This window comes from Nomascus leucogenys, chromosome 2, assembly GCF_006542625.1.
Source record: "Nomascus leucogenys isolate Asia chromosome 2, Asia_NLE_v1, whole genome shotgun sequence".
NCBI classification, from domain to species: Eukaryota; Metazoa; Chordata; class Mammalia; order Primates; family Hylobatidae; genus Nomascus; species Nomascus leucogenys.
In genome coordinates, this window is record NC_044382.1 from 136840761 (window position 1) to 136984939 (window position 144179).

Consider the following 144179-nt stretch of genomic DNA (forward strand, 5'->3'; position numbering starts at 1 on the left):
CTCTATTTACTACGACTATTTACCTTGTAAAGACAAACGACTAACTTTATTCATTAACTTACCAAAAAATACTCATAGTGATATACATCCAATGAAATAAATATAGTTATTTTAATAAGAATATTTTCTAAAGTCCTTGAACTTAACCATTGCCTTCTTAGTGTCAATGTATTGATTAAACAAATTGATAATTACTTGTATAATTATAGATTTATGATATAATTAAAATAATTTTTTTTGGTATGATAAAAACACGATGTAGGATACAGCAATACTGATTAGGAAAATTGTCAGACAACATTTAAAATCAGATTCTCAGAATATTCTCATTTTCTTTGAAAAATATGATGATAACAATTATAACTGGACCTGGTCAGAAGTGATTTTTTTCTAGGTCTCCTTTGTTAGAGGAAAGTTGGATTTCTCAGATTCATCCAAATTAATAGAATGATCCAGAGGTGATATCTGGATTAAGTCCTTTTTGTTGTTACAACTCACTTCAAACACTGTAGACAAACATGTCTACAGTTCCCTTTTCAACTACTTGCTGGTCTAAAATTACTTTTTTTTTTTTTTAACATGAGGTACTATATTTTGGTAAAAAGCAAACCCTAACTGCTGTATAATATACCCTAGGGTGCCTCCACTGCACTCCAGGTAACAACTTTGGGCCCACGTAATGCTGTGCATGTCTCTATATAAACCTCTTAGAGAAATGTTTGGAGCAGTTGCCCTTGTATGCCCCACTGACCTCAACAGTTTGCCAATTGCTGTGAATTTCTTCAATGATGGGGTAAGTAATAATTTTCCCTAGGCATTGAAGTAAAAAGACAGACCACAACTTAACTAACTTTTCTCCAAACTGTCCTTTCTCTTTGGGCCCCAGCCACTGCTGCTGCCATGACACCACTGCCTAGCTGGCCCCTCAAACCAATTTGTGACAATCTTTCCTGGTATGCCCAGGCAAACTCTTGATTCTGTAGTTTCTCCAGGCACCATTGAGAGGAACGGAGTCAGGACCCACTTATTAAAAGTGAAGCACAGTTCTTTGGAAGTGGGATCTCTCTCCTTACCATGATTCAACTTAGGAGGAAGCTCATATGGTGCTTGTAAAGTCTTATTCCACCCACCTCTTCAGATGGTAAGATCAATGTTACTGTTTCTACTTGCCCTTTGGCACCTGAGATAAACAGAGGATAATTATAATTGTTGTTTGACATTTAATATGGCTTAATACTCATTTTAAAATTATCAACTGAATGAAATAGTTTTTAAAGTTTTGTGCATAGGAATTTCATTATTTATCACTTCTAGGACCAGGTAAACTAAAAAATTTAATTAAGACATATAGTTTTAAGTACATCTGTATTCATGGTGTTGTGTTACATCTCTTATAGAATTAGCCAAGTAAGAACATTGTCATTGAGCCAATACACTAAAGTTTTAAGAACATGCTCATGTCTTTGCAAAATTATGATCAGACTAGTAGATACAGAAACCTGACATTGGATTATCTTCTATGAATTACAAACATTGAGAAGAAACAAGTTCAAATTTTTCATCTAGAGGAATTCTAACTCCTCTCTAGACTGCTACTTTTTCCTTTTGTAAGTTTTTAAGTTTGCATCCCTCTGGTAAATTTATGTGATTAAAAAAATTCACCAAATTCCTGAACTGAAGTTGCGTCCTGTCTTTAAGACTCACTTCATATACATTGGCCTCTATGAAAAATCTAGTGTGCCAAAGGCCTCAGAAACTTCCATGGTTGAAATATATTCTGCTTTTCATCTAATTAAATGTATAGTGCACAGAAAGTAAGTTTCTTTTTGTCTAAAAGTTGCCAGCTTTTCTTTTAAACAAATTAATCTTGTTTGTACATACCTATGTGCCACATATTAAAATGTAAAAATTTATTAATTTCCAGGAAGTAAAAACAAACATAATCTCAACCAAATTTTGTTTTAGCCCAGTGTTACTCAAATGAAGGGGTGAAATAAGACTGCTTTTAAGTTATTTTGAAACACACACACACATATGTCCCAATAAAGCTGTAATGCAGATATCTAAGATTACCAATATCAGCAAAAGTCAGGAAAAGAGCCAGGGACTTCTACATAGTGAAAAACAAAGATTTAGAGACAAGTCTTATCAGGTAATGAAGAAAATTGCCTAAAGACAAAAAGGGACAAAATAAATAGAAGAGATTCCACTAAAAAGAACCCTGTGAGTCCTTAAAATATCAGAATTACAGTTTGAAAACTACGTCTTAAAACACATGGGGCCAGGCACGGTGGCTCATGCCTATAATCTCAGCACTTTGGGAGGCCAAGGCAGGTGGATCACCTGAGGTCAGGAGTTTGAGACTAGCCTAACCAACATGGTGAAACCTTGTCTCTACTAAACATACAAAAATTAGCCGGGCATGGTTGCAGGTGCCTGTAATCCCAGCTACTCGGGAGGTTGAGGCAGGAGAATCACTTGAACCCGGGAGGCGGAGGTTGCAGTGAGCCAAGATCGTGCCATTGCACTCCAGGCTGGGGGACAAGAGGGAGACTTCGTATCTAAAAACAAAACAAAACAAACAAACAACAACAACAAAAACATACACACATGGACAAGTTGGCTATTCTCAGTGCTTCTTTCTTAAGTACGTCTTACTCAAACTATTAAAACAGTTTGTACCAGTTCACTATAAGAATGACACTTATTATGGGACAGTTACGAATGCTAAGAATGCTTGATTGCGGCTGATCACAAAGAGAAAGATAACTGAAATGCAAAATAATTTAATTACACAATTTGATTGTATCAAAAAACAACCATTTGGCTAGAATCTCAGATCTCTGGTATATGGAAAGATAATGGTTTAATCTTAGGCTTAAACACAACATGTTAATGAAATTTTCAAAGACAGAATGACACTATTATTTCTGTAAGTTATTTCTGAACATTTCTCCAGTGATTGAGACTCATCTATGTACTTCTGCAAAAAATACATTAGCTGAATATATCCCCCACTTGGTTTCGGAAGTGTAGAAACTTATGTTGGGCCATCAAGATCAGGGCTCCAGAATTCTAACACTGATCTCCTTTCACAAAAACATTGTTTAGGAGTTTGCTTTTAGCAGCCTTTTCATTTCTACGAATAGGTTGCTTGTAATAGTCTAGAAATAGGTTGCTTGTAATCACTTGGGATGTAAAAAGGCAAAAAATTTTACCCTGAGGGATACAAAGGGAAGAAACATGATAATTGTCCTCTTATTATTTATTCCATGACCTAGACACTTACATACATACTGACACTTTGGAAATTTATTGTTTTCATTATTCTTAAAGGAATCATCATCAGTGTTTACTGACAGACAATATTCCTCATTTAAATTGTGCCAAAATATAGGATTACAATCAATCCCAGGTTATTTAATAAGGTGGTTATAGACAGAAAACCAGTTGGTTCACATATTGCAAACCTTCAATGCAACTTCACATAATCCATTAGGGATAGGCTTATCATAGTGGAAGCATCTTCTTTAGAAAGGGAGCCATCTCTAAGCATGCAGCTTTAACAGGGCATCTGGCATGGAGGTAGAAAGCATTCTGTAAACAAAAAAAAGGATTATAGAAATTCTCCATGTTCTTTTACACTACGATTCTCTTATTCATGAGACTATCCTCTGGGGGAAAATGATGACTGGAACTTGGAGCACTCAGGAATATTTGCCAAACATTGCAGAACATTTCAAGGGGTCAAGATTTATTTAGCTGAAGCTCTCAATGAATATATTGATTATGAATAAGTGTGTGCGTGTGTGTGTGTGTGTGTGTGTATGGTTTGGAAAGTGCATTAGGGCTACTGTAACATTTTCACAAACTTGGTGGTTTAAAACCATAGAAATTTATCATCTTACATTTCTGATGGCCTGAGTCCAAAATCAAGATGCTAGAAGGACCTTACTCCCCACTGAGACTCTAGGGAAGAGTCCTTTTCATGACTTGACTAGTGGGCACATCACTCTGATTTATTGCATCTTACCTTGCTTGCTCTTCTGTGCATCTGTCTTCTCCTCTCTGTGTCTCTAATAAAGACACTTGTCAATGGTTTTAGATTCCTCCTAGATAATCCAGGATGATCTCCTCATCTCAAAATCCTTAATTTAATTATGTCGCAAAGACTTGCTTTTCCAAATGTAACAGGACTGGGGAACGGACATATTGTTTTGGTGGTCACCATGCAGCCTACCACAGAAAAGAAGATATTTCACTTTTATTTTTGCTTTGTTTTCACCTATCTGGCATTATTAGTGTTTTAACTGTAGTTTTTAGCTTTATGTTTATGTCATTATTGCCACAATAATACTATAGTAATGTTTGTTTTACCAGACAAACAACAATGGTGTACTGGAAAGAAAGGCATTTTAGACATAATTTGGCCTTGATATGCCATTCATAATCATCTAGAAATGGTACATTCTTCTTGACATTGAATATCAAGAAGTTGAATGGACTATCCAACTAATTGAAGACAAAAATATGATTTGGTAAAATTATGATTATTTGGAAAATACTGAAGGAAGTCTGAATTAAGCTTACGGATCTCCTCAGGCAGGGCTCCGGCAGCCTGTCTATACAAAAACACATTAGCATTCACTTCAGAGGACACGGTGATGTCTCCCAGCTCCAGTGGCATTTGTGTAGATAAAGACAAATGCATTTCCCTCTGTGGATCTACAAACCTCAAATAATTTAATTTAACAAAACTAGTTGAGACATTTCTTCCAAGTCTTAAGTTTTCCCAGTGCTCGGCTGACTTGGTGATCACTCTTTCCTTCTGAAAATGTTACATATGACATGACACTAGTGAGTCTAAAACACTAGAGGCTCAGTTTTTGTTGAGGACTTGATAAAAACAGTAAAATATACTTGTATTTTAAGTATATTCAACTTATATTTAAAATAGACTCCATTAGGTTGTTTATAAAATGAGCCTCAAATATTGTACTGCCTTTTTAAACATGATTTTGGGGGCTTAAAATTAGATTTACAATGATTCTATTGAATAAAAAATATGAGTCTTTCTCAGGATGCATTTTTACTTAGCCCGTGTGTAGCCGGCTATGGTAAACATAATACTTTGTTTCTTATACTTACTTTCCTGTGGAGAATTCTGTCCCTTGGTGATAATGGAGGACAATTTAAGGATTGTCTCAGAACATCATGATTTTTGTATGTTTCAAAGTTGCTCTTAAACTTTGAAATGAGGATCTTAGAGATGAGGTCAAATGGCCTTAAGACAGGATGTGTCATTCTTCAACACCCTCTCTGTAGGCAATGCTGGAAAACTGACCAAAATCTACTCTTTCACATTTAGCAAGGAGGCATGTTTGCAGCTGTTATAATAGAATAAGATATTGCATGTGTTTTGTAAAAAGCCTTTGCTTACAGCAGTTGTTCAAACATCTATTTGACTGGCCAAAATGGAAATACAGCATAATTCTATTTTTATGGCCCTCTATTTTAACAAAATGCAAGTTGCATAGCAATGGAACTGTAGTATCCCCCATTTTCAAATATGCTTAGCATCAGCTGGAAAGAGCTTTTCTCTTTCCACGTCCACTTCACTTGTATTTTCTTCTCAAGGTTGGTTTTTCTAATTTGAGCTCCCTTTTAACAAACAACTAGAAATGTTCTCATATCTGGCTCATCCTTCTGCTTTTACCTTTTTCCCTGCTTGTGAGGGGTATTTATTTTCCTATAACTAGTCAGATTTGGGTTCATGGTATGAATAAAAATGAGTTTTTCTGAACAAAAATGTCAGCTTTTATATTTTCATACACAAGAAGTATTGTGGCAGATGATGCAATAGATGACACCACATTAAATAATTTTGGTATATGTGCTAGCATGTATAATTTAGAAATTATTTTGGATATGTAGGAATAGTCAGACTCATGGGAAAAAATTTTTTTTTGAGATCAATTCTCTGTAGAGCATCATTCTGCCCAATCTGTGTAGAGCATCATCTTGCCTAAATCTATAATTTGGTAGTCAGAGACGAAATAAAGATATCCTAGGTATGGAATCATCATATAGAGCTGTGTCTCAGTATAAGCAGGGGATTGGTTCTAGGACCCCCACATATACCAAAATTCACACATACTCAAGTCCTGCAGCCGGCCCCGTGAAATCCATCTACAGAAAAAAATCACACCCTGTATATAAGGCAGGTTTTGCATCCTGCAAAGAATGTATTTTCATCTGAGCGCATGGTTGAAAAAAATCCAGGTATAAGTGGACCAGCACAGTTCAAACCCATGTTGTTCAAGTGTGAACTGTCTTACAAATGATTTATTTAAATGCCTGAAAGTTCTAAAAGCATATGTCAATTTAGCACAGTTTTATGACTCTTAGAAACAAATTCATGAGTCATTCAAATCCATTTAGCACAGAAAATTGAAGTAGTAAGTATTAATTCTTCATATTTTTATGAATTCTCTTAGATTTCTAACTTAAAATAACAAACTTTCAAGGGCAATTGTTTGAGAGTAACAGCCATTTCCCATGACTAATTCGATTACCATTAAATGCATGTTTATTTCCAATGTTCTTAGCTGTGCTATCCACAAACATGTGAATCCATTAGTCATACAATATGGTCATAAACCAGCAAAGAGACAGTGGAATACAATGAAACAAGCACAGACTTAGGGGTCAGTCTGGATGTGGGTCCATATCCAGGCTTGGTAACTTTCTAGTTGTATAAACTTGGGCAAATTATTGTAATTATTCTGAAAAACACCTAACTAGAATAAATAACAAAGGTGAGCTGAGATTATGTAAATAAAATTAAAAGAGAAAATGACTCAGTGTCAAAGTCCTGGCATGCTGCCTGGAATTCAATAGATAATGATTTTCATTAGAAGCAGAAAACAGAGAATTTGGATAGAGCAATTTGTTTTCTGTCTGCATCAGAATCTCAGCTTGGGCACTATTGATATTTGGGGCTGGATAATTCTTTGTTGTGAGGCACTGTCCTGTGTATTGTAGCACGCTTAGCAACCTGCCTGGTCTCTACCCACTAGATGCTAGTAGAATACCTCCCTCTCAATTACTCCTCCCAAGCCCTGCCACTCTACCACGTGGCACCTTAATTATGACAATCAAGAATGTGTGCAGGGATTGCCAAATATGCATCAGGGCAAAATCTTCCTAATTGAGAACCACTGGTCTGGCTGAAGAGTGAGGTCCATTGTCCAGTAGCCCAGGCCCAGCCTTGTGTCTCTGTCCTTCAATTTCACCTTTGGCTAGTTACATAGTTAATGGCAGGACTCCCCCAGTGTATAGGGATATGGTCATTGTGTATTTTGGGTACTCATTCTAGATTTTAGCAGAGGAAAATTTCTTTATCACCTAAGTTCTTCCTAAATTAGAATAAAATATCATGAACACTGGACATGAAATGAGATTTATTACTTTATTAATTTGTGCTCAGTAAATTCCATGTGAATTTGCAAAGAAGTAAGTAACCATTTTAGGCAAATAATTCGTACATAACAATTACTCTTGTTTAATTCAGAATGCCTCAAGACATTCAATTTTTAAAATTCAAGGAAAAGCAAAAAAAGTCAAATGTGTATTTCGGGGTAGCAAAACTCTTCTGTGTACATTAATAATCCATTTCTTAAGTGATCCTAATACACATTGTTTGGAAGTATTGAAAAAATTGTTGTTAATATACTCGCTTTCACTTACAAATGATTATTTTTATTTTACTATGTTTGTTTTTGAGGAAAAACCTTAAAAATTACTATAAACAAACTGTTAACAGTTTTAAGGAATAAACACTATCAAGCCTGTTTCTGTAAATTATAAAATGAAAACAAGTTTTTAAATGTGCTACTTAGTAACTTAGTGTCAGATATAGATATATATATACTGGAGCAGATTATATTTATAATTATTTTGTCTTTATAAAAATGGAAAAATGACTTAAAAGTGGGAGGTGGAGGAAAATTTGTGATGTGATCATGAAGAAGGTCAAAATATTCTCAGTTCTATGTATATTTGTAAACTAGTTCAATACAGTACCTGGATTAATTATTTTATTATGTATACTGAGCTTTGACTCCAAATAATTTAAATAAGTATATATAAAATATAGTAAAATTATTCAAATGTTCAAAGAAAAAGTAGAAAGAAAAAACACAACCCCAGAAACATAAAATTAAGTCAGTAAAAGCCTAGTTAAAAATGCATTTATAAAATGTTATTTGTTTTCTATAGCTGGATAAGATATTTTGCAAGAAATGAGCAGAACAAAAATAAAATTAGGAAAACAATTCCATTTATAATAGCACCAAAAAGAATAAAATTCTTACAAATAAATTTTTAAAAGAAGTATATAATTTGTAATCTAAAAACTACAGAATATTGTGGAAAGAAATTACAATATACCTAAATAAATGATAAGACCTTTTATGTTAACGGATTGGAAGATAACATTGTTAAGATGATAATATTCTCCAAATTGAGATAGAGATTTAATTCAGTTCCTACCAATGTCCTGGATGACTTCTTTGCCAAAATTGACAATGTTATCCTAAATTTAATTTGGAAATGCAAATGATCTAGAATGGCCAAGGCAATTTTGAAAAAGAACAGAGCTGGAATACTCACACTTCCTGATTTTAAAATTTATTTCAAATCTATAGTAATCAAAACAGTATGGTATTGGTCTAAAAATAGACATACAGATTAATGAAATAGAATTAGAGTCCAGAAATAAACCCTCAAATTTACAATAAATTAATTTGAAAAGGGTGTCATGACCATCCAATGGGTAGAGAATAGTGTTTTCAACAAATGGTGCTAGGTCAACTGGATATTCACATTAAAAAAATTGAGTTGGATACTTAGCTTACAACACACACACAAAAATTAACTCAAAATTGATCAGAGACCTAAATGTAAGATCTTAAATTATAAAACTCTTAGAAAACATGTATATCAAACTCTTAAAAACTTAGGTATAAATCTTTGTTATACCTATGGATGTGGGAATGCCTTCTTAGAGATGACACCAAACATACAAGAAACGAAGAAAAAATAGGTATCATGAAAATCAAACTATTTCATACTCAAATTACACTATCAGGAAAGTGGAAGGAACACCCATAGAATGAAAGAAAAAATTTTCAAAGCATGTATCTGAAAAGGGACTTGTATCTAGACTATATAAAGAACAATTACAACTCCAAAATTTAAAAGACAAATAATCCAATTTAAACGTGGGCAAATGGTCCAAACAGACATTTCTTCAAAGAAGATACACAAACATCCCTCTGTTTAATGCTGGTATTTATCAGGGAAATGCAAATTGAAATCCACGAGATACCACTTCACACCTCCTAGAATGACTATAGTCAAAGAAACGAAAAATAAAAATTTTTAGTGAGGAAAGTGGAGCCCTCATACACTGATGGTGGGAATATAAAATTTGAAAAACAGTTAGGAAAAGCCTAGAGCTTCCTCAAAATGTTAAACATAGAGTTACCACATGATCTGGCAATTCTACTCCTAGGTATATACCCAAGAAAAATAAACATGTGTGCACACAAACATTTCTAAGTGATTGTTCATAGCAGCAGCATCTATAATAACCCAAAAGTGGAAACAACTCAGATCCATCAACTAATAAAATGTGATAATATCGATATAATGGCATATTACTCCACAATAAAAAGAAATGGAGTACTTCTACATGTTGCAACATTATGAACCTTCAAAACATGCTTAGTGAGAGAAAATAGACATAAAGAACCATATATTATAATAATTTCTTTTGTAAGAAAAGTTATACTATTATGTCCTGTTTTGTTTGGTAGTGGTGAAAAGATTGTGGTCAGAGCTAGAATGTCCCATCTTAGGAGAAACTTCCATAACCACCCATAGAAAGTGGCTACCCAGTCCCTCTTTAGCATGACTTAATTTTAATATTCTACATAAAACCCATCCAAATTTTATTTTTTAAAAAGGTATTTATGTACTTTATTGTCTTCACACTAAAAAGTAATGTATACAAGCAAAGAATTGCCCTTGTTATTCACAGCTGTATCTTTAGGACCAAGAGTGGTGCCAGGCATAGAGTTGGCCACCTAATAAGTATTCGTCACTAATAAGACATTTATCATAAGACTATGGGAGATTCAAAGATATAAATATTTAACACAGTGACCATTTCTTGGTACTGGTACTTTTTATTAATGTATTTATTTATTAAAACTGATAAGTAAAAATTGAACTTATTTATGGCATATAAGATGATGTTTTGAAATATGTAAACATTATGGAATGACTAAGTCAAGCAAACATATGCATTACCACACATACTTATTTCTTTGTGATGAGAACACATAAAATCTGTTCTCTTAGTGATTTTCAAATATACAATACATTGTATTAACTGTAGTCATCATATTGTATTATAGGTACTGGTACTTTGAGTGCCCTGTCTTGTGTAATCCTTAGCTCAGCCCTGGGAGGTCAGTAGTATTCTTTCCATTTTTAGAGAAATTAATAGTTCACTTCAGATCACACAGTCTGTACCAGGGCAAGATTCCAGTTGGCATTTTTCTTCCCACAAATGCCATGCTTTAATGATTACACTGTACTATAGCCAGTGCTGAAGCAAGTACTATTGGGATTTAGGAGTGTCAGGGGATGCTTCGAGACAGAGGGATATTTTTAACTAGGTTTTGAATACGAGGGAGACTTTTGTTCAGGTGGTGGGATAGTATACCATCCAAAGTGTGGGAGGAGGATAGCACGGAGCTTATAGAAAGCAATGAGTGGTTCCATTTGGCAGGAGTCTAGGATGAGCTATACTTTGAGAAGAAGTTTTGAGAATGAGGTGAATATTATGATTAATTTGCTCCTTTTTGCAGAAATGATTGGACCAATGTTGATGTTTCTTCTTATAAAGGCACTAGTCCCATTCGTGAGGGCTCCACCCCCATTACTTAATTATTTGCCAAAGACCTCACCTCCAAATATCATCACCCTGGAGACTAAGCTTCAACACAGGAATTTGGGGACACATCCTTTATCTCAGTTTCATCTCCCCCATCGCCTGTCCACTTTAGATCCCTTCTAGATCACAGCAAATGCCTGATATTCACCAACCATGCCCATACTTTCCTGTTTCTGTGCCAGGTCTCTTAATACCACTTTTGCCTGGAGCTCGTAGCTTCAGCCATATTGCCTTCTATCAACATTCTGTCTTTCCTGGCTCATTTGAAACACCATTGGTTAAAGATCTTTCTGAATGCATCTCCCAGTAATCAGATGTGCTACTAAATAAGATATGGTGTCTTCTTCATAATTATCAAGGAATCCAATATTTCTAGGTTTTTCTAAAACCAGTTACTGAGAAAAGCTTCTCCATTATTCTTGTGGTATGCTCTCTTGTTTACATTTTGGTTTTTCTATTTCAGATAATACTGGGGATTTGCTCATGTAGTTCTTCTGTATCTATATACTGGTTAACCTCTGTTTAGAATCTTTCTGAAGGAAATAATAATGATAATGATTATAGCTAATCATTTGCATTTTCTGTGTTATTCAAACATGCCTGTATGATATACTAAAATTATCTCTATTACTTAGTACTATACTTATGACAAAGTAGCGGCTCAAATAATTCTAATTTGCTGAAAAGTCTACAGTCTAACTGATATATTGGAAATAATCTATATGTTATGTCTTTATAGAAACTTCATTTATGATCATTCCTTTGTTTCCCTAAATGGTACCTAAAAAAAGATTCCATTTCACTTTTATTGAGCATCTACTCAGTATAAGACTATTCTTTGTAATGCGTGGAATGCAAGAACTGTGATAGTAACTGGCTTCATAGATCTTAGCATCAACTGTAAGGATAAGGCAAGAGTATTTACAGGTAATTGTAGGTAATAAAAACTGCAATTAGAAGCAAACAAAATATTCTGTAGAATTCAAAGAAAGGAGAGATCATATCACGTTAGAAGTTAAAAGAAAGATTTCATGGAATAGTTGACATATCATTTAGGCAGTGTGGCAGAAACTGCTAGTTGCCTACCTGAATATCCATTTACCCTTTCCTTTTTAGGAACAGAATTCTGATTTTTAGCTGAGCTCATTGATGCGTGAATAGAAAGACTGCATTTCACAGCCTCCCTTAAAGCTGAGTGCAATCATGTGACTAAGCACTGGCCAAAGAAATGTCAACGGAAATGTTACGTGTGATTTCTGTCAATGTCATGTGGAAGTAGCTGACTTGCAGAGAGAAAAGAGATAAATCTTTTTGTTTTTCATCACTATTCTGCCTTTTGTCTATCTTTTGGCCCACAACCTCAGATATAATGGCTGGAGTTTCACAGACTATCCTGGGTCATGAGGTGACTCAAAGACAGAAAACTTGCCGTAGTCTGACAGAGCAGAAAGACAGGAATTGTGTTCTTATGAAAACATGGAATGAACTTTCTACTTCCAGACTTATTTTACACAATAATGAAATAAAATCCTAACTTATGTAAGCCCCTATTATTCAGAGATATTCTGGTCCATCCCCCTAAAACATATTCTAATCTACAGCCCTGGAGGCTTTCACTAAAGGCAGGCGGAGCAAAGTAAATGGCACGCTGTTAGGAAATTTTATAATTTTGCCTTTATTCTCATTTTGGTCATTCCTTTAAAACCTCTGGCAATATTCCTTGTGGTCCTCTTTCCTTCCACTAACACTTAACCATCACAACAGGCAGTCTTACTCAGTGATCAAAGATGTGGACTCTCGAGTCAAGACTCTGTAGGTTAAGATCCCAGCTTGGCCTCTCATGAGCTGTGTTACTTTGAGCAACGATTTAACCTTTCTCATTTCCTCAGTTGCAAAATTTATACAGCAGTAAGATCCAGCTCATAGGGTTTTTGTGAAGATTAAATTAGTAAAGGATGTACAGTAAGACCATAGAACAGTAACAGCCTCAGAGTAAGGGCTCAGTAAATGTTAGAGAGAAATGTGACTATCAATTCAAGAATGGCTTGTTGAATGTCAGTTATGTGTTAAGCTTTATATTCAGCTTGGGTACAAGGGAGTAAATAAATCACATTCCTTAGCAGTTCACAGTATAGTTCTCTGTGAGAAAAATATATATCTATATTTTGGGGGATGATTTTCTTCTAGCTCCATGTCCTGTTAACCACACCAAGCCAGTCTGAATTATTAAACAATGTTTTGTTTTGTTTTGTTTTTGAGACAGAGTTTTGCTCTGTCACCCAAGCTGGAGTGCAGTGGTGCAATCTTGGCTCACTGCAGTCTCAGCCTCCTGGGTTCAAGCAATTCTCATGCCTCTGCCTCCCAAGAAGCTGGGATTATAGGCACCCGCCACCACACCCGGCTAATTTTTGTATTTTTAGTAGAGACAGGGTTTTACCATGTTGCCCAGACTGGTCTCGAACTCCTGAGGTCAAGCAATCCACCCACCTTGGCCTCCCAAAGTGCTGAGATTACAGGCATGAGCCACCACACCCAGCCAACAATGTTTAATCATTGGATAAATTATACAATTCAATGCACTCTACCCTGGCAAGAAGAAATGCCCTGGCATGGTACACAGGAAGATCAAAATGATAATATCATGAGATCTACCCCCCAAAAAATATTTGAGAGACTTCCTTTCAAAAACTTCAAATTAATTATAACTCAGTTTAGGGAGATCTGAAAATGAATAACAACAAAGTATGGCAACATCAAAAATATCTAATATTACTATAATTTGTGTAAATGCCAAATTAAATGTTATAAGCTATCTAAAAAGAATTTTTGCACTATGAGAAAGATGACAAAGCAATTTCCACATGGCTTCTACTGCCTGTTCATATGTTTATACTAAAAGATACTTCCTCTATTGTCCACATGGCTTTTACCAATCCCCACTTCCGCTTAGAACTATTAGAGGAAGTTGCCAAATTATTATGAGTCAGTTGTTTAGAAATTGAACATTATTATACAGGTAGCCTACCTAACTCACAGTGTGCCTAAATATAGCAATGATAACACTGACTCCAACATTGTACTCTAAGTTCTCTCAGAGGAAAATTCATAGCAGATTCTTACTTGAGATGACAAATTACGTCTCATGGCTGTAATCTCTTCCAACACACTCTCTTCAGTCACTGGGAATAATTACTGGGATATGGACAAAGAGTTCCGTCCATCTGGGGTTTGAGTAAAGGACAATAGGAAGAGAAAAAAGGAGTCCCCAGGGGCTCTTGGTTCTGCATCAGCTTCTAATTGCATTTCTTACAGGGCCGGGAGATTGGTCCACATATTTCCAGTTCTACTATCCTGGCCTGTCCTTCTGGCTGTGGGTTGTCTCCTCTCCCAGGCCACTGCCCTGTGAAACTACAGTTCTTCTCTAGTCTCCAGTTCCTGAATCAAGTATACAGTCCTTCAGAGCAGTGGTTTTCAACTATTTTTTTTTACATGATCTGCAGCAATAAAAGCATTTGACACCATAATTAAATAAATATGTACCTCTACATAGACACAAATGAAAGAAAAGGTTTACAGGGTAAAACTCATCCTACTATGTGGTATGCACATTCTATTACATTCTATTAAAAAATGTTTGTTATCACGGCTCACTAAGTCAATTTTATGACTGTTTTATAGATTATACCTCACAGTTTGAAGAACTGTGCTTTAAACATTAAAAAAAAACTTTTTTAAAAAAGTCTAAAAACTAACACAAACAATTTCAAATCATCTTGAAAATGTCACACTATACTGGACAGTTTGTTTATTTTGACTGTTTAGGGCTTTGAAACTCTTCACTATGGAAACTTCTCTACCTCATGAAAACTGGAGAGATAACGGCATGTTTTCTACTGTAAAATTGCCACCGTCCAGACACACTATTTCTCTGGCCCCTAGAAATAAGGGATGAGCATGTGACCCTTTCAATTTCTTGGTCTGGAGCAAGAATTCTTTCTGGTAGCATAAATTAACATTGGCTGCATTGGTAGTGGTATGACAGAGTACACTGTTCATTGTGGAATGGGCCTGGGTGCCACATGTTGCACCCAGTAGCCAGCAAGAAGGATAACAATATCTGCATCCACATGGTGATTGGTGGTGTGGTTTTAGCCATAATCATTGTGTCCAGCCTCCTTTTATCCTTACCTTGCCCATGTCTGATTCTCCAGCCTTTCTAGTAGTTCCCTTTCTTTTTAAATCTGCCACTGTGTAAATTGGTTTCTCTGGTTAGCAATGACTTGCAATGTATTTCCCTGAGGCTTAAGTTAACATTAGGGATTTTTCCTCTGCTTTATGCAAAAGAACACTATCTCAGAGATTCTTTGCAAAAATATACATTAGAGGCCTGTGAAGGAAAGGATGGGAACATTGAGAGGTGAAAGTTTGATAGAATTGATAATTCAGCTTGCTGGTGAGAGAGTAAGTAGAGAAAGAATCTATCTTGGGATTTTTTCACTTTCCTTTCTTCAACAGGATCCTCATTATATCCCTTCTACTGTCAAAAACCCTGTTTGGGGTCAGGGTCGGGCAACAAAAGACCAAGATTCAATGTGGGAGAAAAGGGAAGGCAGTCATAAGCAGTGAAAGAGAAGGGAGCCCTAGTTGTGTCATTGGGGAATAAAAGTAATTCATTATGGCCACTCCCTTTCACATGCTGGGGGCCCGTCCTGGGTATGTACGAGTAAAGAAATGTGTGTGAAGCAAAAATGTGTCTAATGCCATCTGCAGTCATCTAAAGACCAGTGTAAAGAAGCATGCATTTTTCTGCATAAGTATCATTATTATTATCAATATTATTTAATATTTGTTAATAGACTATGAGATCTAGTTTAATTCTTTCCAGTAACAAGCTAGATGGCCAGTGTACATTTTCCTAGTTGATTCATCCAGATGGTACCTTAATTTCTGCACAACTTCTCATCAATAGGCCATAGCAAGGGGTCCTCAAATGCAAAGAGGTAGGTTTGTTGGGGAAAGTGCTCATTAAATTCCATTGTTTTCCTCTTTAGGATATTATGTTTTGACATTTCAGCTGTCCTCATTGCACAAGAGTTTTCAGACTAAATGTTTTGTATATAAATCTAATAAAGATATGTTGAAAACTTTAACTCATACTTAAGATGTCACCAGTTTCCCAAATCTGCACTGGATTAACATGCACATGTCAATGTGATAATTCCTTATAACTGCTTTGAAGTTAAGTGAGCACAACTGTATTCTTGTAGCAAATAAGCATTTGTGAAATATTGAATGAAACAAGCATGAAATACTAGTCAGTCAACAAAAATGCAAAAAAAAGTTTTACTACTGACTAGTAAAAATCAGTCTAAATAATTTAATTTAGACTGATTAATTTACCTTACCCAGTGAGCATGTAGATACAATTAGTAAAAATATAATATGAATATAAATAGCGGTTTTGATACTTAGAAAAATTTGAAAACGTGATATTTGCCGGCATTAAGCTCATGAATTTTCATTTAAAAATACAATTTTAGAAATTTTTCTTCTCTTTGCACTGTGATATTGAGAAATAGATGTAAGGCCCAGATATTATTCATATAAATTCTTAAGCAGTAGAGATTTTAAACAATATGAATACATGATTAACAGGTATTGCCTGTGATTTCAGATTTGAACATGATTAAGGCTGGGCTGCCTACATCTGCTGAATTCTGAGATATGAAGGGACAGGATCTTTGGGGCATCATCTAGTTTATCCAATGAAGTATTAAGGTGTTGGAAAAAAATATTTCTTGTTCATGGGCCAAACACAGTCATGTGTCACTTAGCAATGGGGGTTCATTCTGAGAAATGGGTTGTTGGGTGATTTCATCCCTGTGTGAACACATAAGAATATGGCTACTAAAGTTAGCTTTCAGAAGGGACAGACAAACTTATTCTCACAAATATTTACATTATCAAGAAGAAAGGGGAAAATACTGACAATTTTTAAAATAAGAAGAGACCGTTTTAATCTTTTATCTAATTGATTTTAAAATTATTGAATTAGCTGGGCATGGTGGCACACAGCCATAGTCCCAGCTACTCAGGAGGCTAAAGTGGGAGGATCGCTTGAGCCCAGGAGTTCAACATTACAGTAAGCTGTGATCACACCACTGCACTCCAGCCTAGGTGACAGAGACACCCTATCCCTAATAATAATAATAATAATTTAAAGGGTTATAGTCAAAACAATGTGAAGATTTTTAATATGTTACTCATTTTATTATAAATTTCTAAGTGCTACCTTATTTAGGCATGGTAACCTTGAAATATTCGCATGTTTAGAGTAAAAAAATGAAAAGTGAAGTGAATTAATTTTTGGAAGAGTCAGAAGTTAACCTTGGGAATGATTTCAGGTGATTAATTACCTGGGTGGCTGTGGCTGACCAGCCTTACTGGCTCTGCTTTTCTTCATCTGTGAGTCCTGAGCTAGATTATGTCACCCTAATGCCTAGAATGAGTAAATATCTTGTATTAAAACAGCACAGAAAGCGAGAATATATCATATTTACTAGAAGCTTATGATGTGCATGCAGTGTTCTTTATCAATATTATTTTATTTAATGTCCGCCATAATCTTTGGCGGTAGACGGTTAAAGTAAAATGCAAACAGACCAAGTTACGTGGCTGTACCACACCAGGCCCAGGTGAAACCCACGTGAAACTCCTAAGCCTGGCTCACCTTTAATCTTTGATTTAAAAAGTTCATTTCAAAGGTCACTTCCTTTAGAAAAATTTATCTGACTTTTCCAAGAAACTCAAGAATTCTTTTCTTTAGCTGCTCAATATACTTTGTTCATTCCTTCATTATATAAACTATCACACTGATAGCCCCATGTCCACCTCCCTTTCTGAGAGAGGGGACTGTGATATTTCATGCTGTATCCCTAGAATCCATTAGTATCTGGTATAAAATAGGTACTGAATATATTCGTTAAATAAATGAATGAAATATTTAACACATTTCTATGGAAATAAAAGCCAGTAAGCATACCATCAGTATATATTAAATAAGACTTACCAATCATCCAATACCAACATGTTGGCACTGCTTTTGTGAGGACACTGTAAGCAGACATTGGATTGAGCATTGATACGAGGAGTCTAACATGGTTGAACTTGGCCAGTCCAAACCATACATGTATGAAATCTGATATATTGCTCAGCGGCAGAGAAGTTGTGTCCCTCTCCTTAAGAGTTGCCTAATACAGCAAGACATGGCCAACGTGATTGTGCCTGTGTCCACATCTGCCAAGACCAGCTTGGTCATGGAGGCCCTAACCCAGCAGCGCTAGAGGAATTAAAGACACACACAGAGAAATATAGAGCATGGAGTGGAAATCGGGGTCTCACAGCCTTCAGAGCTGAGAGCCTTGAACAGAGATTTACCCACATATTTGTTGACAGCAGGCCAGTCATAAGATTTACTAAAAGTATTCCTTACAGGAAATAAAGAGATGGGCTGAAATAAAGGGATGGGCTCTGGCTAGTTATCTGCAGCATGAACGTGTCCTTAAGTCACAGATCGCTGATGCTGTTGTTTGTGTTTTAAGAATGGCTTAAGTGGTTTTCCGCCCTGGGTGGGCCAGGTGTTCCTTGCCCTCATTCTGGTAAACTGACAATCTTCCAGTGTGGGCATCAAGGCCATCACGAGCATGTCACAGTGCTGCAGAGATTTTGTTTATGGCCAGTTTTGGGGCCAGTTTATGGCCAGATTTGGGGGCCTGTTCCCAACACACATCCTGATAGATGTGGACTTCTTCCTCATAGAGGATAAGGACTGGAGCTGAGCATGGTGGCTCATGCCTGTAATCCCAACACTTTGAGAGGCCAAGGTGGGAGGATCACTTGAGCTTAGAAGTTTGACCAGCTTTGGCAACATAGTGAGACCCCGTCTTGAAAAAATAATAAAAGAAAAAAGAAAAAAAGACTTATTTGGAAATATCTTCACTTGCTAAGCAAAATGGTCTACCAATATCAAATTTTTCTTACTAATGCTCCTAGAATGAAACAGGAATTAAAAGAAATTTAAGAATGTGTAAGCAAAAACTCAGTTGTATGTAAAAAAAAACCCAACTCCCCCTGAGAAAGAAAAAGAGATGGAGTCCTTTAAAAATTAACGGCCTGTTTTTCTGTCTGTGGCTAGTGAGCCTTCTCTCTCCCTTTCCCAGGCATTGTGAAGACCCTGTTTCTCTAGCTGTGCAGCTGCAAGGTCACTAGGCAGATAAGCTCAAGTCGTAAAACATGTTTTTCCTTGAAAATTAAGAAATAATGTAATACATGTCTCAATTGAATAACTGTCTTTGTTTCTCGCTTTTGTAATATGCTTCCCTGCACAGATCACCTCCTGCCCCACAAAGAGCTTAAAAGGTAACCTGACCCTTTGTTCAGGGCTCAGTCCTTTGGATGTTAATCCAACTGGGTTGGTGCACCTAAATAATAATATATATCCTCCTCAAACCCTCGGTCTCTCTGATTCCTAAATTATCCCACTGCATTTCTGCAAGAAGTTATCCTCCCTTCCTCTCTATCCTCTTCAAGAAGAGTCACTGGGTGCAGTGGCTCATGCCTGTTATCCCAGCACTTTGGGAGGCAGAGGTTGGTGGATCACCTGAGGTCAGGAGTTCGAGACTAGCGTGGGCAACATGGTGAAATCCTGTCTCTACTAAAAATACAAAGATTAGCTGGGCATGGTGGCACATGCCTATAATTCCAGCTACTTAGGAGGCTGAGGCATGAGAATCGCTTGCACCCGAGAGGTGGAGGTTGCAGTGAGCCAAAATCGTGCCAGTGAACTCCAGCTTGGACAACAGAGTGAGACTCTGTCTCAAAAAAAAAAAAAAAGTGTAGATCTTTTCCCAATATAGGATGAAATGCATCTCAGTGAAACATACAATATTGCTACTCCAGCTAAGATTGCTCTTGGTCACAGAATTACCATTAGAGTTGATAAAATATGTTCAATTAAATTACTTTATCATGATGACATATTTGCAAATAAGAACATTCATATTTAGATAGGAAGTTAAGCAATATATAGTAAACAAAAACAAATTACTTAATGTCATAGTGTTTCATGTTACTTAATATATTTATAACTATCTAGGAAGGAGAAAGGAAAAAAAGGGTAATATAATGACAAACCTATGGATTCCATATATAATAAATAGACTCATATATAATAAATAGATTTAAACACTATGAAAAAGCTAATGGGATTTTATCTTCATTAATAACATTTCTGATTTTTCACAAAAACTTTACATTTTACAAAGTCTATTATTATACATTAACTCCTTAAATCTTCACAATTTCCTCCTGTGGGAGTTTTATATTTTATTTACCAGAAAAGAGCATAGAGGTTCAGTGAGGTTAGGTTTCTACTTTGTGTGTAACTGTCTCTCCATTAAATGATGGAGGCAGCATAGATGGTACATCATCATCAAGATAAAAATAAATTTACACATATGTAGAAGAATTTTCATGAAATGATATTTCAAAAAATGACAGTAAGAAAAATAAATTTTACCATATATGCTAAATAATTATATTGCAAAATGGAGCAGAACTGTAGGTAGTTGTGAAAATAATCTTGCTATATTACACTCAATAATAAGATTTTTGCTGCACAATTTCCTGGCATAGCTTTTTGTTAGATTTCCTATTCACTCAAAGCTGAATTTCTAATTGCAGTATTCTCTTTATTCTGAAAGAAAAGAGTACTGAAAATCTTTTGTAATTTTACTATAATGTATAATGCAAGTGCTAATCTTCCTGTAGACCAAGAATTAATTCGCTAATCATTTTTGTGTTTAAGGACTTCGCTGGAGAACACAGGATGTTGGATACTTCTTGAAAGCAATAAAAACAATTTTGACAGACAGATAAGAATATGTCTAATTTATAGTGATAAGGAAATCCTGGGCATGAAATCTACTGCTACTGGTAAAGTTGGACTAACAGAGTTTGATTAAATCTCATGCCTGAACCAACTTAGAAACTGGAAAAAATTATAAGAAAAAAGTGGTTTTTAGGCATTGGAGATACAGCAATAAAGAACAGTGATCCCAGAAAGATAGGAAAAAAATGAGGTGACCCTCCAGCAGCCCCAGTTTACTGACTGGAGAGAGTTTCAGGACACAGTACAGGGAGAGAGAACTGGGTAGGATCTGGCAGTTTTGTATGAGATGAGGAGATAGATCTTAGAATCCAGAGAGATCAACAAAACTAGAGGTTGCAAGCATAGTATCAGAGGAGAGAGCCACCCAGAGAAATCTCTACATCTGTAGAGAGTGCTATTTGAATCTTCATCTGAGTCCAGATCAATGCATGCATGTGAGTATAAGTAGCCAAAGGTGGGGGAAGAGACAACCAGAAGGATAAGATGGAACACACAGGGTGAGAAATGTTTTTTATTCTAACCATGCAGAGTGGAAGACTCCAGCATTCACAGGACACTGGGTAGAAGAGTCAGAAAGATTTTACCTCAGTATTAGGGCTAAATTAGCCCTACACTAATCATCACTCTTTTTCTTCCCAGTGAAGCTTAAACATAGATCTCAAAGGGATCAAACCGTATCCATATTTCTTAACTGCATCACAAAAATAGGTCAATATTTATTTAAAGGAGTACAAATATAGCTAACACAAATTTAAATTGACAATATGTAGCATCCAATCAAAAATTACCAGGTATGTAAAGAAAAAGGAAAATAGGACCCATTTTGAGGAGATAAATCAATCCATTGAAATTGACATGGGACAGGGCATGGTGGCTAACACCTGTAATCCCAACACTTTGGGACACCAAGGCGGAAGGGTTGCTTGAGTTCAGGAATTCAAGACCAGCCTGGGCTACATAGTGAGATCTTGTCTCTGGTAAAAAATAAAAATAAAAAAAAAATAGAGTGGTGTGGTGGCATGTGCCTGTAGTCCCAGCTACTTTGGGGGCTGAGGCAGGAGGATTGCTTGAGCCTGGGAGACAGAGGTTGCAATGCTCTATGATCTTGCCACTGCACTCCAGCCTGGGTGACAGGGTGAGATTCTGCCTCAAAAAAAGAGAAAGAAATTGACATAGAAATTATATTTGTGATAGAATTAGTAAAGAATGGCTATACAATGAATGTAATTGATTCCATAGGTTCAAAAAACTACAAGACAGATTGAGCATGTTAAGTAAACACATGGAAGATGAACGTTATTAATGTTTCTGTTAATATCAGACATAATGGATTTAAGAAGAAAGAATATTATCAGGTCATTTAATAATCATAAAAGTATAAATTATTCAAGAGAACGTAATTCTCAATGTTTATGCATCTAATAACAGATTTAGAATACACAAAGCAAAAATTGATAGAATTTTTAGGAGAAATAAGTACACAAATGTAGTAAAATATAAAGGTCAATAACCCTCTTTCAATAAATTATATAGAACATATTATCATATAATAATACATTTTATAGAGCAATTAGTCAGAAAATCAGTAATGCTATAGAAAATTTGTTTGACACTATCAACCAAATTGACCTAATTGACATTTATAGAACATTCCACCTACCAGGAGAAGAAAACACATTATTTTTAAGCACCTTTGGAACATTTACAGACCATATTCTGGATCATAAAACAAGTCTCAATACATTTCAAATGATTCAAATCAAAAGCAGTATGTTCTCTGACTACAATAGAATTAAATTGTACGTCAATAAGCAAAATATATCTGGGAAATCTGCAAATATTTAGAAACTAAATACCACCTATATAAATAACTCATGAATCAAAGAAGACACAAAAAGGAAATCATAAAGTATTTTGAACACAATAAAATTAAAGGCAAAACATTTCAAAATTTGTGAGATGCACCTAAAGCAGTGCTCAGCAGAAAATCAAAGCACTGGGGTTCCACTTTGGGAAAATAGAAAAAAAGACCAAATTAAATTCAAAATAAGCAAAATAAAGGAAATAAACATCAGAGGGAAATTCAGTAAAACAGAAAGACAGAGTCGATGAAACTAAAAGTTTTTGTTTCTTTCTTTTTTTTTTTTTTTTCACTCTGTTGCCCAGACTGTTGCAATGGCAACTACCATGGTTCACTGTAACTTCCAGCTCCTGGGCTCAAGCAATCTCCCTGCTTCAGCCTCCCGAATAGCTGGAACTACAGGTATGCACCACCATGCCTGGCTAATTTTTAAAAACTTTTTGCAGAGACAAGGTCTTGCTATGTTTTTTTTTTTGTTTTTTGTTTTTTGTTTTTTTTTGAGACAGAGTCTCTCTGTGTCGCCCAGGCTGGAATGCAGCGGCGCAATCTCGGCTCACTGCAAGCTCCGCCTCCCGGGTTCACACCATTCTCCTGCCTCAGCCTCTCCGAGTACCTGGGACTACAGGCGCCCGCCACCACGCCCGGCTAATTTTTTTGTATTTTTAATAGAGACGGGGTTTCACCGTGGTCTTGATCTCCTGACCTCGTGATCCGCCCACCTCGGCCTCCCAAAGTGCTGGGATTACAAGCATGAGCCACCGCACTTGGCCTAAGGTCTTGCTATGTTGCCCAGGCTCCAGGTCTCAAAATACTTCTACCTTGGCTTCCCAAAGTGCTGGGATTATAGGTGTGAGCCACTCACCTGGCTTAAAAGTTTTTTTTTTTTTTTTTTTTTTTTGAGGAGATCAATGCGATGGATAATTTTCTAGACAGATTCGTTGGGAAAAGAAATACAAGAAATAAATTACTAATATCAAAGAGAAGTTATATGAATACAGATTCTGCAGCTGTTCAAAAGGCTAATAGGTGTATTATTTTCCTATTACCATTGTAACAAATTACTACATTATCACTCACTTGGTGGTTGAACACAACACAAATTTATTATCTTATAGTTCTGGGGGCCAGAGGTCAGAAATAGGTTTCCCTTGGCTAAATTTTTTTAAATACTTTAAGTTCTAGGGTACATGTGCACAATGCTATACAAAATTTGTTTGACACTATCAACGTGCAGGTTTGCACTAACAACATGCAGGTTTGTTACACAGGTGTACATGTGCCATGTTGGTTTGCTGCACCCATTAACTCATTAACTCGTCATTTACATTAGGTATTTCTCCTAATGCTATCCCTCCCCCTGCCCCCCACCGCAAGACAAGACCTTGTGTGTGATGTTCCCCACCCTATGTCCAAGTGTTCTCATTGTTTAACTCCCACCTATGTATAAGAACATGTGGTGTTTGATTTTCTGTCCTTGTGATAGTTTGCTGAGAATGATGGTTTCCAGCTTCATCCATGTCCCTGCAAAGGACATGAACTCATCGTTTTTTATGGCTGCATAGTATTCCATAATGTATATGTCCCACATTTTCTTAATCCAGTCTATCATTGATGGACATTTGGATTGGTTCCAAGTTTTTGCTATTGTAAATAGTGCCGCAATCAACATACATGTGCATGTGTCTTTTTAGTAGCATGATTTAGAATCCTTTGGGTATATACCCAGTAATGGGATCACTGGGTCAAATGGTATTTCTAGTTCTAGATCCTTGAGGAATCACCACACTGTCTTCCACAATGTTTGAACTAGTTTACAGTCCCACCAACAGTGTAAAAGTGTTCTTATTTCTCCACATCCCCTCCAGCACCTGTTGTTTCCTGACTTTTTTTTTAAATTTTATTATTATGATACGTTAAGATTTAGGGTACATGTGCACAACGTGCAGGTTTGTTACATATGTATACGTGTGCCATGTTGGTGTGCTGCACCCATTAACTCGTCATTTAGCATTAGGTATATCTCCTAATGCTATCCCTCCCCGCTCCCCCCACCCCACAACAGTCCCCAGTGTGTGATGTTCCCCTTCCTATGTCCATGTGTTCTCATTGTTCAATTCCCACCTATGAGTGACAACATGAGGTGTTTGGTTTTTTGTCCTTGCGATAGTTTGCTGAGAATGATGGTTTCCAGCTTCATCCATGTCCTTACAAAGGACATGAACTCATGATTTTTTATGGCTGTATAGTATTCCATTGTGTATATGTGCCTCATTTTCTTAATCCAGTCTATCATTGTTGGACATTTGGGTTGGTTCCAAGTCTTTGCTATTGTGAGTCATGCCGCAATAAACATGTGTGCATTTGTCTTTATAGCAGCATGATATATAATCCTTTTGGTATATACCCAGTAATGGGATGGCTGGGTCAAATGATATTTCTAGTTCTAGATCCTTGAGGAATCGCCACACTGACTTCTACAATGGTTGAACTAGTTTACAGTCCCACCAACAGTGTAAAAGTTTTCCTATTTCTCCACATCCTCTCCAGCACCTGTTGCTTCCTGATGTTTTAATGATCTCCATTCTAACTGGTGTGAGATGGTATCTCATTGTGGTTTTGATTTGCATTTCTCTGATGGCCAGTGATGATGAGCATTTTTTCACATGTTTTTTGGCTGCATAAATGTTTTCTTTTGAGAAGTATCTGTTCATATCCTTCACCCCCTTTTTGATGGGGTTGTTTGTTTTTTTTCTTGTAAATTTGTTTGAGTTCATTGTAGATTCTGGATATTAGCCCTTCGTCAGATGAGTAGGTTGCAAATATTTTCTCCCATTCTGTAGGTTGCCTGTTCACTCTGATGGTAGTTTCTTTTGCTGTGCAGAAGCTCTTTAGTTTAATTAGATCCCATTTGTCAATTTTGGCTTTTGTTGCCATTGCTTTTGGTGTTTTAGATATGAAGTCCTTGCCCATGCCTATGTCCTGAATGATATTATCTAGGTTTTCTTGTAGGGATTTTATGGTTTTAAGTCTAACATGTAAGTCTTTAATCCATCTTGAATTAATTTTTTATAAGGTGTAAGGAAGGGATCCAGTTTCAGCTTTCTCCAGATGGCTAGCCAGTTTTCCCAGCACCATTTATTAAATAGGGAATCCTTTCCCCATTGCTTTTTTTTTGGTCAGGTTTGTCAAAGATCAGATAGTTGTAGATATGTGGCATTATTTCTGAGGGCTCTATTCTGTTCCATTGGTTTATATCTCTGTTTTGGTACCAGTACCATGCTGTTTTGGTTACTGTAGCCTTGTAGTATAGTTTGAAGTCAGGTAGCCTGATGCCTCCAGCTTTGTTCTTTTGGCTTAGGATTGACTTGGTGATGCGGGCTCTTTTTTGGTTCCATATGAACTTTAAAGTAGTTTTTTCCAATTCTGTGAAGAAAGTCATTGGTAGCTTGATGGGGATGGCATTGAATCTATAAATTACCTTGGGCAGTATGGCCATTTTCACGATATTGATTCTTCCTACCTATGAGCTTGGAATGTTCTTCCATTTCTTTGTATCCTCTTTTATTTCATTGAGCAGTGGTTTGTAGTTCTCCTTGAAGAGGTCCTTCACATCCCTTGTAAGTTGGATTCCTAGGTAATTTATTCTCTTTGAAGCAATTGTGAATGGGAGTTCCCTCATGATTTGGCTCTCTGTCTGTTATTGGTGTATGAGAATGCTTGTGATTTTTGCACATTGATGTTGTATTCTGAGACTTTGCTGAAATTGCTTATCAGCTTAAGGAGATTTTGGGCTGAGACGATGGGGTCTTCTAGATATACAATCATGTCCCTGCAAACAGGGACAATTTGACTTCCTCTTTTCCTAATTGAATACCCTTTATTTCCTTCTCCTACCTGATTGCTCTGGCCAGAACTTCCAACACTATGTTGAATAGGAGTGGTGAGAGAGGGCATCCCTGTGTTGTGCCGTTTTCAAATGGAATGCTTCCAGTTTTTGCCCATTCAGTATGATATTGGCTATGGGTTTGTCATAAATAGCTCTTACTATTTTGAGATACGTCCCATTAATACCTAATTTATTGAGAGTTTTTAGCATGAAGCGTTATTGAATTTTGTCAAAGGCCTTTTCTGCATCTATTGAGATAATCATGTGGTTTTTGTCTTTGGTTCTGTTTATATGCTGGATTACATTTATTGATTCTCATATGTTGAACCAGCCATGCATATCAGGGATGAAGCTGAGTTGATTATAGTGGATAAGCTTTTTGATGTGTTGCTGGATTTGGTTTGCCAGTATTTTATTGAGGATTTTTGCATCAATGTTCATCAAGGATATTGGTCTAAAATTCTCTTTTTTGGTTGTGTCTCTTTGAGGCTTTGGTATCAGGATGATGCTGGCCTCATAAAATGAGTTAGGGAGGATTCCCTCTATTTCTATTGATTGGAATAGTTTCAGAAGCAATGGTACCAGCTCCTCCTTGTACCTCTGGTAGAATTCGGCTCTGAATCCATCTGGTCCTGGACTTTTTTTGGTTGGTAAGCTATTAATTATTGCCTCAATTTCAGAGCCTGTTATTGGTCTATTCAGAGATTCAACTTCCTCCTAGTTTAGTCTTAGGAGGGTGTATGTGTTGAGGAATTTATCCATTTCTTCTAGATTTTCTAGTTTATTTGCATAGAGGTGTTTATAGTAGTCTCTGATGGTAGTTTGTATTTCTGTGGGATCGGTGGTGATATCCCTTTGTCATTTTTTATTGCATCCATTTGATTCTTCTCTCTTTTCTTCTTTATTAGTCTTGCTAGTGGTCTATCAATTTTGTTGATCTTTTCAAAAAACCAGCTCCTGGATTCATTGATTTTTTTATTGGTTTTGTGTGTCTCTATCTCCTTCAGGTCTGCTCTGATCTTAGTTGTTTCTTGCCTTCTGCTACCTTTTGAATGTGTTTTCTCTTGCTTCTTTAGTTCTTTTAATTCTGATGTTAGATCTTTCCTGCTTTCTCTTGTGGGCATTTAGTGCTATAAATTCCCCTCTACACACTGCTTTGAATGTGTCCCAGAGATTCTAGTGTGTTGTGTCTTTGTTCTCGTTGGTTTCAAAGAACATGTTGATTTTTGCCTTCATTTCGTTGTGTACTCAGTAGTCATTCAGGAGCAGGTTGTTCAGTTTCCATGTAGTTGAGCGGTTTTGAGTGAGTTTCTTAATCCTGAGTTCTAGTTTGATTGCACTGTGGTCTGAGAGACAGTTTGTTATAATTTCTGTTCTTTTACATTTGCTGAGGAGAGCTTTACTTCCAACTGTGTGGTCAATTTTGGAATAGGTGTGGTGTGGTGCTGCAAAGAATGTATATTCTGTTGAATTGGGGTGGAGAGTTCTGCAGATATCTATTAGGTCTGCTTGGTGTAGAGCTGAGTTCAATTCCAGGATGTCCTTTTTAACTTCTGTCTCATTGATTTGTCTAATGTTGACAGTGGGGTGTTAAAGTCTCCCATTATGATTGTGTGGGAGTCTAAGTCTCTTTGTAGGTCACTAAGGACTTGCTTTATGAATCTGGGTGCTCCTGTATTGGGTGCCTATGTATTTAGGATAGTTGCTTCTTCTTGTTGAATGGATCCCTTTACCATTATGTAATGGCCTTCTTTGTCTCTTTTGATCTTTGTTGGTTTAAAGTCTGTTTTATCAGAGACTAGGATTGCAACCCCTGCCTTTATTTGTTTTCCATTTGCTTGGTAGATCTTCCTCCATCCCTTTATTTTGAGCCTATGTGTGTCTCTGCACATGAGATGAGTTTCCTGAATACAGCACACTGATGGGTCTTGACTGTTTATCCAATTTGCCAGTCTGTGTCTTTTAATTGGAGCATTTAGCCCATTTACATTTAAGATTAGTATCATTATGTGGGAATTTGATCCTGTCATTATGATGTTAGCTGGTTTTTTTGCTCGTTATTTGATGCAGTTTCTTCCTAGCCTTGATGGTCTTGACAATTTGGCATGTTTTTGCAGTGGCTGATACCGGTTGTTCCTTTCCATGTTTAGTGCTTCCTTCAGGAGCTCTTTTAGGGCAGGCCTGGTGGTGACAAAATCTCTCAGCATTTGCTTGTCTGTAAAGGATTTTATTTCTCCTTCACTTATGAAGCTTAGTTTGGCTGGATATGAAATTCTGGGTTGAAAATTCTTTCCTTTAATAAGGTTGTATATTGGCCCCCACTCTCTTCTGACTTGTAGAGTTTTTGCCTAGAGATCAGCTGTTAGTCTGATGGGCTTCCCTTTGTGGGTAACCCGACCTTTCTCTCTGGCTGCGCTTAACATTTTTTCCTTCATTTCAACTTTGGTGAATCTGACAATTATGTGTCTTGGGGTTGCTCTTCTCAAGGAGTATCTTTGTGGCATTCTCTGTATTTCCTGAATTTGAGTGTTGGCCTGCCTTGCTAGATTGGGGAAGTTCTCCTGGATAATATCCTGCAGAGTGTTTTCCAACTTGGTTCCATTCTCCCCGTCACTTTCAGGCACACTAATCAGATGTAGATTTGGTCTTTTCATGTAGTACCATATTTCTTGGAGGCCTTGTTCATTTCTTTTTGTTCTTTTTTCTCTAAACTTCTCTTCTCACTTCATTTCATTCATTTCATCTTCCATCACTGATACCCTTTCTTCCAGTTGATCGCATTGGCTCCTGAGGCTTGTGCATTTGTCATGCAGTTCTCGTGCCGTGGTTTTCAGCTCCATCAGGTCCTCTAAGGATTTCTCTGCATTGGTTATTCTAGTTATCCATTCATCTAATTTTTTTTTTTAGGTTTTTATCTTCTTTGCCATTGGTTCGAACTTCCTCCTTCAGCTCGGAGTAGTTTGATCTTCTGAAGCCTTCTTCTCTCAACTTGTCAAAGTCATTCTCCATCCAGCTTTGTTCCACTGCTGGTGAGGAACTGCGTTCCTTTGGAGGAGGAGAGGTGCTCTGATTTTTAGAGTTTCTGGTTTTTCTGCTGTGTTTTTCCCCCATCTTTGTAGTTTTATCTACCTTTGGTGTTTGATGATGATGCTGATGTACAGATGGGTTTTTGGTGTGGATGTCCTTACTGTTTGTTAGTTTTTCTTCTAATAGTCCGGACCCTCAGCTGCAGGTCTGTTGGAGTTTGCTGGAGGTCCACTCCAGACCCTGTTTGCCTGGGTATCAGCAGCAGTGGCTGCAGAACAGTGGGTACTGGTGAACCGCAAATGCTGCTGCCTGATCGTTCCTCTGGAAGTTTTGTCTCAGAGGAGTTCCTGGCCGTGTGAGGTGTCAGTCCGCCCCTACTGGGGGGTGCCTCCCAGTTAGGCTACTCGTGGGTCAGGAATCCACTTGAGGAGGCAGTCTGCCCATTCTCAGATCTCAAGCTGCATGCTGGGAGAACCACTACTCTCTTCAAAGCTGTCAGACAGGGACATTTAAGTCTGAAGAGGTTATTGTTGTCTTTTTTTGTCTGTGCCCTGCCCCCAGAGGTGGAGCCTACAGAGACAGGCAGGCCCCCTTGAGCTGTGGTGGGCTCCACCCAGTTCGAGTTCCCAGCCGCTTTGTTTACCTACTCAAGCCTCAGCAATGGCAGGCGCCCCTCCCTCAGCCTTGCTGCTGCCTTGCAGTTTGATCTCAGACTGCTGTGCTAGGAATGAGCGAGGCTCCGTGGGTGTAGGACCCTCTGAGCCAGGTGCGGGATGTAATCTCCTGGTGTGCCGTTTGTTAAGCCTGTTGGAAAAGCGCAGTATTAGGGTGGGAGTGACCCAATTTTCCAGGGGCCGTCTGTCACCCCTTTCCTTGACTAGGGAAGGGAATTCTCTGACCCTTTGCATTTTCTGGGTGAGGCAATGCCTCACCCTGCTTCAGCTCATGCACAGTGCACTGCACCCACTCTCCTGCATCCACTGTCCATCACTCCCCAGTGAGATGAACCCAGTACCTCAGTGGGAAAGCAGAAATCACTCGTCTTCTGTGTCACTCATGCTTGGAGCGGTAGACTGGAGCTGTTCCTATTTGGCCGTCTTGGCTCCACCCCCTGTTTCCTGACTTTTTAATGGTCACCATTCTAACTGGCATGAGATGCTATCTCATTGTGGTTCTGATTTGCATTTCTCTGACGACTAGTGATGATGAGCATTTTTTCATGTGTCTGTTGGCTGCATAAATGTCTTCTTTTGAGAATTGTCTTTTCATATCCTTTGCCCACTTTTTGATGGGGTTGTTTGATTTTTTCTTGTAAATTTGTTTAACTTCTTTGTAGATTCTGGGTATTAGCCCTTTGTCAGATGGGTAGATTGTAAAAATTTTCTCCCATTCTGTAGGTTGCCTATTTACTCTGATGGTAGTTTCTTTTGCTGTGCAGAAGCTCTTTAGTTTAATTAGATCCCTTGTGTCTATTTTGGCTTTTGTTGCCATTGCTTTTAGTGTTTTAGTCCTGAAGTGCTTGCCCATGCCTATGTCCTGAATGGTATTGCCTAGGTTTTCTTCTAGGGTTTTTATGGTTTTAGGTCTAGCATTTAAGTCTTTAATCCATCTTGAATTAATTTTTTTATAAGGTATAAGGAAGGGATCCAGTTTCAGTTTTCTACATATGGCTAGCCAGTTTTCCCAGAACCATTTATTAAATAGGGAATCCTTTCCCCAGTTCTTGTTTTTGACTGGTTTGTCAAAGATCAGATGGCTGTCGATGTGTGGTATTATTTCTGAGGGCTCTGTTCTGTTCTATTGGTCTATATCTCTGTTTTGGTGCTAGTACCATGCTGTTTTGGTTACCATAGCCTTGTAGTATAGCTTGAAGTCAGGTAGTGTGATGCCTCCAGCTTTGTTCTTTTGGCTTAGGATTGACTTGGCAATGCGGGCTCTTTTTTGGTTCCATATGAACTTTAAAGTAGTTTTTTCCAACTCTGTGAAGAAAGTCATTGGTAGCTTGATGGGGATGGCATTGAATCTATAAATTACCTTGGGCAGTATGGCCATTTTCATATTGGTTCTTCCTATCCATGGGCATGGAATGTTCTTCCATTTGTGTCCTCTTTTATTTCACTGAGCAGTGATTTGTAGTTCTCCTTGAAGAGGTCCTTCACATCCCTTGTACGTTGGATTCTGAGGTATTTTATTCTCTTTGAAGCAATTGTGAATGGGAGTTCACTCATGATTTTGCTCTCTGTTTGTCTGTTATTGGTGTATAGGAATGCTTGTGATTTTTGCACGTTGATTTTGTATCCTGAGACTTTGCTGAAGTTGCTTATCAGCTTAAGGAGATATTGGGCTGAGACGATGGGGTTTTCTGAATATACAATCATGTCATCTGCAAATAGGGAGAATTTGACTTCCTGTTTTCCTAATTGAATACTCTTTATTTCTTTCTCTCGCCTGATTGTCCTGGCCAGAACTTCTAACACTATGTTGAATAGAAGTGGTGAAAGGCGGCATCCCTGTCTTGAGCCAGTTTTCAAGTGGAATGCTTCCAGTTTTTGCTCATTCAGTATGATATTCGCTATGGGTTTGTCATAAATAGCTCTTATTATTTTGAGACACGTTCTGTCGATACCTAGTTTATTAAGAGTTTTTAGCATGAAGTGGTGAATTTTGTCAAAGGCCTCTTCTGCATCTGTTTGGATAGTTATGTGGTTTCTGTCATTGGTTCTGTTTATGTGATGGATTACATTTGTTGATTTGTGTATGTTGAACCAGCCTTGCATCCCAGAGATGAAGCCGACTTGATCATGGTGGATACCTTTTGGATGTGCTGCTCAATTCAGTTTGCCAGTATTTTGTTGAGTATTTTTGCATCGATGCTTATCAGGGATATTGGTCTAAAATTCTTTTTTTTTGTTGTGTCTCTGCCAGGCTTTGATATCAGAATGATGCTGGCCTCATAAAATGAGTTAGGGAGGATTCCCTCTTTTTCTATCGATTGGAATAGTTTCAGAAGGAATGGGACCAGCTCCTCTTTGTACCTCTGGTAGAATTCGGTTGTGAACCCATCTGGTCCTGCACTTTTTTTGGTTGGTAGGCTATTAATAATTGCCTCAATTTCAGAGCCTGTTACTGGTCTATTCAGAGATTCAACTTCTTCCTGGTTAATCTTGGGGGGTGTATATGTCCAGGAATTTATCCATTTCTTCTAGATTTTGTAGTTTATTTGTATAAAGGTGTTTATAGTATTCTCTGATGGTTGTTTGTATTTCTGTGGGATCAGTGGTGACACCCCCTTTATCATTTTTTATTGCATCTATTTAATTCTTCTCTCTTTTCTTCTTTATCACTCTTGCTGGCAATCTGTCTATCAATTTTGTTCATCTCTTCAAAAAACTAGGGATTCATAGGTTTTTTTGAAGGGTTTTTTGTGTCTCTATTTCCTTCTGTTCTGCTCTGATCTTCATTATTTCTTGCCTTCTGCTAGCTTTTGAATGTGTTTACTCTTGCTTCTCTAGTTCTTTTAATTGTGATCTTAGGGTTGCAATTTTAGATCTTTCCTGCTTTCTCTTTTGGACACTTAGTACATGGCATCAGTACTACGTGACACATGCACAAGCTTCAATAGCTGATTCGATCAAGTGGAAGAAAGGGTATCAGTGATTGAAGATCAAATGAATGAAATAAAGTGAGAGAAGAAGTTTAGAGAAAAAAGAGTAAAAGGAAACCAACAAAGCCTCCAAGAAATATGGGACTATGTGAAAAGACCAAATCTACCTTTGATGGATGTACATGAAAGTGACGGGGAGAATGGAACCAAGCTGGAAAACACTCTGCAGGATATTATCCAGGAGAACTTCCCCTAGCTAGCCAGGCAGGCCAACATTCAAATTCAGGAAATACATAGAACACCACAAAGATACTCCTTGAGAAGAGCAACTCCAAGACACGTAATTGTCAGATTCACCAAGGTTGAAATGAAGGAAAAAATGTTTCGGGCAGCCAGAGAGAAAGGTCGGGTTACCCACAAAGGGAAGGCCATCAGACTAACAGCTGATCTCTTGCCAGAAACTCTACAAGCCAGAGGAGAGTGAGGGCCAATATTCAACATTCTTAAAGAAAAGAATTTTCAGCCCAGAATTTCATATCCAGCCAAACTAAGCCTCATTACTGAAGGAGAAATAAAATTCTTTTCCGACAAGGAAATGCTGAGAGATTTTGTCACCACCAGGCCTGCCTTACAAGAGCTCCTGAAGGAAGCACTAAACATGGAAAGGAACAACCGGTACCAGCCACTGCAGAAACATGCCAAATTGTAAAGACCATCGATGCTAGGAAGAAACTGCATCAGGTAACTGCCGAAATAAATTACAGGCATGTGCCACCAAATCCGGCTAATTTTTTGTATTTTTAGTAGAGATGGGTTTCTCCATGTTGGTCAGGCTGGTCATGAACAGTGTAGCATCTTTAAATCTCTCGCTGGCTCTGGCTTTCTTGTATCCCTCTTTCACATAAAAGAAACAGTGAGATTGATCACATTGGGTCCACCTGGATAATCTAGAATAATCTCCCTATCCCCAGATGCTTAAAACATATCTGCAAGAGATTTTTTTCCGTTTAAATAACATATTCATAGGCTCTGAGTTTCTGAATGCCCAAAAAGTGGGCGAATTATTGGGCCATTATTCTGCCTGTCACAGTAGATAATACTATCAAAAAATTTCTGCAAAAAATTTAGACAATTTAAATAAAATGGATAAATTCATTTAAAAAACTGCTAAAGCACACTGAAGAAGAAATAGATCATCTAAATAACCTTATATATATTAAAGACATTGGACATGTAGTTATAAAACTTCTGACAAATAAAACTCCAGGCCAAGATCATTTCCCTGATTAATTTTACTATTTAAGGAAGAAAATAATACCTAGTCCACAAAAATTCTCCCAGAAAATTGTAGAGGAAGTCATGCTTTCTTCCTCTTTCTATGAAGGAAGTATCACCCTAATACCAAAAACCAGATGAAAACACTTCAAGGAAAGAAAGAAGTGACCAGTATTGCTCATGGACAAAGGTTGAAAAAAAATAAATAAAAGGCCTAACAGAACGTTACCAAATAAAATCAAACAATATATAAAAAGGGTAACATATCCTGACAAAGTGATTTTTATCCTATGAGTGCAAGGTTGGTTTTTACCCTTGAAAATTAATGAATATAATTCACTTTTTTTTGTTTGTTTTTGAGACAGGATCTCACTCTGTCACCCACGCTGGAGTGCAGTGGCACAATCTCGGCTCACTGCAACCTCTGCCTCTCTAGCTCAGGTGATCTTCCCACCTCAGCCTCTATTGCAATTACAGGTGTGCGCCATCACCCAACTTTTTTTTTTTTTTTCAGTATTTTTTGTAGAGATGAGGTTCTCACTATGTTGCGAGGGCTGGTCTTGAACTTGTGGGCTCAAGCAATCTGCCTGCCTCAGCCTCTCAAAAAGTGTTGGCATTAACAGGCATGATCCACCACAGCCGATCCACAGTATTTTTAGATTGAAAAAGAAATGTCATACGATCATCTTAACAGATGCAGAAAAAAAATATCTTGATAAAACCCAACATCCATTCCAAATAAAAACTCTCATCAAACTAGATGAGAACTTCCATTCCAAATAAAAACTCTCTTCAAACATTGATGAGAACTTCCTCAACATGATTCAAAGTACCTATCAAAAAATCTATATTTAACATTACACTTCATGGTGAAAGAATGAATGCTATCTCCCTAATATCAGGAATAAGGGAACGGTGTCCACTCTCACCAGTTTTATTCAACATTGTACTGTAAGTTTTTGCTAACAAATTAAGAAAAAAACAGAAATAATAAAGGCATTCAAATTTGAAATGAAGAAGTAAACTTATTCATTAGTGGCATGATCATGTACATAAAAAGTCCTGTGGAGTGTGCAAAAAAGTTAATATAGTTAATAAGTGAGGTTAGCAACTGTTCTAGGATACAAGAACAACTTCAAGAAATCAATTATTTTTTATAGCAGCAAAGAAAAATCAGATACTGAATTTTTTAAAACATTACTTATATTAGTATCAAGAATATGAAATACTTATATATCACCTTGACAAAACCTGGACAAAACAGAGGTACACTAAAAACTAGAAAAATTATTGATAGAAATTAAAGAGAACTGAATAAAGGAGAGATATATTGTGTTCCTGGATGGAAAGATTAACATTGGTAAGATGTAAATTCTTCCTTAATTGATTCATAGATCAAATGCATTCTGAATAAAAATTTTCCTAGGTTTTTTTTTCTTTTGGTAGAAATTGACAAAATGATTCTAAAAAGAAGATGCAAATGCAAAGGACACACAGACACAAAAACAACTTTAAAAAATAAATTTAACATTGGAGGACTAATGGTACCTAATTTCAATACTTAGAAAGCTTGAGAAATGGGGACACTGAAAAAATGATGTACAGGCAGACAGATCAATGGAACAAAATAGCACAAAGATAGAGCCAACAATGTATGAACAACTGATTTTTTACAAAATTGCAAAAGAAATTCTTTGTAGAATGTAGAGCTTTGCAACAAATGGTGCTGAAATAATTAGATATCCATATGCAAAATAGTTGCATCCATACCTTGTACCATATAAAAATTAACTCAAAATGGAGCCTAGATAAAAATGTAAGACCTAAAACTATTAGTCTTCTAGAAAAAAAGCATAAGAGAAAACCTGTGACTTTCGCTTAGACATAGTCCTCTTAAATAGGATATAAAAAGCATGAGCCGTAAAAGAAAAAATAATAAATAAAACAATTAAAATGAGGAACTTCTGCCCTTTGAAAGACAATCATAAGTGAATATTTTTTTAAAAGCCACAGACTTGGAGAAAATATATGCAAATCACATGTTGACTTTCTAGGGGCCAAGAAGGGTCCTCTGAAGTTTCACTGAAAAATCTACTTGCAAAAGGCAGATTAATGGGAGAACAGGTGTATATGAGCCAGATATGGTCATTCACATCTGCAGTCTCAGCTATTGGGGAAGGTGAGGTGAGAGGATGTCTTGAGCCCAGGAAATTGAGGCTACAGTGAGTTATAATAGTGCCGCTGTACTTCAGCCTGGGCAAAAGAGCAAGGCTCCATCTCTTAAGGAAAAAAAAACAAAAGGCATACAAATTTACTTAATGTGTGTATACAGGAGCCTTCAGAATAAAGGCCCAAAGATACAGGGGAATCATTCATTTTTTTGCTTAGGTTGAACAAAGTATGAACAACCATGTAGAAATATGATTAGACAAAACAGGTGTGATGTAATGCTAATGGACTGAGTGAGGAAAGCCAGCCAAACCTGTCTGTCTAGATTTTTCTTGGCCTCTCTGTGTAGCATTCCTTCCTTCCAGGTATGGGGCAGGACCTTCTCTGGAATGGGGTCTTAGGCTCTACAGTCAAACAAGATAGGTCAGATAATTTCTTTGTGGCCAGTTCTTACACAGAAACATAAAGGGAAAATTAGAGTAATAATTTTAGGTTTTATGGCTGGCTGTAAGGAAAAGGAGTTCTGGTTTCTATAAACTGCCTTCATGAAGAGGGATTCTAGTTTCGATGGCTAGTCTTAGGGGAAAATGGAGCTGAGAGACAAGAGGGAAGGGTAAGATCAAAGAAAACCTTTTCCTTCTGAGGCTGCTTTTGAGGCCTTCATTTTGGGGTATTGTTTTCTGAGCCCCAACAACTATTATCCAATATATTTTCAAAAACTCTCAAAACTCAATAAGATAACAATAAAAACCAAATACAAAAATAGATCAATGATTTAAGCATTCACCAAGGAAGATATATGATAGTAAATATGCACTTTAAAAGTAGCTAAAGATTATTACTTATTAGGAAAACAAAAATTGATAGCTCAATTTGATATTACAACACAGATATTAGAATGTCTCAAGTGAAAAAGAATTAACATTCCAAGTGTTGGTGAAGTGGAGCAACTAGAACTGCTGGTGGGACTGAAAAACTGAACACTTTGGAAAACATTTTGAAAGTTTCTTCAAAATTTAAATATAACCTTACCCTATAACCCACCCATTCTACCCTAGGGTTTTTATCCAAGAGAATCAAAGGCACATGCCTAGGCAAAGATGTGTACTGTAATATTCATAGCAACTTTATTTGTTTTTTGTGGTTGTTGTTGATTTTTGAGATGGAGTCTCACTCTGTCACCCAGGCTGGAGTGCAGTGGCTCAATCTCGGCTCACTGCAACTTCTGCCTCCTGGGTTCAAGCAATCCTCATGCCTCAGCCTCCCAAGTTGCTGGGATTACAGGTGCCCACTACCATGCCCGACTAATTTTTGTATTTTTAGTTGAGACAGTGTTTCACCATGTTGGTCAGGCTGGTCTCAAACTCCTGACCTCAAGTGATCTGCCCGCCCTGGCCTCCCAAAGTGCTGGAATTACAGGCATGAGGCACCGCGTCTGTCCATAGAAACTTTACGTTTAATAGGCAAACTGGGAAATGACTCAAATGCCACTGAAACGTGAATCAACAGATAAATTATGGTGTATCCATTCAATGGAATATAACTTATCAACATAAAGAAATAAACTCTTTCTACAGTTACAACGTAGATGAATCTGAAAATAAATATGCTGAGCCAAAGAAGCCAGACAAAGCAAAAGGAGGAGTGCATATTATATGATTCATTTATATGGAAATCTAGAACATGCAAACTAATCTATAGTGACAGAAAGCACTGTCAGGATTTGCTTAGTAACAGGGTGGAACAGATGTGGCAGAGAGGTATTATAAAGTGAGGAAACTTCAGGAGGTGATGGATACATCCATTATCCTGATTGTGGTGATTGGTTCATATGCATGTACATATATCAAAACTAAACTATACACTTTCAATATGTGTAGTTTTTATATTATGATAATATATATAAAACATGTCAATAAAGTTGTTAAAAAGACAACATTTATAAGAAATGTAGTAATCTAAAGAACACTTAAATGTTATTAGTAATAATATTTCTTATTGGATATTAAATATTAAAATATACATACACGCCTATATATGCTAATTCTGATTTATTTACCTTGTCATACATTTAAAATAAACAAACAAAAGTAATCTATATACTACTGTGAATGCTTCTGTGGTAGATACTCCTGTATGTGTATGTTGATGAATCTCTATTTTTGATCTAGTAAAAAAGTATAAATTTTTCTGCAAAATCTTCTGCGACCCAGGTCTGCGAAGAAGCTCATGCTTGTAATCCTAGCACTTTGCGAGGCCAAGGTGGGTGGATCTCTTGAGTCCAGGAGTTTAAGACCAGCCTGGGCAGCATGGTAAAACCCTGTCCCTCCAAAAATACAAAAGATACAAAAACTAGCCAGGTGTGGTGGCCCATGCCTATAGTCCCAGCTATTCAAGAGGCTGAGGTAGGAGGATCACCTGAGCCCAGGGAAGTAGAGGTGGTAGTGAGCTGAGATCTTGGCACTGCACTCCAGCCTGGGTGACAGAATGATAAGAGCACATCAGAAAATAATCTTCCAGCTTTGCTAAAAGCAGAAAATAAACTACTGAAGCAAGTGAACACTGGATTACTCTCAAGCCTGTTGCTTTACATAAATCAGAAATCATAGTAAAGAAGTAATTTGTCTATTTCAACCCCTTTATTCTATCTTCTAAAACCTATTCAGCTCATCTAATAATCCTCAAATGCATTATTAAATAATTAAATAATTAACAAGTTTTGAGGAAAAAAAGTCCTCGTGAAGACTTGTCAATCCCTTTCTTATCCTACCTCCACAATGAGTCTACATAATCTGTAAGCTTATCCAACCCTTCTCCTAATTCAACATGAGAAAATATGCGAAGCATCATGCCTGTGATGAAAAATGGGATATTTGGAAAGTTTCTATTTTGCTAAATGAGTTCCCTACCTTCTACATCTTCTGCTCCACCATCTACCCTTGTCTCTGTGCTGTGCCTCCTGCTCTATATTCAAATGGTAGACTGCCTCTTAAACTTTCTGTCCTGCATTTGAGTCTACCCCTTCCCTGCCTCTGGTAGCAGCACTGCCCAATTAATTGTCTTACCCTCATTTTAGTGTTTGACTACCTCTGAAAGATACAAGGGTAGCCCTGAGTTATGAGTGGCAATACAGAGAGATGCTAAAGTAAAAATAAACCATTAACAATGTTCTCAATAGTTCAGCAAATTATCTTTTCATGAATTAAATTCTGATGCATTTGTCATTCATCAAATAGATCTTTGGCACCGTGGTGATTTAAAGATCAATCAAGCCTGAAAGTCAGTGGGGGATGACCGCTGCAAAAGTTGAAAGATTGGCATATTCCAATTTACAGATGTTGGCACCTGCAGCACTTCTAGTAAAAAAGCCCAAAAATGGGTCCCAGCAGTGATATTTCTCTCACAGGAGGGCTAAGAGTACTTAAAGTATCAGGTAACATTGCTCCATTGATAAATAGGTGCTTTTTTGCTAAAGAAAGACTCTGTTGACTCAGTGAAGTCAAGAAACTATAATATGCCTAAGGCAGACCCATGTTCCTTCGACTCTCCCCATGATAATGTAACTGGCCATTGTAGTTATGTTAGAACAGGGTTATCATGCCATATCTCCTAGTTCTTTACTCTTCATACTGAGGCTGATGAAGAGGGAGGTGCAAGTAGGGGAGATTCTGTGGGACAGAAATAGGAGGGGATGATAATGCCAGGGTTCAAATTTGGGAAGAAGGGGAAAAAAGTTTCAGATAAATGTTTTCTTGCTGTGTTAGTTTGGACCCTGAGCATCAGCCACAGAACCTCTTTTTGCTTTAGTGGAAGGTCCAAGTAGAATAACACTGCAGAGATGAGAGCTGTAGCTTATGCCTGCCAAGGCTGTCTGATATGTAGGGATCTGAAGAAGTTGTGCCTATGGCCGTAGTTTTGTATCTTTGATTTACCTGCTTTGGGCCTTTTTATTTGTCACGCAGCTTCTCTAAATCCTAGCCTGCTATTGAAATAGCCACAATGATAGTGACAGGAATAAAAGCTGTTGTAATGAAGAAAGTCTACTGAATAAATGCCTGGAGAGAATTACAATGTGGCAAATGTGTTCCAAATAAGTGAATGATAGGCTAGATAATACAGCACCAGAGGTACCCCTCAGCTTGCAGTGTTCTCTCCATTTACTATTGGCTTGGAAGTGGCTACTGCATAGAACTATATAAGTATCTGGAATTTCTGAAAGAGGTTCACTAAGAGAAGAATATGAATTAGGATTCCTTACTCTTGTGTAATCTTGGAAGACAGAGGATGGGAAGATGTGAGTGTACATAGCTGGTGATGGTTCATGGCAGGAGGTTGAATTGGGCAGTCTTGTTTAATCTGAGTGGGAAGATCAATTTGTAGGTACACTGAGATCAGATCTTAGAGTGCTTGGGTGCCAAGAACAAATACAGAAATTCTTTGGTCCGCCTGGTGAGACAGGTATGTTCTGTAGAGTGTGAGTCATTAAGTCAGGTGGACATAATCAGGTGACCATGAAGCTCAGACTTTGTATGCTTAATATCACCAGTAGTTCACCAGTGTCATGCCAAGGCACTGGCAGAGTGCCAGAAATAAGATTTCCTGGTAAGATGTGACTGAATTAATTAGCATTTCCTCTAGAACCTTTTCAAAAATGGTCCTGAGTTTCAAGAGGCACTCAGGTACCTAACCTTTGACCACTGATGTGCCCAGATGACAGCAGCCAGTTCTAACTATGCTTCTACCCTTCCCAGGTAAGTCCTCTAGCCTGAGGTTCTCCTGGCATGTTATTGATAGAAGATGTGTCCCTTATATTCTGATTTTTAGAGATAGGTGCAAGTCACAAGTCTATTTCAGTTTTCAGGTTGTTCGAATGGGGCCACAAGATCTGGCATTGACTGTTTCTTGGAGACCTATAGCTGTGATGGAGTAGCAGGTTTTCTCCATCTTTTTCTGTCTTTCATTAGCCAAAAATAAAATAAAATAAAATAACTCAAAAACAACAACAAAAATATCAAATTTGTAGTTCTATTCATGACATTTTCAGACTGAAAATAGTCCAGATTGTGCTCACTTCGGCAGCACATACACTAAAATTAGAATGATACAGAGAAGATTAGCATGGCCCCTGCGCAAGGATGACATGCAAATTCGTGAAGCATTCCATATTTTTCCTTACATCTTATACAAAAATTAATTCAAGATGGATTAAAGACTTACATGTTAAACCTAAAACCATAAAAACCCTACAACAAAACCTAGGCAATACCATTCAGGACATAGGCATGGGCAAGGACTTCGTGTCTAAAACAACAAAAGCAATGGCAACAAAAGCCAAAATTGACAAATGGGATCTAATTAAACTAGCTTCTGCACAGCAAAAGAAACTACCATCAGAGTGAACAGGCAACCTACAGAATGGGAGAAAATTTTTGCAACCTACTCATCTGACAAAGGGCTAATATCCAGAATCTACAAAGAACTTAAACAAATGTACAAGAAAAAAACAACCCCATCAAAAAGTGGGCAAAGGCTATGAAAAGACGCTTCTCAAAAGAAGACATGTATGCAGCCAACAGGCAGATGAAAAAATGCTCATCATCACTGGCCATCAGAGAAATGCAAATCAAAACCACAATGAGATACCATCTCACACTAGTCAGAATGGCCATCATTAAAAAGTCAGGAAACAACAGGTGCTGGAGAGGATGTGGAGAAATAGGAACACTTTCACATTGTTGGTGGGACTGTAAACTAGTTCAACCATTGTGGAAGTCAGTGTGGTGATTCCTCAGGGATCTAGAACTAGAAATACCATTTGACCCAGCCATCCCATTACTGGGTATATACCCAAAGGATTATAAATCATGCTGCTATAAAGACATGTGCACACGTATGTTTATTGTAGCACTATTCACAATAGCAAAGACTTGGAACCAACCCAAATGTCCAAACATTTTTTCCTTCATTTCAACCTTGGTGAATCTGACAATTGTGTGTCTTGGAGTTGCCCTTCTCCAGGAGCATCTTTGTGGCATTCTCTGTATTTCCTGAATTTGAATGTTGGCCTGCCTTGCTAGGTAGCGGAAGTTCTCCTGGATAACATCCTGAAGAGTGTTTTCCAACTTGGTTCCTTTTTCCCCCGTCACTTTGATGTACACCAATCAAATGTAAATTTGGTCTTTTCACATAGTCCCATATTTCTTGGAGGTTTTGTTCATTTCTTTTTACTCTTTTTCTTCTAAACTTCTCTTGTCACTTCATTTCATTCATTTGATCTTCAATCACTGATACTCTTTCTTCCACTTGATTGAATCAGCTACTCTAGCTTGAGCATATGTCACGTAGTTCTTGTGCCATGGTTTTCAGCTCCATCAGGTCATTTGAGGTCTTCTCTATGCTGTTTATTCTAGTTAGCCATTCGTCTAATCTTTTTTCAGTGTTTTTAGCTTCTTTGCGATGGGTTTGAACATCCTCCTTTAGCTCAGAGAAGTTTTTTATTACCGATCATCAGAAGCCTTCTTCTCTCAATTCGTCAAAGTCATTCTCTGTCCAACTTTGTTGCATTGCTGGTGAGGCACTGCGTTCCTTTGGAGGAGAAGAGGTGCTCTGATTTTTAGAATTTTCAGCTTTTCTGCTCTGGTTCCCCCCATCTTTGTGGTTTTATCTACCTTCGGTCTTTGATGATGGTGATGTACAGATGGGGTTATGGTGTGGATGTGCTTTCCGTTTGTTAGTTTTCCTTCTAACAGTCAGGACCCTCAGCTGCAGGTCTGTTGGAGATTGCTGGAGGTCCACTCCAGACCCTGTTTGCCTGGGTATCACCAGCAGAGGCTGCTGAACAGCAAATATTGCAGAATGGCAATTGTTGCTGCCTGACCCTTCCTCTGGAAACTTCATCTCAGAGGGGCACCCGGTTGTATGAGGTGTCAGTCGGCCCCTACTGGGAGTTGCATCCCAGTTAGGCTACTCGGGGTCAGGGACCCATTTGAGGAGGCTGTCTGTCCATTCTCAGATCTCAAACTCTGTGCTGGGAGAACCACTACTCTCTTCAAAGCTGTCAGATGGGGCCGCTTAAGTCTGCAGAAGTGTCTGCTGCCTTTTGTTCAGCTATGCCCTGCCCTCAAAGGTGGAGTCTACAGAGGCAGGCAGGCCTGGTTGAGCTGAGGTGGGCTCCACCCAGTTTGAGCTTCCTAGCCACTTTGTTTACCTATTCAAGCCTCAGCAATGGCGGATGCCCCTCCCCCAGCCTTGCTGCTGCCTTGCAGTTGGATCTCAGACTGCTGTGATATCAGTGAATGAGGCTGTGTGCACGCCTCTTATTTTTAATATTCGGTTTGCTTCGTGAGTCCTTGTGTTGAATGCTATTGTGGGCAATGATTATTCATTAATACAAATAAACATTAGATTATAGGAAGAGTAAGCTTCCCATGAAAACCGAAGTTATTATCAGATCCTAAAAGCAGTAATTAAAAACCCTGTTCCCAGGAAGAATTGTAAAGTGGATGACTCCTGCATCCAGCATTCTCCCATTCATTTTTAGAGCCATCCAACTCCCTCAGTCACTTCACTGCCATCTCCTTTCCCAAGCCCAGCTGCTGTCTAGATCGTCAGAGCTTCTTGGCCCATTGTAAGCACTCATCATGATGTTTAGCCACCAACCCAGGATTGTTTGGCATGTTTCTAAATTTCTTGGTTTTCACTCAAACCTCCCATAACCCAAATGATGACTGCTATAGAATTGCATCTGAAGACTTATGAAAACAAGTGATTTGACAGCAAAGAGTCAGAATTCTTAGGTTACAGTGGCAAAATCCTGTGGGCTCCATGTCTGTCATATATTGTTATTTGTTCAGTCTTACTTTGATCTACTCACTAAACAATTCGTCCTCCATAGAACTGAGGGTGCAAAGGTGGTTGGTAGTGGGTTAAAGAGGAAAGTCAAATCAGAAATGAAGAAGAGGTTGAGGAGACCATATGTAGATTAAAAATAAACTTTTTTTGGGCATTGATTTTCATTTAGTCACAATATTTTTATTTTCAAATAACATTAAAGAAAAACATACAGTCTTTCTATTTTCTAAAGGAGAAGCAGAGAAATATCACACTGTTCCTAGTTAAAAGTAATGTTAGCAGGAATGTCTAGACTATTTCTATGTGTTTATTTCTCTTTATTTTAGTTAAATGATAGATTTACTCACTTGCAACTAACTCTTGCTATATTTCTCCCATTTCAAAATTCTTAAACTATTGTAGCTAAAAAGTGTATCTATTTTACTTAGCTGCTTTTGGTAGCATTGGAAAGCGAATGCAAAATTTCTGGACAAAATAGAAACAGATACATGGGCTAATATAGGAATATACACAATACTGTTAACTGTCCCAAGATTTTTCATTGATTACCTCTTCCATGGTGAGATTTCAGGCATAAAACTGGTTTGGGTTACTACAAAGTCTGGCCCAACATATACTTACTTGTAGTTCTTCCTAATAAGTCAAACAAGCTCACATTTATGGTGCTGAATATATTCTAGATTCATTGTATCTGTAGTTGCTAAAAATTTAGTTCCATCCCTTAGGATGGTATTAGAATGTCCACGATAAGAAAAATAAGTGTAGCAAAATAAAAGAAATGCCACACCTATCTTTCTGTATTAATTTTTTCCACTGGAGAAGGACAGATTTTACTCATTAAAACTACAGAAGTCTGAGACCAACTGCTCCATATTCTTTTGTGCTCTTTAAATGTTGTTATTTGGAGGTGACTTCATTAGACTAAAGCTAGAAGAGAAAACAATAGAATGTCAAAGATGCTTTTCAAGTTGTAAACTAACGTTTTAAGTTACAAACTACTTGATACTATTTTCTTAATTAAAAAGATACTTCTGAATCGAAAAGATCAGAGCTTCTGAGTAAATTTAGAAAGCATTTTTTTTGTCATTTACAGAAAAGGGCTTCAAGAGCCTATGTTCCTTTGGCTTTAAGAGCTCTTCACTGTGACTTCAAAGTAATCATTTTCAGATTAATAAACTGGTGCTCGTCTTTGGAATTATCAGTTTTTCTTTTATTACAGAATCTGAGGTTAGCCAGAATCCATCTGCAGAACATGAGGCAGAAGAGAGAAACACCTGACAAGGTGAGGCCATCCTTAACTATTTTAACACATGCAATTGACCATTTATACTCACTTAAAAGCAGACAGCTGGGATGATGGTGTCTGCTAGAAAAAAAGTGTAACGAAATGTTTAGTTTTTTGATCTTTAGTAAAATTTCATCTTCGTATAAAATTTTGTTATCCATTCCACTAACTTGTTACTTCTCCATTCCACCTTCCCACGCCCTTTAGAATCCTTAGTTTGAAGACGTAATTCTTTAAATTATCTGTCTCAGGGAGGGGGGAATCTTGTTACTTTTAAGGACTGAAAATAGCATTATAAACTTTGTTTTTATTTTTAAATATGAATATCGACTGAAGCTCTCAAATCAATCAATATTGTTGCCACATTTTGTAAAATGCACTGTCTTGGCCCTCTAACGATAGAGTTCTAATATAAATGTAAAAACCAACCTATCAACATGTTTTCAAAAATACTATTTGTAAAGAACAGTACAATTTTGTGGTGTGTCCAAATATTCCTTTCTTTCTTACAAAATATTATTGGATCTGTCCAGTTCCTAAATATTCCTTCCCTCCCTCCCTCCCTCCCTGCCTCTCTCTCTCTGCAGTTTCTTTGATGTTTGTTCTTTTCTTTCCATTTTCTAGTTATTAATTGGTTCAATGGATGACCTTTGTGCGACACTGTTCTACCTTATCAGCCTCGCCAGGGCCCCCGCGCCGCCCAATTCCAGCAACCCTAGTTCTCCTGTGACCCCAAGCCTTCCAGATCCCTGGGTTTCCCCCCACGGGGCTGTCACATTCTTCCCCGCCAGAGACGCCAGTGGCGGGCCTCCTCCCTGGGGTGTGAGCAGGTCGGTGCGCCACACTTCCCTAGGTGGCCGGACGCGCGCCCAGGGAGAAGCTGGGGGCGGGGCCAAGGCTGTTCCGGCTGCAGCACGCCAGGGGATGTGGTTGGCCCTGAGCCTGGAGACCCAAGGTGGGCAGCAACACTCCCGCCGCGGTTCGGAGGAGAGATACACTAGGCCAGCCTAACGACACTGGGAGTGCGAGCTGCGGCTGGGGTAGGGGCAGCCCCTTCCAGCGGGCGCGTGGGTCACCAAGGAGCAGTTCTCCGAGACCCGTTGCGTCCGAGGGACTGGGCGGGGCTGAGCGGGGCAGGACGGGGGCGGCGCTCAGGAGCCCTGGAACCCTCTGGCCCTGCGGCCACGGGTCGAGGCGTGGTCCTGAGCCCCTGCGCGGTTTCTGGTGCGTAGAGACTGTAAATCGCTGCGCTTCTCAGTCATCATCATCCCAGCTTCTCCCAGCTCGAATTCAGCCTCCAACTCAAGATCCCGGGAAAGACTACCTGAGAGGAGAAAAGCTTCTGTCCCTGGACCTTCTTCTGAGGGTGGTGAGGTTTGTTTAGGGTCGCAGAAGCAGGGAGGACTGACTCAGCCCTCATAGAGAAGAGGGCTGGAAAGTCCTGGGGAACTTGCAGGGCAAGGGCCGCTGTCGCGGTTGGGAGGCGAGGGCGCAGCGCTGTGGTTCTAGATGCCAAGACCCCTGAGGGTCTGTGTTGGTTTCTCGCAGGAGTCGGAGGCTCCCTGCTCTCCAGCCGCCCAGTGACCCAAGCTTAATCTTCAGCACCACTTGGGGCGACCTTTTCGGTGCAAACTTAGGATTCTGTTTCTCAGGATTCCTCCCCACCCCGCTTCGCCCCGGAAAAGCTGACAAGAACTTCAGGTGTAAGCCCTGAGTAGTGAGAGGACCTGCGGTCTCCGCGGAGAGCTGTGCCTGGAAGAGAAGGACTCTGGTGGGGGCTGAGATCAGAGCTGTCTTCTGGCCCGGTGGCCCCCATGCTTCTGTCATGGCTAACAGTTCTAGGGGCTGGAATGGTCCTCCTGCACTTCGTGCAGAAACTCCTGTTCCCTTACTTTTGGGATGACTTCTGGTTCGTGTTGAAGGTGGTGCTCATTAGAATTCGGCTGAAGAAGTACGAAAAGAGAGGGGAGCTGGTGACTGTGCTGGATAAATTCTTGAGTCATGCCAAAAGACAACCTCGGAAACCTTTCATCATCTATGAGGGAGACATCTACACCTATCGGGATGTAGACAAAAGGAGTAGCAGAGTGGCCCATGTCTTCCTGAACCATTCCTCTCTGAAAAAGGGGGACACGGTGGCTCTGCTGATGGGCAATGAGCCGGACTTCGTTCACGTGTGGTTCGGCCTCGCCAAGCTGGGCTGCGTGGTGGCCTTTCTCAACACCAGCATTCGCTCCAACTCCCTCCTGAATTGCATCCGCGCCTGTGGGCCCAGAGCCCTCGTGGTGGGCGCAGGTAGAGTATGGGGTGTGGTCTGCCTATATAAAATGGCAACCCACCTGCTTTCCTACCCTTTTTTTTTTCTTTAGGATAATTCGTAACTAATATTTTGGGTGAGTGAAGTGTGCGTGTTAACAGTACAAAATAGTTTTATGATTCTATGCTGGTTTAGCAACTGTCTCCTCCCTTCAGGCACGTAGTTTCAGAAAACTTTTATGAAATCTCTGCTTCCTACCATTTTGAGACAGGGACAGTTTTACTGTCCTGTAAAGTGAGTGCAAGAACACACAGAGAGAGAACTTGGTCAGTTCTAAATTTTATCAGCTCTGACAAAATGATGAATAGGAAAGTTATCTGACTTCATTGTGACACATCTACCTACCTCTAATTGTACTTTATCAGGGATGACTACATTTGCAGAAGAGATATGTTTAATGGAAAAGTACCTGAATTACTTTCTTCATGTCTGATCTTATTTTATACTGTCTGCAAGCTAAGACTTGCCTAGCAAGGTTGCACTCCCACCCGTGAGCCAGAACGTGGGCTCTTGGCAGACTCTAGGAGCCTTCTATTTCTTCTTCTGATCCTTCCGTGCATCCTTGTCTTTTTTGACTAAGTTCTACCCTTCCTCCTCTCCCTACCTTGGAGTTAGGACATCTTAGGCTACACGTATTTTCGCTGAACTGTAAAGAAAAGCCTGGGGTTTAGTGGCTAATTAGTAAAGAAACTAGGAAGATGGGTTGCTTAATGAAATAGAAGTGAAATACGAAAAATGATACTTATTTGCTGTTATGTAAATGGTTTATGCAGAGTCTTCTTCAATGAGGAAGGAAGGTGCAGAAAGAGGAAGATCTATTGCAAGGACCATAATGAAAATATTTCAGTATTTTAGATTAATAGATACATACCAGTACCTTGTATAAAGTTTTTAAACTCACAGAACAATATGGAAAAATATATTTATACACTGGTGATCTCTAAGTTATAGAACTTTTCAAATAACCTTTATCATATAATATTTGTATATCAAACAAAAATGAGTTAGGCAGTATACGGAAAATGGGCTAGCCCTTCAAGGCTATCACTGTTCCTAGTTCTTTTCAGTTCAACTTGTGGTCTGATAAAGTGGCAAATGTTTACTTTTTCTTATTTATTATTATTTTTATTATTATACTTTAAGTTCTAGAGTACATGTGCGCAGCGTGCAGGTTTGTTACCTATGTATACATGTGCCATGTTGCTGTGCTGCACCCATTAACTTGTCATTTACATTAGGTATTCCTCCTAATGCTGTCCCTCCCCACTCCCCCCACCCCATGACAGACCCTGGTGTGTGATGTTCCCCACCCTGTGTCCAAGTGTTCTCATTGTTCATTTCCCACCTATGAGTGAGAACATGTGGTGTTTGGTTTTCTGTCCTTGTGATAGTTTGCTCAGAATGATGGTTTCCACCTTCATCCATGTCCCTACAAAGGACATGAACTCATCATTTTTTATGGCTGCATAGTGTTTCATGGTGTATATGTGCCTCATTTTCTTAATCCAGTCTATCATTGATGGACATTTGGGTTGGCTCCAAGTCTTTGCTATTGTGGATAGTGTCGCAATAAACATACGTGTGCATGTGTCTTTATAGTAGCATGATTTATAATCCTTTGGGTATACACCCAGTAATGGGATGGATGGGTCAAATGGTATTTCTAGTTCTAGATCCTTGAGGAATCGCCACACTGTCTTCCACAATGGTTGAACTAATTTACAGTCCCACCAACAGTGCAAAAGTGTTCCTATTTGTCCACATCCTCTCCAGCACCTGTTGTTTCCTGACTTTTCAATGATGGCCATTTTAACTAGTGTGAGATGGTATCTCAGTGTGGTTTTGATTTGCATTTCTCTGATGGCCAGTGATGATGAGCATTTTTTCATGTGTCTGTTGGCTGCATAAATGTCTTCTTTTGAGAAGTATCTGTTCATATCCTTTGCCCACTTTTTGATGGGGTTGTTTGATTTTTTTCTTGTAAATTTGTTTAAGTTCTTTGTAGATTCTAGATATTAGCCGTTTGTCAGATGGGTAGATTGTAAAAATTTTCTCCCATTCTGTAGGTTGCCTGTTGACTCTGATGGAAGTTTCTTTTGCTGTGCAAAGCTCTTTAGTTTAATTAGATCCCATTTGTCAATTATGACTTTTATTGCCATTGCTTTTGGTGTTTTAGTCCTGAAGTCCTTGCCCATGCCTATGTCCTGAATGGTATTGCCTAGGTTTTCTTCTAGGGTTTTTATGGTTTTAGGTCTAACATTTAAGTCTTTAATCCATCTTGAATTAATTTTTGTATAAGGTGTAAGGAAGGGATCCAGTTTCAGCTTTCTACTTATGGCTAGCCAGTTTTCCCAGCACCATTTATTAAATAGGGAATCCTTTCCCCATTTCATGTTTTTGTCAGGTTTGTCAAAGATCAGATGGTTGTAGATGTGTGGTATTATTTCTGAGGGCTCTGTTCTCTTCCATTGGTCTGTATGTCTGTTTTGGCACTAGTACCATGCTGTTTTGGTTGCTGTAGCCCTGTAGTATAGTTTGAAGTCACGTAGCGTGATGCCTCCAGCTTTGTTCTTTTTGCTTAGGATTGACTTGGCAATGTGGGCTCTTTTTTGGTTCCATATGAACTTTCAAGTAGTTTTATCCAATTCTGTGAAGAAAGTCATTGGTAGCTTGATGGGGATGGCATTGAATCTATACATTACCTTGGGCAGTATGGCCATTTTCACAATATTGATTCTTCTTATCCATGAGCATGGAATGTTCTTCCATTTGTTTGTGTCCTCTTTTATTTTGTTGAGCAGTGGTTTGTAGTTCTCCTTGAAGAGGTCCTTCACATCCCTTGTAAGTTGGATTCCTAGGTATTTTATTCTCTTTGTAGCAATTGTGAATGGGAGAACACTTATGATTTGGCTGTTTTTCTGTTATTGGTGTATAGGAATGCTTGTGATTTTTGCACATTGATTTTGTATCCTGAGACTTTGCTGAAGTTGCTTATCAGCTTAAGGAGATTTTGGGCTGAGATGCTGGGCTTCTCTTAATATACAATCATGTCATCTGCAAACAGGGACAATTTGACTTCCTGTTTTCCTAATTGAATACCCTTTATTTCTTTCTCTTGCCTGATTGCCTTGGCCAGAATTTCCGACACTATGTTGAATAGGAGTGGTGAGAGAGGGCATCCCTGTCTTGTGCCAGTTTTCAAAGGGAATGCTTCCAGTTTTTGCCCATTCAGTATGATATTGGCTGTGGATTTGTCATAAATAGCTCTTATTATTTTGAGATACATCCCATCAATACCTAATTTATTGAGAGTTTTTAGCATGAACGGCTGTTGAATTTTGTCGAAGGCCTTTTCTGCATCTACTGAGATAATCGTGGTTTTTGTCTTTGGTTCTCTTTATATGATGGATTACGTTTATTGGTTTGCATATGTTGAACTAGCCTTGCATCCCAGGGATGAAGCCCACTTGATCATGGTGGATAAGCTTTTTGATGTGCTGCTGGATTCGGTTTGTCAGTATTTTATTGAGGATTTTTACATCGACGTTCATCAGGGATATTGGTCTAAAATTCTCTTTTTTTGTTGTGTCTCTGCCAGGCTTTGGTATCAGGATGATGCTGGCCTCACGAGTTAGGGAGTATTCCCTCTTTTTCTATTGATTGAAATAGTTTCAGAAGGAATGGTACCAATTCCTGTTTGTACCTCTGGTAGAATTCGATTGTGAACCCATCTTGTCCTACACTTTTTTTGGTTGGTAGGCTATTAATTATTGTCTCAATTTCAGAGCCTGTTATAGGTCTATTCAGAGATTCAACTCCTTCCTGGTTTAGTCTTGTGAGGGTGTATGTATCTAGGAATTTTTCCATTTTTTCTCGATTTTTTAGTTTATTTGCGTAGAGGTGTTTATAGTATTCTCTGATAGTAGTTTGCATGTCCATGGGATCGGTGGTTGTATCCCCTTTATCATTTTTTATTGCATCTATTTGATTCTTCTCTCTTTTCTTCTTTATTAGTCTTGCTAGTGGTTTATCAATTTTGTTGATCTTTTCAAAAAACCGGCTCCTGGATTCATTGATTTTTTGTAGGGTTTTTTTTGTGTCTCTATCTTCTTCAGTTCTGCTCTGATCTGAATTATTTCTTGCCTTCTGCTGCCTTTTGAATGTGTTTGCTGTTGCTTCTCCAGTTCTTTTAATTGTGATGTTAGGGTGTCGATTTTAGATCTTTCCTGCTTTCTGCTATGGGCATTTAGTGTTATAAATTTCCCTCTATACACTGCTTTAAATGTTTCCCAGAGATTCTGATATGGTGTGTCTTTGTTCTCATTGGTTTCAAAGAACATCTTTATTTCTGCCTTCATTTCATTATTTACCCTTTAGTCATTCAGGAGCAGTTTGTTCAGTTTCTATGTGGTATGTGGTAGTGCAGTTTTGAGTGACTTTCTTTTTTTTTTTTTTTTTTTTTTGAGACGGAGTCTCGCTCTGTCGCCCAGGCTGGAGTGCAGTGGCGCGATCTCGGCTCACTGCAAGCTCCGCCTCCCGAGTTCACGCCATTCTCCTGCCTCAGCCTCTCCAAGTAGCTGGGACTACAGGCGCCCGCCACCACGCCCAGCTAATTTTTTGTATTTTTAGTAGAGACAGGGTTTCACCGTGGTCTCGATCTCCTGACCTCGTGATCCGCCCGCCTCGGCCTCCCAAAGTGCTGGGATTACAAGCGTGAGCCACCGCGCCCGGCCTTGAGTGACTTTCTTAATCCTGAGTTCTAATTTGATTGCACTATGGTCTGAGACATTTGTTATAATTTCTTTTCTTTTACATTTGCTGAGGAGTGCTTTACTTCCAACTATGTGGCCAATTTTGGAATAAGTGTGATGTGGTGCTGAGAAGAATATATATTCTGTTGATTTGGGGTGGAGAGTTCTGTAGATGTCTATTAGGTCTGCTTGGTGCAGAGCTGAGTTCAATTCCTTTATATCCTTGTTAACTTTCTGTCTTGTTGATCTGTCTAATATTGACAGTGGGGTGTTAAAGTCTCCTATTATTATTGTTTGGGGGTCTAAGTCTCTTTGTAGGTCCCTAAGGACTTGCTTTATGAATCTGGGTGCTCCAGTATTGGGTGCATGTATATTTAGGATAGTTAGCTCTTCTTGTTGAATTGATCCCTATACCATTATGTAAGGGCCTTCTTTGTCTCTTTTGATCTTTGTTGGTTTAAAGTCTGTTTTATCAGAGACTAGGATTGCAACCCCTGTTTTTTTTTTTTTTTTTTTTCCATTTGGTTGGTAGATCTTCCTCCATCCCTTTATTTTGAGCCTATGTGTGTCTCTGCACGTGAGATGGGTCTTCTGAATACAGCACACTGATTGGTCTTGATTCTTAATCCAATTTGCCAGTCTTTGTCTTTTACTTGGGGCATTATTCCATTTACATTTAAGGGTAATATAGTTATGTGTGAGTCTGATCCTATCATTATGATTTTAGCTGCTTATTTTGCTCTTTAGTTGATGCAGTTTCTTCCTAGCATCAATGGTCTTTACAATTTGGCATGTTTTTGCAGTGGCTGGTACCAGCTGTTCCTTTCCATGTTTAGTGCTTCCTTCAGGAGCTCTTGTAAGGCAGGCCTGGTGATGACAAAATCTCTCCGCATTTGCTTGTCTGTGAAGGATTTTATTTTTCCTTCACTTATGAAGCTTAGTTTGGCTGGATATGAAATTCTGGGTTGAAAATTCTTTTCTTTAAGAATGTTGAATATTGGCCCCCGCTCTCTTCTGGCTTGTAGAGTTTCTGCCGAGAGATCAGCTGTTAGTCTGATGGGCTTCCCTTTGTGGATAACTCGATCTTTCTCTCTAGCTGCCCGTAACATTTTTTCCTTCATTTCAACCTTGGTGAATCTGACAATTATGTGTCTTGGAGTTGCTCTTCTCGAGGAGTATCTTTGTGGTGTTCTCTATATTTCCTGAATTTGGATGTTGGTCTGCCTGGCTAGGTAGGGGAAGTTCCCCTGGATAATATCCTGCAGAGTGTTTTCCAACTTGGTTCCATTCTCCCCATCACTTTCATGTACACCAATCAAACATAGATTTGGTCTTTCCACATAGTCCCATATTTCTTGGAGGCTTTGTTTGTTTCTTTTTACTCTTTTTTCTCTAAGCTTCTCTTCTAATTTCATTTCATTCATTTGATCTTCAATCACTGATACCCTTTCTTCCACTTGATGGAATCAGCTACTTAAGCTTATGCATGCATCACATAGTTCTCGTGCCATGGTTTTCAGCTCCATCATGTCATTTAAGGTCTTCTCTACACTGTTTATTCTAGTTAGCCATTCATCTAATCTTTTTTCGAGGTCTTTAGCTTTTTTGTGATGGGTTCGAACATCCCCCATTAGCTCATAGAAGTTTGTTATTACTGGTCTTCTGAAGCCTGCTTCTGTCAACTCGTCAAATTCATTCTCCGTCCAGTTTTGTTCCATTGCTGCCGAGTAGCTGCGATCCTTTTAAGGAGAAGAGGCGCTCTGATTTTTAGAATTTTCAGCTTTTCTGCTCTGGTTTCCCCCCCATCTTTGTGGTTTTATCTACCCTTGGTCTTTGATGATGGTGACCTGCAGATGGCGTTTTGGTGTGGATGTCCTTTTTGTTGGTGTTGATGCTATTCCTTTCTCTCTATTAGTTTTCCTTCTAACAGTCAGGACCCTCAGCTGTAGGTCTGTTGGAGATTGCTGGAGGTCCACTCCAGACCCTGTTTGCCTGGGTATCACCAGCGGAGGCTGCAGAAGAGCAAATGTTGCTGCCTGATCCTTCCTCTGGAAGCTTCGTCTCAGAGGGGCACCTGGTTGTATGAGGTGTCAGTTGGCCCCTACTGGGAGGTGTCTCCCAGTTAGGCTACTCGCGGGTCAGGGACCCAGTTGAGGAGGCAGTCTGTCGGTTCTCAGATTTCAAACTCCCTGCTGGGAGAACCACTGCTCTCTTCAGAGCTGTCAGATGGGGACGTTTAAGTCTGCAGCAGTGTCTGCTGCCTTTTATTCAGCTATGCCCTGCCCCCAGAGATGGAGTCTACAGAGGCAGGCAGACCTGTTTGAGCTGCGGTGGGCTCCACCCAGTTCGAGCTTCTGGGCCACTTTGTTTACCTATTGAAGCCTCAGCAGTGGTGGACTCCCCTCCCCTAGCCTTGCTTCCACCTCGCAGTTCAATCTCGGACTGCTGTGCTAGCAGTGAGCAAGGCTCTGTGGGTGTGGGACCCACCGAGCCAGGCACGGGATATAATTTCCTGGTGTGCTGTTTGCTAAGACCATTGGAAAAGTGCAGTATTAGGGCGAGAGTATCCCAAGTTTCCAGGTACCGTCTGTCACAGCTTCCCTTGGCTGGGAAAGGGAATTCCCTGACCCCTTGCGCTTCCCAGGTGATGCGATGCCCCACCTTGCTTTGCTCACACTCTGTGGGTTGCACCCACTGTCCAACAAGTCCAAGTGAGATGAACCTGGTACCTCAGTTGGAAATGCAGAAATCACCTGTCTTCTGCATCGCTCATGATAGGAGCTATAGACTGGTGCTGTTCCTATTCAGCTATCTTGGAACAATAAAAACACAAAGGTTTACTTTTGAGCACTCATTTTTATCTTGTTTTCACTACAGGAGGAAAGGGTCTAGGAGCAAATGTAAACTCCAAGTTTTGCTAATAATTGATAAAGCAGTAAGTTCTGTTTACAAGGGCCAACCAAGAGGGCCACAGTGTCCCTGAAAAAATGGAAACATTCCAAAGCCGGTTTCCTGAGAGATTCATCTTAAAGTACATAGGACTAGCTACTTCTCAAAATAGAGCATTCAGACTTTTCTGTTGACTGAACTGTTGTTTAACTAGGACCAATTAATTTTGCAATTTTAGTTGTGCCAGCTTTTACTTTGCTTGCCAATAACTAATTGCATTGTTTTCTTATTTTTGTTTTTAACACCAACAGTCAGTTTTTTGTTTTTAAAAAAGCCACTTTGGGATACTGAAGTTTTAAGGCAAGACTATTTAGTTGATTGGCTCGGTAAGTAGGTCGCTGGAGAAGTCAACCATTCTTTCTGGCATACCTTCAAACATAAATGAGATATATGTTTTCCAGAGATGGAAAAATTCTGTTTTGATTAACAGATTTTGTCATAAGATGTAGCTTAGATCATAGTCACTTTTACACTTAAAATACTGTGTTGTTGGCGTCTGGAGTCTCATTGGTGAAGAATATAAACATATTGTTTTTAGCACATTAAATTTCAGATTTCTTGGATTCTCATTGGATGTTTCTGGTGGTGTACTATTAAATCATTATACCCCCAAGGAGAGTATATTGAGGTGGAAAGATGAATCATGTGGTTCAGACAGAGGTGAGCCAGACAGACCTAAATTCCATGTATGGTCTGCCACTTCCTAGCTGTGTGTTTAAAGATAATATCATCAGTTACCCTGGATCTCACTGAACTTAGTTGTAAAATGGTGATGATACCATCTGATTCACAGTATAATTCTGAGGGTTAAATGACACATCTTTTGTAAAGTGGCTAGCTGAGTGCCCGGTATGTACTAAGTAGATCTTTAGTGTATTTAAATGATTGCTGTTATGATTATAGAGTAATCCTGGGGCTTTTAATAAGGGATCTCATTTGGATTTTGTAGCTACAACCTTATTTGATGTTAGCTAGTATATACGGTCATGAATCACTTAATGACAAGGATACTTTTCTTAGAAATGTGTTAGACGGGCCAGGCGTGGTGGCTCACGCCTGTAATCCCAGCACTTTGGGAGGCCGAGGCTGGCAGATCACTTGAGGTCAGGAGTTTGAGACCAGCCTGGCCAACATGGCAAAACCCCGTCTCTACTAAAAATACAAAAATTAGCCGAGTGTGGTGGCAGGCACTGGTAATCCCAGCTACTTGGGAAGCTGAGGCAGAAGAATCATTTGAACACAGGAGGCACAGATTACAGTGAGCTGAGATCATGCAACTACACTCCAGTCTGGGGAATAGAGCGAGACTCCAAAAAAACAAAGAAACAAACAAACAAATGTGTTAGGTGATTTTGTTGTTGTGTGAACATCATAGAGTGTACCTACACAAACCTAGATGACATAGTTTACTACACACCTAGGCTCTGTGGTATGGCTTATTGCTCCTAGGCTATGAACTTGTGCAGGATATTACTGTACTGAATATTGTAGGCAATTGGAACACAATGGTGGTAAGTATTTTTAAGTGAAAACAGAAATAGTACAGTAAAAACATAGTGGTATAATCTTATGGGACTACTGTTATATATGCAGTCCCTCATTGACCAAAATATCATTATCATCACTATGTGTTAGCAGTAAGTTAATGACAGAGTTAGGATTTGAGCCCATGTTTACCTGATATCATTATGTGTAATTCTCACATTCAGCCTTGCCACCTCTGTAAGGAGGCATATCCTTTCTTTACATTATTTTTGCTCCTGACAGTATTCAAGCATCATTCCCTTTCAGTAAATACATGTTCAACAGATATTATAAATAAAAACCCCAGAGTCGGTGTCTCCATGGCCAGTAAAGAAGAAACCACACATTATCAGTGCTTAGACACTGCCTTTTCTAGCTACTGAACCATGAAGCCATTTAAACTTCCGATTAAAATCAATTATTTTCTTTTGTAACAAGTAATTGTTGATCTAGCTGAGTCTAGGAATGAAAAGAAAAAAAAAAAAAGCCAAACAGTCTATTCTACTAAATACAAGTAGAAATTTAGAAATGTCCTGAAAAGTAAAACAGACATCATGTGTGGATATCATAGCATGTGGGTAAGATAATAAAAGTTCACATGAGCTATGTATTTTATCTATCGGCATACATAACACTTTCTATAAAACTTAAAGGGGGCCGGTGCGGTGGCTCATTCCTGTAATCCCAGAACTTTCAGAGGCCAAGGCGGGTGGATCACCTGAGGTCAGGAGTTTGAGACCTGTCTGACCAACATGGTGAAAACCCATCTCTACTAAAAATACAAAATCAAAATCAGCCAGGTTTGGTGGTGCATGCCTATAATCCCAGCTACTCAGGAGGCTGAGGCAGGAGAATCGCTTGAACCTGGGAGGCGGAGTTTGCAGTGAGCTGAGATCCTGCCATTGCACTCCAGCCTAGGCAACAAGAATGAAACGAAACTCCGTCTCAAAAAAAACAAAAACGAAAACAAACAAACAAAAAAACACTTAAAAGAGCATTTATTTTTCCTCTGACTCTTTTTCTTAGTCTTTAAAAAACAATTGCCTTTATGGTTGAAAGTCATTTGGAGAATTACAATGGCTTGATTGTTAACAAGAACATTTGCCCTGCACCATTTCAGTGTAACAGTTTATGAAAACTAACAGTGCAAGGCTGCATGCATTATTTTGTGTTTATAGAGAAGACACAGGATTTTTACTTCTTACGAAGAGAAATCTGAAATGCTTCAAAATATGTTGAACCACAAAATACTATCAAATCTAAATTGAAAGAGTTCAGGGTAATTGAATTGTTTTTTAAAGGTCTCTATTTATAAGTATAATGATTTAATATGTGGTGTATTAAGAAAGGATGGAGAATAAAATATATACCATATGCAAGTAAATCTGAAACCTTGTGGGTGCCTACTGTGTCTAAAGTGCTTTGTACCTTTTGGGAGTGATGATTAGTAACATTGACATCAACACAACCAGGAAATCCCAACCATATCACCACCCTCAAAACCAGTTACCAAATGAACAGTAGAGAGTGGACAACTTTTTGCAAAAATATGCAAAGTAAATTAAAAGTTAGCAAGTGTTCATGTGTATCATAGTTTTTATTATGCCATTCATTCACTCATTCATCTAGATAATAAATATTTGTTGAATATCTCCTTTGTGCTAAGTCCTGAAAATTTAGCAGTGAATAAAACAAATTTCCTCAGTTCAAGAGTTTACAACCTAGTTCTTGAACTATTCCTCGAGGCTCCATCAACGTCTGTTTGTGAATTGGCTAAGAGAGCTTTATGATTGCAGAGAGCTTTATGATTATAAATACACATAGAGCACCTGAGGCAGGTGAGGTCAGTGGAAAACGTACTCAAAGTAGATGGATAGAGAAAAGGTGAGAGAGAAAAGGAAAGGGGTGGGGGGAACAAAAGACAAAAGGAGAGGGGAAGGGAGAAGATGGAGATGAGGGAATGAGCAGGAGGAGAAAGGAGGAAAAAGACAAAGGTAAGCCCTGCAGGCTTTTATGATTTAGCATCAGAAAATCTGAACTCTAGTTCCCATGCCACCTTGCCTAGATGTATGAGCTTGAGTAGAGTATTTGTCCGCTATAACCAGGCTTCCCTCATCCTTAAAATAAGGTTAATGTTTACCTATCATGGCTGTAAGTGTGGATCACCAAAAATAATGTATAAAAACATTTTGTAATTTATAAGGTACTTTAAAATGGCAAGGATTCTTATTTATCATCAGCAGCATTATGATTATGACTAAACATGCCAAAGGATATAGAGATAATAGCATACAAATTTTAAATGATATAAAAGCACCCCAACATTGTTCTGTTTGTTCTAAGTAAACAGAAAAGCATACATCAGTAGATGATAATCTTGGCAGCAGATAATATTAGCAATATCAGAGATGAAAAATTGGGGGAAAGGTCGAGGTTTAATCTCAAACACTTTAATTTTCAATAAGTTTCCCAGGGAAATTTGGGATGCCATTTGATATATGCTCTAATCCAAAATACACAGATATAAGACTTCTGCAAGTAATTTTGAGTCTTCAGACTATGTGGGAAAGAAATAATAGTATCATAAAAATTTTGATATTTTTCTTATCTGTGTATAAAAAACTTGGTGTCTTAATATTGGTAACTTTTATTTTCATATTTTGTATAGCCTGAATGTGTATTTTTTCAGTTATATCAAAGTGGGGTTGACAGTCTCAGAAACATTGGACTATATAGCATAGAGACCACGTTTTGAGTCTGCTGTGCAACCTACTAAGCTGTGTTACCTTAAAAAAGTTACTTAATTGTTTACCATTTCATTTTCTAAAATATAGCACTTTACCTGTCTCCCAAAACCACTGAGAGTGCCTTTTAGTTAGCCTTGAGTACATGGCAACTATTATTTTTGTTAGTGACAGTAACAAGAGTACCATTTGCCTGGTGGTTTAGCTGAAATCTTTTCCTTTGGCTTATTCCTAAAGACAGTTATCTGATACCAGCCATGATGGAAAACTTCACCTATCACAGTGCACATTATCTGGCGTGGCCTGTGAAACCTGTTTGGAATTGGTTCTGTATAACCTATGAAAAATAGAATTTTTCTAAAATGTACCAAAACAATGTGTTTAAGGTTCTATTTCAAAGAAACTACACTATTATTTGAAGCTACATGGAAATGCCTGAATACATAGTTCTAGGAGGTATAACTTAAAAATAGAAGGCAAAATCATTATAAAGCCAATAATAGAATGTGTACGTGATGATGGTCCCATAAGACTGTAATACTCTATGTTTATTGTACCTTTTCTAAGTTTAAATATATTTAAATACACAAACACGTATTACTGTGTTAGAATTGCCTGCAATGTTTTCAGTACAGTAACGTGGTGTGCAGGTTTGTAGCCTAGGAGCGATAGGCTATATATCATACAGCCTAGGTGTGTAGTAGGCTGTATCACTGAGGTTTGATCAATGATTATCATTGGGTCTTGTGTGAATTAAATGTAAAGAACCCAACAGAATACCAGGATCATAAATTATATTCGACAAATTGATGCAATCATTATTTTTAACTGCATAATGGCAGAGACAGCCACCCATAGTAAGAAGTCGCCTTTGCTCAGGTCTCTTCATTTGAGATTTGTTGTATGGAGGGAAACCCACGTAGTGTGTTACACAACCTTAGTGAGTTGGCTTTAAACAGCTTTCTTGTCCTCTCTAGTAGCAGTACATCCATAACTACTTCTCAACCCTCAGTAGCCAAGGTTGGAATGCTCTCAGGCACAAGTTTGGAGTGAGGTTGCTAGCTCTTCTCTGGCCAAAAAGAAGAGGTTTCTTCTACTGTTAATAACGAAGAGGTCATGAGGGAAATAATCCTGATGGGGTCTGAGTCTTGCAGAAATACTACCTTAGTATTCACTGCCTTTTAAAAATATATATATCATTTACTTACTAATGAGTCTGTCTGTAGATTGCTTTGGTCTGCATTTACTTTTCTAATTTCACCACTTTCTTACTGAAAAATAGCAAGCCATATGCAACATGCCTTCTTGTGCCATTTCAGTAATAATTATTCATTGACAACAGAAGACGTGTTAGAAATAACATCACATGAAGTGTTTGACTTTTTCTTTTTTGTATAATTTTGGTTATAATAATATAATGTATAAATTATGTTATTATGTCATAATAATATTCAATCTGCTCACTTCAAAAATGTGGGAACAACTGAGAGTGAAAACACATAAACCCACTTAGAAACTTGTGTGCATATATTCAGGGCAGTTAAATCATGTCAGGAAAAAATATATTATTGCAATAGAAAGACTTGTGCTTCTGTTATTCATGAGTTTTGTATTCCACTGCTCGAGAGCTTCGCTATGTTAAGTGAGGAATGAAGCTCCAACTCACCCTGCCTGGTTATGCCCTTTTGGGTGGGAAGAGGAAGGGCATGGTCTGACTTGGAAACAAAACAGGCCAGAATCACTAGAAGCACTTCTCCCATGTAAGGACCTGGATTCCCAATCTGTTTCTCTCCTTTCCAGGGTCTATGATCTCCTCTTTTTAGTCTTCAACTTTCTATTTAATGAGCTTGAGCTCATTGTATGTCATCATCATCATCATCATCATCACAACCAACAGTAGCAGTAATAACAACCACCACTGCAGACACCATTTAAGGAGGACTGATTCTGGGTCAGGCACCATAATGAATGGTTTATATAGACCATTTAATTATCTCAACAACTGTATAAGTTGTATGGAGTCACTTTTCAAAAGAGGAGAGGGAGACTCAGAGAAATGAAATGACTTGTCCAAGGTCACACAACTAGCAAGTGTCAGAGGCGGTGTTTGAATCCAGATTCTCTGGCTGAAAATCCCATACTCTAGGGAATCAATCCAGAATTCCAGTGTTTTGCTGAAACCATATGTTTTTGTTTTTAAGTCGGTGGGGTCCACAGGGTAAGTTGGAACCCATTCTTGGGCAATAATTTTGCCTATTTAAGCATCAATTTTCTTAGAAATCAGAGCTACCCGTGTATTATGTGACAAGCCTGTTTAACTGCTCTAAATAGTAGGATGGTAACTATAAGCATGTGGCAAGATCTCTAATTTCGCTTTGAATTCTAATGTTGCTTTGCACTATGGAAAGCTAAAGTTAACCATTTGTAGCTGAATTTCATATTAGGTTAATTAGTACATAAAAGTTTAAAGTTGAAATGCTTACCAATGTATTAACAACTATAATCAATCAATTCCCATCCCATATCTTTGAAAGTATTAGCTTGTTTTATGTAGAATAATATAGTTTTTAGTGCAGCATAAATAATATAACTCATACTAATGGCATATTAGAAGGATATATAAAATTTTTACCCATATATTTTGCAGTCTCAAAAATGTGAATAAGATCTAATGTTGATGAAGAAACAAGAAATCAATTTGTAAAATAAATGCTAAAGGATTTTAGGCAGGGATTATAATTAACATTTCTGTACTTGCAACCCCACCTAATGAAGTACATTGCATGTGGGAGGAAAAAAATATGTAATTTTTGAATGAACATGCTTTGAAAACAGAAATTAAGCCTACAATGTAGACTTTGTTAGAGGTCATAGAAAATCCAGCTGTTGGGCTGGGCGTGGTGGCTCATCTATAATCCCAGCACTTTGGGAGGCCAAGGTGGGTGATCACCTGAGGTCAGGAGCTTGAGACCAGCCTGGCCAACATGGTAAAAACCCCGTCTCTACTAAAAATACAAAAATTAGCTAGGTGTGGTGGTGAGCACCTGTAATCCAAGCTACTTGGGAGGCTGAGGCAGGAGAATCGCTTGAACCTGGGTGGCAGAGGTTGTAGTGAGCTGAGATTGGGCCACTGCACTCTAGCTTGGAGGACAGAGTGAGACTCCATCTCAAAAAAAAAAAAAAAAAAGAAAATCCAGCTGTCTCATTTTCTTGCAGTAGTTTATGATCAAAATGGTACAAAGTTCAGTTTCTGTAACCAGTTATCTATCTAGCACCTAATGGTATGCGGCCAAGTAGAGTGAGCAGAAGGATGGAGAACACACATCATTCTTTTGAGAAGCTTGTAATTCTACAGGTATCAGGTAATGCAGTGAAGCATAAATCCTCATGAGACAAAGTCATTCCCTTAAAGCATTTAAACAAATGCTATTTTGTGTCAAGACAATATTCAGAATTCACTGTTAAAGGACATGAAAAGATTTTTTTTCTTTCTTTCTTTTTTTTTTTTTTTTTTAAGATGGAGTCTCACTCTGTCCCCTAAGCTGGAGTGCAGTGGCATGATCTTGGCTCACTGCAACCTCCGCCTCCCAGGCTCAAGCAATTCACCTGCCTTAGTCTCCCGAGTAGCTGGGATTACAGGCGCCTGCCACCACACCCAGCTAATTTTTGTATTTTTAGTAGAGACAGGGTTTCACCATGTTGGCCAGGCTGTTCTTCAACTCCAGACCTCAGGTGATCCACTTGCCTCAGCCTTCCAAGGTGCTGGGATTACAGGCATAAGCCATGGTGCCTGGCCAAGATTTCATTTTATTAAGAAAGACTGGCAGTGATAATGATTCTTTATCCCCTACATGACTCTTCAAAGTTTTATTTTAACTTTCTCTATCCTCACCTACATTTCCTACCACTATTGAAGAAATAATTTGGTTACACTAAATTCTGTTTGAGAATTCTAAGCATCTCACCTAAATAAAATTAATTGTAACTTATGAAAGAAATGACATTGTATCTCCTCTGATTCCTAGGAACCTTCTCACTTTCTTTTTTCTTGACGTAAAAATTATTGCTCTTGGTAAATACTCAGTTTCTTTGGGCTCTAGAATTCCAACAAAGATTTGGAGCCACACTTAATCATATTTTAACTTTCTTGGCACTTATTTTCCCAATTTAGACATACATATCATTAAGAACATATAAAAGTTTGTGCTGGGAATTTCTCATTCCAGATGAGAGATTTTGAAATTAATGAGTCAGTTCAGAGATTTGCACTTACAAGTTCAAAACCTGAGAGTCATTACAACAAAATCTGGAACTAACATTAAAAAAGAAAGTCTAGATCCCTTGCTTATCCAGTTTTTCATGTTTCTAACTTGTCACTCCTCCTATCATCCTTGGTGGTTTTTCACATTTTGCCAAAGCAATCTATATACAGCAGCATGATGTGTGTATGTTAAGTAGAACTAGGCATTTTCCCTGGATTCTTACATTTTCCTTAGATTTGTTATAGAAATAAAAATTAATAAGACATCTTAAGGCTACGACCCCACTTTCCACCACATATCAACTTCATTATAATTTCTGTGTTGCCTTCCACTTTCATACAGGTTTTATTTATAAACTGCTTAGTCCCACTTGACATATTTCTCTTGCTGCTTCTTTGTGATCAATCTGGGTTATAGATTTCATGAAAGTAAATCAAGAGTTTTTCCCCAATGTATTGCATTATAGTAGAACTAACCCAATGACTGACAGTTGGCCTTTTGAGGGAACCAGATACTGATTTATGTTTCCAGGGAAATGTTTAATGCAGAACTCTGAATTCAAACTCAAAGCAGAATATATCTTGTGATTATTTTAAAATTTTTCCTGAAAAAATTAGAAAAAATGTAATTGCTTTAGGTGTAAAGGTCCATATTTTCATGTAGAGAACTTGAGCATTCCGATCTGTTTTTTGTTTTTGTTTTTGTTTTTGTTTTTTTTGAGACAGAGTTTTGCTCTTGTTGCCCGGGCTGGAGTACAATGGCGTGATCTCGGCTCACTGCAACCTCCACCTCCTGGGTTCAATCGATTCTCCTGCCTCAGCCTCCTGAGTAGATGGGATTACAGGCACCCACCACCATGCCTGGCTAATTTTTTTGTATTCTTAGTAGAGACAGGGTTTCACCATGTTGGCCAGGCTGGTCTCGAACTCCTGACCTCAGGTGATCCACCTGCTTTGGCCTCCCAAAGTGCTGGAATTGCAGGCATGAGCCACCGGGCCTGGCCGATCTGTATCTGTTTTACATTTAGCACCATTATTTTTTCTTTTTTGCCATGTATTTCTTTTATGAGGTAATTTTATAATTTTAGAGTTAATTAGTCTATGGTTAGATTACTAATTCTACTGTCCACCAACTTGTGAGCTTGATGTATGAGTTTCCTAAGGCTGCTATAATGAAGTACCACAAACTTGGTGGCTTAAAACAAGCGAAATTTATTTTCTCACAGTTCTGGGGGCTAGACATCCAAAATAAAGGTGTCAGCAGAGCCATGCTCCCTCAGAAGGATCCAATAATTTTTTCTTGTCTCTTAGCTTCTCGTAGTTGCCAGTAATGTTTGACTTTCCTTGCATTAACTCCAAAAGGCCAGTGGGGTACTATTGTTTAATATCCCCAAGGACATTAATATAGATTTTAAGATAACCTATATAGCACTCAGAAATTCCTTGAACCTTCTAAATGTATAGCATATTATAGAAATAAGGAAATAAAATCAGAGTTGCCATGTAGAATATAAAAGTTGAACTTCATGTCAGAGATCCATGCTAAAGTAAGGGAGTGGTGAATTTAAAAAGAATTTAAATAATATAAATAATTGTATGCATGTCTACTCTGGAGAAAAAAATGTTGCTTCACTTGCTTACACAAAAGACTATATAGGAATGATGACATTGTTTCTTTTGTATCCCACAGACTGTTGGGTACCTCAGTGCTTAATTATTTCCTCATCAAGGACCCAGTCCCACCTTCTGTCTTTCTTGTTTTCACCACTACTCCCCTCTTGAACAGATGATATTTTTTTCCTGGGTTACTGGGCAAATCAAGAAGGTCTGGTTCAGTTTCACAGATTAACACAACATAGTCTCACCTCAACAGTTGCTCCTTTTTGTTATCCTTGTAGCAGATCTTTCCTAAGAAACTTGTCCCTTTTTCTTTTTGAACCTTAAATTGCCAATCACCCAAACTGTGAATTGTAAACATTGTACCCAATATGTAATTTCTCAATCTTCACCTCTCTCTCCCACCCTCCCCCGTTTTGGAGTCCCCACTCACTTAACTTTTGGCTTTGGAATGATTTCTAAACCGCAATGATCTTCTGATTTCAGAGCAGTCAGGGGATTCTCCCGAATGTTTTGCATTACAGTGGAACTGAAGAGTAACCTACAGACAGCTTTTGGAATAACTAGCTACCAAGTTGTACTTCAAGGAAAATGTTTAGTGCAGTATCCTGAATTTAGATTCAGAAAGAGTTTTAAATAGTTTTATTTAAAAATTGGTGGGGGGAAACCCATAATTTGAATAATGGAGTCTCTTAAATTCAGTCTGAATTGGACTGCTTGCATTGGTCTGTCAGGTGATAATTAAATTTCCCTTTCAGTTGGTCCTGTTGAAACAGAACCATAAAATGGCTGTGATATTACTTATCCAACATGAGAAGGAAATCAGCATTTTATTTACATTTTACCCCTGTTTCAATACACAAAACAACTCCAAAGTGAATAGTTTGAGATTTAAGGTTTGTTTACCTCTTCCCAACCCTTTGGCTTTTAGATTTGCTTGGAACTGTAGAAGAAATCCTTCCAAGCCTCTCAGAAAATATCAGTGTTTGGGGGATGAAAGATTCTGTTCCACAAGGTGTAATTTCACTCAAAGAAAAACTGAGCACCTCATCTGATGAGCCCGTGCCACGCAGCCACCATGTTGTCTCACTCCTCAAGTCCACTTGTCTTTACATTTTTACCTCTGGAACAACAGGTATGATCCAATTCTTTTGAAGGCTAAAATGAATGCGACAAATTTGCAAAGCAACAGTGTTGGGCAAATTTCTACCACGGGTAGTGACCAACCATCTGAGAACGCATGCTTGCAAGAAGATGTAAGGATCTCAGAGGCTAGAACTTTCCAACTTGGATGGAAAATTAATTATCTTAACTTTTACCTGAAAATTCATCGTGTTCGTTTGGCATTTGTCCCATTTGACAATATTTTTTAAAGTTTGGTAGTACAAAGGGCACGGGAGTGTCCAAACACCTCGATCCAGTCTCGTTGCTCAGTGTATGATACTTGATACTTGATTTTTTGGGCAAGATCTTTGTTAGCTTCTCTGATCCTCAAATTTCTGATCTCTAAAATGAAGAAATTAGTTTAAATAGTTTCTACTGATTCTTTTGGATTTAAAAAGTGTTTTAATGTACTTGAAAACAGTTCTCTATATTCCTGTGTAAATTATTAAATCCTAAGCATAATCCAGGTATACCTGCAATTTAAGCACCTGTTGCTGGCTCTCCTGATTTTGGTTAGGGTAATTGAATCATGTGACAAATAGGAACTCTTGAAGGCACTGCAGGTTTGGACTAAGATACAAAATAAAATCAAGTAAATAAACTTTATTTTAAGTAAACAACAGCAATAACAAAGAGTAATAAAACTGCCTGAGAATTCAAAAGAAGGGTCTGGCACAGCGACTACTCACACCTATAATCACACACTTTGGAGGCCAAGGAAGGAGGATTACTTGGGGCCAAGTGTTTGAGACCAGCCTGGGCAACATAGTGAGACCCCATATCTACAAAAAAATAAAAAAAAAATAGCCAGATGTGGTGGCATGCACCTGTAGTACCAGCTACTCAGGAGGCTGAGGCAGGAGAATCATTCTATCCCAGAAGTTCGGGGTTACAGTGAGCTGATTGCACCACTGCACTCCAGCCTGGGCAACAGAGCGAGACTCAGTCTTAAGAAAGAAAAGAAAGAGAATTCAAAAGAAATGTTAAACTTAATTGATTTCTAGGAAAAACTGAATGGTATTAATGGTAGCCTAAATAGGCTTTCATTATTAGTTTGAAGATGATTGGTGATTTGACTTAGACATATTAAGAGTATTCTGTTACTTATTTCTTGTGCATAGGTTGTGAGCAACTATTGCATAGTAAAATTTTTCTTACATTTTAAAAATCTATTCAGTTCCTAACTGTAATCCCTTTTAGACTGGAGAATTTAATTTTTTTTTTTTACTATGATTAGAACAGTTTTGATAAATGAACTGAAAAGTGCTAATATGTGTGTGGCTACTCTGTCCAGACTGAGGGAGCTTCTGAGATTCTTCAGGCTACCTAATCAGGTCTACTGAATAATAACAGGTCTAGAAGTTGGCAGATTGAACAGAGACACAGTCCCTTAGGACAAAAGGAATGGAACTAGAGATGACAGCTACAAAATTTTAGAAAAGGAGGTGATGACTGAGTGTGGTGGCAGACACCGCAGACCTAAGAAGCTGAAGCTTATGGTGAAGCCTTGAAGAAAACTCATTTGCCCCCACCAAACCCCAGAAAGTCTCAGAAATTGGGTACCAGGTACCTCAAAGAGTAGAAGATAAATGTGAAACTATAAACAGGAAACTTTATGGGAAGTCTGTTTAAGGAACTGTAGTCCTGGATTGCTTCTTCCACCCTGATAGAAGTCCTGAGGCATATTCTCTGGAAAAGATGAACTTCTGAGAATACCAGGAAGAACAGAGGTTTAGAAAGTAGGGCATATAAGAGAAAGTCTCCCTCTCTATAAATATGTATATATGTATATAGATAGATATGCATACATATATATAGATAGATAGAGATACATACATATATATATGTTCTCTTTAATATATATAACTTCTTTTAATACTTGACTGAATTAATCTTTAAGATTCTTGTCTGAGGAAGCTGAATAGCCCACATGTAAAAACTGAAAGACACTGATCACGATGGATTCCCCCAACAGAATGTCCTGGACAGTGAAACCAACTAGTAAATAAGTGTCCTTCAGGCACAGAGATTCTAGTTAATAATTTGTTTGTTTATTTTGTGTTTTTGTGTCTGCACTTTTAAATATAAACTGATAGTCAGTAGTCCCCAGATATTTGAAAAAAATCCTCCTGAATATATTCTAGATTGGATTGAGACCAATACAAACCAAAGATAAAAAGGATGTTGGAGAAAACTGACAAGATAGAGGAGAAATTTTCAAAAAAATATTATTGTTAATATTCTGAAAGATGGGGACAAAAAAGTGTCAATAATATAAAAATAACATACTACAAAAAGGGGAATATTCAGAGAACACAAGTGTTGGAAAATCTCTCAAAAAGTAAAGCAAGAGGTAAGGGAAGGAAAATAGGATAGACAAGATTAGGAAATTAGTGATTCTGTCCAGGAGGGCTGATCTTCAAAAAATCAAGAGTTCTAAAGATGAGAGGATGAACACACAAATAAATGTAACAGAAAAAAGCAATGGGCAAAAAGAACAGAAATAAAGAAGGAATGAGAAGAAGGGGGTGTGAAAATTATTTTTTTTTTCAAATTCAAAAATATCTAGAACTATAAGACCTGAGTTGTTAGACTGAAAAGGCCTACAAATTTGCCAGCGAAATGGATAGATGAGACTGGTCCCACTACAAGTCATCATGATATTACAGACTACTGAAAACTAATAGAAGATTCCAAAAATGAAAAAAAAATAGAGATACCATGTTATATCCAAAGGATAAGAAATCAGAAAGACTGATAATTGCTCAATATATATACTGGAAGTCAGAAGATTATAGAGCAATGCCTTCAAAGTCCTGCATAAAAATGACTTCTTATCTAGAATTCTTTACAAGCAGCCATTCAAGTGTATAGGTAGAAAAAAAAGACATTTTCAGACACATGCGGACTGACAAAAACTTACCTCCCAAATGCTCTTTATCAGATAGCTACTGAAACCAAATGTGTGCTACCACTGTAATTAATTTCTAGAGTCTTAGATCTATCCAGAAAGGCCAACTATAAAATTACATAGCGTTTGAGATACAGTGCTACTTAGCAACCTGTCAAAGGAGCATTGCTAAAGTCAGAATGACCTCTTTTACAAAGTAAATAGACTACTTTGATATATTTTGTGTCAATTGCTAGTGTAGTTGTTATCAGCATCGTCTTCTTTCTATTACTTCCTTTCTAGTTATATGAATATGTATGCATATGTATATGTATTTATGTGTGTATATGTATTTCCTGTTCTTTTCTTTTCTTCCAGGTCTACCAAAAGCAGCTGTGATTAGTCAGCTGCAGGTTTTAAGGGGTTCTGCTGTCCTGTGGGCTTTTGGTTGTACTGCTCATGACATTGTTTATATAACCCTTCCTCTGTACCATAGTTCGGCAGCTATCCTGGGAATTTCTGGATGTGTCGAGTTGGGTAAGGCTTTATTTTCTTTTCGATAAGTTTTCAAAATGCCTAATAATTAGAACAAGTGTTTATTAACATTTGAAGTTCTATTGGTAGAATTTAGAGTGATTACATGCATATTATTTTATTATAACACAATATTTATTTTTAAAAAACTGCACAATTTTATGGCATATTCAGTGGTTTCCTGAGGTGAAAAGAACAGTTTTCTGAGGATTTGGCCATGTGGTTGGAGCTGGCTATTGGCTGGGCTTCTCTCTCCTGTGGTCACTCACCCTCAAACAAACTACCCCCAGATTCTTCAAATATAGTAGAAATGTTCCAAGGGAGTGAGTATGGAAGTTGCATAAATCTTAAGGCCTAGTCTTGAAAGTCACATAGGTTATTTCACCTTCATTCCATTGATCAAAGCAAGTCATGGGCCAGCCTAGATTCAAGATTCCAGGGCTGGAGAAATAGAAGCCACCTCTTGAAGGGAGAAGGAGCAAATTTACATTGCAAAAGCAAGAGCCCTGAAGAAATTGCTGAGGCCATCTTTGCAAACAATCCGCCATAGACACTCAATAAATTAGTTGGTAGAGCTTGTGACTCAGTAGATTCCATTCATAAACATGCAAGATTATGTGTCAGTTTCTAGACCTCACATAATATACAAACAGTGGAGATCATTTGCTGCTTGTATTTGTCTATAATACGGTAATTTTTAGAATTGAATATTTAGAATATGATCAATATCCACCATAAATAAAGATGAGATATTAAAAGACATTAAAATCTTCAGTGGACATACATTGTTGTCAAAATTAGGTTTTGCAGTCATTTAAGAACTTTTTTGTTAGTACTATCTTGCTAATTCAACCTTACTAACAGTTGACCTCAAGATATGTTGAGGTGGCTGGGTGCAGTGGCTCACGCCTGTAATCCCAGCACTTTGGGAGGCTGAGGCGGGTCGATCACGAGGTCAGGAGATTGAGACCATCCTGGCCAATACGGTGAAACCCTATCTCTACTAAAAATACAAAAAATTCGCCAGGCATGGTGGCAGGCACCTGTAGTCCCAGCTATTCGGGAGGCTGAGGCAGGAAAATGGTATGAACCCGGGAGGCAGAGCTTGCAGTGAGCTGAGTTCACGCCACTGCACTCCAGCCTGGATGACAGAGTGAGACTCTATCTTAAAAAAAAAAAAAAAAAAAGATATGTTGAGGCTGCTTTAAGGTTTTAAAAATGAATAATATGTATATATTCAAGTTCAAAAGTAAGTGAGTATTCTTGGCTTCTATGAAGAAGGATGACTGTTATCAATAGCCATGCTCTAATACTTTAACTCTTTTATTTATTTTGACTGTTGCTTTTCTCCTGGGTATTGCAAAAAGCATATTTTCAGTCAAAATATAGAGTTACAATATTTTTAACAGACTTTTTGGATGGTAAAAATCAGTGTTTCCAAATGAGTTTGATATAAATTAATGACGATGAGTTACTAAAGTTTTAAAATGAGCATACATGTTCTAGACAGAGAAACATCATTTATGTTTTATGTTCATTCTGCCCTTGAATTTTTTTCCCTAGTGCCTGTTTTTGTCTTTTCTTACAGGTGCCACTTGTGTGTTAAAGAAGAAATTTTCAGCAAGCCAGTTTTGGAGTGATTGCAAGAAGTATGATGTGACTGTGTTTCAGTATATTGGAGAACTTTGCCGCTACCTTTGCAAACAATCTAAGGTAGGCGTAATCATTATCAGAAAAAAAAAATATGTCAGAATAAGTATTGAGATAGAAAAGGTTATTTTTATTTCTTTATACTCTACCTTTGTTACTGGCGGGTCTTTGTTCTTAGAGCTCCCAAGATAGTGGCAGGTGCTACCTAGATGGTGGCGGGCGGCTCCTAAGATAGTGGCAAGCCTTGTGTTCTCTGATCTAGGGTTCTTGGCCTCACAGATTCCAAGGAATGGAACCTTGGGCCGTGCGGTGAGTGTTATAGCTCTATTAGAAGCCATGGCTCATGGAAGAGAACCGTGGAACCCAGCAACTAGTGTTCAGCTGGATTAGGACAAACCCGGGCAGTTAGTCGCTCGGGAACAATGGCGAGCCTCTAGCCCGATCGGGAGTGGCAGTGGGCACCTTGCTGGATCAGAAGCAGAGCAGACACCCTGCTGGATCCGGAGGGGTGGAAGTCAGCAGCAGGGCTGCGATGGCAGAGATCAGCAGTGGTGGACGGCGAGCGAAAGCTCAGCTTGAGCCGGAATAAACACAGACCAAAAGGGTATGCAGTTGCAAGATAATAGAGTGAAAACAGAGCTCCCATACAACAGGAGGCGACCCAAAGCAGGTTGCCACTGCCGGCTCGAATGCCTGGGTTTATATCCCGATCTTTGTCCCTCCCCCTGTGCTCTCAGGTGATAGATGATTGACTACTTCTTTACCTCCTGCTTTTAGCCTAATTGGTATCTTAGTGAGCTCTCTACTACCTGATTGGCCGGGTGTGAGCTGAGTTACAAGCGCCGTTTAAAGGTAGGTGCGGTCACCTTCCCCAGCTAGGCTTAGGAATTCTTAGTCAGCCTAGGAAATCCAGCTAGTCCTGTCTCTCAGCTTCTTTCAGAACATAATTTAGCTGACTTACAAAGATGCATGCAATACCCCAAGATAAAATAAGACAAGTGAAAGAAAATAAACAGAGAGCTATCCAAGAATGTACTAATGTGCTTTGTACTGTAGCAGGATAGGACAGACCCAAAGACTTTGTGTTTAGACTAAAATTAAAATTTGTATAAACATAACACGCATCAGATTATGAAATTAGATTCATGCTGTGTTTACAGAAAGCAATTATTCTAAGGTTAAAATAATCTTTTAAAATGCTTTTCTTTAAAAAAATAACTACTGACCACTGACACTGATTACAATTTATTTTCTATTTTTTCTTTTGAATAAGTGATTATATTAGGATATCTTTTTGTTTTACTTTAAATTTAAAAAAAATCCCACATTGCGTTGATTTGCACTTGTCTCCTTACCTGAAGAAGTCATTTCTACATTCTTTTGATCAACTGCCACCATCTGAAAAACAGATAAGCAGAGACAGTTGCAATAGCCTGAAGTTTATCTTTATTGGTTCATTTGTTTTTTTTGCCCTCAGAAGTTATTTTCTTTTTCCTGGTTTCATTTATCTCTCCAAATGCTTCTTCTTTAACTTTATGATTTTCTAAACATTCTTGAGACTATAAAGAAGTGACTTTCTCTAATCAAATTTATTTAATTCTTTATATTATTATTATAAATTATTTATCTTTAATTATCTGATTATTTTAAACATCACATCCACATCAGCCCCTTCAAGAATGACAATAGAGTAGGATATTGCCCTACATGGGGTGGGGCAACAGAACCTTGGCCTTTGAGACCCACCTTTCCTAGACTAGAGGATCTCTCACTTATCACCTCTGCCATCATCACATCTGCTTAAGGTGTGAATGGTGTGCTGGGATATCTTCTCTTTGGCTAAAATCTGGACATGTAATTTTTCAATTAATTACCCAGAGCACAGCTGACACTAGGCTGGAGGCATTTAAATAAGACTTTTCATTTTGAACTTGGAGTTTACCAAGGAGAAACCTCCAGTTGAGCTTCTGACCCATCTCCGTGTGGCAGAAGCCATCCTTACTCATTTTTTGTCTGGAGTGCTTCAGATACCTACGGATTCCACAGATTCATAGCCAAGACAAAGAGTTCCAGATAAATGTTTTACATTTTTTGAATTTTTTGTCTCTTCAAGGAGACCTTGCCTCAGGTAAGGGATGTAGTCTTAACCTAAAGAAGCCCAATAATACACTTAGAATGCCACAACCTCACATATTTTCTCTTCTAGTTTTCATTGTACTTTTTGGTAATGTGATATCTGGACTAGGTTAATTTAGGGAATTAATGCCCTCCAGTAAGATTAAGGTCACCTTGAGATGAGATTCCATGACTTTAGTACAGAACACAGTAGGTGCTACCTAGTGAAGCTCATCTGCTTTCTAAACCATGTGCTCCACCATTCCTGTTTCCTCTCATCCTTTAATAGTGACATCAGTTTGTGTAATGTCATTGCTCAGTAAATATTTATTGAATGGTTGAATATATGAATTTACTTATTTCTAAAATTTACCAACTTAAATAATGCTGCATTTAGTATCTTCATGCAATTGAGCTGATGTAGGTTTTCAGAAGTGAATGTAAATAGTCAAAGTATATGGATACTTTGCGATTTGTAGAAAATATTTCTAAATTGCTGTTCAACATGGTTGAAGTCATTTAGAATCTCATGCACATTGTAGGAGTATGCCTGTTGCACAGTGTCTGTCAGTACTGGGTGTTATTCAAAGTAGTGGTTTTCCAGTTGTGTTTCTTGGAAAATTAGAAGCTCTTTTAAGCTCCCTCAAAAGTCCTTGAAACATGGTGAGTAAGAGTAAAAGCAGGCCAATTTCCAAGACCCACCCTTTCAAATATCATGAATTAAACCCAATTTCCTGATCTCCTCAATAATACTTTGAACAAAGGATGCCTCAGTGGTTTTTAATTAGAAAAAGTAAATTTGATTATTTACTTTTGTTTATAATTTTATAGACTAGGAACAAACATAATGTGCTCTGTTAAGATTACTGGCAAGACAGGACAGTTTTCCAGCTGTATTTCCCTTTAAAAATGTCTCTTTTGTGTCTTGTACTCATTTATTTGTTTGGTACATAATGTTTTACCTTATCCATTTGAACTCCCACTTCATATAATAAAGGTATTAATAGTTTTTCATATTGGTTACAAATCTCTTCTCAGTGTTTTCCTTTAAGTTTTTTAATGAAATGAAATATTCTTTTTACTCTCTGAATCTGTATTGCACTAATTTGGAGAAAATATTATAGCTTCAGAGAATTTGAGAGAACTGAGAATTGAAAACAGAATACCTGATTGCTTTTTAATTAATTTAATTTTTAGGGGTGGGCATGGTGGTTCATGCCTGTAATCCCAGCATTTTGGGAGGCCAAGGTGGGCAGATCCCTTGATGGCAGGAGTTTTGAGGTCAGCCTGGTCAATATGGGGAAACCATCTCTACTAAAAATACAAGTTTTTTTTTTGTAAAATACAAAAATACAACATGGGTAAATTATCTCTACTAAAAATACAAAAATTAGCCGGGCATGGTGGTGAGCACCTGTAATCCCAGGGAGGCTGAGGCAGGAGAATTGCTTAACCACGTGAGGTGGAGGTTGCGTGAGCTGAGATTGTGCCACTGTACTCCAGCCTGGGTGACAGAGCAAGAATCTGTCTCCAAAGAAAAAATTAATTTTTAATTTTAATTTTTAACTAAATCTCTTCAAAAAAAATTATGTTTACGAAATAATCTGCAAATGCTTACCTGAATGCAAACTGAGGAGGAAAGAAGGAAATAAATACAGGTTTACCCAAAGGAAAACTTAATAATTTTTTTTTAAGCAGAGAAGTATTGTACTACCTAATCCCCTTTGATGAACTCACACAAAATGAGTACAAGCTGTTCTTGGCATTAAAAATTAGGAAAAGGAGAAATTCATTCTATTATGACATCTTTTCCCTCCAAGGAGATCTTACATTTTTGCTGTCCAATATTCCTTTCAATGACATTCCCTTGAAATGAAGGGGCAGTTTCTGCTGCCCAGCCAGCACATCAGTGGATTCAGGTAGAGCCAGAGAATGAACACGTGACATGGTCCTGGTCCTCACCTTCAAAGAATTAAAATTGAATGTCTCATAAGCCATGGTTTGAAGCCCCACAGACAGTTATTTAAAAGAAAGCAAGACCATGCGTTTTTAAAATAGATTCAGATTTGTTGACAATCTCAGGGTAAGTAGCATATTCCAAAGGAAATTTACCTGCAGGCAGAAGTCAGAGTGTGAGTTGAATGTTTATGTGTAGCTGCACAAAGACTCCCTAGGGTTGGCTTTCTCTGGCCAGAAGCATTTTTCCATTCCCATCTTTCAAACTTGCACCCCATCCCCCACTTCTTCTCTTTTTCAAAACTCCAGTTACAAAAGTTCTTTTGGCATAAACATTAGATGTACTTCTTTAAAACTGCTGGCAGCAGCATTATCTTCAGAAAAAGAGATTGACTCCTGTTAGTCATGGTGAGATGAAGTTGTTCTTCTCTTCCCCTGAGACTAGGAAAGCAGGTCTCCCTCACTTTTAATCTTCCAAGTTTTCTATGTCACTAAAGCACCATCATACAATCTTATTGGGTCTAGTTCTATATTTTCTTAATACTAATGTTGTCTTTAATATTGATTGGTGAGGAATGTGTTGGAACTCTAGACATCAGTGATCCTCTAGGGGAGTCTTGCTGCAGAGTTTGTCTTATATAAACAATTCTACCTAACACAGTCAACAGTTAGCCATATCTAGGGGTATATCTAGGGATAGACCATATATGTAACATATTCATTTGCTCATTCATTCATTCATTCATTCATTCAAGTAATACTGTAGGATTAGATATACAGGGACACCAGGACAAATCAGACTGCTTCTCTCTTAGAATTTATATTCTCTTTGATGACGGGGAGAGAAAATAAACCCAGCAAACACGGAGGAAAAGTAATTACAGACAATGACAAGGGTTATGAAGAAACAAAACAGGGTGCAATGGTGGAGAATGATGGGCTGTGGGAGTAGGACATTGCTAATTAGATTTGGTGGTCAGGGACGACTTCACAGAAATAGTAATCTATGAGCTGAGGACCTGATATGACAAGTGGGATCCAGGCACAGAAAAGCTGGGAGGTTGCAGTCATGACAGAAGAAACTGAAAAGTAAGAGGCCCACAGAAAACACCACCTGAATGTTTGAGGAGAAGGAGGGTATGCTGGGACATCCATTGACCAGATCTTGTAGGGCTTGAATCTTTGTAATCTTGGAGGAGAAACTTGGATTTTATTCCCATCAGAGTAGTTGAAAAAAGATGAAGGAAAAACTGGAAAAAATTATACCACTTTGGGATCTATTTTGAAGGAAAGCTAACAAGACTTGTTAGATCAAGGATAGGAAGTGAAGGAATGGGTAGAATCAAGGATAAGTCACAGGTTTTTGGTTCAAACATGTAGGCAAATTATGAACTATTTGCTGAGATGAAGAAAACTGAGATTCAAGGAATTAAAATTAATTTTTTTAGATCTGTTAAGTTTGATATATTAGGCATCCAGATTAAGAAGCTAAATAGGCAATTGGATGTAGGAATCTGAAGCTCGAATAGTACAAAAGACAAGACCTAATTAACAAAGCAAGGACCTATAGTGTGATGGATGTATGATGCTTATTTTTCAAGCTACAATTTGTAGTTTGACGTTTAGGCTATATCATTTGTCTATATATGTCAATGTAGAACACCCACATTTTGACATTCTCCAGGCATAGTCTATATGTATTAATAATGCATTTTCTAAAAATTATATCCCTTTTCCTTATTTTGTTTTCTTAAAAGCTAGCAAATTCCCTGGGAGCAAGAAAACATCCTTATGATTCTGAATAGTTTTGGTAAAGAATATTAAAATTTGACAAAATGTCTTACACTTGACTCCCATTATAAAAAGAGAGGTATTTTAAAGTATCAGTGTATTCAATAAATATATTTTTATGCATTTTTAAACTATACAAATTGTGTTAAATTTTTCATTAGTAATGCTTAGAAAATCCTGCAGTGAGCCCCTAAGAGTTTACAGGGTTTTTTTTAAATTATTTTGTTTTGTTTTTCCGAGGGTGACAAGATGAAAATTTTGGAACACAAGAAGCGATTTATGGCAGTGTGAGAGTGTTTAATAGTTCAATTTGAAAGGAAACCTGCTTTCTTTTCTCCAAAAGAATCTATTATTCCTTTCAAGAGTTTTCTTTGTCATATCTGGATATGATATGGGAATGAAGAAGATTCAGTAGTGCGAGAGAATAAAATTCCAATAGGAGAGATCGAATGATGCTAACTCGATCTTGGTATCTGAACTTGTTTGTTTGTTCATTTGTTTTGCCAGTTACTTTTTGAATGGGACCAAAGACAGTCATAAGCTAAAATCTTGGCTTTACCTTGTACCTGGTTAAGTGCATTCTATTTATTCTTTTTTCTCTGTTGAAAGTGGGCATATTAAAAATATTCTCTCTTTCATCACATTTTCATTTTCTTAGTTTCTACATAACTTCAAGTGTTTTATCATGTTTTCTCCTTTTCATGTCCTGTAAAAGATATAATCTATCAAATTACTAAGTTTTGGAAAACTTTTCCCACCACATTTTAGTAACTTTTTAAAAATAGCATTTTAAAATTAATGTAAACTTTAATTGTTATCAAGATGTTCTGACATAGTTTCATTACAATTCTCTGTAGCTTTCAGAACAATTGATTTTGCCTGTAAGATCTAGTTAAAGATATTTATATATTTTTTATTATTTCTATACCTCAAATATTTGAAGCATATTATATGTTTGAGAAAGTAATCTCTCTTTCAAAACCCAGTTTTCCTTAAATAAGTCAAAGATATGTTTACATTGTCATAATAGATACAAAAGCATTTAGAAAAGTTGGTAAGCTGCCAGAAACTCTTTTCAGCTTAGAAACTGTAAGTGTAGAAATACAAGGGGCTTACTTAAATAGCTGTTAGCAGCCTGCATGCTAGTGGATTTACACAGGAATTTGTGAATATTTTGGAGTGTTTTAGAGCTATGTGTATATATTAAAGGCTTTTTATAAGTGCTAATTTTAGTAGTTAATGATTCACATTTCATAGGTAGCAGTGCATGTAAACTATACACGTCTTTTTCTATCTGTCCTTTATGCCATTTATGCTAATTCCATTGAGGATACATATATCCCGTCTTTGTAAAATTTCCCAAGACATTTAGCTTTATGTAGGAAACCATCTGATAATGCATTGGCTACGGAATCTAATGACACAGGCTTAATTTCAAGCTACTGTCGTTTGACTTTCAGTTGCTCACTTCTCTTCTTTAAGCCATAATTCTTCTCTTTATATAAAATAAATAACAATACCTACTTCTTCTAATTGGGCCTTGATTCTCATAATCAAGTTATGAGATATATGTGAAAAACTGTAAACAAGGAAGCCGAATACAAATGGAAGGATTTTTAACAAAATGTAGGTTGAGTGCAGTGGCTCATGCCTGTAATCCCAGCACTTTGGGAAACCAAGGTACGAGGGTTGCTTGAGGCCAGAAATTTGAGACCAATTTAGGCAACATAATGAGAGTCCCATCTCTACCAAAAAAAAAAAAAAAAAAAAAAAAAATTAGCCAGGAGTGGTGATGTATGCCAGTAGTAGTCCATGCTATGGGGGAGGCTGAGGTGGCAGGATCATTTGCGCCCAGGAGTTTGAAGCTGCAGTGAGCTATGATTTCATCACTGCCCTCCAGCAGCTTGGGTGACGGAGCAAGACCTTGTCTCAAAAAAAAAAAAGTAATGTTTTACATGAATGTATTTATAAAATTAGAGTAATTTTGTAGAATGTATTTATAAAATTAGAGTAATTTTGTAGGTATTGAAAACTAATTGGTCTTTCACTAATAAAAATTATATAATACTGATTATAAAATTCCATATAAATAGATCATGATCATTTTAAAATAAAACTTTAATAATAAAATATTAACAATTTTATAGTGACTTGTCACAAAAAGACTAAAAATAAAAAACCGGAAACCCTAAAAATATTATGCATATCTCCTCTTAGATTATGTATTCTTACTGTAGATGTGGTGTGTTAGTAAGATTTTCCCGTATTTGATATTAATTTAACGTTTAAAAACTTATGTCCAGGATTGTTTCTTTGAGTATTCATTCGCTATTTTTCACATTGCCTATTCCTTAAATTTTCTATTCGTGAACTTCTTTGCTATGGACACATAAAGTGAAGGTCAGAAATGGTTAATCTTTGCTCTGCAGTGAGGGCTTATAAGGAAATACAAGAATATTCAGCAAATGATAAACTATTAGAATTCTCCATGATCACAACATTTTTATTCCCAATGGGGGGAAAACACAATGAATTAAGATCAAGGGTTTAATTACAACTTTTCTATTAATTTACCATGTGACATAGGGCAATTCATTGAATTAATTTATTTGCCCCTTGGAGCTGGAGAGCCTGAAATTTAAGCCTAACCAATAGCCATGTCTTATGAGCTTTCTGATCTTGGGCTAGTTATTGTTCTTTCATCTATATAATGAATGTAATAACAAGTACACCCAGAGGTGATAGGATGATTAATGAGTTAACTCAAGTAGAAACAGGTTGACTACAACAGGGGGGTGCTCTCTGGAAGAAGCCTCACAAGATTTTTTTATTATCATAGTGAATATGCCAAAACTGAAGATGTAGCCTTCAGCCTTCCAGGACCAGAACTCAATTTGTCAGTACATGTCTTTAGGTTGTACTCATATAAACCAGGCTCAAGAATGCCAGTTTATGGCTTCAAAGTCTCTTCATTGCTAGACCTTCCCTGATCTTCTTGACTAAATGTTGGCGTGCCCCAGACTCACTCTCAAACCTTTACTTTTTATGCTCTATTGTCACTCCATGGATAGGCTCCTGGTTGCAAATACCATCTACAACTTAACTCTCAAATTGGTATCTCCAATCCTGTCTTCTCCCTTGATTTCTAGTTTTTTATATCTAGATTCCTACCTGACATATCCACTTAGAAATCTGACATCTTACCTCAAAAATAGCCAAAGTCCAACTTTTTACAGCCCTGCCAGTTTATTCCTTGTTTACTCCAGCCTATCTGCCTCCTTGCCTTTCCTTCAGTACAACAGGACTTTCCTCCCTTGGACTGTTCCTCCCCTGGATATTGTATAGCTCACTCCCTAACCCATCAAATACCTCCTCAGAGTGGGCTTCTCTGACCTCAAGCTCCACTAATGTCTGTTGTGGTCATGCTACCAACTCGATGGGCTCCCTACCCAAAGCTTGGGTAGACTGATGTTATCCATGCATCAAGAGAATACAAAAAGGTTAACTACTGACAGACCCTTCTGAGGAGAGAAGCAAAGAGTTCCAAGCATGTCCAAAAATGGCTGGAGAGCAGGGGAAAAGACTGGTTCGACTTTTGTTTGATAAAGGAGCATCACTAGGGTGAAAGTTCGTGGGCATTTAGGCCTGTATATGTTGATCTGAACATACAGCTGGTGCCCAAAGAAAGAGCACTGGGCATTCTCATCAGCTTGCTGAAGAGGAAAGGATAGTGATGCGGTGTGAAAGCTGTGAGCAGTCACGCATGAAGAATGGAGATGGACACTGGATTATGAGGTCTGTCTTCTTCTTCAAAGTGTCTTCTTTCACTGCTTTATTTTTCTTCCTAGAGCCTATAATTACATATTTTATATATAATCTCTTTCTTTATTCTCTCTTAATCTTCTTCCCTCCACTATTACATAAGTTCCATTACGTATTTTTCTATCCTTAGTGCCTAGAATGGTGCCTGACACATAGTAGATCCTCAATAAAATTTGTTAATATTTAAACAAAAGAGAGTAGCAAATAGAACAAGTCCAGTTGCTGGGATACTTGTGTGCTCATGACCAACATAATCTTTCCCTAGTCTCAGACCTGGAAGGAAAGCTAAATTCTACAGAACGTTGGTGTTTCTGGAGGGGACAAAGTCCAACAAGGGAATTTGGATAAATCAAAGTTTCTATCATTGCAGGCAGGGAGTTGGGACTCTGATGCGTTCGGGTCACTGCAGAAATGACCTTGCTAATGGGCCCCTGCACTTTTCGGAACTTTTCATTAATGAGCGCTGGTAGTTGTAGCTCAGGTGACAGTTTTTCTGAGTTTCTAGGAAAAATCAACCTCCCTTCACATCTACATGTCCTTTTCTTAGGTGAGTTAACACAGTTATTCAAGTTAGAGCCAAGTCTTGCAGACTGTTGGAGCTCGTCTTTCTCTGCAAGGTACCTTTGAATGTTCTGGGTCTGAGGCATTTGCTTTCCTTCCACTGTTCTCCCATGTGCTGCAGGATAGAAAGCAGCTATTCAGAGTAAGTAGTCTGTAAGTGGCAGTTCCTGTCCCCGTACTATTATGTCTGGAAAATGAGGAGTTTGAAGCAAGCCCACTTTGTGCTGTAACACTTGAAATCACAGAAGTCTTTTCAAACTATCTTTTGTGCCTTAAAATCTTTGTTAAACTCATGGCTGTCATCTCTGAAACCATGGCCCACCCAAACTCAGGCTAGAATTAAAGGCAACGTTGAAAAGATTTTCAGGGGCAGCTGGAACCTGTGCTGTCTTGACCTTATAGGCCACTCATCTTAAATACTACCAAATCCTTTCTTAAAAGAAGTCCATACTCTCTTCCTGCACCACTCCTTTCCTGCTTCAGTAAAAGAAAGTCTGTTTTTCTGCCCCAGTTTATTCCTGTTTTTCTGCCCCAGTTCTCTGACATCCTGTTTGCATTTAGTGTTACTTCTTACTGGCTCTGCACTAGCCATTTGACTTGGTGACTACATTGTTTCAGTGTATAATATTGGAGTGTCTGTGAAGAAAGCAAACTGTTGGAATGTGTTGTCTTTCTTATTATTACATAAGGTGTGTTGGTGTGACACATGTATATGTATAATTGTGAGTAGGTTTTAGGAAAAAGAAGTCTTATAATCCCTAACATATGTTTATATTTTAGGTGATCTTTTAGGAGTTAGATCATGCTTTTATGCATTAAATGGTTAGTTATCTAAGGCTGAAGGTAGAAATGATTTGCTTCTTTGTTTTCACTATGAATTTGTTTCTTTTGTGTTTCTCCACCTATCAACAAACATTCTTTTGTTTCATGAAAAATTAAGGTTGATATAAAATTACCTGTATTTAAACAGAGCTTGAGAGGTTCACTTTTCTTAGGCATATAAAGAGGTTATTCAGCCGGAGTATGTTAGAGATTCTCTGAGTAGGAATAACCACATGTTTTAGAAGAAAGAGGCTTTGTTTTTAGAAGGGCTTTGTTAGGCCTGAGTATTTCGGGAAATGAATAAATAAATTCTTGACCTTGTAGGAGGTACCTACAGTTCAACTTACTGTGCAGCAGCTCAGCAGACACTGCTGGGAAAACATCTCTCAAAGAAGCTTTTGAAGAAACCAGAGTTTGGGTTCAAGTCGATGTGACTCCGTTATTGGTATCATCACATCAATTTGATGAATGGTCCTGAAAGCTAGGGGGAACTATCTATTGAAATCCAAGACCTTGGGATGTCTGTATTAAAAGCTCTGGGCCACTAAGCAAGTTCTCTTTTACATTTTAAAAGGAATTTTAAGTAGCTGAAGATGAAATGAGCATTTTCTACATGTTTGAATGTGGCTTACTCAATGTGTGTATGCAAACATATAAGCAACTGACAAATAAAACTAAATATTCCAATACTTTTTCAGTTTCATTGAGTAAAGAACAAAACCACTGAATTAGAAACTCATGTTTTGATGACTTCCTATTACTGAAACCATGGGAACAGGATGGGTCAATGGAGCATGGGCTTTTGAGGCTTTTTAAAGCTGGTTTCCTCCCCACTCCCTCCATCCTTCCCTCTCTTGTTCCTTCCCTCTCTGGTTCCCTTGTTCCCTCCCTCCCTCCCACCCTCCCTCACTCCCTCCCTTCCTTCCTTCCTTCCTTCATTCTTTCGTTCCTTCCTTCCATAAATGTGTTGTGAACACTTCTTACGTACCAGGTCCTATTATAGGCCATGCTCTAGGTAATGGGGCACAGCAGAGGACAGAGCAAACAATCCCTGCCTTTATAGAGCTTACATTTTAATGAGTTCACATTATGTCTGTATCTTATGTGACCTTGGATCTGAACTTCATTTCTTCATATGCAAAATGAGAATAATTCTTCTTATTTAATAGGGTTATTGTGGTGATTAACATGAGACAATATAATACTTTGATATGGGGACTCAAGCGTGTTCTCTCTTTGTTTCGCCTGACCTGGCAGCCCACATGGGTTTTGCTGCTGTCCTGCATTCTCTGTATTTGTCCTCTTTCTTGCTCTTTCTCTACTTTGGTTTTTGAGTATATCTGTGGGTCTCAGTGCCTTTATTTCTATGTGCACCTGAGTCTTCTTATTTGTGTGCTTTGGCGTGTGTGTCTCTCACAATGTCTTTCTTTGTATATGCCTCTGTATGTCTAGTTTGTGTCTTTCTTTTTTGATCTCTGTGTGTGTGTGCGTGAGAGAGAGAGACAGCAAGAGAGAATCTGTGTGCATACATCTCTCTGCATTTTTCTGTTACAGTGTGGGTTTCTGTCTGTCTCTGTGAATTTGTCTAAGTTTTAAAATCAAAGTTCTGTGAAAAGGAATTTGAAAGAAAGCGACTTTCTTCCAGTGAACTGTTTGCAAACTGGAAGATACAGCCTTTGTTGTGAAACTTAGGTACATTCCAGAGAACAAAAGGAAGGCTGAGTTTTTATAGCAACAGTTCCTGCTCAGGTTTCCAATCAGGTCCATTTATGCAAATGAAAGACTCAAACTTGCTGAGTTTTCATTGGTTGATGTAGCTGAGTTCTGATTGATCAATTCAAGCCACAGCTTATTGGTTGGTTCAGGAAAAATGAACAAGAAGAGTCAGTTATGAAAGCCTTAACAGTAGGCCAGTGCAGTAGCTCATGCCGATAATCCCAGCACTTTGGGAGTTTAAGGTGGGAGGATCACTTGAGCCCAGGAGTTCAAGACCAGCCTGGGCAATATAGTGAGGCCCTGTCTCTACAAAGGTAAAAAATTAGGGAGGTGTGGTGGCACATGTCTGTAGTCCCTCTGACTTGGGAGGCTGAGGCAGGAGGATTGCTTGAGCCCAGGGGTTCAACACCAGCCTATGCAACATAGTGAGACCTCATCTCTACACAAGTAAAAAATTAGCTAGGTGTGGTGGTGCATGCCTGTAGTCTCAGCTACTTGGGAAGGTGAGGTGGGAGGATTGCTTGAGCATGAGAGGTTGAGGCTGCAGTGAGCTGAGATTGCCCCACTGTACTCCAGCCTGGGTGACACAGTGAGGCCCTGTCTCAAAAAAAAAAAAAAAAAAAAAAAAAAGAACCTTGAACTCAAAGTTAAGCAGATGTGTGTGAGCTTTCTGAGAACTCAGAGAACGTGTCTGACCTCTAATCAAAAAACAGCTCATTGGCTCTATTTTATGTTTAGGCCCAGTTAGCCACTCAGGATTTATCTTGAGGAATTGTCTCATTCAGGTGCATATTTGGATCGCTACATGAATGTGTGTGAGTGTCTCTCTTTGTTCCTCTCACAGTGTGAATCCCTCTGTCTCTGTGTGTGTCATACTGTGTTTAAGTTTCTATAATGTCGATTTGACTCTCTGTCTTTTTTTCTGTTTTGTTCATTCATATTCTCGCTCTTGCCTGCCCTTTCTCCCCTTGCTCCCTAGCTCTGACTGTGTCTGGCTCTGTCTCTCATCTTTTTCTCTTGCTGTGTGAGTCTCTCTTGCTTTCTTTCTCTCTAAGTCTCTCTCTCTCTCTTTCGCTCTCTGTCTTTCCTGCTTTTCGTCTGTCTTTCACACTCACTCTGTCTCTTTGTCGCTTCATATCTTTCACTTGTGTGCGTATGTAGGTAGGTTTTTGTGTATTCATTTATTTAATTGTGCTCATTATATTTATGCATGCCCTCTCATTCCTATCCCAATATATCTTAGATACCCAGTGATATTTAGGTAGCAATCTCATATCTCAGGAAGAATAAAAAGGAATAGAGATTTATTCTAAAGAACCCATAAGGGGATTTATGGACTGAGAAGAGGATTTTTAAAAATTACAGATGGATATTACCAAGATTTGGTTGTATTTTAGGTGACGTACCACTAATTTCACAGTATCTCAAAACTGTCCAGTATAAAACCAAATATAATTAACAATCATCAGGCCCTCATCTCTATGTCTAGATAGTCCAGGGTCACTTTTTAAAGCTCTCTTTGCTGATCTTGATGATTTTTCTTCTTCAATGGTTGTCATTCTGCTGAGCCTGCTGTTCTGTTTCCTTGACTACAATCTAGGTTCTCATCATCATCACCCTCATCATCTTTTGCCTGAACTACTTCAGGTGCTATCCCCGACCCCGCTAATTTTCTGTCCATCATGCCAGGTGGGGGCAGGTTACTGTTCCATCATCGGTCTCTCCTTGATGCCCTCCCCTGGCTTCCAGTCTTCTTCCAGGGTTCACCAATAGAGTTTCACAACATAAACAGCTGTTTTATCTTTTTTAAAGGCTCACCTGACCAATATTTTGCCCACCTACCAATAGGCCCAATGTGTATAGGAAGCCATGCTTTTGAATGCTTTGAGTAGGCTATTTTCTCCACTGCAAATATTAACTCCCAGTTATTTCTAATGGGATAAAGCCCTTTCCTGAGAAGGAAACATAAAAGGAAAACACATGGGAATCTGGATAAGGGAACTTTATAAATCAGTATTTGTAGCACCAATGTATTGTCCAGTTAACCATACGATGCTTAACTTGTTTTAATACTAAGAGGTTTTTGCTATTTTGACTTTTTATCATTTAGAAAAGAGTTCAGCAAGATTTTTCTGTAAGGCACCAACCAAGTTAGTAAATATTTTAGGCTTTGTGGGTTATACTGTCTTTCTCACAACTATTTAATTCCACCCATGTTTCTCAAAAGCAGCCATAGATGATCCATAAATAGGTCTGGTTGTGGTTTTTTTTTTTTTTTTTTTTTGAGACAGAGTCTGCCTCTGTCGCTCAGGCTGGAGTGCAGTGGCGTGATCTCGGCTCACTGCAAGCTCCGCCTCCCAGGTTCACGCCATTCTCCTGCCTCAGCCTCCCAAGTAGCTGGGACTACAGGCGCCCGCCACCACACCTGGCTAATTTTTTGTATTTTTAGTAGAGATGGGGTTTCACGGTGTTAGCCAGGATGCTCTCGATTTCCTGACCTCGTTATCCGCCTGCCTCGGCCTCCCAAAGTGCTACAATTACAGGCGTGAGCCACCACGGCTGCCCTAGTTCTGGTTGTGTTTTAATAAAACATTATTTGCAAAAATGGGACATGGTTCAGATTGGACCCCTGCAGGCTGTAGTTTGCCAATACCTAATTTAGACTTTATGACAATATCTTATTATGTATTCCATATAGGTAAAATTTTCATTCCTGTGCACACTGGTTTTCTATTTTTGAGACAGAGACTCACTCTTTTGCCCAGACTGGAGTGCAGTTGTGTGATCTTGGCTCACTGCAAGCTCCGCCTCCTGGGTTCACGCCATTCTCCCACCTCAGCCTCCCGAGTAGCTGGGACTACAGGTGCCAGCCGCCGTGCCCGCCTAATTTTTTGTATTTTTAGTAGAGACGGGGTTTCACCGTGTTAGCCAGGATGGTCTCGATCTCCTGACCTCGTGATCCGCCCGCCTTGGTCTCCCAAAGTGCTGGGATAACAGGCGTAAGCCACCGCACCCGGCCACTTTTTTTTTTTTCACTTTTTAAAAATTAACTTTATTAAAATGAGCTATGTGGAGAAATTACAGCCCTTGTGGACAGTTGGTGAGAAGGAAAAATGGTGCCACCATTACAGAAAACAGTATAGCAGTTTGTCAAAAAATTAAAAGTAGAGTTACCATATGATCTAGCAATTCCACTTCTGGGTATATACCCAAAAGAATTGAAAGCAGGAACTCAGACAGATATTTATACACCCATATTCATGGCAGCATTATTCAACATAGCTAAAAGGTGAAAGCAACTCAAGTACCTATCAACTGATGAATAGATAAACCAAATGTGGTATATACATACAATAGGATATTTTTCAGTCTTAAAAAGGGAAGAAATTCTGACACATGCTACAACATGGATGAACCTTAAAGACATTATGCTAAGTGAAATGTTGGCCATAAAGCAAAAACACTCTATGATTTCATTCATATGAGGTATCTAGAGTATTCAAAATCATAGACAGAAAATAGAATAGTGGTTACCAGGGGCTGGTGGGAACAGAATATGGAATATGGGTAGTTATTGTTTAATGGGTACAGAGTTTTAGTTTCAGGAGATGAAAAAATTCTGGAGATTGACGCTCAATGTGAATGCACTTAATGCCACTGGCTGTACACTTAAAAATGGTTAAACTAGCAAAATTTATGTATATTTTACTACAAGTATAAAAAAATCCAAATACATTCTCCTTAAAAGTGGTTTGTATTAGAAAAATAAATTTCTCAGAAATGCAAGAAAGGAGAGATACAGTTAGTTTAATATGTCTTGTTCTATATGAATCATTAATATATTTTTTATATTCTCAAGGTAACTGATAATAGCTTAGTTATAGAAGTTACCAGCATAAAATTATACACCAGCATACCAGTATAAATACTAGTTAAAAACCAAATCTACAATTATAAAATTAATTAAATCAACCTCTCATTTTAAAAATTAACTATTTCAATTTCTGGAATTCTGTTTTCTCTTCTATGTCCTCATAATTCACCAAACTACACTGATATGGATTTTGAGATACACATTTGTCTGCAGTAATCTGTCATTTATTTGGACCTTTAGCAATGAATTAATTTTCAGTGAGAAAATTATTGTCTTAAGCTTTAAATATACTTTATCAGTATTTTGCTTCCATTTATGCTTTTTATGATAATTATTCTCATTAGGAGAGAAAACTGAAGTCAGAACTTGGCAAACCAGATTTATTTCTCTGCTAACTTTTTAAAAAAAATTTATTATTATTATACTTTAAGTTTTAGGGTACATGTGCACAACGTGCAGGTTTGTTACATATGTATACATGTGCCATGTTGGTGTGCTGCACCCATTAACTCGTCATTTAGCATTAGGTATATCTCCTAATGCTATCCCTCCCCGCTTCCCTGACTCCACAACAATCCCCAGTGTCTGATGTTCCCCTTCCTGTGTCCATGTGTTCTCATTGTTCAATTCCCACCTATGAGTGAGAACATGTGGTGTTTGGTTTTTTGTCCTTGCGATAGTTTGCTGAGAATGATGGTTTCCGGTTTCATCCATGTCCCTACAAAGGACATGAACTCATCATTTTTTATGGCTGTATAGTGTTCCATGGTGTATATGTGCCACATTTTCTTAATCCAGTCTATCATTGTTGGACATTTAGATTGGTTCTAAGTCTTTGCTACTGTGAACAGTGCCACTATAAACATACGTGTGCATGTGTATTTATAGCAGCATGGTTTATAATCCTTTGGGTATATACCCAGAAATGAGATGGCTGGGTCAAATGGTATTTCTAGTTCTAGATCCCTGAGGAATTGCCACACTGACTTCCACAATGGTTGAACTAGTTTACAGTCCCACCAACAGTGTAAAAGTGTTCCTATTTCTCCACATCCTCTCCAGCACCTGTTGCTTCCTGACTTTTTAATGATGGCCATTCTAACTGGTGTGAGATGGTACCTCATTGTGGTTTTGATTTGCATTTCTCTGATGGCTATTGGTGATGGGCATTTTTTCATGTGTTTTTTGGCTGCATAAATGTCTTCTTTTGAGAAGTGTCTGTTCATATCCTTCGACCACTTTTTGATGGGGTTGTTTGTATTTTTCTTGTAAATTTGTTTGAGTTCATTGTAGATTCTGGATAGTAGCCCTTTGTCAGATGAGTAGGTTGCAAAAATTTTCTCCCATTCTGTAAGTTGCCTGTTCACTCTGATGGTAGTTTCTTTTGCCATGCAGAAGCTCTTCAGTTTAATTAGATCCCATTTGTCAATTTTGGCTTTTGTTGCCATTGCTTTTGGTGTTTTAGACATGAAGTCCTTGCCCATGCCTATGTCCTGAATGGTGTTCCCTAGGTTTTCTTCTAGGGTTTTTATAGTTTTAGTTCTAATATTTAAGTCTTTAATCCATCTTGAATTAATTTTTGTATAAGGTGTAAGGAAGGGATCCAGTTTCAGCTTTCTACTTATGGCTAGCCAGTTTCCCCAGCACTGTTTATTAAATAGGGAATTCTTTCCCCATTGCTGGTTTTTGTGAGGTTTGTCAAAGGTCAGATAGTTGTAGATATGCAGCATTATTTCTGAGGGCTCTGTTCTGTTCCATTGGTCTATATCTCTGTTTTGGTACCAGTACCATGCTATTTTGGTTACTGTAGCCTTGTAGTATAGTTTGAAGTCAGGTTTGTTCTTTTGGCTTAGGATTGACTTGGCGATGCGTGCTCTTTTTTGGTTACATATGAACTTTAAAGTAATTTTTTCTAATTCTGTGAAGAAAGTCATTGGTAGCTTGATGGTGATGGCATTAAATCTATAAATTACCTTGGGCAGTATGGCCATTTTCATGATATTGATTCTTCCTACCCATGAGCATGGAATGTTCTTCCATTTGTTTGTATCCTCGCAGCTCCTCACCAGCAACAGAACAAAGCTGGATGGAGAATGACTTTGACGAGTTGAGAGAAGAAAGCTTCAGATGATCAAACTACTCCGAGCTACAGGCAGAAATTTGAACCAATGGCAAAGAAGTTAAAAGCTTTGAAAAAAAATTAGATGAATGGGTGGCTAGAATAACCAATGCAGAGAATTCCTTAAAGGGCCTGATGGAGCGGAAAACCAAGGCACGAGAGCTACGTGAAGAATGCAGAAGCCTCAGTAGCCGATGTGATCAACTGAAAGAAAGGGTATCAGTGATGGAAGACAAAATGAATGAAATGAAGTGAGAAGAGAAGTTTAGAGAAAAAAGAATAAAAAGAAACCAACAAAGCCTCCAAGAAATACGGGACTATGTGAAAAGACCAAATCTACGTCTGATTGGTGTACCTGAAAGTACACCAATGGAATGGAACCAACTTGGAAAACACTCTGCAGGATATTATCCAGGAGAACTTCCTCAATCTAGCAAGGCAGGCCAACATTCAGATTCAGGAAATACAGAGAACAACACAAGGATACTCCTTGAGAAGAGCAACTCCAAGACACATAATTGTCAGATTCACCAAGGTTGAAATGAAGGAAAAAATATTAAGGGCAGCCAGAGAGAAAGTTCAGGTTACCCACAAAAAAGCCCATGAGACTAACAGTTGATCTCTCAGCAGAAACTCTGCAAACCAGAAGAGAGTGGGGGCCGATATTCAACATTCTTAAAGAAAAGAATTTTCAACCCAGAATTTCATATCCAGCCAAACTAAGCTTCATAAGTGAAGGAGAAATAAAATCCTTTACAGACAAGCAAATGCTGAGAGATTTTGTCACCACCAGGCCTGCCCTAAAACATCTCCTGAAGGAAGCACCAAACATGGAAAGGAACAACCGGTACCAGCCCCTGCAAAAACATGCCAAATTGTAAAGACCATAAAGGCTAGGAAGAAACTGCATCAACTAACGAGCAAAATAACCAGCTAATATCATAATGACAGGATCAAATTCACACATAACAATATTAATCTTAAATGTAAATGGGCTAAATGCTCCAATTAAAAGATACAGACTGGCCAATCAGATAAAGAGTCAAGACCCATCAGTGTGCTGTATTCAGGAAACCCATCTCATGTGCAGAGACACACATAGGCTCAAAATAAAGAGATGGAGGAAGATCTACCAAGGAAATGGAAAACAAAAGAAAGGCAGATGTTGCAATCCTAGTCTCTGATAAAACAGACTTTAAACCAACAAAGATCAAAAGAGACAAAGAAGGCCATTACATAATGGTAAAGGGATCAATTCAACAAGAAGAGCTAACTATCCTAAATATATATGCACCCAATACAGAAGCACCCAGATTCATAAAGCAAGTCCTTAGTGACCTACAAAGAGACTTAGACTCCCACACGATAATAATGGGAGACTTTAACACCCCACTGTCAACATTAGACAGATCAAGGAGACAGAAAGTTAACAAAGATATAAAGGAATTGAACTCAGCTCTGCACCAAGCAGACCTAATAGACATCTACAGAACTCTCCACCCCAAATCAACAGAATATACATTCTTCTTAGCACCACATCACACTTACTCCAAAATTGACCACATAGTTGGAAGTAAAGCACTCCTCAGCTAATGTAAAAGAACAGAAATTATAACAAACTGTCTCTCAGACCACAGTGCAATCAAACTAGAACTCACGATTAAGAAACTCACTCAAAACCGCTCTACTACATGGAAACTGAACAACCTGAGGCTGAATGACTACTGGGTACATAACGAAAAGAAGGCAGAAATAAAGATGTTCTTTGAAACCAATGAGAACAAAGACACAACATACCAGAATCTCTGGGACACATTTAAAGCAGTGTGTAGAGGGAAATTTATAGCACTAAATGCCCACAAGAGAAAGCAGGAAAGATCTAAAATTGACACCCTAACATCACAATTAAAAGAACTAGAGAAGCAAGGGCAAACACATTCAAAAGCTAGCAGAAGGCAAGAAATAACTACGATCAGAGCAGAACTGAAGGAAATAGAGACACAAAAAATACTTCAAAAAATCAATGAATCCAGGACCTGGTTTTTTGAAAAGATCAACAAAATTGATAGACCACTAGCAAGACTAATAAAGAAGAAAAGAGAGAAGAATCAAATAGATGCAATAAAAAATGATAAAGGGGATATCACCACCAATCCCACAGAAACACAAACTACCATCAGAGATTACTATAAACACCTCCACACAAATAAAGTAGAAAATCTACAAGAAATGGATAAATTCCTCGACACATACATCCTCCCAAGACTAAACCAGGAAGAAGTTGAATCTCTGAATAAACCAATAACAGGCTCTGAAATTGAGGCAATAATCAATAGCTTACCAACCAAAAAAAGTCCAGGACAAGATGGATTCACAGCCGAATTCTACCAGAGGTACAAGAAGGAGCTGGAACCATTGCTTCTGAAACTATTCCAATCAATAGAAAAAGAGGGAATCCTCCCTAACTCATTTTATGACACCAGCATCATCCTGATACCAAAGCCTGGCAGAGACACAACCAAAAAAGAGAATTTTAGACCAATATCCTTGATGAACATTGATGTAAAAATCCTCAGTAAAATACTGGCAAACGGAATCCAGCAGCACATCAAAAAGCTTATCCACCATGATCAAGTGGGCTTCATCCCTGGGATGCAAGGCTGGTTCAACATACGAAAAATCAATAAATGTAATCCAGCATATAAACAGAACCAAAGACAAAAACCACATGATTATCCCAATAGATGCAGAAAAGGCCTTTGACAAAATTCAACAATGCTTCATGCTAAAAACTCTCAATAAATTAGGTATTGATGGTATGTATCTCAAAATAATAAAAGCTATTTATGACAAACCCACAGACAATATCATACTGAATAGGCAAAAAACTGGAAGCATTCCCTTTGAAAACGGGCACAAGACAGGGATGCCCTTTCTCACCACTCCTATTCAACATAGTGTTGGAAGTTCTGGCCAGGGCAATCAGGGAGGAGAAGGAAATAAAGGGTATTCAATTAGGAAAAGAAGTAGTCAAATTGTCCCTATTTGCAGATGACATGATTGTATATCTAGAAAACCCCATCGTCTCAGCCCCAAATCTCATCAAGCTGATAAGCAACTTCAGCAAAGTCTCAGGATACAAAATAAATGTACAAAAATCACAAGCATTCTTGTACACCAATCACAGACAAACAGAGAGCCAAATCATGAGTGAACTCCCATTCACAATTGCTTCAAGGAGAGTAAAATACCTAGGAATCCAACTTAAAAGGAATGTGAAGGACCTCTTCAAGGAGAACTACAAACCACTCAGTGAAATAAAAGCGGCCACTCATTTTTTAAAGCTTTTTTTCTCTCCCACCTTTCATATATATATATATACACATATGGGTTTCATATAATTTGTCATTATTATTATAAATAAGGGAATCATATTATTTTCATTTACATATAATTCCATGCTCATAATTTGAATCAAGAAAACCAAAACTTGAAACATATTACTGGTAACTTTCAAGAAATATCTTAATAATCTGTAAAATAACAACAGTAATTTATATCACGTATTTTATGTAAATTATGTCATTAACTGTTTTGTAAGTGTTATGTTTAGATTCTTAGTTACCATTTAAAACAAGATTTTAGAGAATTGTTTTAAAGTATTTTGTGTATGTGTGCTTACTGAGTCAGCTTAAAGATGTTTGTAAAATTTTAGACTTTTATTAATTGAAGATCTTTTATTTGTAAATCTTATCTAAAGTGCAGTTGAATAGATTTAAAATTAAACTTTCATGAAATCTGAATTGACCATCGTGATATACAGCAAAAAATGTCACATCCTTGTCATAAAGTTAATTCTACATGAATGTAATAGGTAAATGTAAAGAAGATAAGAAGAAAATAATGTATAGATTTTTTTGCTTACAGGATAGGAAAGAAAATTTTAAATCACATATTAAGTTGAAATATTAATAAGAGCAGAGAATGATCCATTTAATTATTAAAAACATTGAATATGGCTGGGCACAATCCACCTGTAATCCCAGCACTTTGGGAGGCCAAGGTGGGTGGATCACGAGGTCAGGAGTTGAGGACCACCCTGGCCAAGATGGTGAAACTCCGTCTCTACTAAAAATACAAAAATTAGCCAGGTGTGATGGCACGTGCCTGTAATCTCAGCTACTTGGGAGGCTGGAGCAGAGAATTGCTTAAACCAGGGAGGCGGAGGTTGCAGTTAGCTGAGATCATGCCACTGCACTCCAGCCTGGGCGACAGAGCGAGACTCAGTCTTAAAAAAAAAAAAAAATGAATATAATGTTAAAAATAAAAATAAAAATAAACCAAATGCTTGTAACTATTTTAAAAAGTGTTAATCTTCTTAATATACTATTAAATGACAAGCATTCAACTTGGTTAAAAATAAAGAAAAAGAAATTAAATACAATATATTTTCTTATCAAATTGTCATTTTAAATTAAATGAAATGTCATATTTCTAAGAATTCTTCGTTGAAGAGGTATCCATCTCCCTCTCCTCAATAAGATACAAATAGGAATGTCCTTTTTAGCCAACAATTTGGTAACGAATCCATAAAAATATTTACAACTATTGGCTTCTTCCAGGGATCTGTCCTAATGAGATGCAAAAATTTATAGATAAGATATTTGCTCTAGTATCTATAATGATGAACATTTAAGAACAATGTAGCAATTCAAAAACAGGTGATGAAGAGGTAAATTGTGGTATATTATATGATAATCATATAAGCATGGAACATCATATATTTGAATGATAACAATTTAGAATAATGTCCAGAATTTATTAATAAATTAGAATATATGGCCACATTATGGTGATTATAACTTTTAATGTATATATAGATGTTACATAATATTCACATAGTGAGATTATATATTATTTCATTTTTTATTTTTCTGTATTCTCTAAATGTTGTATGATATATGTATATTTCAACATCAAAAGAAATACACATTTTTTTTTCCCACATAACACTAAACAATAGATCAATTGATGTTTCCTCGTACCTTTCAAAGCATGATCTTCTGGGTTTTCTTTAAAGGAAAGAAAAATTTTTTAAAAACAGATTTTGGACATTAGAGAAATGAATTTGATATTTTGGGATAAAAGTCTTGATCCTAGTTTTGAAAATTTGATTCTGTGTATCAACTGAATTTCTTAGGATGATTGTTTTTATTTAGTAAGCTTGTAAAGCTATAGCCCACACAAGTTAAAGCCTGTGGAATTTGGTTTATAAACCACCTTCATATTGGATTTCAGAGAATGCCAAGGCATTTTATAAATGATGATACTTGCTAAAACTCATCTCATACCTGAAAAGCTTCCAAGCATTATACCGTATAAAAGATTGTTCTCTGTTCAAGCAAAATAAGTCCTAAGATTTGCAATGCTGCTGTTTGACACAGGAAAATAGCAGTGGAAAACCCAAGAGCTAGTTCCATGCCAGGCAGGCAAAATCTGCCATGCCCATAGGAGGTGGGAACTAGAACAGAACTGCTGTGGGTTATATTTACTGTGAGAAAAGAACCCTCTGTCTTGAAAGGAGCTGCAGATGGAGTCTTTTCTCCATTTGCAGAATAATTACCTTAAACCTCATTTATGTAGGTCTAAGGAAATCAACAAGTGAGAGCGTTGTTTCACATAATTCCACATCTTGGCTATCTTATTTTCAATTGATTTTTTTTTTTTTTTTTTTTTTTTTTTTTTTTTTTTTTTGAGATAGAGTCACTCTGTTACCCAGACTGGAGTGCAATGGTGCAATCTTGGCCCACTGCAACCTCCTCCTCCTGGGTTCAAGCAATTCTCCTGACTCAGCCTCATGAGTGGCTGGGAGTACAGGTACCCACCACCACACCCAACTAATTTTTGTATTTTTAGTGGAGGCAGGGTTTCTCCATATTGGCCAGGCTAGTCTCGTACTCCTGACCTCAGGTGATCCACCCGCCTTGGCTTCCCAAAGTGCTGAGGTGTGATCCACCTTGCCCAGCCTCAACTGAATTTTTAAAAATCAAAACAGTACTTTTACACAGTTATAAAAATGAAATAGTACTCTTAGGATAAGAAATATCTCTGCATTATCAGTACTTGATCTCTAGAAGTAAGCATCTTTAATTCTTCTAGGACATTTTTAGTTATTACTTATCTCCATATTTCTCAGTAAAATATGTATTCTACTATTTCTTGATTTTTCAGTTTTAACTATCATCTACCTGGCTTCCTACTCACATACTCACTATCCACACACATATATATCTTCTCTCTCTGTGACATCAATAAAATTATGATAGTTTAAAAATATGTTTATAACCAGTTTTTAAAGTATTGTAAAGAAGTGACAATATATAAATTTTATTCATAGCTGAGACATACTGTATTTATTTCATTACAACTTTTCTCTTTTCATTCCTTATAAATAATAATTGTCCCGTTTTATATTTTAAATTTAGCTTTCTAATGTCTATCACAAATCCATCTCAAACTCCCCATCATAGCTAACATTTCTTTGTGTGTGTGTATGTGTGTGTGTGTGTGTGTGTGTGTGTGTCACTCTGTTGCCCAGGCTGGAGTGCAGTGGCACGATCTCGGCTCACTGCAACCTCCGCCCCCTGGGTTCAAGCGATTCTCCTGCCTCAGCCTCCTGAGTAGCTGGGACTACAGGCACACGCCGCCTTGCCTGGCTAATTTTTCGTATTTTTTAGTAGAGATGGGGTTTCACCTTGTTGCCCAGGCTGGTCTCTAATTCCTGAGCTCAGGCAATCCACCCGCCTCAGCCTCCCAAAGTACTGGGATTACAGGCATGAGCCACTGCGCCTGGTGCTAACATTTCTTAATAAGATTTAATAACATGTTACATGTTTTTAATAAATTGTATTTTTTTAAAGGCATCCCTGCTAACGTGCTGAATCAGTGAGTCACTGTCCTCCCAAATGTGAACAACATTCTGATTTCTCCCAGTATAAATTAGTTTTGCTTGTTTCCCAAAAACAGAATCTAAATGAAATTATATATATGCATTCTTTTGACCTTGCTTCTTTGACTCAGTCAGCACTATGTCAAGGAGATTCATCTTTGTTTTGAAGTATAGCAGTAGTTCATTCTCTCTCATCACTTTAGAGTTATGATAGGCAAAAAAATAAAAATAAAAAATAAAAAAATGGCCCCTTCAAATATGTCCATGCCCTAATTCCTGGAATGCGTGAATATGTGTGCAGTAGAAACATTGGCAAAAGGGTTTTTGCAGATGTGATTACAGTTACAGAACTTAAAATAGGAAGATTATCCTGGTGGATACAATATAATCGTATCAGACTTTAAAGGAGATGATTTTCTCTGGCTGCAAGCAAGGAAGACCTAGCATAGGGGAAGTTGGGGATTTGGAAGATGACAGGAACTCAGTGTGTCGTTTGTTGTTTTCATATATAGAGGCCTATGTGGAAGAACTGGAGAGAGGCCTCTATGATCTAAGGGCAGCCCCCAGCTGATAGCCAGCAAAGAAAAGAGAGTCTTAGTTCTACACCCTCCAGAAACTTGATTCTGTCAAGAACCTGCATGAGCTTGGAAGCAGATACTTCCAAGAGTCTCCCAATAAGACCCTAGCCAGTCAACACTTTCATTTCAGTTTTGTGAGTCCTGAATCACACAAACCAGTTAAGTTGATGTGGACTTCTGACCTACAGACATTGTTAGATAGTAACTTGACATTGTTTGAAGGGCCTAGGTTTGTGGAAATTTGTATGGCAGCAATAGAAAACTAATAGAAGATTATTCCATTATGTTACTATAACACAACATTTAAAATATATCTATTTTACTATTGATGGATTTGGATTGCTTTCAACTGAGACTTAATATGATTAATGATGCTAGGAACATTCTTATATGTGTCTTTTGGCAGATTTATGTACATATTTATCTTGGTAGATAATTAGGAATGGAATGGGTAGGTTGAATTATGCATATTTCAGCATTAGTAGATATTGCTAATCAAAGTGGCAGCAGTAATAGGCACTCCTGCCCATGGTCTATGACGGTCCCAATTGTTCCATGTCCTTGCCAACACTTGTTGGGAAATTTATAGTGCTAGAGAAGAAATCATAATGTTTGTAAATGTTTGTTGCTACTTCATGGGGTTTTGATTTGTAGTTCTCTGATGATGAATGATGTTGAGCATATTCTCATATACTTACTGGATGCTTGGAGGTATTCTTTGAGAAGTACTTGCTCAACACTTAATCATTCAAGCAGTCCATAAGCAACACCATAGCTGCTTGACTGGGCTCACCATATTTCCATAAAACTGGTTAGTAAGGAAAGAATGAACTCAAATAGATTTATACAGCACAAAAAGAATCATAACCTTCTGTTCACATCTCATGTCCGCAATAGTTCCCTCTCCCCACACATCCTGTGGGGAATGCAGAGGTGGGCCTAAGTGGATGCTACATCTGTGGCATAGGTCTGTGCCTCAGCTGAGAACACGGCCCTTGGGAGCTTCCCAGTCATTTAAGGGGCTGCTGATAAACCTGCCCTTTCTTTATATCTGAGAAAGAGTTAATAAAGATACACAAGCAAATCTTCTTGTATGTAAACAAATTGTCTCCCAGAAGAGAAGGGAGACTTTACTATCATGGAAGGTAAATAAATTTTCTCTGTGACCCAAAAATCATCTCTAGCTTCCAAGCCTGTTTGCTACACAAATACCCTTGAAAAGATATATATAGATATATCTATATATGGTTACATAAATATACATATACATACATATATTATAGTTCAGTGTAAATACATGCACATACATGTATTATATAAATATATATCAAACTATTATACATATATACTTTATAATATAAAAATATGTATTTTTACTGTATTGCTTTTGCTGCATAGCATAATTTTTATTCTGTCTTATTTTTCTTACACAGTTCAAAATACTTTTAAATTTCCATTGTAATTTTTTTCTTTTACCCATGGGTTGTTTAAACTTGTATTATTATTATGCAAACATTTGGAGATTTTCTAGTTTTCTTTTTGTAATTGATCTTTGGTTTAATTTTATTGTGGTCAGAGGACATAGTTTGAATGAAGCTTAATGCTTTGAATTTGGCTGACTTGCTGTAAGCCTCAACAAATGATTGATCTATTTTGATAAATGTTTCATGGGCACTTGAAAAAAATGTTACTCTTCAGTGACTTGTTATACTGTTCTGTATACATAAGTTAGGTCAAGTTGGTTAGTTTTCTTTAAACTTCCATATTCTTATGATTTTTTTCCTGCTTATTCTATCAGTACCAGAGAGATAAGTTAAAAATATCTCATTCTATTTTAGTTCTGTCAATTTTTGCTTTATATATTTGACTATGTTATTAGGTAAATAGAAATTTAAGGTTGCTATCCATACAGTGAATTGACCTTTTTATTATTATTAACTATCCCTCTTTATCTCCAGAAATGTTTCCTTACTTAAGATCTACTTTGTCTGATATTAGTATAGTTATACTAGCTTCCTTTTGGGTGATGATTGTATGGCTTACCTTTCTCCATCCAACTACTTTCAATTTTGGGCTCATGTAATATTTAAGATGTATTTTTCATAAGCAGTATATAGTTGAGTTTTATATTTTTATGCATTCTAAAAGTTTTTTTCCATGACTACATATTTAATCCATTTACATTTTATGCACTTACGATATATTTGCTTTTATAGCTTCTATCTTGCGATTTTTCTTGTCTCATCTGTTATTCGTTCCCTTTCCCCCTTAATCTTCTTTTGAAATATTTTTATTATTAGTTTTCATTGATTAGCCCTTTAGTTATACATCCTTTTATATTTGTTTTATTTATTTAAGTATTTTTCTTTGAGTAATTACCTTGAAGGATACAAGATTAATTCTTAACTTACTACATTCTATCTTTAAATAGCATATTTTCCACTTCTTTACAGTGCAAGAACTTTGTAACACTTCTCTTTTCTGGTCCTCTTCATTCCTTCCTGCTTTTTGTTTCTTTGCTCCTGTATAATATTGTTTTCTTTGGTGCTAAGAACTGCCTTTAGTGTTCCATCTGTACCATTCTACTAAAAACAAAATTTTCCATTTTTATTTGTGTGAAAACATGTTTTTCCTTTAGTTTTGAATAATTCTTTAGCTGAGTATAGAATGCTAGGTTGACAATTATTTTCTTGTACTAGCTTTAAAATATTATATTGTCTTCCAGGCTTACGGTCATTGTTGAAATGTCAGCCATAAATATTCACATTGCCCCTTTGGAAACGATGTTTCTATTTCTTTCTGGCTGCTTTTAAAATTCTCCCTCTCTCTTTCTCTAATTTTTACATATTTTTTCTTCTTAGCAATTTTGCCAGAAAATGTCCAGCTGTAATTCTCTGGTATTTAACCTGTCTGAGGTTTTAGGTTTTATTTATTTATTTTTTCATGGCTTCATGTCTTTCTATCACTTTTGGAAAATTCTCAGTTAAAATCTCTTCAGAATTGCCTCTTCTCCATTCATTTTATTATTCTATAGGGCTCCACTTGTAGGTATTTTTGACATGTTCTTTGTGTCTCATATGTCTTTTACTTCCTTTTACATATTTTTATTCTTTAAAAAATTCTTTAATCATCATATTTCAGAATGAGGCACTAAATGCCTGATGGCACATAGCTGGGATTTGTCAACAAAAGGCTCAGATTCTAGGGTGATTAAGTGAGGATCCAGACATTTTATTGAGATACTTCCAGAAGTCAGTATCTTTTCTCTAGGACTGACCAGTTTCCTTGATAGTAACTGAACAGTTTCCTGCTCTGGTATATGATTTGGGGTATCGGAATTCTGATACCAGAGCAGCAGAAGAGTTTAGTGATCTCATCTTTTAGCATGTAGACTTTCATTTAACCCTCCTGTTTTCAGTAATGTTAACTTGAAATAAAAATTACATAGAGATACATCTCTAAGCAAAGAGCTTATTTGGAAACAAAAAATTGCATTTCGGGACACACAGACCAGCGTAGCCTCTAGTTGTGTCTGAAGAACAAAAGGAAAGGCTGAGGTTTTATTGGGAAAATGAGCAAAGTTATGTAAGCTCTTTTGAAGGAAGTTTCATTGGTGATGGCAGTGTCTTATGGGAGCTGGCAAGTTCTGACTGATGAGTGTCAACAGTTACCAGGTAAGACTTAAAGTTACAGTTAGGTCTTTGAGCTTTTGCTTTTGAATTACAAAAACATTTTCTGGAACAGGTATGCATGACCTGGGTGCCTTTCTCTATGGCCTCCGAATCCATTTTAGTTGGGTATGACGTGAAGGACTCTATTTTGTAAAATTAATTTTCACAGTAAGTTCCTCAACCCGAACTGGTGTCTGTCTGGTTAGACATCTCCAGAGATTACTTTCCAGTCTTTGGTCGATGTGTAGCAAGGGCAAACTCCCAGATGCTTTGTCTGTATGTGGATATTTAGTTATACAACTGCTTCTGAAACCAATTTCCCACCAAGCTTTCTGCTTTCCTCATTCTTTCTGATGCTTGCTTGACACTTTCAGGAGCCTTTGTCGGGTGCTAACCTGCAGACTTAGATTTCAGCCTTATCCATTCTGCTCAATCACATGTCCTTTTATCTCTTCACTTTTCAGTTTCCAAATTTACCTCTCAACTCACTTCTCTTTATTCTTGAGAATTCATAAAGTTTTCCCTTTAAGACCATTTAAATGGTGTTTAGAGAAGAAACTGAAATAAATAATGTGATCCATTGATCATTTTAAATTATGGGTACCAAAGAAGCCAATTTCTCTATTTTATTGTTGTTGCTGATTTATTATTACATCTTATTATTTTGCATTTTTTGGTGATGATGGAGGTAATCAGAGCAAATAATGGATTTATTGTGACTACACTGATAATACATTTTTACTCTAATTTTAGGTCAGTGTAAAAGTTCATGTTAGTTAAAACATTACTTATTAAATATAGAATAAAATAGAATCTTGTATCTTCCTTTAATTCTAAAATATGAACGAAAAGTAAAAATGTGAGAATATTGCACATTCTAAAACAATAGTTACATACAGTTGCCATATTATTTACAAGTCAAATATTACTTTGATTCTATGGCCTCAAATTATTGTTTACTCTGTGTTAAGCACTGTGTATTAACTATAACTACAGTATATAAGGAAGACAGGTATTATTATCTTTTTTAAAATAGATGAATAAACTGAGAATCAGAGTTAGGAGTTAACATCTTGTTCAGAATTATATAGCTAATTACTGCTAAGCCTGGACATCCAAACTTAAGTATGTTTCATGTTATCAGAGTAATGCTTTTTTTTCTTCCTGAAAAATGCTTTCTTCCTTACCTGACATTTACCCAAAAAAAAGCCTTTAGTGGTCTGCAGTTTAGAATGAGCTGTTCCTAGATATGGAAAAACACAAACTGTATTATTCTTGGCCAGTGTTACTTTCATTAGAATTTGGACACAGTTCTGCAATAGACTTATACACACATTTTAACTTCCCTTCTATTATTACACATATGCAGTTTACGTCTATGATATTTTTCATTTAAATAATAATAATGAAAGAAAGAATTAGAAACTGGAATTAATTACAAGTAAAACATTTTCTTCTAACAGAGAGAAGGAGAAAAGGATCATAAGGTGCGTTTGGCAATTGGAAATGGTATACGGAGTGATGTATGGAGAGAATTTTTAGACAGATTTGGAAATATAACGGTGTGTGAACTTTATGCAGCTACCGAATCAAGCATATCTTTCATGAACTACACTGGGAAAATTGGAGCAATTGGAAGAACAAATTTGTTTTACAAAGTAAGTACAGCATTTTCCTTATTAAAGAAATACATTGGCGCAGTGGCTTATACCTGTAATCCCAGCACTTTGGGAGGCCGAGGTGGGCGGATCACGAGGTCAGGAGATCGAGACCATCCTGGCTAACACAGTGAAACCCCGTCTGTACTAAAAATACAAAAACAAAATTAGCCAGGCGTGGTGGCGGGCACCTGTAGTCCCAGCTACTTGGGAGGCTGAGGCAGGAAAATGGCATGAACCCAGGAGGCGGCGCTTGCAGTGAGCAGAGATCGTGCCACTGCACTGCAGCCTGGGCGACAGAGCGAGACTCTGTCTCAAAAAAAAAAAAAAAAAAAAAGCACATTGTGGTCTGCCAGCTCTCTTCTATATACTGTGCTTGCAAATTGTGGTAAATATTATCACCTTTTTTTAAGTTGAGAATTTCTAGAAACAGAGTAGTGGCCTCAGTGTGAGAGACAGTGCTATAGGTTATGTGAACCTCAGTTATCTTCCGTATTTTCTCTCTCATATCGCCATAATGATGCCTTTTCTTGTTCAGTTTCCAAATTTAATGATATAATTTATAAATAGCAAGCATAGGCCTGATATATATTAATTTGACTCCATTTTCCTTGAGTGTTTTTATTCCACTATTTCTACTTACCTTTCATCGTTTATACCACTCAATTCTATATAGGCTTTTAATAATTTTTAAACTATATTAAGATACCATTAAAATCTTAAAAGTAGCCAAAGAAACCAACTTTTTAGGAGGAGAAGACTGACAGCTGATTTCTCAGTAGCAACCACAAAACACAAAAGACAGTGGACATTTACCTTCCACTGGATTGGAAAAAATAACTGTCAAACTGGAACTTATACTCAACAATAATTTTTTAAGAATAAATGCAAAAATAAACATAATCTCAACCTTTATAAAGCAAAACTGATAGCTGCAAGGGAAAATAAATCTCCATTAATCTTCTATAATAAGAAACCGCTAATTGACATATGAAAGACCCTGCATCTAACAACTGCTGTATATCTATTTTATTCAAGCACTTTTGAAACATTTACAAAAGTTACTGGGCCAGTTAGGTAATTCTAACAAATTTCAGAGGATTGAATATATATAAATTATGCTCTCTGAAAACAGTTTAATTGTTGGTAGAAATAATTTTTTTAAAAGACAACTAGATAACCTCCTATATATTTGGAAATAAAACATTTCTAAATTTCCATTCATCAAAGAAAAAATCATAATAGAAATTAGAAGATACTATGAGCTAAATCATAAGAAAATGTTACATTAAAAAACTTGTGCACTTAGCCAAGAATAGCTGAAAACTGGATGGAGCTCAGTAACCATCTCTATAAGTTAATTTTTAAAAGGACAACTAAAATAAACTCAAAGGAAATAAAAGGAAGGAAATAATAAAGAGCAGAAATTAGTGACATAGAAAAAATATTTGGTGATGAATATAAAAATAAATAGAAATATAATTTTTAAAAAGTAAATAAATTGATTCTGATTGATAGAAGGCACAAATAATATCAGGAATGGAAAAGGGAACATTGCTGCTGATACTTTAGACATTAAGACAGTAAAAGAGGGTATGTTGAATAAGTTCATATCAACAAATTTGAAATTATTAGATGAATTGGATAAATTTCTAGAAATGTACAACTTACTAGTATTGACTCAAGAATTATTTTATCACACTAAATGAAATAAATTCATACTCCAACATCTTCCCTTAATTTCAGATAGCTTTCCCACTCAGGATAATGAATATTCAAAGAGCAAGTAATTCCTCTATTACAAACTCTTCCAGATAATGCAGAAGGAGAAAAACTTCCCAACTCACTTTTTGACTCCAAACATGACGTAACAGTGCAAGAACGAAAGTACTTCCTACAGACATACATGTAAGAGGAAAGTTTTTGCTTGATAATCTCTCTCCTCAGGTGTGTTTCCTTAGTGGCCTCACCTGTTCCCTGAAAGTAGCACTATGCTACAGCATTGCTTTTGAGATTTCCAGAGCACCCTACTCAAGCCATATTTAGAAATGCTTTTGAAGAGATCTTTAAGAATCCCATAATGCAACCTTTGGTGCTTTTTTATCACTTTCATCCCTAACTGCTTTAGTTTTATAGGTGAAGTTTTCTATATAATAAACTGCCATACCTCAAAGAACACCTGGAAGCAACAAAGTATTTGCTTTTCTAATCCGTGGTGATTTTTTCAGTATCTGGAAGTAATTGGCAGACATGTGTTTTTCATGCCACAGCAGCTCACTTTTTCAGTCTAGTTGCCCGTTAAAAGCTGGTGTAAATCACAGTAATGCTCTAAACCAAAAGAAGGTGCAAACTATTTTTATAATGCATTCTTTTGGGATTTTGAGGGCATAGTTGACATCTCAGAAATGCACTTTATTCTGAACAAAAGCATTTTGGGGAAAGTAAGTGCTGATTTTACTGAGTTTTACATTCCTTGCAGTTAATTTTCTCAATTTATTGCACTGGTTCCATTACAAATTTGGTATTGATATTGAGCCCCTTTGTGAAGCTGAGTCATTCTAAAGCAACCAACAAGTGTATGATGATTTGTATTTTATATTACTGACTTTATTATAATTTTCTAATGCTTTAAATTTTCTGTCAACTGTAATAATGTCAATCGTGTAAAAAGTCATGATTGTCTTCAATTTATTTGGAAAACCTCTGATTTTCAACTCATTTTGGTTTTCTTTTTCAGTTTGGAAATGAAAAAACAAAGTTGTGCCTAATACTGTATGACTTCTAGTCTGTCTTTTATCATTTTATTCACATGTTGTTTTGTTAGATTGCAGGTAATTAGAAAAATTTGGTTCAATGATTATCTCATAATTAAGAGAGAAGATTTGATAAATGTCTCCCAAAAATGCTAACCTAATGGACGCTCGTGCTTATTGTCTGGGAGGGAAGCAGCCTCCAGGGATAAAATGTTACAAGTGAAGGAGAAAGATAAGGCAGTAACACAGAGTTCCTATAACCCATTGTCTTTATGTGCTATACTTACTATTTTAACGCATAAAACTGAAGAGATATTGTCCCACATATTCTCCCAGGGCAAACAATATAAAAAATTTAGTGACAACATATTTGAGAGACAAACTCAAGTAGAATTATGAACTCCTTTCTCTTTTTCTGTAGTATTTTCACCTGGGGAAAATAACTAGGAAGAGACAAACATAAAATACAGATAAAGCTTGAAAAAAGGGAGAAAATGAATCTAAATAAAAGGCGCTGAAAAAAATGAATACACATTTTATACATAGATGAAATAAGGCTCGGAAAAAAAGAGAAAATGAATCTAAATAAAAGGCAGCTGAAAAAAAAATGAATGCACATCAAAATAGTAGGTTCCCCAAAACGACCAGGAAATGTTTAGAAAAACAATTACTCACAGGCTTGAAAACTTGGAATAACATTCTCTTTAAAAATAAGAGCTCAGAAAAGAAAAAGGATCAAGGAGAAACATAAATAAACAAAATGAACTAAAAAGTAAGCATGCTCAGCTCAAAGAAAAAATAGAGGAAAAAATGTAAATATTACGCAAATGAGCATCACATAAAATAACTTAAAATCAAAAGGAATGTAAACGTTGTTAGGGAGAAAGATGAATGGAGTTAAGGAGTCCCACAAACACAATAAAAAGAGCAAGCAAATGATAATTTAAAAATTAAGAAAAAGGATTTTGAAAACATAGACAATGATCTGATGCATCCTTAATTGATGTTCCTGCAGAAAAGAACAGATCAAAGAAAAAAATAATTATTTCTACCCTAATAGAGGAAAATTTCCTTAAGGTAAAAACTTGAATCTTTAGCAAAAGAGGTACACTATATGGAGCAGAATAATTATCAGAAAAATACATCCTGGTGAAATTATGAAACAAAAAGAATCATAAGGAGATTCTGAGGTAGGAAAAGCAAAGGATGAGCAAAATGTAACACAGGTGAGGGTGGGAAACATCTGGGGCATTCTCAAAATAAAACACTCAAGGCTAGAAAAAAAGGAAAGAATTGGCTTCACCTAAGAATTTTTGTTCTGGCTAAGTTGCTTCTCAAGTATCAAGTCAACAAAGAGGTTTTCTCAAAGTTTTAAGAAATCAGAAACTATAATACCTGCATATTTATAGGAATGCAATATTTCTTTGTAAAATTCACTGAATGAAAAATCATGGCCAACTTGAAGATAAACCATAACTTAGAAATGAAAGAATCACCTTCAGTTAAAATGCCTGATGGTGAACATTGAATCAATTCACATGTAGAAAATTGAACAACTCTGAATTGTTTATACGTGGAATAAAACCTGACAATGTAAAAATAATTATAACACTAACAAAAATGGGAGTTGGGAGGGAGGAAAGGAAGAAATGGTTATTCTCCTATCTGTCATATTGGCAAATCCATAGATACAATGGAATTTAAAATTTAGCATCTGAACTTAAATTTAAAATTAATATATGAGATTAATAAAATGGCTCATTTCTTTAACCATTTTCATAAGCTGTTTTATTGCCTTAAAAGTAGGTGTCTTTTAGGGTTGAGGAAAGTTAGACAACTTCAAAATAAGAGAACAATCCCCACAAGACCACTCTCATTTCTGACATCAATTGCAATTTCAGGAGTCCCAAAGACCACTCTCAGGTTTGATAATTTGCTAAAACGACTCACAAAACTCAGCTTATTACATCTAAAGGATCTAGATTATAATCAGCTCAGGGATGTCATACATAAGGCAGAATCCAGGAGGGTACCAAGGGTGAAGTTTCCAGTTATGCTGTGTTGTGGAGTCAGAACAGCGTTACTTTCCTGGAATTGTGTAATAATACGCACGAACTGGTGCCAAATGGGGACGCTCGTAGGAGCCTTGATGTCCAGTCTTTCTGGGAGCTTGGTTGTGTAATTCGGATTGCGTGCTCACATAGCTTACCTCCATCTCCTGCCCCTTAGCATGTCAAGCTGGGTGATCCAAAGCCCCTGGCCTACCTCACATTGTTCATGTGCCTCAGAGACCCCATTCTAAATCATATTGTTACCATCTAGTTGCCCAAAAGTCTTAGACAAAAAAATGTACTACTCTATTAAGAATGACATTCCAAGGACTTAGAGAACACCTCCCAGAAGCCGGGACCTCTTTTGGGGGCAAGGTTAAATTCTTTACTACACAGGGACTGATAACTCTATTCCCGACTCTACTACTATTTCACTTCGTGACTTTGACAAGTTACTTTTCTCTCGGTTCAGAGTTTCCTCATGTATTAGTCAAGGAAATTAACTTTGTGTTCCTTTTCGAACTCATAAATTTACAAATCTGAATCTGCAAAGATACGTAGGTATGGATAAAATCTCCCAGGGCCAATGCATAGAGCCACAAAGGTGTGTGTGCATTGCACAGTTCTGCTATGAATGGGACTCCGTGTTTTGAATGGGACCTCCTGCAGCTGTGCTGCAGACATGTACACATATACACATATATAAACATGTACATTTGGGAGATTGTAAGGTGTGGCATCTATTTTTTAAATTTGTATTATAATGCAGCCATTTTTGTAATATCATGAGGACCTCTTGAAGACAGGAAGGAGAATGGAAATATTTCTAGTTGAGCATTAATCCTCTGCTCCAGAGTACTTCTAGAAAATGCTGTGATGTATTTAATTGCATTTGAATTATAAAATTATTCAATTTCTGACTATCAAGTCCCCTTTTTCTGATAACAGACACACTAAACAGTAATTTGCTGTGGACTGAATCTCACCCACACACGGTTGCCCAATTAATCTAAAAGAAGTAACACTAAAGCTGACATCACAAGTCACTGGGCAAATTTTCCAAAAAACAAAGCATGTTAAAACAGGAGAGAAAAGAAAAAATAATGAACAGGGCTCTGTTCTTGTTTGGCCAAGATGATAAAGGCAGTCCCGGAACTTCTGGACTCTTTCTTTCTACTGGCCATTAGGCAAGTGGCCAATATCCTGTTATCCCAATTACAGACAAAGACCAACAAGCTGCAAGTTCGTATTTTAATAAACAGTCTTTATAATAACAATATATATGCTTTGCTGCCTCTTTCATTGGTTCTCATCCTAAAATAGGATAATATTAATTTCTGCATCATAGGATGTTTTGAAGATTACATTAAATAGAGCTCTTAAACACTTAGCACAGTGCCCAGCATATAGTTGGTGCCCAATCAATATTAATTGCTCTCATTTATATTTTAATTCAAATAATGAGTTGTGATTCAAGTTTCATGCTTATTTTACTAATGCTAAGAAGCAGAGGTATTTGCATTTAATCTTTGATGATAAATAATACCATTGCATCTATCGCAATCATCTTATCTTTTCCCACTTATTTGTTCTATATTTGTTCATTTCTCGTCTCCGGCTTTCCCCCATTCATCTTTCCTTATTATTATTTTATCTCACTTCATTTTATTACATTCATGTTAGTTTACCATTTTCTAGCTGAGCTTGTTTAATTGCTGAGTAGAACCTCAGTTTTCTTATAGAATAAAAATGAGGAGGGCTGGGCGAAGTGGCTCACGCCTGTAAGCCCAGCTGCATGGAGGGCTAAGGTGGTAGGACTGCTTGAGCCTGGGAGGCAGAGGTTGCAGTGAGACAAGTTCTCATCACTGCACTGCAGTCTGGGTGACAGAGTGAGACACTGTCTCAAAAACAAACAAAACAAAATAGGAGGAGATTGGACTAAACCAGTCTGCAATTCTCTCCCAGGGTGAGAATTTAGTGGACAAATGAGACTGCATGGCATGATAATATGGACATGATAGGAGCAGAGTAGCTGAAAATATTTGGGGATCAGAGGAGACATCCAATTTTTGGTTCTTGATGTGATGGGTGTTTTCTAATAAATTTATCATCTCACACCAAAAGAGTATGGAGAAGCATTGAATGTTAGTTTAGGAGCATTAAAGTGAAAGGCTCAGGGGAAAGGCTTAGGGGAAGAGGACAAAGTGGCTGTCAAGTAAACATACTTTTTAGGCATTTGATGTGTTTTGGCTTTTTTTTTTTTTTTTTTTTTAGATACTGTGAGGAAAAAATAACACAATTTTTGCATTAATATGCTTATATTTTAGTTCTATTAAAACTTTTCATTTCAAGGGCTATTTTAAATAAATGGCTGCAGAAAATGGTCCTTTTACCTGCAGTTAACAGAGTATATAATTGAATGCCTGGATTGTTTCAGTATCTTGATTAAAATTAGTAGTGTTTTCTAAGTAAAGTGTACCACAAAAGAAATGAAAGTAAACACCAGTAAATGACTGCTGTTTACTAATACCTTTAGTTTTGATTTTTAAATATTTATCTGTCTTCAGTAAAAGTTAGTTGTTTTAATAAATCCATATTCCAATTATTTATTTCAATTAGCATAGTCTACTACAGTAGATGTCATTGCACAAGTAACTAAATGCTTGTTTCTATTTGTTTGATTTTTTTTGGCAGCTTCTTTCCACTTTTGACTTAATAAAGTATGACTTTCAGAAAGATGAACCCATGAGAAATGAACAGCATTGGTGTATTCATGTGAAAAAAGGTAAGACTTCTATGTGAAGACATCTCCTCAAGCAAGGTTTCTCATCTCCTGTGTACAGACATCCCTTGGTATCCTTGGGGAATTGGTTCCAGGACCCTGGGTAGACACCAAAATTCATGGATGCTTGTTCCTTATATAAAATGATACAGTATTTGCCTGAGGTATGCACCTCCTCCTGTATACTTTAAACAGGTTGCTTATAATGCCTAATACAATGTAAATGCTACATAAATAGGGTCATATGGTATTTTTTATTTGTATTTTTTATTGTTGTATTATTATTTTATATTTTTTCCCCAAATATTTCCTATCCAAGGTTGGTTGAATCCACAGATGTGGAACCACGGATATGGAGGGCCCACTGTGATTATTAGTGAATTTCAAAAGGAGAGGATGACTAGGTCCACGGTATAATTTAATTTTGGAATTTTAATGCAGGTGGGACAATTTTACTATTAAATGTTAAGAGCCCTAGAGGGATCACTCAGATGGTAAATTATTAAAATTAAAAAGTAACTATTTGGCTCGTACTATTCTTAATCCACCACTTGTAGTATGAACAGTGACAAATGTCTAATGTCCTATATTGCGAAACTATAATATACAAATTAGTGAATTTATCATTCTAGATATAATGTAAAGTCAGACCAACTTGGATTTAAACATGGTCTCTGACACTTAGAAATGGTGCAACTTTAGACAGATTATTCAACCTAAGTCTTATTTTCTTCATATGTAAAGTAGAAGTGACAATATTTATTAAGTGAGGTTATTGTGGACAATTAAATGGGTTGTATATATATTCCTGGGGGACCTGGTATGTGGCTTGTTACTTTCCTCTCCTCAGCTTCTCCCTCTCACTCCCTTCCGTTCTCTACCGAGGTAGACTTTCTTACAATTTTAGGTTAGAAATTTTCATGAAAGCAAGTACTTCAATTAACTTGCTGTTGCATATAATCAAATTAGAAAATAAAATATAGAGACGTGCACTTAGAATTCTTTAGAGATCCAGTATGAATAAATCAAGCCAAAATTAATTTTTATTGCCTTAAAATATGTTGAAACTACATTTCAGAAGTGGCTTCCTAAATCTTTACTTCAAATGTGAAGATAAGGTGACAAACCTGTTTTTATTTTCTGGTAGCTGAAAGACTAAAAAAAAAAAAAAAAAAAAGCGAACTTTGTCTATTAAAAAACAAATATCCCAAATCTCTGAATTTCAAGCCTACTGGCATTTATCAAATATGTTTCTCCAATTCTATTCTGTAGACACTGCCCGTGGGAAAGCAATTTCTGAGCAGAGTGCAAAGAATTTAAGTGCACTTTTCTGCTGTTCTATTTCTTTCTTTTTTTTTTTTTTTTTTTTTTGAGACAGAGTCTTGCTCTGTCGCCCAGGCTGGAGTGCAGTGGCGTAATCTTGGCTCACTGCAAGCTCCACCTCCCGGGTTCATGCCATTCTCCTGCCTCAGCCTCCCAAGTAGCTGGGACTACAGGCACCTGCCACTACGCCCGGCTAATTTTTTGTATTTTTAGTAGAGACAGGGTTTCACCATTTTAGCCAGGATGGTCTCGATCTCCTGACCTCGTGATCCACCCACCTCGGCCTCCCAAAAGTGCTGGGATTACAGGCGTGAGCCACCGTGCCCGGCCTCTACTGTTCTATTTCTTACAATTATAGTAATATCTGATATTAAAACTTGAATCCCAGAACTGTGCTTATGTAACCTCAGGGTTTCTTAAAAAGCTGGTTGACCACAAATACCTGTTTTTCTAGTTTGGAATTCTCATTATGAGCTACTCAGTATTTTTTTCCGTTAATGCATTGTGTCTTCACAATGTAAATTATGCCCAGACAGGAAAGATATGAATACACTGTGACCTATTTAAACATTTGTAACAATTAGTTTGTCAGAAAAGAAACTGTCACCTGTGTCCTGAAAAAGAAAAAAAACAACGTAAGTTTTAAGGGAGATATAAGAGTCTTGAAAAATTCTGAAATATAGGGAATGTAGACTGACAATATATCACAGAGATAAGCTTTGGAGTCAGATGTACCTGGGCATATATATATACTCCGACCCCTGCTTTTCTTATAGGTTTGTGATGAGAATTAAATGGATTACATATGTAAAACACTCAGAATCATGACTATTACCCAAAAAGTGCTCAATAGGTATAATTGTGGTGATGGTGATAATGATGGTGATGATGATGATACGATGATCTTGGTGATATGATGTATGATGGTGATGATATGATGATGATGATGATGATGATAATGCTATTAGACTCTGCTGGGGCAGAAAAGATTTGCTTTGGCCAGTGACCTATGTGCCCCTGAAAGCCAGAATGCCCAGGAGTGGAAGAAATGGGAATCGAGTAAAGACTGTTGGCTGGGTGCAGTGGCTCACACCAGTAATCCCAAAACTTTTGGAGGCTGAGGTGGGAGGATGGCTTAAGCCCAAGAGTTCTAGATCAGCTGGGCAACCTGGTGAGACCTCGTGTCTAAAAAATAATTACAAAATTAGCTGGGCCTGGTGGCATGCATCTGTAGCCCAGCTACTTGGGAAGTTGAGGTGGGAGGATCGGTTGAGTCTGGGAAGTCAATTCTGTGGTGGGCCATGATCATGCCACTACCCTCCAGCCTGGGTCACAGAGTGAGAGTTATTTTTTTAAGAGCACTAAAAAGACAGAAATCACTCTGTATTATAGTTTGCTGGACTCCAACTTCATCTAGCCACAGGAACACTGCATCACTTTACAGCAGGCATAGCAAGTGGACGATAGCCTTGAAGACTTCCAGAGCAGTGATTGCTGCTGTCCTTTGTCCTCTCGTCTTCTCTTAGAAGTAGCTTTTACCTTGCAGATTGCTGCGAAAAATCTTAATTAATTTGAATAAGTTTGATTGGAAAATTATTTCCGATAATGTGTCTAAACATAACTGAAACTAATAAGTATCATAGAATAGGAAACCTTTTCAATGTCTCATCTCTTTCCCATCAAAAATTTCCAGAATAGCATCCCAGAGGAATAAATTATTTTATTATAATAACATGTGTATTGGATCAGAGATAGTATTATACAGAACCCTTGCCACACAAAGTCATAAAAACTTGAATTTGAGTTATAGGTCCATTTATTACTCTGAGCGTGGCAACTATTCTACCCCTCTCAGTCCTAGTTCCTTGCTGGTGAAATAGGGATTATATCAAAGGATTTCTATGCAGAATAAGCAAAGTGACATTTGCAAAGGGCTCATGGTAAATGCCCAATAAAAAATGCTATCATTATTTTATTAACAGTATCACTACGTTTGTTATTTATATAACAAATGTCAATATTATCTGTGGTAACATCTACATAATCCAAAACAAAAATAGCTATTGGTCTATCCACCTGGGAAGTACAAGAAATCTAATGAGGCTTTTCTTTCCATTCAATTCCCTTTTTATTAGTTTTTTCAAAGTAATTTGTATTTGTGGTAATCTATGAAAGGATGTGCTGCATATGGGCACCAAGGGTAAATGATGTCAAATACAGAAATAGGTTCAGAGGAAGCTGAGATAAGCAGCATTGGTTGTGCTGGCCAGATATAATATAGATCCATGGATGGTGTGTGTAACAATACTTTTAATCAGATGGCTGCAAAAATGTCGTTCTTTCTTGCAGGGGAACCTGGACTTCTCATTTCTCAAGTGAATGCAAAAAATCCCTTCTTTGGCTATGCTGGGCCTTACAAGCACACAAAAGACAAATTGCTTTGTGATGTTTTTAAGAAGGGAGATGTTTACCTTAACACTGGAGACTTAATAGTCCAGGATCAGGACAATTTCCTTTATTTTTGGGACCGTACTGGAGACACGTTCAGGTATGAAATGTCGTGGGATCCATAGCTTGTTCTGTAATTGTGAACCATGCTTCTATAGAAACATCAGAGACCACATATGCTTTAGCTTTCAGGGCAGACAGAGCCCTTTTATCTCCATGTCTCCTCATTAAAACATTTATTGGCCATCTGTTTCTAGACTGAACCACAAGTTAAATTTTGATGTAAAATTTTATAATTATTTTAATGAATCAGTTTAGAACAAATCAGTGAGCTCCTTTTTAAGGAAATAAAGCTGGCAGACAGATGTAAAATATAAATGATAGCGTTAAAACAGAAAGCCAGTTTGGTCAACTGTAGTCTACTTCTTGGCCTAATGATAAAAATTTTGAAGCAGCAAAAATCCCCTTTCTCACATTTCCTTTTTTAATTCCCTAAGATTATTTTAGGCCTATGAAATTATTTTGCTTTACTAGTCCAATGACTTGAATGAATAAGTAACTTCCTACATCCTTGCCTTCTTGTACCATGTTATAAGCTCACTTTATATAAAATTATTTCAATTAAAACAAAATATTCATTCAAAAGAATTAAAGGAGTCAAAGGGGTTAACACATAGAAACTGAAGTGGGTCAGAGTCAAAGGGGTTAACACCTAGAAACTGAAGTGGGTCAGTGTACTAAAAAAGACAACTAGAGCTTTGCTTTCAATTCTTATCACCAGAGAAAAGGAATGTTTCACACTTCATTGTTATTTTACAACATAATATTTTTGTAATGATAATCCTTATAGTTATTTTATTTTTATGTACATTATAAAATATAGAAGGTAATTTATACAATGAGATATAAAGTAATTTTAACTAAAAGACCAATGCTGATTTTGTTGAAATACCAACAAAGTGCTTTCTTAGAAATGCCTTTCATCTTGAAAACTACAGTTATGTTGGTCAGTAGGTGCTTGCATAGTGCCAAACGCAAGACACTAAAACTAAAACTGGGTACCTAGTTTTTCAAATACAGGTGCACTAACTGGAATTTGATTTTTTTCATTTAGATGGAAAGGAGAAAATGTCGCAACCACTGAGGTTGCTGACGTTATTGGAATGTTGGATTTCATACAGGAAGCAAACGTCTATGGCGTGGCTATATCAGGTATAAATATATTTCAGATTTTGGAAAGATTCTTGGAATAGAATTGCCACTATTCTCTAGTTCTGCAACAGTCTTGCTAATTCAACATTTTAATTTTTGTGTATTAAGATAAAGATTTTATTATTGTCTTGGCAAGTAATGCCCTTGACCAAGCTAACAAAGTTCGTGATCACATCAGGGGAAAGGTACCAACTGAATTTTAATGCCTGTGTGTATTTTTTTTTTTTTTTTTTTTTTAGCAAAGCTTGAAAACTCTGATCAATGACTCATTGCTTGGAATTAGTTACAGCTTTTTATTAGTCTATTATTTTTCTTTTTATGACTAGTGTTTGTACATACCACTACAAGAGCATGTTCTACTTTAAATGTTTAAAAATACTGACTTTTAGTTAAGATGGCTCTTTATAAAAATTATTTTTAAATTTGGACTCGTTATCCTTACAGTTATGCATATGAGGATTGTCTCATGATGTTGAAAATGTCACAGAAAAGTGACCAATTTGAAGTCATAAGACAGCCATTCTCCGTTTTTCTGCAAATGCTTTTAGGTGCAGGGGAGATCAGGGATGTGAGTGTTTGGATAGGAGAGCAGAAGAAGGGAATGATTACTTAATAAATAGCCACTGAGTGTTGGAGAAAGATTCTAGGACATTCTGACCCCTGTAAAGATCCACAGGTGGCATGATAAGCATTAAATGATTTGTGGAATCAATGATGGAAATACGAGTTTCTAGTTTCTTAACTTAAAAAGTATGCCCTTCATATTTTACATTAAAGCTTAGGATATGTATTTCTGCTGGAATATAGTTGCCTTTAAATAAACGTTTTCTTTCTTAATATTTGTTTCAGTGATGGTAGGATGCAAATTCATTGTAATTTATAGTGTTTCCTATTCCATGTATTTCATTTCTGTAGTATAGGCAATTAGAGATAGACTCTGGCCTTCCCTGTCCTTAAATGATTTCTAGGGGGTAAGTCATATGTTCAGGGAAGGATACAGACTAGTTTATGCTCCTGTTGTCTTATTATTACTGAAATAGATTTAATGTCTCTATGTGTGCCAATTAGCTTGTACAGAATTATCTTTTAAAGTTTATTTGGTACTTAAAAATGACTCCATTTCAAACTTTTTTTCAGGTTATGAAGGAAGAGCAGGAATGGCTTCTATTATTTTAAAACCAAATAAATCTTTAGATTTGGAAAAAGTTTACGAACAAGTTGTAACATTTTTACCAGCTTATGCTTGTCCACGATTTTTAAGAATTCAGGTAATTTTAGCGGCAGAGTTTACTATCAAATATAAGACCAAGAAACAAGGAGGTAGTTTAATTGCAAAATAATACTGTATTTTTTAGATAACATGTGAGTTATGTGAGAGGCGTGGCGTGTAGAGTTGATGCAGATTGATGCCATGTTTGAAGCCTAATTATAAAGGGGGCATGGTGAAATGCTAGGGCATACCTGTCTTTGTCCTGATTATAGAATTGCTCTCTTCATCTTCAGTCAGGACCTCAGAGCAAAATGATGGTCCCAGTGACAGTGGCAATCCAAGACCACATCTTACTTACATCTTGTGAAGACATTTGGTGCTATGTGCCTAGAATTAGGTTCCATTAAGGAGACATCAAAGAGATGGCAAGATGTGTGCAGAACCTAAAGGCATCTGGCTTTAGGCAATCCTGCTTTTAATTTTTATTGCTGTTCTGTCCAAATTCCCCCTCACCTGGACCTTCCCCATGTGAGAAATTCTGAGTTTATTTTGGGATGAGAACTTTCTCTTGTTAGGTTACTGGTATATGTACAGTAAAAAAAAAAAACAAAAACAGATTTCCTTAACTACTGGGTAACTTTACTTAACTCGTTTATTCAACCATTCATTTATTTAATATTTTGCCTCAAATATAATTTCCCAAAATTAGTACTCATCATCTCTTAACATCCAACCACACAGATTTTTTTTTTCTGAATATATTTGTTATTTCCCTAATAGACCCTTAGCGGAGCAATAGCCTGTGTCATATTCAGGTTTCAGTATTTGCCAAGCAATCATTGCAGCCAAGTCACTGCTTATTCAATGGGACACATCCTCTGAACTATCATAATACATATTTCATGTCCCTTTTTTATTTTGAGTTTTTACATTGTCTCAGATTATTTTAACAACAACCCTCTGAAACACTAAAGGTAAGTAAATATGAAAAAGAAGTAATATATTTTTATTGAAATTTTATTGAGATAGTTGTAGATTGACATGGAGTTATAAGAAATAATAAGAGAGAACTTGTATATCCTTCACCTTGTTTCCTCCAAGGATAACATTTTGCAGATCTGTTACAACTAGGATGTTAACATAATCTACCCACCTTATTAAAAATTCTGCTTTACTTACACTCATATGTGTGTGTATATTTTCTATACAGTTTTATCACCTGTGCAACTTCATGCATTCATGACCATAGTAAAGATATGAACAATTTCAAAATCACAAGTTTCCCTCATGTTGTCCTTTTACAACCATACTGAGCTCCCTCTTGTCCCTCCTCATCCTCACCCCACCCCATAAGTAATATATTTTGATGGAGTAGAAAGTTAATAGGACAAATAATATTTTAAGAGTTTTTTTTCCAGGGCAACAAAAAATTTACTTTCATTAAATAGAAAAAATATTTTAGCACAAGACTACTTTAGAAGATTAGATCAGTCTTGGACAAATTTAGAAAGTATTTTAGGATCTTTAAGCACCTAAAAAGAACATGGACCATGACTGTTATGTCTATTAGAGTATTCGCTATAGTTAGAAATAAAGCCTGACAGCAGTCAAATATTTGTTTAATAAATGAATGTTAGTAATAAATAATCTCATAAAAGGAATGCAAAAGTAAACGTTACTTCTGACAAAATGAGTCAAACAAGTATTGTATTACAAATATATTTAGCACAAATTAAAAAATAGAAGAAGCCTTTTTGCCAATAATTCACAAAAATACGAAATAATATTCAGTGTGGCTGGGATAAAACGAACTTGGTCCTTTCATTCTGCTTATGGAAATATAAATTGTTATAATCTCTCTAGATAACAATTTGGTAATATATGATCAGACTCTTAACAGTTTGCATATATTTTGACTTAGTCAAAATGCATCTTGGGAAGTAATCAAAGATGTATAAAGATTTTAATATTCTAAAACACATTTTTTATTTCTAGTGTTAAAATTTTTGATATTCTCTAAAAGTTCATGAATAAGGGCAAAGTTAATTAAAAGATGATAAATGAGACCTTATAAAACAATTTTTAAGTTCTATTTTGAAGAAAATTACAGCACTCAGAAAAATATGCTTTGTATAATATTAAGCTTAAAAATGGCAGAACACTAAATTGTATAAATACAGTGAGCTGCTAATTTTTAAGAAAAGAGTAAAAGGATATATGTGCTTGCACAGCCATATCTGGCTGTGATGACACTATTGGATCAGGGGAGATGGAGGAGGGAAGGGAGACCAGGGAAGGGGGTTCAAAGTGAAGTTGACTCAAATAGTCCAAAAGGATAAATAAAAATGGCCAAGCTACTCATAGAATGTTGTATGCATCTCTACATGTCATCTCACTTAAACAGACTGTTTATCCATGCCTGAGATTTCCACAAAGAGATACACTCTTATCTCCTTTAAACACCTTGAAACAGAGATTCTTAAACTTTCTAGACTCATGGCATCTTTAATGTCTCATAGCACTCTTGGGTCAAAACAAATACCTAGACATTTGTTTATTCACTAGTTAAGGAAAAACAAATTAATAAGTGTTTAGGTCTAACAAATGAGTAGCCACCTGAAAAAGAATCCATATAAATAAATAAATGCTTTCATTTCATTTTCAAACAACCACAATCACTTACTAAGGAGATGTAAGTTGGGCCACATTTCTTCAGACCTTGGAATTAGATTGGACTGGACAGGGAGAGCCTCATTTTCATGTTCCACGATGATTTTTGGCTGTACTTGCTTTTTATCCCAGCAACTACCAAAAACTCAATTTTGCAAAGATAATGACATCATTGAATGTATTACAAATTACTGTTGAAACTGTGAACCTTCAGCTAGTAGTTTGTGACTGGTGACTAACAGATGTCACTGAGTTTCTCTTGAAAACAAGATATCTTGTGAGGACCTTGGAAATTCACTGAGGTACCTCAAGTTTTAGACCATTCAAGTAACCCCTCTGGGTACATTTAAGCCATGTTTTAGAACATTCTGCACCCTGTCTGGCTCTTATTGTATTCTGCTTTTTATGATAGAGTTGTGTGTACTTGTAGTAGAAATTGTTGTCTTTTGTGGCTTTTATCTCCTTAGCGTCTTATAGCATTCTCTATACATAATATTATATTGGCATTGAATTGAAGAGATAACCTATGTATTTTAGACATAATTATAATCAGTTTATTATGTTCATAATTCTTATATATTGAATGTGTTTATATTTAAGTAAAGTTTACAGGTAAATCAAACTAAAGATTTTAATATTCTAAAATACATTTTTTACTTCTAGTGTTAAATTATTAGAAAATACAGAGATCACTAGATATAAAGTGTCATAATTTAATATTACAGTCTATAGTATTAACTATATATGTATATATTAAAGTTATTAAATGATTCTACTCATCCTGGTAATTGCTTTACAGGAAAAAATGGAAGCAACAGGAACATTCAAACTGTTGAAGTATCAGTTGGTGGAAGAAGGATTTAATCCACTGAAAATTTCTGAACCACTTTACTTCATGGATAACTTGAAAAAGTCTTATGTTCCACTGACCAGGGAACTTTATGATCAAATAATGTTAGGGGAGATAAACCTTTAAGATTTTTATATCTAGAACTTTCATATGCTTTCTTAGGAAGAGTGAGAGGAGAGTAGATGATTCTTTATGAAATAGGGAGCTAACATTAATTATGCATGTGCTATATTTCCTTAATATGAGAGATAATTTTTTATTTGCATAAGATTTTAATTCCTTTTAATTGACATAAACATTAGTTGATTATTCTTTTTACCTATTTGGAGATTCAGTGCATAACTATTTGCCTTAATATTAAAGATTTTAAATAATAAATAGTGGCTAGCGGTTTGGACAATCACTAAAAATGTACTTTCTAATATGTAAAGTTTCTAATTTTGAATAAAAGATTAAATTTTACTGAAATATTTTATTTTTATGTGTCCTGTCCTATAACCCAATAACATAATTTTCATTAAAAATGTGTTTTCAGTATAGTTTGAAGTCAGGTAGCATGATACTTCCAGCTTTGTTCTTTTTGCTTAGGATTGTTTTGGCTATGCGGGCTCTTTTTTGGTTCCATATGAAGTTTAAAGTAGATGTTTCCAATTCTGTGAAGAAAGTCAATGGTAGCTTGATGGGGATGGCATTGAATCTATAAATTACTTTGGGCAATATGGACATTTTCACGATATTGATTCTTCCTATCCATGAGCATGGAATGTTCTTCCATTTATTTGTGTCCTCTTTTTTTCCTTGAGCAGTGGTTTGTAGTTCTCCTTGAAGAAGTCCTTCATATCCCTTGTAAGTTGTATTCGTATATATTTTATTCTATTTGTACCAATTGTGAATGGAAGTTCACTAATGATTTGGCTCTCTGTCTGTTATTGGTGTATAGGAATGCTTGTGATTTTTGCACATGGATTTTTTGTCCTGACACTGCTGAAGTTACTTATCAGCTTAAGGAGATTTTGGGCTGAGATGGTGGGGTTTTCTAAATATACAATCATGTCATCTGCAAACAGAGACAATTTGACTTCCTCTTTTCCTATTTGAATATCCTTTATTCCTTTCTCTTGCCTGATTGCCCTGGCCAAAACTTCCAATACTATGTTGAATAGGAGTGGTGAGAGAGGCATCCTTGCCTTGTGCCAGTTTTCAAAGGGAATGCTTCCAGTTTTTGCCCATTGAGTATGATATTGGCTGTGGGTTTGTCATAAATAGCTCTTATTATTGTGAGATACGTTCCATCAATACCTAGTTTATTGAGAGTTTTTAGCATGAAGGGGTGTTGAATTTTTTCAAAGGCTTTTTCTGCATCTATTGAGATAATCATGTGGTTTTTGTCACCAGTTCTGTTTATGTGATGGATTATGTTTATTGATTTGTGTATGTTGAACCAGCCTTGCATCCCAGGTATGAAGCCGACTTGATCGTGGTGAAAAAGCTTTTTGATGTGCTGCTGGATTCAGTTTGCCAGTATTGTATTGAGGATTTTTGCATTGATGTTCATCAGGGATATTGGCCTGAAATATTCTTTTTTTGTTGTGTCTCTGCCAGGTTTTGGTATCAGGATGATGCTGGCCTCATAAAATGAGTTAGGAAGACTTCCCTCTTTTTCTATTGTTTGGAATAGTTTCAGAAGGAATGGTACCATCTCCTCTCTTACCTCTGATAAAATTTGGCTGTGAATCCATCTGGTCCTGGATTTTTTGGTAGGTAGGCTATTAATTACTGCTTCAATTTCAGAACCTTTTATTGGTCTATTCAGAGATTCCACTTCTTCCTGGTTTAGGCTTGGGAGGGTGTATGTGTCCAGGAATTTATCCATTTCTTCTAGATTTTCTAGTTTATTTGCATAGAGGTGTTTATAGTATTCTCTGATGGTAGTTTGTATTTCTGTGGGATCAGTGATGATATCCCCTTTATCATTTTTTATTGTGTCTATTTGATTCTTCTCTCTTTAATTCTTCATTAATCTGGCTTGCAGTCTATTTTGTTGATTTTTTCAAAAAACAAGCTCCTGTATTCATTGATCTTTTGAAGGGTTTTTCATGTCTCTATCTCCTTCAGTTCTGCTTTGACCTTAGTTATTTCTTGCTTCTGCTACCTTTTGAATTTATTTGCTCTTCAAACTATACTACAAGTCTACAGTAACCAAAACAGCATAGTACTGGTACCAAAACAGATATATAGACCAATGGAACAGAGCAGAGGCCTCAGAAATAACACCACACATCTACAACCACCTGACCTTTGACAAACCTGACACAAACAAGCAATGGGGAAATGATTCTCTATTTAATAAATGGTGTTGGGAAAACTGGCTAGCTATATGCATAAAACTGAAGCTGGACCCCTTCCTTACACCTTATACAAAAATTAAATCAAGATGGATTAAAGATTTAAACATAAGACCTAAAATGATAAAAATCCTAGAGGAATACCTAGGCAATACCATTCAGGACATATCCATGGACAAAGAATTCATGTCTAAAACACCAAAAGAAATGGCAATAAAAGCCAAAATTGACACATGGGATCTAATTAAACTAAAGCGTTTCTGTGCAGTGAAAGAAACTATCATCAGAGTAAACAGGCAACCTACAGAATGGGAGAAAAGTTTTGCAATCTATCCGTCTGACAAAGGGCTAACAAATAATAATAATCTACAAAGAACTTAAATTTACAAGACAAGAACAACACCATCAAAAAGTGGGTGAAGGATATGAAGAGACACTTCTCAAAAGAAGAGACTTATGTAGCCAACAAACATGAAAAAAAGCTCATCATCCTGGTCATTAGAGAAATGCATATCAAAACCACAATGAGATACCATCTCATGCCAGTTAGAATGGTGATCATTAAAAAGTCAGGAAACAACAGATGCTGGAGATGATGTAGAGAAATAGGAATGCTTTTACACTGTTGGTGGTAGTGTAAATTAGCTCAACCATTGTGGAAGACAGTGTGGTGATTCCTCAAGGATCTAGAACTAGAAATACCATTGAGCCAGCAATCCCATTACTGGGTATATACCCAAAGGATTATAAATAATTCTGCTATAAAGGCACAAGCACACGTATGTTTATTGTGGCACTATTCACAATAGCAAGACTTGGAACCAACCCAAATGTCCATCAGTGATAGACTGGATAAAGAAAATGTGGCACATGTACACCATGGAATACTATGCAGCCATAAAAAGGATGAGTTCATGTCCTTTGCAGGGACATAGATGAAACTGGAAACCATCATTCTCGGCAAACTAACACAAGAACAGAAAACCAAACACCTCATATTCTAACTCATAAGTGGGAGGTGAACAATGAGAATACATGGACACAGGGAGGGAAACATCACATATTGGGGCCTGTCAGGTGGTGGGGGTCTAGGGGAGGGGATAGCATTAGGAGAAATACCTAATGTAGGTGACGGGCTAATGAGTGTTGCAAACCACCATGGCACGTGTATACCCATGTAACAAAACTGCACATGTTGTGTGCATGTACCCCGTAACTTAAAGTATAATAATAAAAAATGTGTTTTCAGTTTTTGTCCTGGTGTTTTTAATTGTATACTTCCAATCAAAGAAAGCTGACTGACTAAATGCAAGCAGTGATATCTCCTTTATCTTAAACTCACATTAAGATGATAGATATATAAAAATATGAAACAGCAGATCAGGAAAACTGGTAAGCTCAGAGCAGTTAGGAATTTTTGGAAGATATATAAAAGGGATAACCTGACGATAAAATCCAACAGATCTGTCTAAACCACTCATCATACTGGGAAAGAGTAGACTAGAATAGAACCATAGAATTTTCATCAAGATCAAAAACAAAAAAGGGCTACAGGTTTGGACAGTTTTGTGAGTAGTTAATGGGGAAATTTATTATAAGGATAATCTAATGAGGACAATTGTACTTATCTCAAGTTGGAAGCACCAGGCTCCAGTATTTTCTTCAAGCTAGAACCACAGAAATGACTCTCTTAATAAGATGAGGTCTCTTCTATAGGAGGGCATTGCGGAGCTGGACTGAGAGGGGGAAGACTGCCCAGCAAGAAGCCCCTGTGCCCATAAACCCAGTTCCATGTACAACCAAATGGCAAGTTTTCCTTGCTTCATGCAGTCTCTCACATGCTAAAGAGATTGCTTTGGTTGGAACAGAAGTTGTAGAGAGTTTAATTTTGTAAATGCTCAGAAATCATGTTATAAAGTTAAAACATTTTTTAAAATGTTAAGGTTAACCACAAATAGCATAGAAATAAAATGTCAAATTTTATGATAAATATAATTTTGTAAAAAGGAATTTTGAAAGAGAAACAACAAAAAATAGTAGATAGAAAAAATACATGTAAGCATACTCATATCCCAATATATAAATGAGAATGGATTAATTTCCTTTATTAAAATATAAAGGAATAGACTTTTTTTGTATCTGTGATTTGGCTGGTTTTTAGCCTTTCCCACTAAAAATGATTTTGCCTTTACATAGTTTTAATTTGTAAGTGTTCTTTAAGTACTGTGAATCTGAGTGAACATGTTTCTTATTTCCTACTCTTTAAAAACTTTGGAGATTTGATCATGCCAGTGAAATAGGCATACGTATATCACCCCCTTGGATATATGGGTAAACTCCTCCTCCTGCCAAATCCATTGCAATGAAAGACAAAATGTTATAGAGAGAACAATCCATTTGAAAATGGAGGGTTGGGGCTAGGTACAGTGGCTCATCTGTAAACCCAGGCCTTAGGGAGGTCAAATGGAATCGCATGAGCCCAGGAGTTTAAGACCAGCTTGGGTAACATAGTGAGACCCCTGTTTTTACTAAATAAATAAATAAATAAATAAATCTGAGCATGGTGGCAAGTGCCTGTAGGACCAGCTACTCAGGAGGCTGGCCCCAGGAGGTCAAGGCTGCGGTGATCTATGTTGGTACCACTGAACCCCAGCCTGGGTAACAGAGCGAGACTCTCTTAAAAAAATTACTAAAAAATATAAAACTGGTGAGATTAGATTAGCAAAGAAACCATGAGAGAAGAGTGGGGAAACAAAACATCAGACTTATGCACAGTGAAAAACTACTTCAAAGGAAAAAGAACTCCAACCACACGGTAAACACATATAAAAGCAAAGATAGGGCATCTGTGTAATTACAGACTATCCTGATTATTAATTATCAGGATACTTAATTGTAGAAAATTGAGGCCATGAATTTTCTTGCCTTTTTCTTACTTATAGAAAACTTCCAGCATGAGACAAAATAATTCATGACATAAAAATAATATGTCATTAATTTAAAAACTTCTTTAAGACAAGACAATAAAGATTAAAGTTTTTAAAGAGCTAGAAACTAGGGAGAATAGTTGTCACATTTATAGTAATAAAGAACACTTACAAATATAAAGGCAAAATAATTTTAATGAGAAAAATGTGAGAACAGGCAATGTGGGGAAATTTTAGCTTACCAGTACTTCTATTGAGGGTATAAATAAGTACAGCCATTCTGGAAAGCAATATGGCAGTACTTATTAAAATGTTAAAGGTATATAGCATTCAACATGGCATTCTACTTCTAGAGAACATGGAATACCTTTAATACGTTATAGATGTGCACAAGGAGTCTTAATGAATCTTTATCCCTTTTAATAAAACTTGTACTTATGCATCAGAAGAAAGAAAAATAAATAATACAGTCATATGGTAGAATATTATGTGATCATAAAATAATAAGGTGGGCTAACATATACCGATTCATAAAGCCATACTATAAATTTAAAAATTCATATTGCTGAACAATTCATACAATAAGATAAATTTATGTAAACATTCTACAAAACTATTTTATATATATGCATGTATAAATACATAGAAAAGTATCTGAAAAATACTATACTAATAACAGTGTTTATCTCTAGTGAAGAAAGTTGTATTTAGGCATTGAGAAATGTGGAGAGTTGTAAAGAAATGGAAGGAAGATGAAGGAAATAAATTGTAAATTATTCAGGTGATATAAATACTTTTATTATAAAAATACTTCTAAAGTATATGATGTAAGAGTTTAAATTCTCTTTCATTTAAACTTGGTGAAATAGTGAAAACTAAATATTTGTTGTTTAAGCCACCCAGTCTATGGTATTTTGTTACAGAAGCCCAAACTTACGAAGATACTCAGCAGACCTAAAATTGAAAAAGTACAAAGGAAACCATACCTCGGGTGTTAAAATCAAACTGCTGGCAAATAAAGATTAAAACAAATTCTTGAAAGGAGTCAGAAAAAAATTACATAATGGAATAACAGTTTGAAGTATGTCTGACTTCTCATCAAAGGTAGGATGGACAGAAGAAAACGGAACAATATATTTAAGATCCTAGATAAACAAAAAACTGTCAACGCAGAATTCTACAGGCAACGAAAATATCCTTCAACAATAAAGGTAAAATAAAGGCAGCTTCAGATGAAAGGTATCTAGAAGAATTCATAGCTAGGAGTCCTGTCTAAAGAAATGCTAAAGGAAGTTGTTTAGACTAAAAAAATACCAGATGGAAACCTATCTCTTCAGGAAGAAATAAATAGTTATTAGAAATGGTAAATATGTGGGTAAATATAAAATATTATTTTATTTCTCTCAATGTAGCAAAAGTACATAACTATTTAAAGCAAAATTTATAACATTATCTTCTTGGTTTAAACTTAATATACATGAAATACAAATGGCAACCGTAAGCATAAAGAATGGTAAATCCAATGGAAAATAATAGATACTTATTCAGCATCAGGAAACAAATCTTAAAACTCATGACTAATTAGGAAACTTCATTTAAAATAAAGATGATATATTTATCTATATCTGGCAATATATAAAAAATAGGACTTTTATAGGATTGTTGATGGAATGTAAATGGGTGCAGTGTAAATGAGTGTAAATGTTCTGGAAAACAGTGTCTATGAGAATATAAAACACAGATAATTTGACTTACCAATTCTATTTGAAAGGGTTTTTGTTTGTTTGTTTTTTTTGTGTGTTTTATTTGAGACAGAAATTAGGCTGCATTGCAGTGGCCCATCTCAGCTCACTGCAACCTCCACCTCCCGGATTCAGGTGATTCTTGTATCTCAGCCACACTAGCAGCTGGGATTATAGGCATGCACCATCACACCAGCTGATGTTTGTATTTTTAATAGAGATGGAGTTTCACCATGTTGGCCAGGCTGGTCGTGAACTCCTGCCCTTAAGTGACCTGCCTGCCTTGAACTCTCAAAGTTCTGGGGTTATAGGCATGAGCCACAGCACCCAGCCAGCAATTCTATTTGTAGGAGTAAAGAAAAAAATCACTTTCGATAGCCAGGATTTATGTCAAAATATGTTAAATTAAGGATAGCATTTATTAATAATAGTATTTGGAGACAACTTAAAAAAAAGTTAAATAAAAATTGATAAAATCAATATTTTGTTATGCTCCGCAATTATTACAAAGAGTAACTGACATCTCAGCATATACTGACATGGAATAATACCTATGCTGTATCCTTAAGGGGAGAAAAAAAGAGTACAGAGTACTTATAATTTATTTGTTAAAAATACATTGAGAATTAGAAGTATTTGTAAAGACAATTTAAACAATTTTAATTAAGAAGTGTGGAGTTGGAGTGTAGGTGACTTGTTACTTTTTAGTCTATACTCCTTGTATTATTTGAATTTAAAAATTGCTGTATTCTGCTTATGTGTTCTTTTAAGACAATTAGAAAAGTTAAATAAATTGCTTTCTTTAAGAAAAATATAAGGCAGGGCCGGCGCGGTGGCTCAAGCCTGTAATCCCAGCACTTTGGGAGGTCGAGGCGGGCGAATCACGAGGTCAGGAGATCGAGACCATGGTGAAACCCCGTCTCTACTAAAAATACAAAAAATTAGCCGGGCGTGGTGGCGGGCGCCTGTAGTCCCAGCTACTCGGAGAGGCTGAGGCAGGAGAATGGCGTGAACCCGGGAGGCGGAGCTTGCAGTGAGCCGAGATCCCGCCACTGCACTCCAGCCTGGGGGACAGAGAAAGACTCCGTCTCAAAAAAAAAAAAAAAAAAAAAAAAGAAAAATATAAGGCAGAAAACAAGAAATTGATCAAGTGGTATTATATTAATAGGAGGGAATTTAAGATAACCATTTCTCAGGAGAAATAAATATTAGGTTGATATTATCTCTGTTGCTATATTTCATTTTACTACAGATTTCACTACTTTTTGACATACTTAGATGAATTATTTTAAGACCATTAAAAAGGAGAGTACAAAACATCGGATATTTTTAACAAATCTTATACATAAGAGTTAATTTATGAGGAAAAATACTCTAGCTGTTAATTCTCCCCAAATTGCAGTAAATTTGTATGTAAATTTTAACATGTGTAACAAAAGCCAAGTTTGAACCACATCCAAGATGATCTTTCTTTGAAGTCCTGTTATATCTGTTGCTGTTTTACTACATGGAATACCTTTAGTACGTTATAGACGTACACAAGGAGTCTTAATGAATCTTTATCCCTTTTAATAAAAAAAAACTTGTACTTATGCACCACTTTACTAGTGAAGGGATTTATTACTGGAACTGTGGCTTTTATACAAAGAAACTTGGAGCAATGTCTTCAGTAAATTAAAATCAAAGTTAAAATTCAGCACTAAAACTCAGTGGAGTTTATTTTATGAACTTCTTGCAGTGCTTTTCCTTATTCAGAATATTGGTTTCTTGATTTAATGTAGCTTGACATTTAATCTATGTAAACTATTTGACTGTAATCCTTTTAGAGATAGAATCATATCTACGTGATTACTATCTGTGTACTATGTCACATTTCAACAATGAGGTGAAAGGGTTGAAAATGTGAATGAATAACTGTTTCTCAGTTCAACACACCTAACTTTGTAAACAGTGATAGCTCTTCCTCCCCTATAAAGAACATGAAGTCTTTATTACCTTTCTCCCCAGTATCCGACAAAACATAAATGTTTCTCAAGGCTAGAGTGCAAAACCAAACTTTTGTGGTATTTTTAAAAATGCGTATTCCTGGTTGTCACCCAGATGTACTAAATCAGAAACTCTGAGTGTAAGCCTTGGGAACTTGTATTTTTTTTTTTTTTTTTTGAGACGGAGTCTCGCCCTGCCGCCCAGGCTGGAGTGCAGTGGTGCAATCTCAGCTCACTGCAAGCTCCGCCTGCCGGGTTCACGCCATTCTCCTGCCTCAGCCTCTCGGAGTCGCTGGGACTACAGGCGCCCGCCACCACGACCGGCTAATTTTTTTTTTTTGTATTTTTAGTAGAGACGGGGTTTCACTGTGGTCTCGATCTCCTGACCTTGTGATCCGCCCGCCTCGGCCTCCCAAAGTGCTGGGATTACAAGCGTGAGCCACCGCGCCCGGCCGGGAACTTGTATTTTTAACAAGGATTTTGAATTCTTGTCATGTATAACATTCTACTTCTTTATTCTCATTCTCTAACTGCCTCTGCCTCCCAGATTTTCCTCTGGGCCCTCTTAACCCCAGACCTAACTAAGTACATCAAATTCCTTATAAATCTTCCATGTATTCCCAAAAGCCATCCTTCCAACTATTTGCCTTATTAGAAATCTTTCTGACCGGGCACGGTGGCTCATACCTGTAATCCCAGCACTTTGGGAGCCGAGGCAGGCCGATCACTTGAGGACAGGAGTTTGAGATCAGCCTGGCCAACATGGTGAAACTCTGTCTACTAAAACTAAAAAAAAAAAAAAAAAAAAAAAAAAATTAGCCGGGCGTGGTAGCAGGTGCCTGTAATCCCAGCTACTGGGGAGGCTGAGGTAGGAGAATCTCTCGAACCCAGGAGGAAGAAGCTGCAGTGAGTCAAGATCATGCCATTGCAATCCAGCCAGGGCAACAAGAGTGGAAACTCGGTCTCAAAAACAAAAAAAAAAAAAAGAAAAAAAGAAGCCTTGCTGACCCTGTCCATGGAGGATACCATTTAACATTTTTTTTTTTTTTTGGTACTCTCTCCTATCCCTGGTTCTTTTTTTATTATTATTATTATACTTTAAGTTTTAGGGTACATGTGCACAACGTGCAGGTTAGTTACATATGTATACATGTGCCATGTTGGTGCGCTGCACCCATTAACTTGTCATTTAATATTAGGTGTGTCTCCTAATGCTATCCTTCCCCCATTCCCCCACCCCACAACAGGCCACAGTGTGTGATGTTCCCCTTCCTGTGTCCATGTGTTCTCATTGTTCAGTTCCCACCTGTGAGTGAGAACATGTGGTGTTTGGATTTTTGTCCTTGAGACAGTTTGCTGAGAATGATGGTTTTCAGCTTCATTCATGTCCCTACAAAGGACACGAACTCATCATTTTTTATGGCTGCATAGTATTCCATGGTGTATATGTGCCACATTTTCTTAATCCAGTCTATCATTGTTGGACATTTGGGTTGGTTCCAAGTCTTTGCTATTGTGGATAGTGCTGCAATAAACATACGTGTGCATGTGTCTTTATAGCAGCATGTTTTATAATCCTTTGGGTATATACCCAGTAATGGGATGGCTGGGTCAAATGGTATTTCTAGTTCTAGATCCCTGAGGAACCGCCACACTGACTTCCACAATGGTTGAACTAGTTTACAGTCCCACCAACAGTGTGAAAGTGTTCCTATTTCTCCACATCCTTTCCAGCACCTGTTGTTTCCTGACTTTTTAATGATGGCCATTCTAACTGGTGTGAGATGGTATCTCATTGTGGTTTTGATTTGCATTTCTCTGATGGCCAGGGATGATGAGCATTTTTTCATGTGTCTGTTGGCTGCATAAATGTCTTCTTTTCAGAAGTGTCTGTTCATATCCTTTGCCCACTTTTTGATGGGGTCATTTTTTTTTTCTTGTAAATTTGTTTGAATTCATTGTAGATTCTGGATGTTAGCCTTTGTCAGATGAGTAGATTGCAAAAATTTTCTCCCATTGTGTAGGTTGCCTATTCACTCTGATGGTAGTTTCTTTTGCTGTGCAGAAGCTCTTTAGTTTAATTAGATCCCATTTGTCAATTTTGGCTTTTGTTGCCATTGCTTTTGGTGTTTTAGACATGAAGTCCTTGCCCATGCCTCTGTCCTGAATGGTATTGCCTAGGTTTTCTTCTGGGGTTTTTATGGTTTTAGATCTAACATTTAAATATTTAATCGATCTTGAATTAATTTTTGTATAAGGTGTAAGGAAGGGATCCAGGTTCAGCTTTCCACACATGTCTAGCCAGTTTTCCCAGCACCATTTATTACATAGGGAATCATTTCCCCATTTCTTGTTTTTGTGAGGTTTGTCAAAGATCAGATAGTTGTAGATATGTGGCATTATTTCTGAGGGCTCTGTTCTGTTCCATTGGTCTATGTCTCTGTTGTGGTACCAGTACCATGCTGTTTTGGTTACTGTAGCCTTGTAGTATAGTTTGAAGTCAGGTAGCGTGATGCCTCCAGCTTTGTTCTTTTGGCTTAGGATTGACTTTGCAACGTTGGCTCTTTTTTGGTTCCATATGAACTTTAAAGTAATGTTTTCCAATTCTGTGAAGAAAGTCATTGGTAGCTTGATGGGAATGGCATTGAATCTATAAATTACCTTGAGCAGTATGGCCATTTTCACGATATTGATTCTTCCTATCCATGAGCATGGAATGTTCTTCCATTTGTTTGTATCCTCTTTTATTTCATTGAGCAGTGGTTTGTAGTTCTCCTTGAAGAAGTCCTTCACATCCCTTGTAAGTTGGATTCCTAGGTATTTTATTCTCTTTGAAGCAATTGTGAATGGGAGTTCACTCATGATTTGGCTCTCTGTTTGTCTGTTATTGGTGTGTAAGAATGCTTGTGATTTTTGCACATTGATTTTGTATCCTGAGATTTTGCTTAAGTTGCCTATCAGCTTAAGGAGATTTTGGGCTGAGATGATGGGGTTTTCTAGGTATACAATCATGTCATCTGCAAACAGGGACAATTTGACTTCCTCTTTTGCTAATTGAATACCCTTTATTTCTTTCTCCTGCCTGATTGCCCTGGGCAGAACCTCCAACAGTATGTTGAATAGGAGTGGTGAGAGGGGGCATCCCTGTCTTATGCCAGTTATCAGTAGGAATGCTTCCAGTTTTTGCCCATTCAGTATGATATTGGCTGTGGGTTTGTCATAGATAGCTCTTATTATTTTGAGATACGTCCCATCAATACCTAATTTATTGAGAGTTTTTAGCATGAAGGGTTGTTGAATTTTGTCAAAGGCCTTTTCTGCATCTGTTGAAATAATCATGTGGTTTTTGTCTTTGGTTCTGTTTACATGCTGGATTACATTTATTGATTTGTGTATGTTGAACCAGCCTTGCATCCCAGGGATGAAGCCCACTTGATCATGGTGGATAAGCTTTTTGATGTGCTGCTGGATTTGGTTTGCCAGTGTTTTATTGAGGATTTTTGCATCAATGTTCATCAAGGATATTTGTCTAAAATTCTCTTTTTTTGTTGTGTCTCTGCCAGGCTTTGGTATCTGGATGATGCTGGCCTCATAAAATGAATTAGGGAGGATTCCCTCTTTTTCTGTTGATTGGAAGAGTTTCAGAAGGAATGGTACCAGCTCCTCCTTGTACCTCTGGTAGAATTCGGCTGTGAATCCATCTGGTCCTGGACTTTTTTTGTTTGGTAAGCTACTAATTATTGCCTCAATTTCAGAGCCTGTTATTGGTCTTTTCAGGGATTCAATTTCTTCCTGGTTTAGTTTTGGGAGGGTGTATGTGTCCAGGAGTTTATCCATTTCTTCTATATTTTCTAGTTAATTTTTATAGAGGTGTTTATAGTATTCTCTGATGGTAGTTTGTATTTTTGTGGGATCAGTGGTGATATCCCCTTTATCATTTTTATTGCATCTATCTGATTCTTCTCTCTTTTCTTCTTTATTAGTCTTGCTAGTGGTCTATCAATTTTGTTGATCGTTTTAAAAAAACCAGCTCCTGGATTCATTGATTTTTTGAAGGGTTTTTTGTGTCTCTGTCTCCTTCAGTTCAGCTCTGGTCTTAATTATTTCTTGCCTTCTGCTAGCTTTTGAATGTGTTTGCTCTTGCTTCTCTCATTCTTTTAATTGTGATGTTAGGTTGTCAATTTTAGATCTTTCCTGCTTTCTCTTGTGGGCATTTACTGATATAAATTTTCCTCTACACACTGCTTTAAATGTTTCCCAGAGATTCTGGCATGTTGTGTGTTTGTTCTAATTGGTTTCAAAGAACATCCTTCTTTCTGCCTTCATTTCATGATGTACCCAGTAGTCATTCAGGAGATGGTTGTTCAGTTTCCATGTAATTGAGCGTTTTTGAGTGAGTTTCTTAATCGTGAGTTCTAGTTTGATTGCACTGTGGTCTGAGAGACAGTTTGTTATAATTTCTGTTCTTTTACATTTGCTGAGGAGTGCTTTACTTCCAACTATGTGGTCAATTTTGGAATAAGTGTGGTGTGGTGCTGAAAATAATGTATATTCTGTTGATTTGGGGTGGAGAGTTCTATAGATGTCTATTAAGTCTGCTTGGTGCAGAACTGAGTTCAATTCCTGGGTATCCTTGTTAACTTTCTGTCTCATTGATCTGTCTAATGTTGACAGTGGGGTGTTAAATTATCCCATTATGATTGTGTGGGAGTCTAAGTCTCTTTGTAGGTCACTCAGGACTTGCTTTATGAATCTGGGTGCTCCTGTATTGGGTGCATATATATTTAGGATAGTTAGCTGTTCTTGTTGAATTGATCCCTTTATCATTATGTAATGGCCTTCTTTGTCTCTTGATGTTTGTTGGTTTAAAGTCTGTTTTATCAGAGACTAGGATTGCAACCCCTGCCTTTTTTTGTTTTCCATTTGCTTGGTAGATCTTCCTCCATCCCTTTATTTTGAGCCTATGTGTGTCTCTGCACATGAGATGGGTTTCCTGAATACAGCACACTGATGGGTCTTGAATCTTTATCCAATTTGTCAGTCTGTGTCTTTTAATTGGAGCATTTAGCCCTTTTACATTTAAGATAAATATTGTTATGTGTGAATTTGATCTTGTCATTATGATGTTCGTTGGTTACTTTGCTCATCAGTTGATTCAGTTTCGTCCTAGCATCGATGGTCTTGACAATTTGGCATGTTTTTGTAGTGGCTGGTACCTGTTGTTCCTTTCCATGTTTATTGCTTCCTTCAGGAGCTCTTTTAGGGCAGGCCTGGTGGTAACAAAATGTCTCAGCATTTCTTGTCTGTAAAGTATTTTATTTCTCCTTCACTTATGAAGCTTAGTTTGGCTGGATATGAAATTCTGGGTTGAAAATTCTTTTCTTTAAGAATGTTGAATATCGGCCCCCACTCTCTTCTGGCTTGTAGAGTTTCTGCCAAGAGGTTAGCTGTTAGTCTGATGGGCTTCCCTTTGGGGGTAACTCGAACTTTCTCTCTGGCTGCCCTTAATATTTTTTCCTTCATTTTAACCTTGGTGAATCTGACAATTATGTGTCTTGGAGTTGCTCTTCTCGAGGAGTATCTTTGTGGCATTCTCTATATTTCCCGCATTTGAATGTTGGCCTGCATTGCTAGACTGGGGAAGTTCTCCTGGATAATATCCTGCAGAGTGTTTTCCAACTTGGTTCCATTCTCCCCGTCACTTTCAGGTACACCAATCAGACGTAGGTTTGGTCTTTTCACATAGTCCCATATTTCTTGGAGGCTTTGTTCATTTCTTTTTATTCTTTTTTCTCTAAACTTCTCTTCTTGCTTCATTTCATCTTCCATCACTGATACCCTTTCTTCCAGTTGATTGAATCAGCTACTGAGGCTTGTGCATTCGTCACATAGTTCTAATGCCATGGTTTTCAGCTCCATCAGGTCCTTTAAGGACTTCTCTGCATTGGTTATTCTAGTTAGCCATTCATCTAATGTTTTTTTCAAGGTTTTTAACTTCTTTGCCATGGGTTCAAACTCCCTCCTTTAGCTTGGAGTAGTTTGATCGTCTGAAGCCTTCTTCTCTCAACTCTTCAAAGTCATTCTCCGTCCAGCTTTGTTCCATTTCTGGTGAGGAGCTGCATTCCTTTGGAGGAGGAGAGGTGCTCTGAATTTTAGAGTTTCCAGTTTTTCTACTCTGTTTTTTCCCCGTCTTTGTGGTTTTATTTACCATTGGTCTTTGATGATGGTGACATATAGATGGGGTTTTGGTGTGGATGTCCTTTCAGTTTGCTAGTTTTCCTTCTAACAGTCAGGATCCTCAGCTACCAGGTCTGTTGGAGTTTGCTGGAGGTCTACTCCAGACCCTGTTTGCCTGGGTATCAGCAGCAGAGGCTGCAGAACAATAGATATTGGTGAACAGCAAATGTTGCTGCCTGATCGTTCCTCTGGAAGTTTTGTCTCAGAGGAGTACCTGGCCTTGTGATGTGTCAGTCTGCCCCTACTTGGGGGTGCCTCCCAGTTAGGCTACTCGTGGGTCAGGGACCCACTTGAGGAGGCATCGTGTCCGTTCTCAGATCTCCAGCTGCATGCTGGGAGAACTACTGCTCTCTTCAAAGCTGTCAGACCGGGACATTTAAGTCTGCAGAGGTTTCTGCTGCCTTTTGTTTGGCTATGCCCTGCCCTCAGAGGTGGAGTCTACTGAGGCAGGCAGGCCTCCTTGAGCTGCGGTGGGCTCCACCCAGTTCGAGCTTCCATGGCTGCTTTGTTTACATACTCAAGCCTGAGCAATGGTGGGCGCCCCTCCCCCAGCCTTGCTGCCGCCTTGCAGTTTGATCTCAGACTGCTGTGCTAGCAATGAGTGAGGCTCCATGGGCATAGGACCCTCCAAGCCAGGCGCGGAATATAATCTCCTGGTGTGCCGTTTGCTAAGACCATTGGAAAAGCACAGTATTAGGGTGGGAGTCACCCGATTTTCCAGGTGCTATCTGTCACCCCTTTCTTTGACTAGGAAAGGGAATTCCCTGACCCCTTGCACTTCCTGGGTGAGGTGATGCCTCGCTCTGCTTTGGCTCTTGCTCAGTGTGCTGCATCCACTGTCCTGCACCCACTGTCTGACACTCCCCAGTGAGATGAACCCAGTACCTCTGTTGGAAATGTAGAAATCACCCATCTTCTGCATTGCTCATGCTGGGAGCTGTAGACTGGAGCTGTTCCTATTCAGCCATCTTGGCTTCACTCCCGTTTCCTGACTTTTTAATGATTGCCATTCTAACTAGTGTGAGATGGTATCTCATTGTGCTTTTGATTTGCATTTCTCTGATGGCCAGTGATGATGAGCATTTTTTTATGTGTCTGTTGGCTGCATAAATGTCTTCTTTTCAGAAGTGTCTGTTCATATCCTTCACCCACTTTTTCATGGGGTTGTTTGTTTTTTTTCTTGTAAATTTGTTTGAGTTCATTGTAGATTCTGGATATTAGCCCTTTGTCAGATGAGTAGGTTGCAAAAATTTTCTCCCATTCTGTAGGTTGCCTGTTCACTCTGATGGTAGTTTCTTTTGCTGTGCAGAAGCTCTTTAGTTTGATTAGATCCCATTTGTCAATTTTGGCTTTTGTTGCCATTGCTTTTGGTGTTTTAGACATGAAGTCCTTGCCCATGCCTCTGTCCTGAATGGTATTGCCTAGGTTTTCGTCTGGGGTTTTTATGGTTTTAGGTCTAACATTTAAGTCTTTAATCCATCTTGAATTAATTTTTGTATAAGGTGTAAGGAAGCAATCCAGTTTCAGCTTTCCACATATGGCTAGCCAGTTTTCCCAGCACCATTGATTAAATAGGGAACTGTTTCCCCATTTCTTGTTTTTGTTAGGTTTGTCAAAGATCAGATAGTTGTAGATATGTGGCATTATTTCTGAGGGCTCTGTTGTGTTCCAGTGGTCTATATCTCTGTTTTGGTACCAGTACCATGCTGTTTTGGTTACTGTAGCCTTGTAGTATAGTTTGAAGTCAGGTAGTGTGATGCCTCCAGCTTTGTTCTTTTGGCTTAGGATTGACTTTGCAATGCGGACTCTTTTTTGGTTCCATATGAACTTTAAAGTAGTTTTTTCCAAGGACCATTTAACTTTTGGTCCACTAAAGTGGAGGCTCTAACACTCATACACGTATATTTCTGTCAAGAGGTGGTGTGTTCATTGTACCTCGTGGTCCCTTCTAGACTATTATACTTTCTGCACCTATGAGTGCCATGCCATTTTGCTGCAGCGTACTCGCCTCTTGGTCCTTACACCTCATTTTCTGACAAGCTCATCAAATGGTCCGCAACTTTCTTCTCACCCTAATTCATGTCATCTGCCAATACCAATCGCCATCTAATCATCTCAGGTTTTTTCCACTTTGACTATAACATACTTTCCCATGCTTTTCCAGTATTTCATTTCCCACCTACCCCATTATGTTCAGCTGATGGCTCTCCTTGTTCTTAATTGAGAATATACAAGTCATCATATGGGGACACCATCATTTTCATATCCTAAACAACTTACATATATATGCCAATTATCTTTATTCTTTTTGCCATGAAATGAATGTCTTTATTATCAAAAGGCATACTCATAAGTTATGTTTCAGAACTCATCTTCTCTCCCCCTCTTATGAATCGTTTCTAAATGTCAGCAGGATGGCAGAATATGAGGCTCAGGACTCTACCCACAGACATACCAAATAAACAGTTACACTTGGATCAATACCCTCCGAGAAAGATCCAGCAACTACATGAGGGACTTCTGCACACTAGACAACATAGAAATCACATCAAATTGGGTAAGAAAAACTGAAATAGTCTCACCATTAACCCTACCCCTAACACAGTACCATACAATCTGGAAGGAACCCCCATTTTCCAGCTTTGCCCCAAGGAGTGAATTGTCCTGAGGTACTAGCCCCTTACTTGACTAACCAAGGAAGCTGATGGGGAATGAGTGAATTACACTCAAGTATTCACTACCTCCCCAGGACCACAGAAAACAAAATGGCAGTTTCAAACAGGTGTACAAGCACTTCCCACACCTCTTTCTCCAGCTCAGTGCAGACTTAGCAGGCAATAAAGCCCAGGTTTCAGCTCCTCTCAGGAAAGGTAGACTGTACCTCTAAACTTCCAACTTTTCCAGATGCTGTCTGAGCAACTAACTAGCTTTCATCTGAGAGCTGAGAGGGCAGGCAATCACTAGTCCTCTGGGCACTTGAATGGGCATGTGCTCACTTCCTTGGCTTCTCTTTTCTAGCTTCCTTCAGCAATAAAAACAAGCCTCCAGCTTCTCCCTGGAAATAGTTGGACCATACGTCTGTACAATCCACTGAACTTTTCTGGCTGCTCTCTGAGGGACTGGCCTCTAATCTGCCTGTCTTTGTGAGCTGATAGGGCCCAGCATTTGCTATGCTGGTGGGGAGACAGAGAGCAAAGCAATGTTTTGAAAGTGCATGCAATCTGAATGAGCATGCAGGCATTTGTCACAGCTCCCTTTCTCAGCTCAGTGCAGAGCCAGCCAGCAATAAACTCCTGCTTTCAGCTTCTCCCTCAGGAGAGAAAAAGCTGGGCCACACATCTAGCACCACAACTTTTCCAGGTGATATAAAGAAATAGAAAATATTTAGAAATACCAAACAGAAATCATAGAGCTAAAAAATATGATAACTGCACTGAAAGTTTTAGTAGAAGGGTTCAATAGCTTACTATATCAAGCAGAAGAAAGGATCAGTGAACTCAAATACATACAGGGTCATTGAAATCATCCTGTTATAGGTGCAAAAAGAAAAAGAATAAAAAAGTGAGGATAGCTTCAGGAACTTATGGGACATGATCAAGCCAAACAATATATTTATTATGAGGCTCTTAGAAGAAAAAGAAAAGGAGAAATGTTTATTCAAATGAATAGTGGCTGAAAACCTCCCAAAACTGGGTACAGAAATAAACATCCATATCCAGGAAGGCCCCAGACAAAACACCGAATAAGATGACACCAAGAGCCCCACACCAAGACACATTATAATCAGATATTCACAAGTTAAAAATAAAGAATTCTGAAAGCAGCAAGAAGAAAAGTGACTTATCATGTACAAGGAAACCCCAATAAGACAATGAGTGGTTTTTTATTCCCAGTAGAAACTTTGCAGACCAAAAGAGAGTGGAAGAATATATTCAAATTACTGAAGGAAGAAAACTGCCAACCAAGAGTACTGTATGTGGAAAACCTGTCCTTCAAAAATGAGGGGAAGAAGATTTTTGCAGACAAACAAAAGCTGAGGAAGTTTACCACCACTAGACTTACCTTACGAGAAATATTAAACAAAGTTCTTCAAGTTGAAATGAAAGGACACTAAACAGCAACACAAGATAATAGTGTGAAACTCATTGGCACAGATAAATATATAGATAATGTTACTATAATGATGGTGGGTAAATTGCTTTTAATTCTAGTATAAAAGTTTAAAAACAAGTATTAAAAATAACTATAACTAAATTATGTTAATGGGTGCACAATATAAATGGATGCAAATTGTGATATCAGTAGCATTTTTGGGGGTCAGAAGAGGTAAAAGTGTACACTTCCTGCATGCAGGTGAAGCTGTTATCTGCTTAGACTGTTATAACTAAAAGATATCATATGTAACCTCCATGTTAACAAAAAAAAACCTACAGACGTTACACAAAGGAAAAGGATGAATTAAAACTTATAAATACAAAAAAGCAATAAAACACAAAGACAATAAGAGAAAAAACAAATTGAATAATTGCAAGACAAACCAAAAAGAGTTCCCAAAATGGCAATAGTAAATCCTTCTCTGTCATTTATTACTTTAAATGTAATTGGATTAAACTTCCCAATCAAAAGATATAGAGTGGCTGAATGGATGAAAAGCAAGTTCAAATTATATGTTCTCTACAAGAAATTCACTTTAAATTGGAAGACAAAATAAAAGTAAAGAAATAAAAGATTCCATGCAAATAATAATCAAAAGAATGCAGGAGTGACTATATGTTTATCACACAAGTAGATTTGAAGTTGAAACTGTCCCTAGAGACAAACAATGTCATTATATAATGATAAAAGTGTAAATTCAACAGGAAAATATAGCGATTGTAAATATCTATGCATCCAACATCAGAACACCCAACTGTATAAAGAAATACTAACAGATCTAAAAGGAGAAATTGATAGCAATACAATAATAGAATATTTCAATTACCCCATTTTCAACAAAGGACAGAACATCCAGGAGAAACAATTAACAAAGAAGCAGCAGAACAACACTACAAACCAAATGGGCCTGACAGGCATACATAGATCTTTCACTCAACAGGAAAATATACATTCTTCTCAAGTGTATATTAAACATTCTCCAGGATAGATCACATGTTATGTCCCAAAACAAGTGTTAGCCAATTTAAGGAGATTGAAATCACATTGTACTGATCAGGGTTCTCCAGAGAAATAGAACCAATAGGAGGGAGGGAAAGAGGGAGAGAGAGAGAGAAACAGATAAATAGGAAACTTATTATGGAAATGGGGTCATGTGATTATGGAGGCTGAAAAGTCCCACAGTATGCCATCTGCCAGGTGGAGAACAAGGAAAGCCAATGATGAAATTCAGCCTGACTCAGAAAGCCAGAGACCTAGAGGAGCCAATGTTGTATGTCCCAGTCCAAGGCTGAAGGCCTAAGTACTCCAGGAGTGGGAGTTTGGGGGTGCTATTCTAAGTCCAGGAATCCTAAGGTCTGAGAACCAGAAGCTATAATATACAAAAGGAGAAAATAGATGTCCTGCCTCAAGAAGAAAGAGAGAAATTTGCCCTTCCTTCATCTTTTTATTCTACTTGTACTCGCAATGGACTGATGGATGCCCAGCCTCATTAGTGAGGGCTGATACTCTTTACTCTGTATACTAATTCAAATGCTAATTTCTTCTAGAAACATTATCATAGCACACCCAGTTATAATGTTTTACCAGTTATCTAGATATTCCTTAGCCCAGTCAAGTTGACACATAAAATTAACCAACACAAGTTTACCTTTTATTAACTTGGCACCTAAACCCACTCCTTAACCCATACCTAATTTTCAAGTAAATACAATAACAAGGTCATAATACCACTTGACATGATGTAGCTATCCTGCATACAACAGAAAAAGCACAGACCCCTTTCCCAGAAGAGAAGATAAAGTATTTGAGTGATATTTACTCTTTTTATTATCTCCCATAACTTAATTACTGTATAATTAACATATATATGTTAATATATATATATAAAGTCAATACATCTTAAACATGAGAAAAAGAAAGGAAAGCAAACAAAAGATATACACACACACATACACACACACACACAAATAAACAAACAAAAAAACAATGTATTCAGCCAACACCATAACTCCCTTTTGGTCTGTTGACTCAAAGGCATGAGGAGCCCAAGTGGCCAGGTAGCAGTCTTAACTTCCAGTTTAATGCAATTATTGTGATACCTCCTGATGGAAGCACTCCTTCTTCTGGAGCTAAGACCTCTTGGCCAGCAGAACGTAAAATTGTGGGAACAGGAAGCAAAAAATTTTTTAGTAGGTTACTGTGGTAATGGTGAGTGGTGCCACTCTCATTTCCATTCGTTGGTTCCTGATTCATGGATCCAAGCTATGACAGAAAGATATTGTACACTGACTTAGATAATATACACCCTTCTGGAGAACTCTGCCCCAGTCCTGCAAAGTATTGTCACCTAGCTGGCACTATCACTGTTTCTTCAAATGGATATTCCGCTGTCTTATCAATCCAGCTGCTTCAGGATGGTGAGGAACATGATAAGAACAGTGAATTCCATGAGCCTAGGCCTTTTGCCATGCTACTTTGTCTGTGAAATGAGTTTCTTGGTCAAAGCAATACTTTGTGGAATACCATGATGATAGATAAGGCATTCTTTAAGTAAACGGATGGTAATTTTGGCAGAAGCATTGTATGTAGGGAAGACAAATCTGTATTGAGAGTATCTATTCCAGTAAGGACAAAATGCTACCCCTTCCTTGAAGGAAGTGAACTAATGTAATCAACTTGTGACCAGGTAGCTGGCTAATCAGCCTGGGGAATAGTGCCATGTTGGGCCTCAGTGTTGGTTTCTGATTCTGGCAGATTGGGCACTCAGTGGTGGCTGTAGCCAGGTTGGCCTCAGTAAACGGAAGTTTATATTGCTTATCCCATACATAATTGTTATCCCTGCCACCATGGCCACTTTGTTTATGAGAATGAGTGGCTGGGAAGGAGGATGACTGGTAGCCAGAGATCAGGTCATTATATCCATGTGATTATTAAAATACTCCTCTGCTGAAGTTACCCCTGATAAGCATTTACATAGAACACAAACATCTTGACCATTCAGAATGGCTTCTTGACCATTCAGAATGATCCATCCGTATAACTCTTTTTAAATTTCTTTGTCATCAATTTTCCAATAATGTTTCTTAGTCCTTGACCATCAAGCAAAACCATTGAGTACAGCCCCTAAATTGCAGATATCCACTTTTGGGTGTTACTTGCAGAACCACCTGTAAGCCAGGCTGATGTTTTCTCTTCCTCTGTCAACTAATCATAGGTAACTACCCATGAAGCTGAGAGTGCAGAGTGGGAGAGAGAAGGCAGTGTAGCGGGAGTTGGGACCATGTGCATTCAGGCTATTTCTTCATACAAATTACGTGTGTTTTCAGAGTTTGCTCAGGGCCTGATAACCTATATATTACTTCTATTTAATGATGGAGTGCTGCTGTGGTTGCCCATATGGCTTGATGGGTCAGATAACACCTTGTTCATGATAGGCAGCTCAGGTCACATTGTAACTTGGTGGCCAATGATCAAGTGTGCATTTTCTACTAACACTTACCAGCAGGCCTGTAATTCAACCATA

General features: G+C 37.3%; 1 protein-coding gene and 1 non-coding gene across 3 annotated transcripts; both read left to right on the forward strand.

The window, feature by feature from the left end:
* Positions 1-41860: 41860 nt before the first annotated feature.
* On the forward strand, positions 41861-41967 carry LOC115832079. Its single transcript, XR_004027546.1, has one exon. It is a non-coding gene; the product is annotated as a U6 spliceosomal RNA (small nuclear RNA).
* A 4770-nt stretch (positions 41968-46737) lies between these two features.
* SLC27A6 (solute carrier family 27 member 6) lies at positions 46738-121408 on the forward strand. 2 transcript variants are annotated; one of them, XM_012505286.2, is made up of 11 exons: positions 46738-47307; positions 47482-48228; positions 67028-67231; positions 70529-70687; positions 72273-72397; positions 103772-103966; positions 111465-111555; positions 115225-115423; positions 116438-116535; positions 117673-117803; positions 121215-121405. In XM_012505286.2, exons 2-11 carry the CDS (start codon positions 47748-47750, stop codon positions 121389-121391), a joined length of 1860 nt encoding a protein of 619 aa, XP_012360740.2. In that variant the 5' UTR covers positions 46738-47307; positions 47482-47747; the 3' UTR covers positions 121392-121405. The 2 variants fall into 2 exon arrangements, with proteins under 2 accessions (XP_012360740.2, XP_030674271.1); XM_030818411.1 differs by having other exon boundaries at positions 46738-48228; positions 121215-121408.
* The last annotated feature ends 22771 nt before the right edge of the window (positions 121409-144179 follow it).

Coding starts and splice junctions, on each gene's coding strand:
- SLC27A6 (XM_030818411.1), top strand. CDS start 47,748: ATGCTTCTGTCATGGCTAACAGTTCTAGGGGCTGGAATGGTCCTCCTG. Junction 103,967..111,464: donor GAACAAATTTGTTTTACAAA/GTAAGTACAGCA, acceptor TTTTTTTGGCAG/CTTCTTTCCACTTTTGACTT. Junction 116,536..117,672: donor CTATGGCGTGGCTATATCAG/GTATAAATATAT, acceptor ACTTTTTTTCAG/GTTATGAAGGAAGAGCAGGA.